At 44.2% G+C, this 142,757-nt stretch overlaps 4 protein-coding genes across 6 annotated transcripts; 2 read left to right on the top strand and 2 right to left on the bottom strand.

Annotated features, from left to right (window-relative positions):
• The first annotated feature begins 57,296 nt into the window (after nucleotides 1–57,296).
• Nucleotides 57,297–90,209, top strand: STX18 (syntaxin 18). The gene is made up of 11 exons (XM_070948797.1): nucleotides 57,297–57,486; nucleotides 80,190–80,257; nucleotides 80,934–81,049; nucleotides 81,135–81,212; nucleotides 82,495–82,561; nucleotides 84,829–84,962; nucleotides 87,192–87,280; nucleotides 88,065–88,123; nucleotides 88,674–88,743; nucleotides 89,178–89,258; nucleotides 90,055–90,209. The coding sequence occupies exons 1-11, from the start codon at nucleotides 57,316–57,318 to the stop codon at nucleotides 90,148–90,150; spliced, it is 1,029 nt and encodes a 342-aa protein (XP_070804898.1). The 5' UTR covers nucleotides 57,297–57,315; the 3' UTR covers nucleotides 90,151–90,209.
• Nucleotides 90,210–90,834: 625 nt separating this feature from the next.
• On the bottom strand, nucleotides 90,835–103,484 carry NSG1 (neuronal vesicle trafficking associated 1). Its single transcript, XM_070948798.1, has 5 exons — nucleotides 103,413–103,484; nucleotides 102,318–102,470; nucleotides 97,689–97,805; nucleotides 93,638–93,748; nucleotides 90,835–92,832 (listed from the first exon to the last, which is right to left on the bottom strand). The coding sequence occupies exons 2-5, from the start codon at nucleotides 102,444–102,446 to the stop codon at nucleotides 92,632–92,634; spliced, it is 558 nt and encodes a 185-aa protein (XP_070804899.1). The 5' UTR covers nucleotides 102,447–102,470; nucleotides 103,413–103,484; the 3' UTR covers nucleotides 90,835–92,631.
• On the bottom strand, nucleotides 103,378–120,289 carry ZBTB49 (zinc finger and BTB domain containing 49). 2 transcript variants are annotated; one of them, XM_070948795.1, is made up of 8 exons: nucleotides 120,159–120,289; nucleotides 118,042–118,214; nucleotides 114,839–115,914; nucleotides 113,806–113,852; nucleotides 109,467–109,540; nucleotides 107,857–107,939; nucleotides 106,560–106,721; nucleotides 103,378–104,099 (listed from the first exon to the last, which is right to left on the bottom strand). In XM_070948795.1, the coding sequence occupies exons 2-8, from the start codon at nucleotides 118,191–118,193 to the stop codon at nucleotides 103,447–103,449; spliced, it is 2,247 nt and encodes a 748-aa protein (XP_070804896.1). In that variant the 5' UTR covers nucleotides 118,194–118,214; nucleotides 120,159–120,289; the 3' UTR covers nucleotides 103,378–103,446. The 2 variants fall into 2 exon arrangements, with proteins under 2 accessions (XP_070804896.1, XP_070804897.1); XM_070948796.1 differs by lacking the exon at nucleotides 120,159–120,289 and adding an exon at nucleotides 119,590–119,717.
• Nucleotides 120,290–120,352: 63 nt separating this feature from the next.
• LYAR (Ly1 antibody reactive) lies at nucleotides 120,353–130,056 on the top strand. 2 transcript variants are annotated; one of them, XM_070948872.1, is made up of 9 exons: nucleotides 120,353–120,435; nucleotides 120,963–121,139; nucleotides 122,498–122,612; nucleotides 122,906–123,013; nucleotides 123,842–123,925; nucleotides 125,288–125,645; nucleotides 126,148–126,216; nucleotides 128,051–128,136; nucleotides 129,742–130,056. In XM_070948872.1, exons 2-9 carry the CDS (start codon nucleotides 121,018–121,020, stop codon nucleotides 129,874–129,876), a joined length of 1,077 nt encoding a protein of 358 aa, XP_070804973.1. In that variant the 5' UTR covers nucleotides 120,353–120,435; nucleotides 120,963–121,017; the 3' UTR covers nucleotides 129,877–130,056. The 2 variants fall into 2 exon arrangements, with proteins under 2 accessions (XP_070804973.1, XP_070804972.1); XM_070948871.1 differs by having other exon boundaries at nucleotides 120,376–120,460.
• Nucleotides 130,057–142,757: the final 12,701 nt, after the last annotated feature.

The following is a 142,757-nucleotide window of genomic DNA, read 5'->3' as shown; positions in this document are numbered from 1 at the left end:
ATCTTTTCTTTTTTACAACTATTTTCTCAGTAGTCATTTCACTCACAGTTTTTTGATCTTTGGGTTTTTCTTTAATGATGTTTTTCTCTCTCGCTGCTCCGCTGTTCCTCAGCATCTCCTGGAGGTCCGCGATGAGGCTTTCATCATTCTTTTGGCTTTTTAGTATTTTTAATATTTCTGACCTGAGTTCGTTATTTTCTATCTCGATTTCTTCCTGGTCATTATTTTCACTCATCAGTTCTTCTTCTTCAGTGGTGTATTCTTCGGATTCTCTCGAAATCGCATTAGTGGATTCGTTGATCATCTCTTGATCAGTTTCTATTTCTTTGCTGTAGGCCCTGGTGTTGGGCCTATCTTTCTTGGACATTTTTAATTACTTATTGAGTCAATTAACCATCCTCTGCTACCAGCTTGTTGCAATATTTTCAGGATCAGACTCAATAAAGATAATAGAAGTTATAGGTTTAAATATAATTCTCTTTAATCATAATAGGCATTCTATATTCGCTGAATATTCAAGATAGAAGCAAGGAAAATGGGGAGGATGGCTCCTTTTATATACAAGGGGCGGAGCCAGGAATAGGAGTGGTAAAATATGAATACATTAAAGCTCAAGTAATAAGTTAACCCCTGATGTTCCATATATACATTATTTACACATTAGAGAATAAGGCATTTACATCTGACAATTATATTAGCTGTTGTTTGAAATCAAAGTGGAAAAGAGTCCAGGGGCGGCTGGGCTCAGAGCTCTCCTACTGCAGCTTCCCTCTGGGAAAACAAACGGAAGGCCCAAGCAAGGGCAGAGGGACGCTCCTTTGGCTTCTTTCAATCAGGCGCAGTTTCTGTTCCTTCGGGGATGCGACGAGGGTGTCTCCTCCTGGGCAGCCATGCAGGAGGGCTTCTCCTCCAGAGGGGTGCTCTCGATTCCCACTCTGGCCTGGCCTTTCCTCCAGGTACTATGCAGCCCCTTCTGAGCTGTAGAAGGTTTCAGGTAGTTTGAACACATGTTTTAGCAAGGTGGGAGTTTAAACCGTTGCAGCAAATATTTAGCAAGCCAGAAGCTCCGAGAGGACATCACGGTTTGCGCGCTGCAACACAAGTCTGACCCACTTAGCTTCAGACACTTTGATTGTCTGTCCGTCCCGCTGTCTGCCCATCCATCAGTCCCTCTGTGTTCTGCCCCAGCTCCGGATTCCCAAGGATTGTGACACACACCAACGGTCCTTATCAAAGTTATAACGTACCAAGAATAAACAAAGTGCGGCAAAGGTTGGCAACCAGCCCAGAAAACAAGATACGATAAGACACTCACTCTCCAAAATGCTCTGTAATAATTACACGTTGTTTCCAGCAAGAAATTACTAACCGAGTGTGATTTAAATAGGCTAAGGGAGTGGCCAATTATCCTCAAACCTTACTCTCGAGGAGACCTCCTCCTCCTGAGTAGCCACTCCTGCCTTTTGGCAGCCCTGCGTGCTCGAGCATTGAGGAGAGGCTCCTCCACTTCGCTCTCTCCACTTGAAGGAGCCTCTGGAGGTTCTGAAGGCCTGGCTGAGTCTCTGCCTCTGGCACCACATCCTCTTCAGCCTCCTTGCTGTCCGATGCGAGCACCGGCTGCGCAGGCTGCTGGCGCGACCCCACACCAGCCTCCTCGTCATTGGGATCAGCCACAATCCGTGCAGGCCGCTGGTGGGCCACAATACTTTGCACATCCGTCCACCTATCTGTCCATCTGTCTGTGCGCCTATCCCTCTGTCCACCCATCCATCAGTCTGTCTGTCCGTCTACCTGCCCGTCCATCCGTGTGTCTTTTCCTCTGTCTGTTCTTGGTAGATCAGCAATAACTTTGCTTACTGTCACTATGCAAATGTCCAGGCTTGGCTGAGCCTGAAACTTCACCTAGCTTGGAGATTGCTTCAGATCTGAACTTCAATTCTCAGCCCCACAACTTCCATTCAGCCATCGATAGACACAGGGAGATAAACCATATTTACCCAATGTTCAAAAGAGGCTCCAAAACATCTAAAAATAATACTGAAAGACCAGAGGACAGAACTCTCTCCAGCAGCCAACCCTCAGGTAAGCAGGGGTTATTGTTATTGTTATTATTATTGTTGTTGTTGTTGTTGTTGTTGTTGTTATTATTATTATTATTATTATTATTATTATTATTATTATTATTTCAATTTATATGCTGCCTTTCTCTCGAGACTCAGGGCGGCTTACAATGCATTAAAGAAAAACCATTATAAAAACATTTAAAAATTAAAATATTAAAACCCATTCACACCATTCATGGCCAGATCTCACAAGATCGCAACAGCGAGATCAACGGCCCCAGGCCTGCCGGAAAAGCCAGGTCTTCACCGCTTTTCGGAAGGCCAATAGGATGGGGGTGGTCCGGACCTCAGGAGGTAACTGGTTCCAGAGAGCTGGGGCAGACACAGAGAAGGCCCTCCCCCTCAGGCCCGCCAGCCGGCATTGTTTAGCTGACGGGACCCGGAGGAGACCAACTCTGTGGGATTTTACTGGTCACTGGGAGCTATGTGGTAGAAGGCGGTCTCGCGCCCTAAAAAAAACATCAAGCAGAAAACAAGCAGTAGTAAATTTAGTCACCACATGACCAGACTTGATTTTATAACCATTTTTACAATGGTCGTTAAGAGAGTCACCACTGTCGTTAAGCAAACTACATAGTTGTAAGGCCAAATCCAGCTTATCTAATAGGCATTTCCTGCCAGAATATGGCAAAAGAGGTCACAAAGCACAATCAGGTGACTGTGGGACCTGCAACTCCAGACGTAAGCTGGTTGCATCTGAAATGCAGTCACACGGCCAAGATGGTAGTGCAGCAGTTGTGACTTCAAGGGTGGGTCATACATAACATTTTTCTGCTGTAACTTCAAGTGATTGTTAAGTGACCAGTCGTAAATTGAGGACTATGTATAGATTGAAGTTGGTTGGCATGAAGACACAATGGCTTCTTCTTCAACCGTAGCCTCTGAAACAAGCTGTTCTTTCCTCCCAGGTTTCAAAGGGCTCTGGGCCTTTCTAGCCTCCAGGCAAAGCAGCCGCTGGTTGCTGAACTAGCCGACATCCCTGCCCTGAGACCTCCTGGTGGGGCTCATCTCTCGCAGTACATTTGGACAAAATTGCGCAACAATGAGTCTTCTTCTCCACCAAGGTGGCTAAAACGGCAATTTATTATGGTTTGCCTGAATAATGTGGGCATTCGTGGGGAAGCATCCTTACAATCAAGCTCTTCAAGGGCCAGTCTCATTTAGGAAATCTTGGGTGTTGCTCCCAGCTTCCTTAGGTCCAACCTCGGTCTCTTGGTTCTTTGGATCCAACCCCACGGCAGGGCAGGCTTGTACTAGGCTGCCCTTGATAGATATGCTGTACTGGACGGATGTTGTTTTCCAAAGGGCAAGGCGCACAAACAAGGGCCGGTTCCAGCACTGTGATTTCCCAAGGCCTCACGGTCCAGCGTTAAACATTAACAGCTGTAGGAAGGACAGGCGGGGGGATGAATCAGCATTTGCTGGCCTTCGTAAAGGAGAGCCCGCAGAGGTGGGGGGGGGCGGTTTGCAGAAAGGAGGAGTAGCAGAGCTCTTCTGGTGTTGGAGGGCAGCATTTCATAAATCTCTGTCTCAAGTAGGTAGTGACTGCAGGTTTTATGTTTCCATACAAAGCAGTGGAAAAATGAAAGAATTATCTGAGAAACAGGTCAAATTTTTAGCTGAATCGAATACTTGACTTGGCCAAATGAAGGAAGGAAGGAAAGAAAGAAAGAAAGGAGGACGGTGCCTGCGATCTGCCTGGACCATGCCAGGTCTGGCCTCTTCAGATGCAGGGCTGGGCATCTCAGCTCCCCAAAACTGCTTTGCCCAAGTGGAAAGTTAATTGAGATGAATTGGACTGTCCTTGGATTGAGGAAAACTTGCCAAACATAACATGTGTGTGTTGCATAGCAAACACCAATCCTGTCCCTCTTTACTGTTTCACCTCCAGGTGAGAGAACACAAGGCCGCTTCAGATTCAGTTGGGATTTGGGGTGTTTCCCTGGCCTATGGCTTTTTAACAACTTTCTCATGTCTGAATAGGACCCAGCTGAACTGGAAAGCCAGGAGGCTTTTTATCTGGCTTTATTTTGAGCAAAGGGTTGGGCTGTAAAGGGTCTTGAGTTATGCGCTAAGGTTGAGATGCCAGCGTAGATCACAGAGTTTCGCTTTCAGGAGGCAGCAAAAAAGCCTTTTTGTTATAAAGATCTTTTGACTTCTTGACTCCCAGCTGTAAGAAATCCCTGGTTCTTTCTCTCCCAAGTTAAAAAGGAGATTATCTACTGTAGAGCACCGATTATTTTACCTTTTCAGTCACTGTAAACTCTGTTTTCATGCTTGTTGTTTCCTTCTATGCAGCTGTACTTGGTGCTAAATGCTGACCTTTACTCGGTTGCCAGGCTTCTCCCAGACTCTCTTAGCACTTCAAAGGAAGAGCCGGGATTTTTCCGTAGCTTAAAGCCAGCTGGCAGGGATGCTTACCTGTCTACTGTGACATACAGCAACCGCCAGCGCTGGCTTGGCCCACGTATGGCCAGATGGAACTGCTTTCCAATTCTTAGCCCAGTGGCTGCTGGCTCCCTTCTGAAGCCCAGCCAGGGATGGGAAGATCCGAGGGGATCGGAAGAGATGGGTGGGGGGCTTCGCTTGGCTTTCTCAGGGCGGGACCATCCTTTTGTGTAGCAGTAACAAGCTTTTGCTTTCTTGTGGAGGACCTCTGCACTCTGCTGTGTTGTTCCTCTCTGCTGAAAGCAAGAGAGCTGGGTAGGTTTGGATTCCTCTCCATTTGTGTAAGAAGAGGAAAGGAGACCAACACCAGGGGTTTATTACACTTTAGCTTTTATCACAAGGGAAAGGGGCTCCTGATACCCTAAAGCAGCGGTTCTCAACCTGGGGGTCACGACCCCTTTGGGGGGTCGAACGGCCATTTCACAGGGGTCGCCAAAGCCCTCTCTTGCCCCCCCCCCCATGCCTTCACTCACCCTCACTCTCTGCGAAGGGTGAGGGTGAGACCAGTCCTCGAATTTACGACTGTCCTCACATTTTACGTTTTTTGCCCTATCTTATACCATGTTGAAGAGAAGCAGTTGTGAAATGAGTGACATGGTTGTTAAGAATGCTGCACAGGCATAAATGTGAGGATGGTCATAAGTGTGAGGACCAGTCAAAAGTCCGAGGACCTGTCAGAAATGACTTTTTTTAGCCCTCTGAGTAGTCCCTATACACATAGCCATGGCCACCTGGTCACATGACCAGCTAGCCATGCCCACCCAGTCACATGACCTCCAAGCCACGCCCACAAAATAAGCCACGCCCACAGAACCGGTAGTAAAAAAAATTTAGAACCCACCCCTGGTTGGGGGTCACCACAACATGAGGAACTGTATTAAAGGGTCGCGGCATTAGGAAGGTTGAGAACCACTGCCCTAAAGCATAACGGGGCAGCCATTTTGAGAGCTATTTTTAAGAACTCTGCTTTTGCCTCTTTTTAAATTGTAGAAAGGAAAAAATGAAAGGGTTTTCACCAGCTGGCCCATTGAAGCCAATGTGGGGAAATCTTACCTTACACAACGGTCAGTCAGCGCCACCTCCTAAGCGAAAAGCCTGGCTGAGGCGCTTCTGCCTAAGGAGGCTTGTCTGACTGCACTCAGTCTGTGACCTCACTTCTTTCCCATCGCCTTGGCCAGGAAGTGACAGTTTGGGCTACACTGACACCTAATTCCCAGGCAAGGTAGAAATGTGTGAGGGAAAAACCCCCATGTATCTTTTTTTTGCAACACTTGCCACCGGCAAGGAGGCGTTTCTTAGGTGAGGGAAGTGTTGCGTATTGCAGAAAAGCCATCCCAGGCCATTCCACGTGGATACAAAGGAGGCAAAACAGCCACTCTTGACCTCCCTTGCCATGGGTGGGCTGGGACTCAGCAGGCCCCACTCTGTGCTCCGCCTGGTTCTTTTTTCCTTTGTGGCTGTCACAGAGCAAAGAGGTTCCTGTGGGTTCTTCTCACCAGGGAAGGTGGCACAGCCTCACCCGTCCTGTTCAGCAGAAGAGCCAAGCGGCAACAGCAGCGCTTCACAGACAAGGGAGAAAAGGTTCTCAGCTCACTTAGGAAAGAATCTCAGGGGCTTCCGTCAGGCTATTTTAACCGGCCACCTGTGCTGTGGAGTTTTCTACCTGTGACCCAGGTGAAGCCAACCAGGACACGGACGCGGTTGTGTGAGAGAGAGAGCAGCTCCAAGTTTCAGAGACTGCCTGCTTCTTCCTAGGGCCGAGAGAGAGTGATTGGCCCAATCAATCCCCTGGCTGGCTTTGGTCGCGTGAGCTCCAGATTTCTGCCTTATCCGCAACACCAAACTGGCTTTCCAATATACTCTCCATTTGGCAAATCACTCCGCTAAAAGATATGAAAAGGTATAATGACTGGCATTTCCTTCCCTGATCCCTTGCCTTCCTGTAGACTTTCTCTTTAGAATGGGATGGGGTGGGATAATAGAACAGAAAAGAATAGTCTTTATTGGCTAAATGTGATTGGACACCCATGAAATTGGTCTCCAGGGCAGACGCTTGCAGTGCACATGCAAAGCAACAGAGTAACAATAATCACAATAATGATACCAATAAGTGAAGGTAGTAAGATGCAAAGGATAAGACTAATACAGCCACACTGCATGGGTAAATATCCTTAGACATGAGGCTGCGCTATGTGAATTATGTGCTCAGCAGAGCGATGGCATGAAGGAAAAAAACCCAAACCTCTCTGTGTGTCTGGTTGTTTTGGCCTGCAATGCCTTGACTTGCTGTCCAAGGAGAGGAGTTGAGACAGCTGATGTCCAGGAGGTGAGGGGCCTGTAGTTACCATATTTTCTCAGCCCTCCTTCTGCAGTAGACAAGTGGTCAATGGAAGGCAGGCTGGCTTACTGCCTCTTATACCTTTTCTCCCCTTTGCTTAATGTTCCTTATTTCAAAATAGAATATGGGACGGAATGTTTGTAATTAGTCGGTTTAAAGAGAGGCGATTGGTTTAGCTAAACCCTTGTAAGTAGGCAATAGTCCTACCTATGGCTACATCAAACTCATTCTGTTGGCTCCCAAGGATTTCATGGCGCTTTTGAAAGAACTCCGAAGCCATAAACTGAGGAGGGGGACGGGGGTCAAACGGGCATCCCCTGTTGCCAAGGCTCGGGAGCATTTGGTGATTCGGCTGCCCTTCACCCAGACGAGGCGACAGGTCCCCCGAAACGACGCTCGGCAAAAGGAATTATTACCGCCCCGCCTCGCCAGAGTTTGGGCCACTGCTAAAACCCGAGAAGGCCTTTATCGGGAACCGAAATGCCGCATTACCATGTACGCCGTAAATTATGTCTGCAGTAATTAAATACAACCGAGCTTGGGGGGGGGGTAGCGGAGGAGATGGAGGTGTGGGGAGAGACCCTGCCCGTGTCCTCTGCCAGGCCAGACAAACGCGGCATTTCATGGCGAGCTTTCCTTTAAAACCAGCCCCTGTGGCACAATCCAAGGCATGTCGCCGCATCTCCAAAACGCACCAAAAATTACTCTGCGGAAGTGAATAGTCAACCTAGCAAAATTACCTTTTTGTAATCTACCCCAACGGATTCCGACAACCACGCTGGCAGTACAAATCTTTTGGATTCTCCCCCTCCGATCCCCGCGCCTGCCTTTTTCGGATGGGCTCCGGGTTGTCTCCGGAAAAATGCGGTACTTGGTGAGGGTTGTCCCCATAAATCACGGGATGTCCCCTCATCCTTCGCAGGCCGAGCGAATGCGGGCATTAAATAGGCGCTTAAGGCGGATCGCTGGTTGCCGTTGGCGCTTCCCGGCCGCCGCCTCCTTTCCTTACCGGAGACAGAAGCGTTTCCCATTTTCATCCCGCACATCCCCCCTTGCAAATTCGGGCTGCAGCGCTTACGGAAAAAGTCCTTTGCGGGGTGTCCTAATTGCTAAGAAAAATTGTCTAGAAACGTTAAGCTTCTCTGCGGGGAGTGATTTTATAAGGAGCCCTCTAAATTTCAGGTTCGTGGGCTGAAGGCTTGGAAGCCAGAAGGTCCAAAGGAGGGTGGTGGAATCTAGAAGAATGAAAGGCTGAAAAGGTTGGAGATTGAGATCCTTCTCCACTGCTTGACAGATCGCTCCCCCGTTCCTTCCCTCTACTGTCTTTAAGTCTGCCGTAAATTGAGCAGAAAATTTAAAAACAACAACACACAATTTAGTCTGCATTTCATTCTCAGTCCATTTGTCTATTCTGAGATTTTGCAGATTTCTAGCCTAGAGGGAGGACTCTGAGACATGCACCCCATTATACAATCTCTTGCCAGAATACCAAAAGGGGGAAAAGGAAGTCCTCCCCCTCCCCTCAATAATCTTTGTTTAAGTAGAAGCTCCTTTGGCAGCCCTGAACAATTGGACATTTCATCCAGTTCTGCCAAGAAACCAATAACTATCGGCAGTTCTTTCACAAAACAAAAGAAGACACCCTGTCCAGCCTCTCTTGCTCTGATGCAAGATCCACTCGCCTGTTAAGAGTGCTCGGGTCCCTAAAAAGTCCATCTGCTTTTCTCAAGGAGGAAAGGGTGCCAAAGAGGATGTTAAAGGGAGATTTGGATTCTGTCCCAGATCAACTTGTGGGTCTCCAAATCTGCATGAAATGGCGCGAGCAGCTCTGCCAATGGCAACGTCCATCTCCGCCCACTCTGGGTCCCTCTCTGCCTGTGGCTGCTGCTTTGACAGCAACTTGGGGTCCTCGCAGGAGGGAGACGGGAGCAGGAGGAGCTTGGGGCGGGGGTGGGGTCTTTGGGGGGAGGCTTTGGGGCCTGGATGTTGGCACAGCAGCTCTAGCATGGGTGGGTGTCATAGCAGTGGTTCTGCCCGGCCTTGCACCCAGAGGCACCCAGCCTTTGGTCTCAGGAATTCCTGGCGTTGGCTTCCCTACTCAGCGTCTCTGGAGAGGTGAACAGCCCTAAATAGGTAGTCCTCGACTTACGATCACAATTCAGCCCAACATTTCTGTTGCTAAGTGAGACATTTTTAAGTGAGTTTTGCCCCATTTTACAACATTTCTTGCTACATTTGTTAAGTGAATCACCGCAGTTGATAAGTTAGTAACACGGTTGTTAAGTGAATCTGACTACTCTCATTGACTTTGCTTGTTGAAAAGTCACAAAAGGGGATCATGTGATCCCGGGACACCCTAGCCGTCATAAATGGAACCAGTTGTCAAACATCTGAATTTTGATCACAGGGATGCCGCAAAGGTTGTAACTGTGAAAAACGGTCCTAAATTACACTTTTAGTGTCATTGTAACTTTGAATGGTCACTAAACCAACTGTTGTAAGTCAAGGACTGCCTGAAAACGGGACAAATAGATAAATACATTTGTTTTGGGAGGATGCTTCCTGTGTCAAAGTTCTTGAGCTGAAGTTGAAGTCCACACATCTTAAAATTCCTGTGATTGAGAAAGATTGTGGTGACCCTGGAGAAGCCAGAGGGCCTTATCAGGCCCCGATCGACTTCCTGCCTTGCAGACAATCCAGCCTCGGTCCGTCTCTTTCCCTCCATCAGCCTTTCCCCATCCGAGGCTGCAGAGGCATCCCTGGAGCCCAGCTTTTGGACGGGATGGGCAGCAGAGGGCCTTGAGGGCCGGGGAATCCTGGCTTTCCCCACAAACCACCTTTGCTCTGCCTGCGCTGACCATGAATGCCCTCTTGAAAGGAGGAGATAACAGTTACTCTCCAACTATGGAGCTGAATTTAGTTTAAGTGCGCGTAAAGGTTTGTACACAAAGTGCTTTTTCAGTACGAAACGGGTTATTTATTTCTCCCTTTATTTGCTTTGTGGTTGAATGCGGAAACTCTGTAAGGAGATCTTGAAAGCCAACTGCCAGTTTCAGCGTATGGATTCAGTTATCAGCATAATTAATTGTACTGGGAGAAAAAACAATTTGCTGGTTAATTTGCTGAAATAACAAAGTGCCAAAGCAGGTAAGGCGGCAGTTCAGCCGGTCTGAGTAAATCACTGCCTTGCTCTGACTACTGTTCACTAGCATAGAGAGATAAGTGTTAATGGAAGAAGTCCCCAGGGCTGCGCATTCATTTTGGGACAAATAGAAAAATGGCACTAATAGGCCCCTTTTGTTCATCCATCATCCGTCACGAGGCAAACGTCACAGACCTAAGCCATCCTCAGGTGAACAGCAGCGCCTTCAGCCCTGCTGTGCTGCTCAACCAGCAGGCAACAGACAGGGGGGGGTGGGGGGGGAGGGGGGAACAGCAGGAAGAGCAATGGCCAAGGCAAAGCGGCCTTCAGCTCTTCAGCTCAGGTGCTTCCTAACCGATGGGGCCTCATTTGCCTAGTCCTCAGAGAAATTCCTTCTCTCTTTCCATCCTAGTAAAAAGAGCCAAACATTTTCTGCACACTCGCAAAAAGGTACATAGTGACACAGGTCTGGCCATTAAGTTACTGCTTTCAAAAGTGATGCAGAGAAGAAAATTATGGGATTGGAGGAGCAAAATAGACATATCTCGAGTCCTTAAATATCTCCAGATCTAATTCCAGGCACTTAGAATTGCTATTAGAATGTAGTTCTGAGCCACGAATACTTCAAAATTCTTGTAAAAATGTATTTAATCTGTTCTCATTTTTTCTTTCCCTATGTTTAGGGAGTTAAATCTTATGTGAAATGCTGACATGGGTCTCCAGAACCATTTTTTTTCTTTCAGGTAAGACTTAGGCCCCAATATTCTGCACCAGGAGCAGGGAATTGGGCTCCTTCCCAAGAGGGTCCTCCTGGCATCACTGAGTTGCACTGCTGACCTGGGTAATTGTAGTTCTTGCTCTCCATTGGTGGACTAGGGGCCCAACTTCTTCCTTTTGGGTATAATTTGAAAACTGGGTGCAAGATATCTGGACTCTTCTCCATCGGTAACAATCCATCCATCCATCCATTCATCCATCCATCCATGAGACCCCAGAAAAGTGCCTAGCATGAAATTTGCTGCCTCCATTGCCAATGGTGGATCCTCCAGGCTCCCCCCCTCCTCATCAGCCCACCCAGCATCAAGAAGAAAACTTCCCTCCGTCACTCTTCTTAAAGTGTGATGGGGTTGGAAGTGGGATGAGGGCCTGTTTGACAGATGGCTGGACTGACAGGTTTAACCCCCTGTCAGAATTCCGTCTGCTCGTCCACATGTGATTTGCTTGGTTGCATTTAAAAGCAGCCCAGTCCACTGGGTAGTCAGACTGCTTTCAGCCCAGCATTTCATCCTGTTCAGAAGATGGCTAGAAAACTCCCGTTCCAAGAGCAGCCTGAAGGCCCAGGGGCTCTCCAGCTTCACCACACAGCCCCACCACCCCTGCTGCACAGTCGCCGCTACTGCTCATTGACCCAGAGCAAGCCAGCAGGGAGAGCAGCTCAAGTGGGCTTCTTCTGCAGAGCCACCTTCCTCCCAGACCTGAAAGCTGAGTTGATCCGAGGAAAGCTCCAAGGTTTCTCAGCAGCCCTTCTCTTGCCTGGGGGCAGCAGGAACCCCGGGTCCCAGCCTTCTGGGGGCTGCCCTGTTGCCCGTCCCCAACCCCCCAGACTCAAAGGGGAACTGGCCAAGCTGCCTGAGCCTCAGCAAGGGACCTCCTGCTTTGGGGCTAAAGCAGATGGCTTGCCTGCTTCCTCTTCTTCAGGGTAACTCCCTGCTGGTTAGTCCTTCCGGCTCCCCTACATTGAACATCCTTTTAAAATGTGTGTATACTCTTTATATCCGCTTGCACTTTCTCCAAAGATCTGTTTCTAAGATTATTGTTACAGATTCCCTTATTAATAATAAACTTATATCATAACAATGAACAAGTGGTTGCTGAGTTTGCCTCTAAAGCAACTGCTGTTTAACTGTTATTTAAAGTCAAGTCTAAATATTTTTTCCATGACAAAGCATCCTTCTGTGCTTACCAGTTTTACCCAATGATACAAACTGTACAATGGATACAAAGACTGAAGTTGTCAGTCTTCTGGCTTGACATTAGCCTGTCCTTAAATGAAGAAATCTTTAGTTGTTTTGCATATTTCCCTTTAATAAAATGCTCTGGACAGAAAATTCAACCACCTTGTTTAGTGGAAACCCAATTCTCTAACCTGAAGATCTGAAAGAGCCTCTAACCTCCAGGCTCTGCCCTCTCCTCTGGGGCAGCTCAGTGGGACAGAGGGAAGGAAGGAAGGAAGAGGGCAGCATCACTCATAGAGGTCAGTCCCAGCCACCGGCCTTTTTCTGGCTTCTTTTGCACTTGGAAAGCAGCCCAGCTCAGCTCAGCCGACCCATCTGTCCAGCCTTAGACGCAAGGCTTGGAAACGGAGGCTCAGCTCCTTCATGCCCCGCCTGCACGGGGAACTCGCAGGGCCCTGCTCCAGCTTTTGCAACTGTTCATGGCAGGCAACAGCCCTTCCAGAGAACGGACCCTCTGCAGGCCCTTTTGTGGACAAAAAGCCTATTTCACAGGGGTTGGAATTGATTTTTCAAACCTGGCCATTTTAAGATGCATGAACTTCAACTCCCAGAATTCTCCAGCCAGCGCTAAGAGTTTGAGGGCTGTTTTGCGGCTTCCTGGCTTTTTACAATCCAGATCTGATCTTGATCGTTTCTCTTATACTTTGATGAGTGATCCTAATGATATTTACTGTAAGTGGTAATGTCAGGAATCTTTTGATTTTTTAAAAAGTAGGTTGTAAAGAGTCTGCCATTTCTGGGGAGGAGCTCTTTCCCCAAAGCAGAGCGATTGGAGGTATCCTAATGTTTCAGTCCTAGCATTCTGTCTCCCCTCGCCCCAATCCTTGGGGGGGGATGCAAAGGAAATCAAGATGGGGATTGCAACCATGAGACAAAAGCCTCACCATGGTGCGCATACGTCATACGTGCAATGCACAGGAAGAGGAGCAGGGCTTTGATTGGCTACCCTCTGGTCTTGATGGAAACCCCCTTGGCCTGCCTCCTGCAGAAGACCTAATCTAGCTTCCCCATCTTGGACCAGCAAATACCAAAAGCAGAGCGACTACAAGTCCAGGACCAGACCAGCCCAACCTGTGCCCCTTTCAGCTTGTGAAGCTGCAGAACAGATCTTCCAGAAGATCCTGGGTTCAAGTTAACAGAAGGCAACCCATATCCTTCCAAATTTTCTTACATCGCCTTTATTTAATTTCTTGGTTTATGAGATAAATCCTACAGTCTACCAGTCTACTTACATTCATTTTAGTTTCTGGTGAACGTTACCAAAGAAGGAACTCCATCCTTTTGTTCCAGTCTCATGCCCTTATCCCTGGGCGAGAGCAAACTCCTTTGTAGGACTTCCCTGCAGGGACCATTGCCCCTTATGCCATCAGGCCTTCTTCTCTGCCCTGCCAGGCTGTCCAGCTTTCCTCCCCTTCTGGGGTCCCTGGCAGTCTCTGGGCAGGGTGATTGGGGCTGGTCCTTCCTTCCTCCTTCCCTGCCTGCCTGCCCCTCAAGAGTTAAAGGGGAACCTTCTTTCCGCCCCTCTGCAGGGCACTCCGGGGGAGGGCAGGCTGGCGCTGGCGGCAGGCGGCTTTCATTACCCTGATCGGATACATGTGCTCTATTTTATCTCCAGCATTTTCTCAGTAATTCAGCACTTTAAAGTCTCAGCTGTCTACCGATCTGCAGACAATTGTTTGGTGTAATACTATCCGGAAAAGACTGATAAAATGCAGATGTGGCCAGGGCTCTGAAATCTGTGGTTTGCTAAGTGGCTTTTCTCCCCAATACTCGCCCGTGGCGACTCAGCTCTCCTTCCCCCCCACTCCCCCCACCCCCGTGAGGCACGAAGGCAGACTTTCTTATTAAAAGGTTGTAAAGAGGAAGTAATTGCTCAGAATTATTCGCAATTAAAGAAGTGGGCTGAAATGTGAAACAGCGGAGTTAAATTTTCTGTATTTTTATGATATCCTCTTCCAGCCTTATTCTCAAATTTTAACCAATCTTGAGTTTAACGATCATTTTCATTTCATTAGGCTCGCTTGACAAGCGAACGGCTCTCTTCAATTCTTTTCAAATGCTGGGATTTTTTTTTCTTTTTTCTTTTTGGCTGTGTAATTATGATGGTTTCCCAGTCCACAAGTTTGTCTGGAGCCCCTCCTCGCCCCACTCCCCACACGTTCCTTTGGTTCTCAGCGTAAAAGGAGAGCCAGGAGCTGTGGAACGGCTTGGTGGTTAGCATAGCCTCAAACAATGGTTAGCGTTTGCTGAGGTGATGAAGATTTGAGCAATGGGGTCCAGGGCTTACTTCGCTTGCTGGTCCACAGGCCCGTCAGGATAATGAAGTCCATTAAAGTGATTTCAAAGGCAGCATGGAGCTAGGTGCATGACAGAGCTGCCATGTCACTCTCTGGAGCACTGCGCATTATCGTGATAGGTACCAACCTTAGGAGGTGCAGAGAACTAACATTTGCTTGTGACTGATGGGTGGCATCTGTGGCATGGAGGGGTGCTTGGCTGCCCTTCCATGTTAAGTAAGGACACAGTGTGGAAAATGCAGGTTGCTCCTTCATAGATTTGAGGGGCCTCGGAATTTCTTATGGAACACAGAGTATGCCATTTTTTGAAAAGTTGTAGTGGAAAGCACAGAAGAAAGAAGGCCGGGATGGACCCAGAAAGGCCACGAGAGTGACCTCTGTACAAGCAGACAGAAGTGGCCTTTGGGGAAGGATTGAGGTGAGGTTGATGGCAGAAGACTCGTAAGGATCAAAGGAGAAGCAGCAGAAGGAACCTGTGCCACAAGCTCCTGGCGCCACCCATGGACCCCTGAGAGATTGCTACTCTCTGCCCTTCAGGCTGTGTGCAAGGAAGGAGAGGTGGTGGGCAGGTGGACACGGGACATGCGTGTAGACCCACCGGCACCCTCTCTCCCCTCAGCCTCACCCAAACACTGCTGGACACAGGCTCTTCTGTCCTGCAGGTCAGTGGGAAATGGGAAGCTGCCTTTCCTGCAAGGAGAGAAGCAACCTGGAATTAAGGAGAAACTTTCTAACAGTGAGGACAATCAACCAGTGGAACAAATTGGAAGTTGTGGGTGCTTCATCACTGGAGGCTTTTAAGAAGGGACTGAACAGTCACTTGTTTGAAATGGTACAGGGTCTCCTGCTTGAGCTGGGGGCTGGACTAGTAGACCTCCAAGGTCCCTTCCAGCTCTATTCTGTTTGATTGATTGATTAGGTTGCCAGGCCTGTCATATGGAAGAAGAGCAGGCAGGCAGGCAGGAAGGGAGGGCTGCTTCCCATCCCTTCCCCAGCCCTCTTCTGCGGCCCTCAGAGGAATGGGAGGGCCTGATTGCTTAACGCATTGTAAGCCGCCCTGAGTCTCTGGAAAAGGGCGGCATATAAATCGAACCAATAGCCAGATTTAGTCCGGCTCAGCAGACTAAAAGCATTGTGATTAACACCAGCTGCCTGCAGTTTCTGCAGGTTCGAATCTCCCCAGGCTCAAGGTTGACTCAGCCTTCCATCCTTTCTAAGGTAGGTAAAATGAGGACCCAGTTTGTGGGGGCAATAAGCTGACTTTGTATAAATATACAAAAGGATGAAGGCTATTGCTTAACGCATTGTAAGCCGCCCTGAGTCTCCGGAGAAGGGCGGCATTTAATTTGAATCAAATGAATGAATGAATGAATGAATGAATGAATGAATGAATGAATGAATGATTCAGAGCTTCTGGAAAGAGCAAATGTCTGCAGAAACTAAGCCAGAACCCTCCACTTCATCACGGGCCCTCCACTAACACAGGAAAATGCAAACAGCTGTAACTGTTTCCCCACAGAATGCTGAAATTTGCCTGAACATTATGAAATTATTGGGGGTCAAGGCCTCCCAACTTTTAAGACATAGGCACAGGAATTTAGGAGCTAAATTCCTTGAAATGTCTTTTTTTTTAGGAAGGAAGGAAGGAAGGAAGGAAGGAAGGAAGGAAGGAAGGAAGGAAGGAAGGAAGGACAGAATTTGTTGCTTTTTGAAACAAATTAAATGAGCTAAATTGCTCCTACAGCAGAGCTAAATTTGGGATAATGAGATGACAGGTTCTTTGGCAAACATATTTACAAAATTGGAGGTGGACAAAAAAAGGTTCAATTAATTCTTCCAGTTTGGGGTGATCTAATGCTGATGAAATAGAGATAGGCAAATGCAGAATTTTAGAGGCATGGGTGAAAGATTTTCTTCATGTTTAGAGGGAATTAAATAGGAAATATTATTATAAATAAGTTAGCATTTTGTGCTGGAAATTATTTTTAAGAAAACGCATCTGCTATTCACTTATGGAAAATATTTTCTGACTTTCAAATAATTCCTAAAAGCTTCCAGTTCTTCTTAGGGTCCTTCGGAAGGGATCATTGGGGCAAATTACGTAGTTCAGCATCTGGGTCGATTCTTCTTCAACCTGCTTGGAGAACCCCTCAACTGGAAGACTGTTCCTTCTCCCTCCCTCCCTCCCTCCCTCCCTCCAGAAATACCAGAGCTCCTGTAACCGATAGTCTTCCTGAAGACCAGCAGGGAGATCAGATGGCCTAATGGACACCTCTGGCATTGAGGTACTCCCACCTCCTCTTCCAGGACATTTTCAGGTGCAGCGTTTCCTTTCTTGGAACCATCTTCACCACCAGAGGCCCAGGTATCCTGTATGGCTCAGGCAGGTGCACTGTCCACACATCTCCTTGGATGGAGAAGAACCTGCCCTGATAAGTTTCACTTAAATCCTCCTATCGGTTGCTTGCCTTTCTCAAGCAGGGTGCTTGTAAGCAGCCACCAGATGCCAGCTGGGATATGAAGGGGCAGAGCAGAAGGAAGAGAGGCTTTGCCTTCCCTGCACTCTGCTCCTGTTTGCACCCCCAGGCCATTGGGCTCCCGGCACCCTGGACTTCCATTCAACACCCCAGAAGACAAGCTCAGGATCCAAACAGATCTTGACAGACTTGAACAATGGGCCCTATCTAACAACACGAAATTAAGGCAAGGTTTTACACCTGGGCAGGAAAAACCAAGTACAGATTAGGTGAAGCCTGGCTCAAAAACAGTCACTGTTTTTGATCATCCTAGTGGGTGATCACTTAAATATGAGCCAGCAGTGTGGCAGCAGCCAAAAAAGCTAATACAATCCTCGGTTGTATAAACAGAGGCCTAGAATCAAAATCACGTGAAGCATTAGTACCACTTTGAAAAACCTTGGTAAGGCCACAGCTGGAATCCTGCATCCAGTTTTGGTCCCCACATTACAAAAAAGATGTTGAGACTTTGGAAAAAGCGCAAAGAAGAGCAACTAAGATGGTTAAAGGCCTGGAGACTAAAAGCCATGAAGAAAGGTTGCAGGATTTCGGTATGGCCAGTCTAGAGAAAAGAAGGACCAGGGGCGACATGATAGAGGTATTCCAGTATTTGAGGACCACAAAGAGGAGGGGGTCAATTTATTTACCAAAGCACCTATATGCAGGCCAAGAAACAATGGATGGAAACTAATCGAGGAGAGAAACAACTTGGAACTAAGGAGAAACTTCCTAACCGTGAGGACAATTAACCAACTTGCCTCCAGGAGTTCTGGGTGCTCCATCACTGGATGGCTTTAAGAAGAGACTTGGACAGCCAGTTGTCTGAAATGGTATAGGATCTCCTGCTTGAGCAGGGGGTTAGACTAGAAGACCTCCAAGATCCCTTCCAACTCTATTCTGATTGATTGATTGAAATGTCTCTCTAGGAAACTCCAGCCTCTTTGCTTAGTGAAGCCTCTACATATTTTTGACTCTTCTCCTTCTAGGTTTGGGATCACCTGCAAATTTATGCCCCCCTCCCCCGTCATGTAGTGATTAATAAATGTCTGGAAGAGACAGGGAGCCTTTCCAGGCTGCTCTCTCTCCCTCCTCCTGGGCTGAATTTCCCACGGTTAAAGGTTCCATGTGAAGCTCCCCTATAGCATCCCTTTGGAATCTTCTTTAAAAGCATCCCTGCACCTAGAAAAGGGAAACCCCCCCCCAAGGCAGCCTCTGCCACCAACTTAAGCACAGCCTGGGTACCTGGGAGCTGGAGTGGGGGTGAGGAGGCAGGAGACCTGCCAAACCCCCTCCTGCCTCCCCCAGTCCCATTTGTGCCCGAGGGAGCGGGCCTCTCCCTTGCCAACAATGGGGATTTTTGTTTGTTTGGTTTGTTTGGTTTCTTCCTGCTTTTTCTCTTTTGCTCCTGCCTGCCGAAAAGGGTCCCTCCGGCCTCTGAAGGAAAGAGGGGGGGCGTTCCCTTTGCTTCCCGAAACACCAGCGACTGGCATGCCTGGCTGGCTGCAATTTCCCACAATGTGTAAATTAGTCAATCCTCCAAGTCCGCAAAACTTTGCTTTGAAGTGGACATTAATGAAGTGCCCCCCCCCCACCCGAGAGTCCCCTGCCTGCCTACGTTGGTATGTGGAGCAGGCCCCCCTCCCCTTCCACAGCTCTCCTTTTCATGCCTTCCCAGCCTGGAGTTTCTTCTTCTTTTTCAGGCATCTGAATTGCCCAGACTGCAAAACTCCTGGGGGTGGGGGTGGGGGGTGGGGGGTGGAGGGAGGGGAATTAATGAAAAAACTGACTACTGGCCTGACTGATGTTGGCACTTCAAAGCCGGGGGAAGCCAAGTAAATTGCTCTGGACTGCTTAATTCAGAAGGGCTCCCTTGTGGATGGCAGCCCAGTGACAAAGTTCAATTGGCGACAGGAGACAGGCAGGATCAAAGGCTGCCCATTGTCCTTCCTGGCCATGAAGAATTGGCCATTGTTGGGGCCTTTCAAGCCTTCTTCACAAGCTCCGGCTTTGCATCGGGATTCCTAGTTTAGAACCAGCTCAAATCAGTAACTAATGACTTCCTTCTGATCGTACATTTCTTCTCTAAATATGACATCTTGAATCTGCTGTAAAATTCAGCTGAGAAGCCGATGGAATTGCTCTTGGGGAGACGGCAACCCAGCTGCCCTGCAGGGCCTGCCTGATGCCCCTGATGCCTTCTGGGTGCCGAGGGCATTTCCGGGAACGCCCCCCATCCCTGGATGTGGGATGAGAAGAGCTCCCTTGGCAGCATCAAAGCCACCTCTCTGCAGGCTGCAGGTCTGTTTACTAGGCACTTTTTCTTCCAACCTTTAAACACTTGCTCAGAAATTAAAATTCATTTTCCTCTTTTTATCCATCAAAGTAGGGCCACTTTTCTAATCTCTCTGGAGCATACAGTGGGGTTCTGTTTCTTGTTCTAAAATGTTTTCCACAATAATCACAAATCCACAACTTCGCAATGTTGTCTAAGTCCTTTGGGAAGTAAAGTGAATCCAATTAACTATGTGTTTATTTATTAATTAGGTGTTTACCCTGCTTTTATTACTTTATGAATAACTCAAAGCACTGAACACACCTGTTCCTCCTTCCCCCTCCTATTTTTCCTACAACAACAATCCTATGAGGTGGGTTGGATGAGAGAGGGTGGGGCCCAAAATCTTCCAGCCAGCTTCCTTGCCTAAGGTAGGACTTGAACCCATGTCCCAGTTTCTAGGCCAGCACCTTCACCGAAATGCCGTCCTTTTGATTTCAGCAGAACCTAAAGCAACCTAAGTCCAGGAAAACCTGGACGTGGCAAATGGCTGTGTCTCACTACACAGTACTGGCGTTCCTCAGTGTGTGGTGTTGTCCAAATATCTTGCTTTAAATTGATTCAGTTTAAATTCTTATGTGAAACAACCATTCTAAGATTCAAGCTTCACCTTCACATCCTCTGAACAATCCTTGTTTGGAGGCTTTTCAAAGGAATTCTCTCTTCACACTGAATGCAAAATTAGTTTATTGTATAGTCATTGACAAAACTGTCTGTTTCTAAATTTAGAATGCACTATTTATTTTATAATATTACAGGGAAGAAAAACAAGCTTTTTGGAATTTTAATTTAAAATTTGATTTTTTTTAGAGTTGAAATTTTAACTTGCAATTTTGAAAAACGGTTGCATAATTGAGCCGTCCTGCTTAAATCCAGCCTCTATTTTCAGCCCCAGCAGTTTGTGGCTGCAAATGATGGGGAGAGGCTCATTTGTCTCCTGCTTGCATGGTCCCTCTTAATCACATCGAACTCTATCTAAGCCACAGCAGAGCAGTTACAAACAATTACATCCATTATGGGCAGCCCAACGTTTGGATATTGTGGTTAATCTGGTGTCAACTTTCATAATATTTTATCTGTACATGCAAATGCGTGGATTTGAGAGCTGAGAACAAAAGCTCATATAAATGCCAAAGTATGTTGCTTAGCGATGGCTTCACAACAATTTTCATGACGGTAGCAAAGTTTTCTTCTGTAAATGAAATTCCAATTAGAATGAGCAAGTTTGAAAGGTTAGAAATGAGTTAATTAAAAAAGGATAACATGCAGGCCCTGAAAGGAAACTGCTGAATTCCTGTTTTACCTGTTTTAAAGTCCATGCATGGCTTAGTTCTTTTTTAATTCTAGAAAAGCTGCAGTAGCTCCCCGCCCCGTTTAGCTTAGTTTTGAGACCCTGAGGCTGAAGCTGCCCCTTTTTTCTGCAACATTTTGAAGGACAGTGCAGTCATTAAAGTGAATAAAAACTTAAAATGTATATAGCTTTGGGCCTTAAAATTAAGCAGAAGGTTACTCTGTAAATCTCTTTGATGTCAATACAAAATTACATCTCTAAAATATTGTCCGCCTCCAAAATACCAATAAATACACAAATTGTGATATAGCAATTAAAGATAAGATTAAAGACTGCTTTATCCAACAATAGTTTAAGACACCCACAATTCCTAAAGGCCCAGGAGGCCATGTGGGGTGAAAGCAGGGGTGAAATCCAGCAGGTTCTGACAGGTTCTGGAGAACTGGTAGCGGAAATTTTGAGTAGTTCGGAGAACCAGCAAATACCATCTCTGGCTGGCCCCGGAGTGGGGTGGGAAAGGAGATTTTGCAATATCCTTCCCCCAGGAGTGAGGAGGGAATGGGGATTTTGCAATATCCTTCCCCCAGGAATGGGGAGGAAATGGGAATTTTGCAGTATCCTTCCCCTGCCACGCCCACCAAGCCACGCCCACAGAACCGGTAGTAAAAAAATTTAGATTTCACCCCTGGGTGAGAGGACACAGCTGCTGTCTCACTCCTGTGATGCCCACCCACTACCAGAGTGCAGGGCCCGCCGTGGGACTCCGCTGGAGGTTGGAAATGGAATTTGGAAGTCTAGAGGAGACTTTTTGTTGAGGGTATTTCTGGACAGATGTTTTCAAATAAGCACCTGAATCCAGGCTGAATTTGTTCAGCTTTGTTCATGCCATGTTCGATCATTATAGGTTTCAGACCTGTGAAATTTCAGCCTGCTTAATCACTAGAGAAGGTAAAATTTTAGAGAACAAAGTCTTCTAAGCCTTTCAGAAATAGATCCGGTAGAAATTAACAAGAGAGCTTTCTGTCAACTGATTGTGGGAGCTGCACCTGTTGAATGTCTACCTGGAGGCATCCCATCCCATGTAGACCTGCATGGCAAGGTATGTGTGTGTTTCTCTCGGCTTGTGAAACCATCTTAGGATCCAAAGCTGGACTTTATCCAGATTATGACGGAATCCAGTTTCATGGACTCCAAAACAAGGGATAGTCCGGGTTGCAGTCACCTGTGAGCAGAGTGTTTTTTGTACCTGAGTGCAATTTGCAGAGCCTCCCTAGGCTTTGCAGCAGCATTTCCCCCCCTGAATCCTTCTGGCAATTCTGCTCCGAATTGGGCCAGGACAGCACAGATGGCAGACCCAGCCCCACCCCCCACCCCACCCCGGTCGTTTCCCTGCAAGGTTTGCAAGGCCAGTAGCAAGAAACATCTGGCTCTGGATGCTCCTAAGGAGGAAGCAAGGGAACAAGGAGGGCTGCCCAGAAGGTTAACCGAAAACAGGCATTAATTGGACGGTGTGTGTGTCAGTTTACATGTCTGGAATTATATGACGGGTGGGGAAGAAGGTGACAAATAATTTTTTAAAAATGTAATATATTCTGGATGTCACATATTAGATGCTAGTTAGGTTATCTTACAAATGTATTTTAACTCTGTCTTAAATTGTATTTGTTTATTATCTGTACTGGTCTTTGACCACAATAAATTGAATTGAACTGAATGGAGTTGAGTTGAGTTGAGTTGGCAGAGAAATATCTTTAATTCATTCTCTCTACAGTTTGGTGGGCAATTTTGATGACGACTAGCTTATCTGTTTGGTGAGGTACTTTTGAGGCTATTTCAAAACAAAAATAGAATTGATAGAATTGGGGGGGAGGAAATTGTGGTATTTGATGGGATGACCCCTGCTTAAGCAAAGATTTGGAGAAAGCTCCTTAAATATCTAAAAACATCTCATGTTCTCCTCTGGAAGTGCTGCAGCCTGGAGTTTTTTTTTTTTTTTTTTTTTTAATTTGATTTATATGCCGCCCTTCTCCGAAGACTCAGGGCGGCTTACAATGTGCTCAGCAATAGCCTTCATCCTTTTGTATATTTATACAAAGTCAGCTTATTGCCCCCACAAACTGGGTCCTCATTTCACCTACCTTAGAAAGGATGGAAGGCTGAGTCAACCTTGAGCCTTGGCGAGATTCGAACCCTGCAGTAATTGCAGGCAGCTGGTCTTAAGCAGCTTAATAACAGGGTGCCTCAAACCCTTGTACTACCAAGGCTCTTTTAAGTCAAAAATCTTCCTATGCCTTTTTCTGGCCATTCAGAATCAAGCACTTTAAGCACTTTACGGGATCTCATTATTTCCAGGTATTATTTAATATAGGAAAATAACAGAATAACAGAATTGGAAGGTCATCTAGTCCAACCCCTTGCTCAAGCAGGAGACCCTATAACATTTCAGACAAATGACTGTCCAATCTCTTCTTAAAAAAACCTCCAGTGATGGAGCACCCACAAGTTCTGGAGGCAAGCTGTTCCACTGATCAATTGTTCTCACTGAAAGGAAATTTCTCCTTAGTTCTAGGTTGCTGTTCTCCTTAGTTAGTTCCCACCCATGGTTTCTTGTCTTGCCTTCTGGTGCTTTGGAGAATAAGTTGACTCTCTCTTCTATGTGGCAGCCCATCTGATATTGGAAGACTGCTATCATCTCCCCTAGTCCAGGGGTTGGCAACCTTAAATACTCAAAGAGCCATTTGGACCTCTTTCCCACAGAAAAGAAGACACCGGGAGCCACAAAAACCCTTCTTGTGCCGGACTATTTCTTGAACGGCCACAAAACTAGCATATGTAATTGAATTAAACATCCTGTTTTCTTCTGAAACTTTTCTTTTCTTGGATTTATCCATGGTTGGCCTAACAGGGGATGAAAAGCTCAATAAATCACATGCCGGCAGGTGTCGCACATTGGCGGTTGTGCCACCTATTTTGAGCAACAGGGAGCTGCAGCAGAGGGATGAAAGAGACACATGCAGCTCCAGAGCTGCAGGTTGTTGACCGCTGCCCTACCCTAGTCCCTCTTTTCACTAAACTAGACATTCCTAATTCCTGCAACCGTTCTTCATATGTTTTAGCCTCCAGTCCCCAAGAAAATGACCCAAGAAAATAATGGATAAAGGCCAGAAATGCACTCGCATCCTTCAGCTCTTTGGAGCAGAAACAGTTCATAGAAACTAGAAATACGATGAGGAGAGGAGGGAGGTCCAGGTCCAGGGGAAGAATGAAGCACTCATGGAATCCTTCATTCCTCCAGGGAGATGTAATAGTAAATTTAGAAACAAAAAACATGAAGAGATGGAGGGAAGCTGACAGGATCACCTCCTTGTGCAGATCATCCATTGAGGCACCACAGCCACTTCCATGCCAGATCCAGAGCTAGATCTAGATCCAGATCTAGAAAGTGTTTAGAAAACACATCCCCCCCCCCAAGAGTTGCTAGAGCTACAGTGCCACCGTCCACTGCATTAGCTTAGCTGAATAGAGGATATTGATTACTGGCCAATAATTCTTTGCTTCTTGCTCTTTCTATGGCAGCCATTCCCCTCGCCCCAATCCACCATTCTGTAAATCTGGAAACATCATGGCCTTCAGTGGGAGGAACCGTCATCCACCCACCCACTATCCCAGGATGTGAAGCACAGAAGCCCAAAGGTGCTTCTTGTTTTGCTTAAAGACATTTCGCTTCTCATCACTGAAGATTCTACAGTTCTGCCTGAATGGTGCTGAACGTCATAAATCCTTTCATTCTCCACAATTCAATCAGAACTAAAGAAACTTTTTGGATGAAAAACAAGACGACTTTGGTCAAAACAAAAAACTCTAGCTGCCATTTGAAAAGGCACCTTTGGGACAACCAGGACCTGGATGACTGAGGATCTCCATAAGCAGAAGCACAGAAGCCTTTATATTATGGTGGCCACTAAGCATTGGAGGGATGGACAAGGAATAAAGTTTGGGTTGCAGTGTGTGAAGCAGGTATATGAAATACATTTTGCTCCCCACTGGGAAAATTAAAAAACAGTAGCAAAAGCGAAAGACCTCTCTAATCCAGCATTTCCTGGAATAATGATGTAAGAATTCAAACTCTCTACTCATTCAATTGACATTCTGTTTTTTAAAGTTTAAACAAAAGTATTTCGTTTACTTTTGAAAAGTGGGTGCAATCCATGCCTAACCAATCTACTTCACATTTCTTCAGTAAAATATTAGACAAGAGTGCTAAAACAAACTAAAAAAAAAAAAGAGTGCTAAAATGCAACGAGTAAAAGCAGGTCCTGCAATGCTTAATTAATGTATTAATTAATAGAATTTATTGGCAGTTGAAATGCTTCCTGCGCTGTTGTTAGCTCAACAGCCTTTGGAAAAACAATGGTATATGAAACAAATCTGATTCCAGAGTCTTAGCTATCTGAATAAACAAAGAAGCAAACCATCCTTAGGTCATTTAAAGGGATACATGGACCCTGTCTGTGAGACTTTCACAGGGTTGTCTGAAGAACCACATCAGCCCAGAAGAGCAGATCCGACAGTACCTGTCCTTTCAGATGCTGTGCCAATTTTTACAAAGGTTATTAATCTACCGTGATTAGTTTGTGTAGAGGGAAATGTCCAAGATAAAATGCATGCTTATCAGCTGCAGATTGATCAGCCTAAGACGTTCTGGGTGGGATTGATAAACGCCGGGATTTATAAGGTCAAGTTTGACTGAGACTTTATGAGTCCTTGTGGGGCTTTCCTGCCCCTTCTCAACGGGGCCCGCCCAGCTGCCCAGGCCATATTTTACGTGGGCAGACACAATTTTCCCTTGGCCAAGAAAGCCTGTCCTGGGATTGCACGTATCGCTTTTGCGGGTTCTTTCTTTCCTTTTGCAAATTTCATTGAACCTCACAGGGCTGCGTACCATAGATTAAAAGAAGGTATAACCAGTATGTGGAGGGTGGAATGGGGAGAGTATTTTAATTTTTAAAATGGATGGGTTTTGTTGAGTGTCAGTTGAATTGTTTACCAATAAGCAGTGAAAGAATAAATATTTTTAGGCGTCTACATAAAAAGGAGGCCATTTTTCCAAAGATAAGTGTGGCTGCCATTTCAGAACAAAAGCTGAGAGAATCTTCTCTTCGGACTTAATGTTCAAAAGCAGCCGAGTCTCTGATTCATTCATTCATACTGTAGCTTTTATTTATATTTATTTTGATAACAAATGCTTAAAAATAAAATGTACCGATTAAAAACAAAGAAGCTATCAGAAGGAAACAACCATACAGCCAGTAGATTAAATTGCATGAAGGATTCATAATTAATAAACACATAAAATTATAGAGTTGGAAGGAACCTTTGAGGTCCTCTAGTCCAACCCCTGTCCAAAGTCAGAATGCCTCGCCAGTCTTTTCTTGAAAATCTCCAGTGATCGAGCAAACACAACTCCAGGAGTCATATTATTCCATTGCTTAATAGTACCAAGGGCGTTTCTAAGCCATTTCAGAATCCCTTTGCTTTTTATGGATTGAGCCCAGTCAATGAGACTTAAGATAAAAACCACAAATTTAATTCCCATTGATTTCATTGAATCTATTCTAGGTATGGCCTAATCTATTTCCAAGTCTATCTTCTTAATTTTATGAAGATATTTCAAACACCCCTCCTAAAACTGTAAACCTGGGATTTGCTGTACCTTTGAACATAATCAAGGGGAAATTTAAAACTGTGAGATTTTTTCCCTGATTTTTAAAAGGCCCTTTTGTTTCCTCTGGAGAACATATTTTAAAATGAAATGGGGAGTTGTGAAATATTTCTTGATGCTTGTTTTAAAGTCACAGATAAAATGGCAAACGCATGGAAGAAAGGAGGTTTTTGATTTATCCATTTTGTGTGCTGCACAAGGGCCACAGCCTCCCCCCCCCTGCTTGCCCTGTGGGACAGCCAGATAACAAATGCCCTAGAGAAGGGGGAGGCCCTCAGTGAGGGAGGGAGGAGGGCATGGGGAGGTGCAGGGGGGGCTGCATGGCCATGCAGTTCCCTCTGCTTCAGCTGCAAGAGAGACCTGAGGGGCTGACAAGGCTCACGGGGGAGTCTGAATCAGCGGGGGAGGGGCAGATGGAAAGGGGAGCCCTCAAAGTCCCCTCTTTCCACTCCCCAGAAAGTCTGCAAAGTATGCTGTGAACCCTGAATTCAAAGGAGCCCCAGCTGTCAATAGTCTCTCATGGTCCAGCGTGACAAAAACATCCAAAATAGCTTTTTCCTCCCCCATCATTGTTGTGAGGAGTGTTCTTCACTTTGGGGTGTGTTCATTAAAGGGTTGCTTGAGAGACAGAATGGAACAGAACAGAACAGAACAGAACAGAACAGAACAGAACACAACACAACACAACACAACACAACACAACACAACACAACGCAATAACAGAGTTGGAAGGGACCCTGGAAATCTTCTAGTCCAACCCTATCAAGCAGGAGACCCTTTACTATCCCGTACAAATGACTGTCCAATCTCTTCTCAAAAGCCTCCAGTGTTGGAGCGCCCACGACTTCTGGTGGCAAGTTGTTCCACTGATTAGTTGTTCTCACTGACATGAAATTCCTCCTTAGTTCTAAGTTGCTTCTCTCCTTGATGAGTTCCCACCCGTTGCTTCTTGTCCTGCCTTCAGGGGCTTTGGAGAACAGGTTGACCCTAACCCTAACCCCCCCAACTCTTCTTCGTGGCAGCCCCTCATGACCCTGAGATGTGTTTATGTGCAGGCAGGGGGAGGGTAGTTTTGCCTCATTCGTTTATTACCAATGTTCCCAATTCTTTAAAGAATAACATAAAAAAAACCAGATCACTGATCTGAGGGTATCAGCTGCATTTGACTGTGAGTGGCAGGGTCGTCCGCAGAGCGTGGGTGGTAGGAGCAAAGCTCTGACCATTTTTATGAAAAACGATGGCAGCTTCTGTGCTGCCGTCATGGCTGCCATCTTGGGTTTTTTTACCAGGAGCTGCAGACCCCGCTGCTGAACTTCAAAAAATACAGAGATGAGGGTGAATAAACGCAGTTTTTCCCTTATCATTATAAAATAAATGCAACATTAACCTCGTTTTGATATAAGGCTCTCCTCCGTGTTTGCCCGTTTGCATAGATACGGAGTGTCTAACTGGAGGTGCAGGGTTGAAAGCAAAGTGGACGTACCAACCATGTTTGTCAAGAACACTTTGTTTCGGAACAGAGAGCCATCTGGTGACTTGATAAAAGCATTTCACTACTTAAAGCAATTGGACTCTATATATTCCCTGGGCGCCACCATTTATTGCTTCAATGTGACTCACATGTGAATTGAGCATCGCAAATAGGAAACAGCAGCCAGTGGACTGAAGGCTCTTGTAGTCCTTTCATCACCCAGTTCCCCTGAAGCATCTCCCTTCCAGTTCGGTCTAAATGGAAAGCACCGGGCACTACAGCAAAAAAATGTCTTTCTGCTTCGGGGAAGGAAAGGAAAAAGTCTGCTTAAAAAAAATCAAGATAAGAAACCCGAATCCTTAAATTACTTTAGATTACACAGGATATTATAAATCCACCTTTATTTTATTAAAGACAGCACGAAGGGCTGGCAGTTGTCAGATAGAAACCGCTGTGGTCTGTGAAGACCAGGGGGAATTTTTCTGTACAAGGCCCTCCATCCAAGTGGACGGATGGAGCATCTGCATTCAGAGGGCTTGCCCTGAGGCCCCAGGGCGGCTGACTCAGCTGATGGCTGGTTCCCCATGGCAGGCTGGACCTTAATTCAGCTTAGTTTAGTGTGCTGTAGGCTTACATTAGTTTGCCTCTCTGTAAGTTTAAACACTTTAGAGTATACCAGCTTTTTAAAAACCGCTGAAAATAGTAAGTCCAGGGAGGCAGCTACACCTAGCAGACCTGATGGATGACCACGGTGAAGGGAGGACTAGAAGGTGTCCAGCTTATAGTCCTTCCGTTTCACCATGGTCTTCCATCCAGGAAGGAGGCAATGGTGCACTGGATGTGTTCCCAAAGCCACTGGGATATAGTTCTACTCTATAATTGCTTTGTTTTCTTTTTAAAATTTATTTAGAGGAGGAATAAAGTTGAGTCATGAAGTGGTAGAAAATAAGTGTGGCTCAGGTAGTAGATGTTGGTGGTGGGTCATTCTCCGAGCTTGCTATTTAGCTTCTGAACATTTTGTCACTGGGCTAGGTAACATCATCAGCGGGACTTTGATGGAAGCATCTTGTTTCAGTTCTCCTCCACTTTTGTTTGGTCTTATGTGGTCAGGTGGTTGTTCTCCTGGTGGTCAATGCCATCGTTGGTTGGTCGCTCAATTGATCCAGCTCCTTACGGGCTCATAGGCTGCTTCCAAAGTTGAGTCATCCCTTTAGATATGGGTCAGATAGATCCCAGGAATAAGGGATCCCAGGACGGGAAAAAGTCCTCCTGGCCTAAGGAGGAGGAGGAGAATGAGTCACCCTGCACCCTGGCAGAGAAGGGGAAATCCACCCATCACTTATGAGGGAATGTGTGGCTCTCTTGAACCAGGCACAGGGCGGACTTGATGAAGGACAACAGCCCCAGGAAGCCCCCCAGAACATAGAAAAAAGAGAGGCAGAGAATGTGACCCAACAAGTTGCTGAGAAGAGTTTCTCCTTGAGGCTCTCCTGGGTGGCCATTTGAATGGAGGGGGAAAAAACCAAGAGGTCAGTTTCTTAGGAACTTGCCTTGGCCTGGGAGAGAACAAAATTATCAAACATCCCCAGGGAGTTAGACCTGTTAGGGGGAATCTAGTGGGATTTTTTAGTTTATATTTTTGCTTAGCGAGTATTAATTTCATTTTTATCTAAGCACTGACATTCTTTTTTGTTTTTTTTGCTAAAAATTGTCTATACACTTTACTATTACTGGTTTACTCCCCAGATCCAACATTTCTTTCTAAGTTTGTAATCTCTTCTGACTTCTAACAATCTTATCTTAACCTATAAAACATCATGTGCTAAATGTTTTCACTGCTTTCCAGACCATTACATTAGAGTCTGCTTACAATTTGGAGAAGATGCTTTAATTTTATTTAAAATATTGCTACTATGCTAGAGTGACAAATTAAGCATCCAAGGAAAGAGATTTGCATGGGGACCAGTCCCGTCAAAGTCACGGTTTGAGGGCCTTTGTCTCCGATATTGCGCCAAATCTGTAATGAAAAAAAATCTACCGTTAACGTCTGTCATGCCATCTTTGAAAAGAAAACCAGTCAGTCTGATATTGAAATAGTTGCACGTCAGAGGAGACGGACAAAGATCTAAGGGTTCAGTCATGGTTTCAGGAGAGAACCGGCAGGCAAGTCTCCCAACTGGGTAAGTCAAATGAAAGGCACAATGTCCATGGAGAGTCTCAATCATCCAAGTCACATTTGTCCCAAAGGTGCTTTTCAAGAGGTAACTGGACTTCCTTAAGGCCCCAGTTGTGTTTGGAGTGGCTACAGTCCACCTAAAAGGAATCAGGGTGCCCTTGTCCATCACAGGGTAAATGAGAGAAGACGTGTGATAGAGGTCTTCCAGCATCGAGGGTTATCCATGCGTAAGAGAGAGGAAGCCGGTCACTCATGCTCCATCTCAGGAGGAAATTGTTATGCCCTGCAACAGGCTGCCAGGTGAAATGTGAGCTCTCCTTCAGGGAAAGTCTTCAGACAGAGGGTGGACGGTCACCTGGCAGAAATCTTGCAGGACCTCTGTGGTCTGCTTCAATGATGTTTCACCAAATGCCTGTTGTAAAATTGGATTATTGAGACACTTCCCATGAAAAGAGCTAAAAATTGAGAATCATATACAAGGATTCCATACAATTATTATAAACTTGTTCTGTACATTTGCAGCTTCTGTAATGTTTCCTCAATTAAGAGGAACAATACATTACATTAACAATACATTATAACAATACATTATAAAAAGCAATTATGTCATTGTTTCATATGGTAGAGATCATTGCATATTGTGGCATAAATACTACCTTGGCAAATTAAGAAAATCTTTCAATTTTTTTTTAAAAAAATAAACATCAGTTATAAGTTCTTTGTGGGACTTTTCCCAAAATGACTGCTAATTATTAAACTATTATAGAGCATTTAATATAAAAACAATAGTAAAAATTTTAAAAGGAGATGTTAAACTTTGGGGTAACTTGGAAATGAAGGAATTAAAGAAGTTTGGTTACAAATGGTTTTTGGAAAATCTTAAAGGTAAGGTTAAAATTTGTAATTATTGGTTAAATAGTTTGACGAAAAATTGGGACAGAGTAGCAAAAAAATTAATACCAGACGCATTGTATTTAGGTAAACTGAAAGAGAATTACCCAATGAAATTAAATAGTAACAGAGAGAGGATTATAATAGAAGAGAAAGTGGAAACAATTAGTGAATGGTTGAAATTTATAGAAAATGAAATGAGGAAAGAGGAAATTTATGGAAAATTAAATATTAATTGGTTTGAAAGAATTCAAATGAATAAATGGAATAGGAAATGCAAAGAAAGGAATGATGAGAGTAGAAAGGAAACGGAATTTGAAAACTTGACATCTCGAATAATAAAAGATGAAATTGGGCCAAAGGGATTAGTTAGTAAAATTTATAAAATTATTAACTTTGATAATAATTCACAAAGGGTAATGAAAGAGAATTGGGTAAAAGAACTGGGTATTGAAATTTCTGATCAAAATTGAAATATGAACTGGGTTAGTAGAATAATGAGGACATTATCAATAAGGATTAAAGAACATAACTATAAAGTTATTTGGAAGTGGTATTTGACCCCAATAAGACTTTTTCAAATGGATAATAAAGTGGATAAAATGTGTTGGAGATGTAAAGTGGAACTCGGGACATATGCTCATATGTGGTGTAATGGGGTTGAACTTTTTTGGTCTAGGATAGAAAATGAAATATTTGAAATGATTAAGAAGAGGGTCAAATTGAAATTGGAAACCATATTATTATTAATATTGAATGAAACAACATTAACAACTGGAGAAAGAGAATTGGTGAGAATTTTGGTTATAATGGGGAGAATTATAATTGCTAGATATTGGAAATTAAATGTTGACTTAAAATTAGAAGAATGGTACAATGAAACATGGAAATTTGCATTAAATGATAAATTGACTTGTGATATTAAAATTAGAAATGGTATATATAAAGAAAATGTTTTTTGGAACACTTGGCAACCATTTGTGGACTTTGCACTTGGGAGATTGGACGAATCGGCACCAGTACCTTATCAAAGAGATTTCTGGAAGAATTGAAGACTTCAATTTCCTAAAACTTCCTTTCCGTTTGTATAGCACGTTGGAGGAAAAAATTTTTTTTCTTTCCTTACTATTGATTTTTGTATTGATTTTTTTTCCTTTTTGTTATTCTTTAACAATAAAAATATAATAAAAAATTAAAAAACAACAACAAAATGACTGCTAATTATTATAAAGTAAATTGAAACAGAATGGCAGGCACATATAACAATTTCTTTATAGAATTTAATGTACAAAGGGGGTATGCAGTTATTATAATGTTATTTTATCATTTAATGTATTTTTATTTCTATTTAGATATTGTTTCAACTTTTAAATAAAATAAATTTATATTTATATATTTTATTCATCTGTGATGTTATTATAAATCACCCCAGTCACTCAAGTGATAAATTTAATAAATAAATAAAATATGTTGAAACAACAATATTTTTAAAAGTCACTTAAGTAAGCAAATTAATTTGAGTGAAGGGAGCTGTTTTCTTAATGAAATTTGAAAAGCGAGAGGAGCATTACAGAAATGGGGGGGGCTCCTCCTGAGTGGCACAGGAACAGGGCTTGGCCAGTGAGGGCCCTAATTATGCCAAAAGGCAGCCAGCAGCTGCCCAAGCACAGGATACGGTGATTTGCAGAGTTAACAATTGGATGCCTATCTGGGGCCTGAATGAGCTGCAACACTGTTTGTTGGAGGACTATTCATAACCACACAATCAAGAGTCTCCTGAAAGGCATAAGCCCATTTCTGTTCTTTGCCTCTCCAAAATTGGCAATTTATTACATTAAAAAAAAATAGCAGTCAGCCCAGAAAAAGACAAAATTGACACAGTTCCTTTTGATCTTTAGTCATGAAAAGGCACTTTGCCCCTGAACTTCTCCATGAATATTCATTAAATGCAAAAGAAGCTGCTCCGCATTTCCCGAGTAGACAATATGCTTTAAATATTGCATGCAACGGCTAACAGGGAATAAAAATCAAGGTGGCTTAAGAGCTTGGGCAAAGCTTATGAATTGTTACACTTCAAAGAAAGCCATTATTGCTTTGCACCCATTTGTACGCATGTATGTGTGCACACGTGCACACACACACACACATATATGTCATTTACACAACTCTCTTCCTCTGTCTGTGTGTGTGTGTGTGCACGGGTGTATATACCAGCACCTGGGCTTGTGTCTGCTTTGCTTCGCCAACGTCTGATGACTGTCAGACTCACTTAACTGCTGCTCCTGGAAGCCTGCTGTGTGATATAACCCTGCCGTTATATCACAACAATTGATGCCTGAAAAAACAGGCATTGGCCAGGACTTTGGACTGCGACAACAGTCTATGTGATGACACGTTCCATATTTCTCTCAATGTTCCTAAATGAAGGAAGAAAACGCCCTTCTCTTATATCGCAGTGAGCCCAGAATGCGACTCCTTGCAACTTCTCTGTGTTTATCTGACCCCTTTTGACCCACCTTACAAAAAAGAGAGTGCATTTGTAGGAAGCAAAGGAGAGATACGACGCAAGGCGGATTGGTCTTCTTCCATTCCTCCCTAAATGCCAGAATGGAGTCCTACTCCCACGGCTGGGCAGCCATGGGGATTTAGCCTGGGGTTCAGGTCTATCACCAGTCGCAGTGCCAAGGCCGGGGAGTGGGGGAGGTGTAAGGGCACTGGGTGTGAATTGGTTGGCTGCTGTTGGCATTGTGATTGCCTTGGTTGGGGTTTCCAAGGTTCATTTTCTTGGCTGACTTCAACTCCTATGCACTGGGAGTAGTCACGAGTCGTTATAAGTCTGTGGCTTCCACAGTGACCAAGAAATAATTGCAACCTGTGCAAACATGGGTAGATGCCCACTGGATGTGCTCTTTAATCCAGAGCAGATCAAATTCTTTCCTGATCTAAGTGCCCGTCCTCGAGCCCTTTAGCTGGCTCAGCCCAGGCACTTAAAACAGATCCGGCAGGATCCAAAGGCTGCTTGAGGTTTTCCCTCATCTTTTGCTTGGTGGTTAATTTCTCAAACTCCGAGGAAGTCGGCCCCTCTTTTGAGTCAACCGTCTCACCCAAGCAACTCCTTGATTCCCTAAGAAGAGAAAGAACAGAGGGACGGCCAAGAATGACAAGGCTCAGGAGTAGATGCAACTGTCGGTCAGGGCCTGAGCAGCGGCAGGAAGAGTAGCAAAGCCTCCCATCTCCCCACCGGTTGTGTTTGCAAAGTCTTCACCGGCAGCCTGGTCTGAACTCAGAGCCTTCCCTTCAGGGAAAGAGGCCAGGATGAAGTCGGGTTCCTGGCTGATTTTGCAAGATCTTTAGTGAAGAAAATGGGTGGGGAATCAAGGCGGCTCCATTGGTTATATAGCCTGTTTTCAGCCTGTGGAACCTCAGGAAGTGGGCAGAGTTTGGGTTCCTCTGCTTGCAGGCTGGATTCTTGGCCCTTGCGCTTCCTTCAGGTAGCTTGGCAAGTGCCAACCTTCCAGGGTAGAGCAGTCTAAGAAACCAATGCCATCTAGGTCAGGACTACTTGTGTTTTAAAGGCATAGTAAAGGAATCTAATCAAGGAGAGATCCAACCTAGAACTAGGAGAAACTTCCTCACAGTGAGAACAATTAACCAGAGGAATAGCTTCAGAAGTTGTGGTTGCTCAAACACTGGAGGTTTTTAAAAAGTGATTGGACAGCCATTTGACTGAAATGGCCTAGAGTCTTCTGTCTGAACAGGAGATTGGACTAGAAGACCTCCAAGGTCCCTTCCAACTCTGTTATTCTGTTAACTCTTAATCTTGTGAGTCTGAATGTGCTTTCCCTGCTTCACTCACTTCGCTGGAAGAGGATAGAAGTGATCGTAACCACCAGGGAGGACTCAGTGGACAAAGTGGAAGGAATGGAAATTTCATGGCAAAGGATCCATATCAAGCTGGAGATTTTTGAAAATGAGTCAACCTCATACCTGGATATCAAAAAGCAAATTTTATGACAGCAAACATAATTGGGGAAAGTATGCCAAGTTCCCAAACCAGAAGATACCAAAAGCACAAGTGCCAATGGTTCCAATGAAGGTCAGAAGAAGAACCTCAGGGGGCTCTGCAAAAAATATGAAGAATATGTGAGAATGGAAGAACCACATAGAGAAGGTGAATAGAGGCTAGAAGGCATGGAGACCCTCTAAAATCCTTGAACTGGACAAGGAGAACTCTGACCTTGACTCACTTGGAGGATCCTCATGCAGGCAGTTTCCAGGAGGAGTAGCCGGCAGCCAAGGCTTCCCGGGAGGACCATTTCCCCTCCTGGGTCTCTGCTTCAGAAGGAAGAGGGGGGGACCCTGAGATTTCTGTTCCAATCTGCCTTCTGCCTGGGAATGCAGCCCCTTCTTTTAGGGCCCCAAGTGGAAATTGTTGCCATGATTTTCTGCTCTTTTAAAATGGGGGCTGCCTTAGCAGGGCTGCGTTCAAGACACACAAAAGCCTCTCGGTCAAATGACTAATTACCTTTGAAATCAAAAGACACGTACGAATTAGTTGTAGAAAGTTAGCAACTGGAGGGAAAATAGAATGGGATTTCCCTTCAGCTTTGGGTTGGTGGTCCAAAAGGCCCTGGAACGAGGAAGATTTTCACTGCTGTGTTTTAGTAATAGCAGATCATGGATCAAACCGAGGGCGAGTTCCTAATCTCCCTCTAATCCTCCCACCCGTTGCACAGTTTGTTTGACTAAATCTATTAGGTGGGGTTAGGAGGTGAAGCTGCATCTGTGTCCATTTACAGGCAGGACCAGGATGTCCAGTCCCACCCACCCACCCACCTATAGGCAGCACAGACTGACACCCCCGTTTGGAAGGAATGGGGTCCGGGGGAAACCTTCCACATCCTGCCAATAGGATACCAACATTCAAAACACACATTTTGGTCAGGCTGTTTACCTGTTGTGCTAATACCAGCACGTATTAGGGAAACATTCTACAAACTCACATAGAAACGATGTCCAAAACACTCTGTCATTAATACAATATACAAAAATGTAACATTTTAGGCAGGATTTCAAGCAAAGGTGCATATAATTAAATGAAGATGTTATACAAAGGCTTTTAAAAGTAAGTCTACTTTGACATAAAAGCAACCTCCCATTATAAAATCTATATTGCAATCCTATACATGTCTGAATTCTACATTATTTACTTAGGATAAATAAATATAGGAGTAAAGCCAAATTTCAATAATTTCTTGTTTCTTCTAGTTGTTGGCAGTACATGCTTTTAATAAATTGTACGCTGAATGAATATGAATATCCTGCATCACCTTTTTTCCCCTTCTGGAGGAAGCAATATTATGCAAAACACAGGAAAAAGCCTGAGAAGTAACCAAACTTTTAGAGAGTTTTTAAAATCTCACATGTGGGTGTGCACCTACAAAAAACACAAAAGCCAAAGCCAAACTGGTCCCTAATCTTGAGCATTGCTCTGCAGAAGAAGAGGAGCAGAGTCAAGGACCAGCCGCCCCCCACAGCCGAAACTGGGCCTCCCAATGAATTTGGAGCACACGGACCTGAACGTTTTCCCAGCCTGAGACCCTGACCATTTTAGATCTCTTCCCCATTTACCCCAGAACGGACTGATCACATTTGTTCCCATTTCTGATCAGGCCTCACCACATTCCCTCAAGGGCTCACCTGCGCGTTCTCCCTCTTAGTGGCCATTTAGCTTCTTTCCCCAAGGTGGAGCTTCCATTGACTGAGGCAGGCAGGTTGAAGCTGCCCAGGAGAAAGTGGGGCAAAACCCAGGACAGGTTGGAAGAACTGGCACATTTAGCTAAAGAAAAGAAGCCTGGAAGGCAAGGTATCTTTCTTATTTATTTATTTATTTATTTATTTATTTATTTATTTATTTATTTATTTATTTATTTATTTATTTATTTATTTATATTTCTATACCGCCCTACTCCCGAAGGACTCAGGGCGGTGAACAGCCAACAATAAAATACATACATACAAAATTTAAAAAGCAGAAATAAAATCGGAAATAAAATCGGATTAAATCTTCCCTTTGCTCTTTAAGTATCCACCAGAACATACAGACTACAAATTATTCTAAAATGTTTGGATAGAAAGCAAGATCTCTCTTCCTCACACAGAAACAGTCAAGTTATCGCAACTCAAATGAGAGAAACAGTTTGCTTAGCTTTCTGGATGCTCTCTGTGGGTTCTTACCAATTACAAAGCAGAGGTGCAAAGAGCAGGGGCTTTCCGGAGGGCTGGAAGCAGGAGTCCCCCTCCGCCAGCAGGCAAAGGGAAGGGACCGGAGACGTTGACTGGGCTCTGCATACAGAAGCTGCCCCTGGAGGAGACGTGCTCTGCTGCTATTTCCTGGCCTGTGAGATTGGGATGAGAAGAGGCCGCAAGCTCTTCCGTTCTTCCTTTAGTGGTATGCAACTTACACCACACCAGAGTGAACTTGGATTGATGGCCAAGGGGGCACCGCACTTCATGCTGCCCCTCAACTGAGCCCTTGGACTCAGTCAAGAAGAGGCCCGTATCCTCTGGATCCACCCTATTGGGCTTTGGCTCCTTCAGTGGAGGATCTCCCAGCTACAGTACTGGCTGAAGGACCTGCACGGAGGCCTCTCCGGCATCCTGCTGATACCGTTGTCTCATCTTGGAAAAAAACAAAATGTCTCGAGTCATTTCTTGACCCAGCAAGAATATGAGGAAGGCTCCAGACGTAGCATATCTCAGATTATATCCAAAGGGAACACAAAGGACCACAACAGGTTTACAATCAATACAACAGAAGACATCAACCTCATCAACAATAGCCACCAAAAAAGGGAGTGTTAATCTTCTTAGATGCAGAAAAGGCCATTTTACTTGCAATACTAGACAAAATAATCTTCTTAATAGACATAATTTATCAAAACTGAGAAAGCTTTAAATTTTCCTCTGCTAGAGGGAGCTCCAGAAGGCCCAGAGCATCTGGGAATTATCCGGTGGACAGAAGCGGTTTCCTGTGATCCAGTCTGAGAAACTGGGGGCAATTAAAAGGACAGCTACCCTTACCAAGCCAACTCTTTTACTTGTCCATTGTAGAAAGGAGAAGAAAGGCTTTATTTGGTTTGACATAAGAGAAATAAGTCATTTGAGGCTTTTGTTAAAAGAGTGTCTTTTGTCCCTATTGGAGGAGATATTTGGAATCAGATTAATGAAAAATAATGAATTACTCAAACTTTGAGTTTGGGAACCTGGAAAGAGAAAATACTGTTTACAAATTCCCAACTATTCCCAGTGGAATCAGCAGTCTAATAAGCCACAAGTTAATATCCTAACTAACTAAGTTAGTGACCATTCATAATGCCGTTGACAGAGTCAGTTTTATTTTGATGTGGCCCAAGATGGCTGCTGGCTGCCTTCCCCCGCTCAGCTGAGGAACCTCTTATGTCCTATCAGCCCCTAGCCTTTCAGGTCAAAATGCCTGACTGTCTTTTCACGGTAATGCGATGTCATGTAACTGTTTCACGTGAAAGTGTGTGAAGAGTCCTCCTGAGCCACATACACTTCTGAGCAGTGAGAGTTCGGACGGGCCCCACTGATTCTGTTCTGGCTGGGGGGATTCAGCAGCCGCTTCCAAGTGGCTGTGTCAAAGGGCAGCCAAAGAGGCAAAGCAGCCATGACACTCAAGGAAGGAGTTGCCCACTTGGTCCCAGAACACGAGGGCACCCTCCCCCTCCCCCTCCCCCTCGGTGATTCTGGAAGTCTCCCCAGAGAAACCCGCTGGCTGTGTGTGGCTGGAGAACAGAGTCCTCTGGGAGCCTGAAATAAAACTGACTCAAGTATTACTGGGAAAGGATTCCCAAAGGGCCACTTGGCCAGCGAGGGAGGGGGGGAAAGATGGCGGGGAGAGCAACTTCCTCCCTCTCAAGCAACTAGCCAGACTTCCTGGGCTTGGGGAGAGCCAGAAGAGCAGGCAGCCCCCGAAGCCCCTGCATGGAAGCAGCCCCTTCAAGCAGCCTGAGGGTGGAAGAGTGTCCTTGCCCCAAGCGCGCACACATACACGTACCCACATACCCCTCCTTGGCTGTCTGTTGTCCTGCCTCTTTGTGGAAAGGAGCAATGCCTGAAAAAGATCTCCCCACCAAGCCCCAAGCGAGATAAAAGGCTTTTAAAAGCCCTGCAACTGAAGCCTGAGAGCTCTTCTTAGCCATCCCACGCGAAAGCCCCTACAAACACTGAGTGTTCAGTTGAACATAGCCGCAATCTGGGGTCCCTGAGGACCTTCAGCAGCTCAGCTTTCCCCTCCGAAGGCAGAGAAAGGGAGGAGATCCGGCTGTGGTCCCTGATTCCGGCTCCCCAGCAACTTTTGATGTTGGAAAGACCAACAAGGGGGCAGATGGAGAGGCCCTTCATGGGCTGGAAAGGCCTCAGCTTGGGCATTCTTCGCAGGGTGGCCGCCACCGTAAGAACAGGAGAAGAAGATGCCAGTTCTGCAGCTGGCCCATTTGCAAGGGAGGCAATGTAAGAAAACTGGAAGGAGGTGGGGGGAGGAAGAGGAGGCAGAGGAGGAGGAGGAGGAGGAGGAGGAGGAGGAGGAGGAGGAGGAGGAGGAGGAGGAGAGTATGCATTTGCTCTTAAAGCTTGGTCTTGTGCAGCTAGAATTCGCCTCTCTGTGTCTTTCTTCAACTTTCTTGCTCTTAGCCATTGCCACCTCTTGTTGTTATCTCTTAAGAAGACAGCAATAGACAGCAAATGCCCTCTCTGCAAAGAAGCTTAAGAAAGAGTGGACTGCCTAGTCAGCTACTTTAAAAAGCGTGCAGAAACTGACTGCAAACAATGGTATAACAAGCAACAACAGGGGTGCATTGGAATATTTGTAACAGATATCATTTCCCTGCAAGCAAGAACTGGCGGGACCATAAAATAAACAAAGTAACAGAAAACGAAGTAGCTAAAGTGTTCTGGGACTTTAGAATTCAACCAGAAGAGCATCTGCCACATGACACCCCAGACTTAATACTTGTTTACTAGACCAAAAAAAAATCTGGACAGTGGAAGTTGCAGTAACTGGAGAGAGCAGCATAGAAGTGAAAGAACTGGGGAAAATCACAAAACCCAAATATAAAAGGACTGTGGGAAAAGAAAGCAAAAGTAGTAGCAATAGAAATAGGCGCCTTAAGTGCAACCCCCAAAAATATAATTGACAAAGTCACCACTAGCCAATTGCCAAAGACTTGGAGCAACCGACACCGTCAAACAGTGACTCTGAGACCGACGGCTGCCAAGTATCTCTCAGACAGGCTGGATGCTGGAGAAGAGGCGAGTGTAAAGCCAAGGGCAAAAGGCATACAACTTGTTGTGGTCCACCGGTGGACTGCCCTGCGGAGCTGGCAGCAGAGTCTGACAGTGAGGAGGCTGAGGAAGAACATGAGCCAGTCCTGGAGTCTAGGGAAGGTTCAGATGAGGGCTCTGCATCGGAGGCAGAGAAGGGGCCATCTGGGAGGTACGTGCTGCCTCCAGAGCCTCCAGAGTTGGACCACAGCGAGGCAGAGGAACAGGGGGAGCCTGTTCCCAGTGTGCGCATGCGCAGAGCTGCCAGAAGGCAAGTACAGCTAAAACAAAAGGGACAACTCGGGAGTAGGGCTTGGAGATGATTGGCGCAAAGACACATGGGCCTTTGCAGGAAGCAACGTTGTTAATTCTGTTCAGTTTAAAGTCTGAAGCTCTGTTTGATTCTGGACTCCGTGTGGCTTTGCCAATTAGGTCTTTGGCAGCGTGTCAAGGGAGATAAAGGTGGGTGGTTATCAGCCTTATCCCGAAGGACTCTTTACAACTATTTGGGACTCATCTGTGAATGAACAGAATTCACAGCTGTTGTAATAAAAGGTTTATGGGACTACTCCTGTGTTTTACTGACTCAGGAAGCCTAGGTCGGAACACAACTGGACTACTGTAACACAGCAAATGCACTCAAGAGATAGGGTAAATTCAGCAGGTTCTCAGCCTCTGCCTGAGCTGCACCAATAAATGCACATTTAGTGATATAGTTAGAGATGATATTGATCCCAAACCAGTCAGACAATTTCATGGCTTAGCAGAATTGATTGTCCTGACCATTTTACTGTTTCAAACATCCAACAGGAGAGAGTCCAGTCATTCGAACAGAATACTAAAACATTTTTCAGACCTTTCTGAGCCTTTAAGCTTTGGAAAAGGGGCTCCTAGCTGCTCCACCCCAGTCTCCGTGAATGGCCAAAGTCTCTGATCAGGCAAGAGTGCCCTGGCCGAAGCAGCAAGCAAGTCCCAGCAGCCAGCAGCCAGAAACCCTGCAGCCACTTGGCCTGGGCAACTTTCTCTCCCTCTAAATGGGCTGCAGTGGTTGCACTTGGAAAATCCTCTCTCTCGACCTCTAAATGGTGCAGTTCCAATCAGGAGAACTGATTTTAAAGCTACCATTTAAATAGGCCATAGGAAACATGTGTTTAATGAGAACGTACAGAGAAAGGCTGGCTGATTTTGCTGGAAAGACTAGAAGAATGTGATGTCTTTAGAGCACTGTTCAAAATAATCTGGGAAAGTATGCATGGACAGAATCAATACCGCTTTGCTTGAGATTTGACAGCAAAGAAAATACGGTATCTATTTTGTTTATTCTTGGTGGCTTGAATATATAGATATTTGCTTGAAAAAACATCCCCTTTGGCACTGACTTTACAACTTGCATACTTTAGGTTTATTTAATCAGGAGCCACAGGGTAAACCTTAAGTAAACCTAGGGCTTTGAATATCATTGTGGCTAATGCATGAAAGCTAATTTAATTTTATAAATCAAGTAAATGTGGGCTGAAAGTTCACTATTGTGCAATACAATAAGGAAAAATAAAACTTTCCAACAAATGGAATAGAAGAAAAAAAAAATAGCAAATTCTTTAGACAAAGAGGAAAATGCCTCTAGGTTATGAGACTAACTAAGACACTCGTAAGAATTCCTGGTCTTTTCCTTTGGATAGCTTGAGAAAAAATCTTTAACATGCATAAAGATGATTTCTCCAGCTGTCTAGTGAAAGCCACAGCAACTGGATAACTGTGTCTCTCTCCCCTCTTCCTTCTGCTCAGGTTTAGGATCCTATAGAGATCATCCTTTAGGGGATTTTCTGCTTCCCCAAGGTGGTCTCTGTGCTGGGACATAAGCTGGCCAATGCTGAATTGCAACTCAGGATAAGAGGCCAAGGAGGATGGCGCTTCCCTTCATTTTCCCTCCCCTCCCTTCATTTTCTTGCCAGGTAAACTATGTCCCTCTAGGCTATTTTCCTCAAAGCAGTGGTGGGATTCAAATAATTTAACAACCGGTTCTCTGCCCTAATTATTTCTTCCAATAACCAATTCACCAAACTGCTCAGAAAGTTAACAACCGGTTCTCCCGAAGTGGTGCGAACTGGCTGAAACCCACCACTGGCTCAAAGTATTCTTCAAACCACGTAGTAGGTTGTGATACAAGCGGCCTAGAGTTTGTGGCAGTGCGTCCAACTGACTCTCTCACACTGGTTGCAGTGAAGGACCGCTCTGCTCCTGGGTCCACAGGTGGGAAGGCAGGTCGCAAGAGTCATGATATGATCATGCAAGTTACATAATTTGCACAGTCATATTTTGTTGTGTGTAGCATCAACCTAACTTGGATCAGAGAAATACATGTATGGAACAGTCTCTCCTGGGCACAGTTGTTGGGAAGGTGAGATTTAAAATGCTCTCTGAACTTTTGGCAGAGAGAAGTTTCTAACCGGCTTCCCCTATTAATTTTAATGCATTTAAAAAAAACAACCTTATAGCTTTTATTTGGAGCTTTATTGTAGTTTATCAGTGAGTGTGTGTGAATGAATATGATATTCTACATAGTGTTATTTTAGGTCGTGTTAATATTCCCTCATTCCACTGCTCCAGACAAAAGATGGTATCTCTAAGGAAGCAGCTTTTCAAAGATTTAAAGGGAGTTTTCTTTAGCACTTCAGCCACGAAAGTCAGGAAAGAATTGCCTCTGCATTGAGGTTAATGAAGAACAAAGGCCACTTTAGACCCAAACTGGACTGGTGCAATTAAAGTCTACTTACAACAATTGAGGGCATTTCATAAGCTACTGCAAGGTGGGGTTTTGATGTCTGATGAAAAGATTCAATCAGGAATTTCAACGCAAAAACTGCTAACTTGGCTAAAAGGTAAGAGACTTCACATGCTGCCAATCTGTCTGCCTGGAGCCATTCGTTGTCTTCAACTGCATGATATGTAATCTTTGTTTGATTGTCCTGCTAAGTTCAACAAAAGAAAAAATTCTCAGGTCCTCAAGGTTTATTTGAAATGTCATCAAGAACTGTAATATACCGTATTTTTGGGCATATAAAATGCACTTCCCCCCCTAAAAGAGGGTGAAAATTTGGGTGCGTCTTATACACTGAATGTAGCCCCACCCACCGCCAGCCCCCACCCTTCAGCCTCCTCATCCTCTCAAACGGAGCTTTTGGAGCAAAAGGAGAGCCTCTCAAACAGCCTCCAAAAGGTCTGTTTGAGAGGTTACCTTTGCAGCCTGATTGGGGGTATTCCGGGAGGTGATTCAACCGCCAATCAGCTGCTCCTGCTGAATCAGGCTAATGTGCTGAAGCTGACCAGGCTGTTTGCTAACAACGCTAGCCAGATTTATACCGATGGATGCTGGTAGGCAGAGGCAGATTTTTTTTTTCTTATTTTCCTTCCCCAAAATTAAGGTGCATCTTATACTCCGGAGTGTCCTATACTCCAAAAAATATGGTATTTGTTTTTATTTATTATAAGTTTTATTAGATATATGCTCACGGCAAAAGAAATACCTCCTCCAACTTTCCCCTTCGCCCTGGGAGGTAGGTTGGCTGAGAGATCTAGGTTGGCTCAGAGTCACCCAGGAGCCTCCATCCGGCCTCTTCCTGGGTCCGCTCTATCCCACTGGCTTTCTGGTATGTCTAAAAGCCACCTTAGGTTGCACTTTATTTATTTATTTATTTATTTATTTATTTATTTATTTATTTATTTATTTATTTATTTATTTATTTATTAAATTTTTATACCGCCCCCTCTCCCGAAGGACTCGGGGCGGTGAACAGCCAAAATTAAAAACACACAATACAAATATTAAAATACATTAAAACAAAATTAAATTATCTTAGGCTTCTCCAATTTAAAACCCCGTTACCCATAAAATTCACCCAATTAAAAATTTTTTTTTAACCTAGCCCGGCTTGCTGAAATAAAAAAGTCTTCAGGGCCCGGTGGAAGGTCCGGAGGTCCGGGATTAGTCGTATCCCTGGGGGTAGCTCATTCCAGAGGGCGGGTGCCCCCACAGAGAAGGCTCTTCCCCGGGGGGTCGCCAGCCGACATTGCCTGACAGACGGCACCCTGAGGAGACCCTCTCTGTGGGAGCGTGTTGGCCGGTGGGAGGTTATCGGAGGCAGAAGGTGGTCTCGTAAATAACTGGGTCCTAAGCCATGGAGCGCTTTGAAGATGAGAACCAACACCTTGAAGCGCACTCGGAAGACCACTGGAAGCCAATGCAGCTCACGCAGGAGAGGTGTCACGTGGGAGCGCCATGTCGCCCCCGTAAGTACCCGCGCGGCCGCATTCTGCACCAGTTGGAGCCTCCGAGTGCTCCTCAAGGGGAGCCCCATGTAGAGAGAGTTGCAGTAGTCGAGGCGGGAAGTAACGAGGGCATGAGTGACCGTGCATAGGGAGTCCCGATCCAGAAAGGGGCGCAACTGGCGTATCAGGCAAACCTGATAGAAAGCCCCCCTGGCCACGGCCGTCACTTGAAGGTGGTTTCCATTAACCAGGTAAGGTAGGCTCCTACTAGAAAAGGCAGGCAGCATGCGTGGCCAGGAGGGCCTTTGCACACCTTTGGGTGGCACACCGGCTGCACCCATCCCTGCATTCAGAGGCTCTGCTCACAGTCAGTCATGCCCTTGGGACTTTTCCTCTGGATTACTGCAGCAGGTGCTACTTGCGTCTCCTCCTGAAAAGCACCTGGATATTTCAACTGTTGCAAAATGTGGCTGCATGGGTAGTAAAAGATGCCGCATATTCCACACATGTAGCACACACCACTGCTGCACAAGCTGCATTTGCTGTCAGGGTGTTTCCGGGTGCAATTCCAAGTGCTGGTTATCACTTTTAAAACTCTCCAAGTCTTGGGCGAAATTTTCTTCCCCATGGACCATTTTCTCCCCATTGTTTTCTCCCCATCCAATTTGGCCTGGCAGGTTGCACGTGTTGGGAGTCCCATCAGCCAAGGAATGTCGGGTGGCAGGAACCAGGAGATGCGGCTTCCCTGGTGTGGACCTTAACACTTCTGGTTTAGCTAGCATGCTCCATGCATGCCATTTTACGATGGCACGAGAATACAATTTTGTATTTCAAAAATTTAATGCAATGTTTTTGTAGTAGATTACAACTGCCAATTTATGAAGAAGCTAGAATCAGCTGCTTGTTATTATCCCCTGTAGTGCAGTTTACTAGATCTTTTCTCCCTTTATAAGGAGTTTTTAAAATTTATTTATAAATATTTTATATTTTATTTTAATTTTAGATTTACATTTAATCTTCCAACTTTCATCTCAAGCAACAATATTGTTTCTAACAGCTCTTTGCCATGGATCTTTGGCATTCTAAAATGTTACCGTGCTGAAAAAAACTATGCTTAAAGGAGTCTTTTAATTTATTACACCACATTTATATACTTCTCAATCTTAGATTCTATATGGTGGACAAGTGAGCAATCATTAAAGGAGGGAGGGAGGACTATCTTTATTGCTCCCAACTGCTCCCCCAGCCAGCTGGCCATCTGCAAAACATCTCCCAATGGTTAAGTGACACCACCAGGGAAGGACAGGGCTGATGAAAGGATTTTAAGAATAGCCCACTGTATCTACAATAGTAAATAAAATCTTCTTCAAATCGCCCCGTGACGTTCCTGTCATAATGCTTTACCAGTCTTCTCCTGGGATGTTTCTGAATTTCCCAAGCTAAGCCATAACCCTCAGTTTCCCACATGGTTCCCCATCCAAATTTTTGCAATTGCAAAACTGCAGCAGCAACATCTGGCAATCCTGCCTGGGACTCAGCCAGGATCAAGCCTGGTTAGTACTTGGTCACCAGGGAATACTAGAACACTAGACCACAGTGGACCCCCAGCAAAAAAGCCAAGGAAAAGGCCATGGCAAAAGACTTCCCTGCCAAGAAAGCCTTGGGGTTCTCCCTACAAGTCACCCCCGGCCGAGTTTAACTCCTGGGCTTGTCTGCTTTTCATGTCCTAGGAAAGAGGCTGCTCTGCTGAGGTTTTCCTTCTGGAATAATGCACAGAAAAAGCAGAGAGTATCCTGCGGGAGACAGAAACATGGATTCAGGACACGCAGCAGGAGGAACTCCAAGAGAAATCTGAGGAAAGTCTTCACTAAAAAGGAAGCGTGGAAAAAGTTAGTGAGATCTTCCAACAATGGCCAGATAATACGGGCTTCACATCAGTGTTAAGTGTTAAAACTGATTTAATTTCTTCTTGTAAATAATGACTACCAACCAAGCATGTTTGTTTACTTCCCTGGCAGAGATAAAAGTCTCCTCTCTGCCGAGGAGGCTCCATTTCATCTTCCTGGCCCAGACTTGGTAATCAGCAAAGAACTGGCGCATCTGGAACAATTTTGGTGAGTTGACTTTTTTAAAAAGCTCTTGTTCTTTAGTTATCTTAAAACTGTGATTAACACACCACTAATCCATAAACATGGAAAGTGAGCTGCCAGGAGCTTCAGTGGTCAGTGGTCAGCTCTACGGCACACTATAAAGATGGAGGATTTCTTTTGGGTCTCTCGTTGCTGGACTAACCCGGCTGAAAGCAGGAAAGGCAATGCCTGGAATCTGGCTTTCTCAGCTCTGTATTGATTTTGGGAAAATATTTATTCCAGCTGTTTAACATTATCTTACAGGTGCTGTGCTAAAGTCTTATTTTGACTGAAGAGAGAGAGAGAGAGAGAGAGAGAGAGACAGACAGACAGACAGACAGACAGACAGACAGACAGACACCCTTTGGGGAGCCTGGACCATCGCAGGGTCTCCCTCATCCCTGGCAGGAAAGGATGCTGGCTGGATCCTTTTCTCCCTCAGCAGCAAAATGGAACACGGGTTCTGTCCCCAGTTGAGACCTTTACTTGGGCCGGGGGTGGGTGTGTGGGTGGGTAGAAGCAGTGGGGAGAGGTCCCAGGTCTTCTGCTGCCAGATCAGGTTGTCCTCAACTGTTCTCTGCTGTTGCTCTTCATACATGGCTCCTGGGATCCTTTTCACTGCTTGAAATGGAGGAGAAGCTCCCCCCTCTAATCTCTGTGTGGTGACCTCTCTTCCTTTTGGATAGATGCCCCATGCACGTGTGAATGGATGCGTCTGTACCTGGTGAAAATGTCCCAATAAAGTAGTTTTAAAAAGGATTGTTCTGAGGGCCATCTGTATCCCTTCATGTCTGCCCACTCTTGGTCTACTTAGAGTCCCATTGCTTAAATCCTTGTGAGGGGATCCAAGGAGAGGATCTTCTCTTCACAGCCCTGCCCTCTGGGACACCATCTCCCCAGAAATCCAGGCAGGCCCTGCCCAGACCTTTTTCCCCTTTGCTTGGGATAGGGTGGGTGGGTGGTGGGAATCAGGCACTCGGTGGGCATGTTGTATGCCAAAGGTGTGTTGGTTGTTTTGCTCTACCTGGGGTCAGTGTGCTTTTAATACTATATGCCACTCTGAGATATTATGAAATCACTGGACTAACAAATTTAGTAAGTATAAAATAAAATTAATAGTGCTTGTTTGATAAGACCTTCTCTATCTGTCTTCTGACACCAGAGATGAGATTTTGGTTTATATATCTCAACAGTGCCAGCTGTAAGGGACGCTAGAGCTGCTGGCCAGAAATGTTTTCCACTACTGCAGTTTGAGCCTGGCTCTTTGAGATGGGATGAGCTCCCGCCTCTCGTTAAGATGCTGTAATAAGCCAATAATCAAAGCATCTGCCTCTTTCACCTCCTTTCTCTTCCAGACAGCCTCCCATCCTCTTCCTCCTCTTGTCTTGGAGCATGCCCAGTTACGGGACCGAGGTTGCTTCTGTTGGTTGCCAGAAAAGAGGGGCATGAATGGAGGACTCTCCTTTCTTAAAACCAAAGGCTGGATCATTCCTCCACCACAGAGTGTGGCTTTCCAAAACCAGCACAAGGAGACTCCTTCCTTCGAAAACAACAGCTGGCTTTTCCCAAGTCACCCTGTAAATGCCCGGGGTGGCCTCTCTCCCACTCAAGGCAAGGCAGCAGGAGGAGCTATTTTGAGAGCCTTTGCTGTCAACAAAGCAGGCCTGACCCTCAGCATAAATCCCTGCTTTTCTGGCACCTTCTCCCTTTCCTTGCTCTGCTTATGCGTCTGAAGGACCTAAAGCAGGGGTCAGCAACCTTAAACACTCAAAGAGCCACAAAGGTCCTAACCGGAAGCCTCGGTTCAATTCTGGAGCCAACCAGAAGTCCGGTTCCCCCACCATAGAGTCTCCTCCTAGCACAGCATCCTTTTTCCTCTGCTGACTGGAAGTCAGTTCTCCCCCACCATAGAGTCTCCTCCTAGCATGGCATCCTTTTTCCTCTACCTGTCCTAACCGAAAGCCCTATCAGTTGTGGAGCAGACCAGCAACAGGGAGCCACAGCAGAGGGATGAAAGAGCCACATGTGGCTCCAGAGCCGCAGGTTGCTGACACCTGACCTACAGGGAGCCCTGAGGATGAAGCAGGTCTTCGTTTCCCCAGTCCACTGCAATGGTCAATCAGGAGCCCCTGGGAAGTTCCCCAGCCTCTTTTCCTTTCATTTCCCAGAAACTAGTATTAAGGGCAAGAGTTGTCTTACCTTCATGCTGGTAGAGAATCAATATTTCCTGCTTATGAAAATATTATTTTGATTCCAAATACTAACAACTCCTTGATCCAACTTAGTCCTCCATGTGCAGAGGTTGGCTGGGATGTCACTTTGGGGGATTTCAGAATAAGGTACTTGGCTCCAGAGGACCCTTGCCAGGCTAATCTTTCAGGCAGGTGTTAGCAATGTATTTTTTATGGGCAGCCCTTGCAACAGACCCAAAAATTACAAAATACAGTTGTGAGAATGCTGGCAAGTATAAATATCAGGCATCCTGTAACATAACAGTGCAGCGCTAATTTTCTTATATTAGAGCTGGAATTAAAATAGCGCTGCCCTATTCGGTTTGCAAAAATGCAGCTATCCTTTAGATGGCAGTAACAAGATATAGAAAGGGCTAGTTGATTGCTGCCATCCAGTGGTCATCTGAATTGTTACAATTGAGAAATGGTTTTGCAGTTGTGATTTAGTCATAACCACAAATCATGTTTTTCATGGCCTGCCTGACTTCAGTCCAACTCAGAGTTCCTCGAAATCCTTGCTTGTACCCTCAGTCATAGTAGCTCACCAGCCTGGCCTTCTTTTATCTGCCCTTAGATTTTCTAAGCATCAAAAACTTCTCAGGGAATCTTCGCCTTCTCATTATGTGTGCAAAACATGTCAACTTCAGTACATATTAATATTTGTAACAGCAGTCTGGTTTCACTTCATTGACAAATGAATTATTTATTCTTTTTGTGGTCCAAGCTCTTCCCAAGCGTTTTCTTCAGTAACATGGTTGGCAGGTGTCACTTTCTCTTTGTTCAGCCATTCAGGTGGTCAAACTTTCACAGCCAGAATGTACAGTTGGAAAAAACCAAAATCATCCTAATTCACACATTCCAGTTTTCTAGAGCATCTCTGAGCAAAGTTTAAGATTTTGGTTCTCAAGTCCTTAAATGGATTCAGACAGATACTTGATGTGGAAGCAAAGGAAAGGAAAGAAGAAATATGAATCTATTTGGCTGTATTTTGAGACATTTGTGTTTGGGTATCTTTAAATATTAGATAGGTGAATGAAAACATTTCCAACTTTTTCATAAATTGTTAATGTCCTTACATTTTTAAAAGTATTTTTAATGGGTGATACACATTTACTGATTTTATTAGTCTGTAGCCTTTCACTGCTTAGTTTGCAGTCTTTAACTGCTTTTAAACTATTAGTGAGTTAATTTTGTTTTTATTTGCATTTGAAATATTATTGTGCATAGCAAATATGTGGGTATGAATTTGAGCTATTCTAGAAGGAGGGACAATTATTTTGCTCTAATCTTTTTCAGTGCAGCTTATCCCATCGGTCCCAATTCCATGAAGTGGATCCCCATTCAATCCATTCAGCCTCTTCAGCTTAAGACCCTTTGCCTTTTCTTGCCCAGAAATGCAGACTTCAACAAGAAAGTTTTCTTCACAAGAAAAACCTTAAAAAGAGAAATCCCCCTTTAAAAGCATACCATTGATTTCTAGAAAGAGGTTTATTTGGGGACAGGTCAGGAGAAAATACCAGAATCCCAAAGAAGGCGAGTGAGGTCCCCTGATTTTGGCAGATCTGCAGCTGGGTTGAGTGACCCAGCTCAGGGTCCCTGCCCTGAACCCTTAGAGCTTCCTTAATGTGGGGTACCCGGGGTCTCCCAACGCCTCTGCTTCTGCTTCTGCTGCTGCTGCTCACCCAGGGGTGTTTCAGTGGCTAATTTAGGTGAAGCTAGTGATAAAAGAACCGGCAAGACCTAAAGCAGATGATAACAACAGTGCTCTGGAAGGTTCCTTTTCCTGGATAAACACCCCCCCCCCCGCTGCCTTTCGGGGTTACTGTTGGTGCCTCTCCAGTGTTCCCTTCCAGGAATTCCTTTGCTCTTCTTAAAGCCCCCCATCCCCGACTTCTTTAGCCGGCTCTTTTCCAACTGTCAGCTAATTACACAGTTGCCTCTCCCGTTTAAGTCGTCAAAGACGTCTCCATCACTTTGTTCCTTTTGGGCAGCTTCCCCTATTGTGCTCCTCGGACGCCCAACAGGGCCGATATTAACTCTCCGTTAATTATACCCCCTTCTTCCTTTCAGCCCCGGCCAATCCCGGGGGCAGGTAGGCGGCCGTCCCTTCGCCTCCATCACTGTCGCTGCCCACAAAGGGATCAATGAAGACGCCTCGCGTCCTGTCACCTCCGTCGGACACGCCCAGCCCCCCCCCCCATGGCCTCTGCGGTGGGAGGGGGAGAAGCCCGGCTTTGAAGTGCTAATCAGGCCGACGAGCTCGCCCAGAGGGCAGAGCCAGGCTCGGCGGCGCCTCCCGAGGCCGACGGCCCTTCTCCTCCGTCCGCCGCAGGACGCGGCAGACCATCCAGGCGCTCGGACCGAGGCCTTTCTCGGCCGAGCGGGAGGCTGAACCGGCCCAGGCGGTGCGCTCGCTCCTTTTTCGCGTAGAAGATGGTGGGCGAAGGGCTGGGAAGGATCCTGAAATGCTGCTGGAGAAAAGAGGGAACCCCTCTCTCCAAGAAGGAGAGACAGTAAAAGATCCCTCGGGCAGTGGTGGAAATGAACCTCTGCCGCCCCCCCCCCCAATAAAGACCGTGCCCGTTTGCTAATAAGTGGCGGGCTGGAGAAGGGGGCTTGGGTGGATGGGTGTCTCCTGGCAGATTGATTGAATCTTTGTTGGGTTTACGACTGAAGGGAGGAAGGTGGGGAGACTGTTAATGGCTTGGAAGCTATAATGTAAGAACAAAATCAACATTAATTTCCTTTTGTACCTGGTTTAGGAGTTCTTTTACCTTCTGGAAACTGTTACCTCCAGATGGTAAAAGAAGCATCTTGGCCCTGCTGGCTGGAGGGCAACCTCAAAATTCACTAATGGGACAATACCTAAGATCAGCCCCCCCCCCCCCCCACCCAAGGTAAACATCTCCTCCTCTGGCTCAGCGATGGATGGATAAGAAACAAGAAACCCCCAAAGTCGGCCTAGAAGACCTGAGCCAGTAAGCGGAGAGAGAGGCTGTAGCCTCAAATGACAGCTGAGCCTGGCAAAGAGCAGGAATAAAGAAACATTCATGGTAACCTTAATCAAACCATCCTTTTTTCTTGAGGAAAATCAGATTATCTTCATGGTGGGTGAGTTGGACAGCCATAGAAACCTATTATTTAACAAATAATAAACAAAGAGGCATTGGCTTTGTCCCTGAAAACTTGGTATAGTCTGACACCCAACACAAACGACGTCTCCATCTTGGAATTCTCTTTGAAGTGCAAATCTCATGGCTGTCCTAGTGGTTAGAGTTCTCTGCTTTTTCTCCAGCACTTGTTTTTGTAACACTTTGGCTCCTAAACAAGGTGAAAGCTGGCACGATTTCTTGTGCCATTCGGCTGGTCCTAACAACAAAGCCAGCAATGGAAGCTGAAGCAAAGTTGTACCTGATGCTGAAGGAGAGACCTGGCCCACCATAAGAAGAAAGGCTGCAAGGTCCCACCAAGGGCAAATGGACTCAGTCCAGGGAACAAAATCCAATCTGCTGTTGCAGAACCCACCTAGAAGGCCATCGGAGTGAGCTTTCTCAGGTCCAGACCGTCCAGAGATATGGGCAATGCAATAGCCACACCTCCCACCCCGCCCCCCTTTTTGCTTCCCTCTAGTGATAGAGGTCTGGGTTTGGAAAACGGGCTCCTGAAGTCCTAATTTGGAACTCACACAGGGTACGTTTCTAGCAGATCCCATTTCCAGCATTAATCAGGACCCACAATGGCAATTAGATTTCCTTACCCTTGTCTCCCAGAGCAGGGCACGGCAACTCACATTTAGGAGAGGGAAGGGCGGACATTATTGCTTAGGTTTTCTGTGCAGACGTGAAGCTAATGATGCTGTGTAGCACCACTGAGTTTCTTCAGATGCGGGTGATGAAACTGATGGTGTCATCGCCAGAAATTTGCTGGAAAATGTCCACTTCAGTCATAATATCAATGATGGGATTAATCAGTTCATGTTAACACGGTGATTATCCTAAAACAAAGAAGGAACATTTCAAAAGAGTAATCCAGACTGAGAAAGTGAGGCAAAACTGTTTGGGCTTCCAGAGAGGTCATGGTTGAATTATCACAAAACTCTCTTTATTCAAAGCAGATGCTTATTATGATTAATTTAGTGTGAAAAGTGAACCAACATGCCTATAACCAAGACTGTCTCCTCAGTTATGTAATAAGACACCTCCTCATTATATCCACCAAGGATGATTGTTATTTTCCTAGGGGCTCTAGAGCCACAATTTGCCAAAATCCTCCTCTTCTTCCAATGTTTTTGATGGTATCATACTTCAGAGGGTAAGCCAAATGACCAATAACAAAAGAATTCAAATAAACATCAAATTAAATGAAAAAAGGCATTTCTTGCTGTCTCTGTTGTGCATACCCCCTTTCTCCTCCTAAGAAATGGTGAGCCTGAGCCCCCTCCCTCTGCAGAGCTCTGGGTCTGCCAGAAGCCAAGGGCCCTTCAGATGCCTGCCCCCACAAAGTCAAACCGTGCAGGGCCTTCTTTCCTCACCTCTTTTACACAAGGGCCCTGAAGGCCAAGCAGCTCAATCTGCTCTTTTGTTTGGACCCCCAGGCGGTTAGGAGACATCTCGAACGGCAAAGGGCTACCATGAAAATAGCAACCCGTGGCTTGGGGAGGCGGAACAAATGCCTAAGAGACAGCCTTGTCCTGGGAGTTTCATGGCCCCAGAGAGAGGGACCCAGGGCCCTGGAGTGAATGGGGATGATTCCCGTTACACAATCTTGCCTCCTGCTGGGCAGGCAGGCAGGAGATCAGTGGCAGGCAATTCGTGTCTCCTGTACAACAACATCCAATATGGATACCAGCAGCTATTCCAGTGGTAAGAATTCAGAATCAGCACTCCCTGGCGGGCTTTGGAGGTGCCCTTGGTCATCTTCGTATTGCCATATCAGAGGACAAACACTTAACTTTTGAGGATGGAGATTACAATACTGAGACTCTTTAGGCTAAGTTATTTTTTTCTTTCAGCTCCCTCTAGTGGCCTCACAAACACACGGATTTCCCCCCCCCCAAAAAAAACTTTAATTCATGGAAAAGCTTCCAGACACCCAGCGTCCCATTTAAACTTGCAAAAGAGTCTTGGACTTTCATCTTTTATTTGCGGAGGGCCAGTGCTCAAGAGAGAACCCAATCCTGCCCCAGAAGGAGAAATCCCTGGCTGGGGTTCCCACTTTGCAGGTAAGAGAGGGACCCTCTTCGGAAACCAGTCATGGAGGGAGAGGCAGGCAAAGGCGACATTCCTTTCAGGAAGCCCTGGAAGAACAGGGGTGACAGGGTATGTGTGTGTGTGTTCCGACAGGAATAAATTTCTTGAGGGAGGAGGCAATCTTTCCTCCTCTTACAAGTGACTACAGATACGTCTAATGATCCTAAGATGTGTCCAATCAGGCCTGGCCAATAAAGAATTCTGTTGTGTTCTATGCTGATTGGAGATATAAATATTTCAGTGAATAGAATGCGTGTGTATGGAGAGAGAAAGACACAAATGATGGATGATCCAACTGATCGATAGACAGGTAACCAAAGTTTGGTGATCTCAGACTCTAAATGCAGAACTCTGGAGTGATTGATTCATGAATACGTGAAGTTTGAGAAAAACCTACAGCAAAAATTGAAACATTAAGATGTTCTGTATCCTGGCATATTTATTTATTTATTTATTTATTTATTTATATTTCTTAACTGCCTGTTTTCCTTGCATAACATCTATTACTGATTTATAAACATAATACTTGATGTATGTTTAGCAGGGCATGCAATGGTTCCACCTGCTGAATCTAACATAGGGACAAAGAGCTGACCTTGTGCTCAAGCACAATTTTGGAGAACAACTATAGTGCTCTTGGTCAATCCAAAATGTTAATAAACCTCAGACCTGAATATTTAAGGAAGTAAAACTGAGGTATTAGCTTTCTTAGGAGAATATCTATCTGTATACAATTATTGGGCAACTATTAGTGTGCAGAATTATTATGCAACTAAATGAAAATTTGCCCATCTCACTATTTGCATCTGTTAAAGTGAGAATAACCAAACAACTCAAAATGTACAAATAAACATTTCTGACATTTAAAATAATAATAATGATCAGTGACCAATATAGCCACCTTTATTTTCAATAACAGTCATAAGCCTTCTATTCATGGAGTTGAAATGGAACTCTGTGCCCATTACTGATACAGCCACGGTGCCCTCCATCTGGTCCATCAAGAGTCACTCTCATCCTTAAAAGTCCATAAAACCTTTGAAAAATTTGTCTTCAGGTATTTCTTGCCCCAGTCTTTCCGTTTCAACTTATGTGTCTTGTTCAGTGGTGGTCGGGTTTCAGCCTTCCTTACCTTGGCCATGTCTCTGAACACTGAACACCTTGTATTTCTGGGCACTCCAGGTAGGCTGCAGTTCTGGAATATGATAGCACTGGAGGATAATGGGTTCCTGGTAGCTTTACATTTGATTCTTCTCAAATCTTTGGCAGTTAAGGTGCATCTTTTTTTCTCAACACGTTTCTTGTGCCCTGTTGACTATTTGCAACAAAACGTTTGATGGCTCTGTGATCATGCTCCAATATCTTAGCAATTTCAAGAGCGCTGCATCCCTCTGAAAGACGTTTTACAATGTCTGACTTTTCAGTGTCAGTTAAATCTCTTTTTTGACCCATTTTCCCTGAGGAAAAGAAGCTACCTAATAATTAGGGACATCTTGATATGGGTTGTTGAAGTCCTTAGGCCATATCCTCCCTCATTACACAAATACACATCACCTGATATGCTTATATCCAGTAAGCATTCAAGTTTATACAATTTGGAGGTGGAAAATATGCATACAAATGATATGGTCAAAATACTCACTTGCCTAATAATTATGCAGAGTGTACATGTGCATTTCGTTCCTAAGTGAAGAATTCTGTGCTTGCTTAACACACCCTTACTTTCAGCCTGTTTCTCCCACTTTATCTATCCATGTAGTTTTGATATATATTTTCCTCTTCTAAAGTAGCAGCTCTCCATTCCAATTTTGTGTCCTTAAACCTGCAAATTCAAAAGGTAGTTTCTCCACATCTTCTTCCAAGACACAAATAAAGATATATAGAAAAGCAGAGGATTGTATAGGAAGCTTGTTTGATGCAAAAAATGGATGTAAATACAGTATGCAAAACTCATTGGAAGGAGCCAGACCTCCTGGGCTGCTCTCATCCCTTTCAAGGCGGCTCTGGATTATGAGCCCAATGCTTCCCAACAGAGCCACAGGGCTCTTGTTTCTCGCATGCTCTGCACAAATTTCAGGGATTTGATAAGCAAGATGTTTGCCAGCTTTCCTGAAAATAATTTGTATTCACTTCTACAAAATTAACTTAGCTTATTTTGAACACAGGCCAATGGCTGCATCTGATATTACTACCGGTAAGAAAAAAAAAATCCTAACAGGACTGTTTCTTTTGCTGACAAACCTTGATTTCAAGGGAGCACAGTAAGCTATCTGTCTCTAAAATAAAATTTAGCATCAAATTTAGCTCACCACTGTGAGCTACTCTTCTTCCCATGGCAGAAAAGTATGGAATAAATAAAATGCAATCTTATTACAAAATCAGGGAAAAATAACTTTTTCTTCTAGTAAGAAATTGCTACAACTGGTATGTCTAAACACGGGATGATCACTAAAGCAGTAAAGTGTAATTCTCTGGGATTATATATTATATATATTATTATGGGATTATATATTATATATATTATTTGCACAAAGAATTACATATTTTTATGTAAACTATAATATAGTTTACATAAATAACCAATATAGTTTACATAAAAATATGTAATTCTTTGTGCAAATTATACAGGTAGTCCTTGATTTACGACCACAATCGAGCCCAACATTTCTCTGCTAAGCGAAACATTTGTTAGGAGAGTTTTGCCCGATTTTAAACCTTTCTCGCCACAGCTGTTATGTGAATCACGGCCGTTGTTAACTTAGTAACAGGGTTGTTAAATGAATCTGGCTTCCCCATTGACTTTGCTTGTCAGAAAGCCACAATAGGGGATCGCCTGACAGGGGGACACGGTTGCCAAGCATCCAAATTTTGATCACACGATCTCGGGGATGCCATAAAGGTGTGATAAACGGTCATAAGTCGCTTTCCGTGGCGTTGTGACTTTGAACGGTCGCTAGATGAGCTGCTGTAAGTAGAGGACAACTTGCAACCTCCTTAGAAATCATTGAAACAAAATCCTCCTCCGTCTCCCTTCTCCAAAGGATGCGTGGAAAATGCTCCGGGAAGGATCGGGCCCCTTTCAGAGAGCCCGGAGGGGCCCTCGGAGGGCCGCGGGGCGGGGCCGGGGGCGGCGGCGGCATCCGGGCAGAGAGAGGACCGGGGTGGGGGAGTTATTCCTCTGCCTGCTCCCCTCCCCCGGGGGCATCCAGACGCTCCCCTCCCCTCCCCCCCCCCCGCGATCTCCGGCCGCCCTTTTGCCGGCCCCTCCCCTCCCCCGCTCCCTCCCCCTGCGGGCCCGGCCCCTCCTCCCTTCCCCTCCCCTCCCCTCCCGTCATGGCGGCGGCGGCGGCGGACATCACGGCGCTCTTCAAGGCCTCCGTCAAGACGGTGAAGACGCGCAACAAGGCGCTGGGCGTCCCGCCCGGAGGAGCCGACCCCACCGCCCTCTGGCCCAGGCGCGCCCCCCGGGGAAGGGGAGGCTTCTCCGCCCGCGCCCGCGAAGTGGTGAGTGGCGAAGGGCCTCCTTGCTTAGGCCGCTTCCCGCCCGGCCTCGGCCCCGGGGGGGGGTGGGGGCTGCGGGGAGGGGAGCCGGGCCTCGCGAGGAAAGGGGGAGGCGGCGGGCCTGGGTGGCCCCCTCGCCCGCGTGGGCAGTCGGAGGGAGACCCCCGCCACGGAGGGAGGGAGGGAGGGAGGGAGGCAGGGGGGCTCTCCGGGGAAAGAAGGAGCCGCCGGGTTCGACTCCAGGCCGAGGGAGGGGGGGAGGGCTGCGGGGGTGAAGGAGGGGGAGGAGGAGGAGGAGGAGGAGGAGATCCACCCCCCCTGGCCCAGCCCAGCCCAGCCCTGGAGGCTCCGGCGGTAGGTTTGGGGCGGCGGGGAAGTCGGGAAGCCTTGGGACTCGGCCCCAAAGGAGGAAGGCTCTGGGCTTCGGAATCGGCTCCCCTTCCCGGGAAGAGGAAACTTCCTTTGCGGAGGAAGGAAGGAAGGAAGGAAGGCCCAGAGGCCAGAAGGAGCCTCGCCGCCAGCCTTGCAGAGCGCCGGGCGGGACGGGATGGGCCTCGCCCCCGGCAGGGCTTCCTAAGAGAGAGAGAGAGAGAGAGAGAGGGGGGGGGCGTCTGGGTGGGGTGGGGGGCTCCCCTTGGCCGGGGGCGCCTGCCTTTGGGTTCCCGCCCGGACCAGCAGCCTCTTTTTCTCTGCTGGTGGCTCGAGTTGAGTGTGGGGACCAGACACCGGTCAATCTAGGTTTAAAAGCTTTGCCTTCTGTGGTTTGTATTGGAGAGTAGTGATCTGCAGAATTGTTCATTTTAAAGATTTTTAAAATTCTAAACATTCAATTTCCTGTTCTGATAATTTTAGATTTGTTTTATTTATTATAAAAATAATAACTCAAGGCAACAATACCAAATCCTCCTGCTATTTTCTTTACAACAACCACCACCAATCGCTGAAACTGGTTCGGTTTCCAGTTCAGATAAGCTCAGGGTGGCCACCAAGAGAAGCAACACAGACACATTCTGAAGCTCTGTTTTGAATTCGAATCCTTCCAACTTTTCGTGTGAATTGAGGTACTTTCCTCGGTCAGTTTGCAGAAATATAACCGTGGGTCCTGTGTTCTCCCCAGTAAATATGCATAGACTAAAATCACAGTCGCTTCCATGGTTAGTGTGTGCATGTTGGCTTCCTTAAAAACCATGATAACCTTCAAGTATCTTCCTTCTCAACTCCTGGACTGCCTCTTCCAAATACTCAGTCCCAATGAAATACCGCACTGCCTCCTTTGCCTCCAATGGCTGCAGGTGATGTGCAGGCCAGGACCAGCTCTCTTGCTTCACTTTTTTCTGTGCTGTTCCCTGCACGTCCCTGCATTCGTTTTGCCATCCCCGTCGGGACCCTTTTTCTCAGAATGAGGATGCTGAAGCCTGGGCTTCCCCTGAAGGGCAGCTATTCCATCCGACTGTCAAAATTTGTGATAAGGACGCACCTGCTTTTCTTTTTTTCTCCAACCTTCGCCCCCTTTTTTTCATGTTTACACGTTTGGAGTACTTTATTAAAAATCTTACTCATTACTGATATTTTCAGGGTGAAAATACTTTTGATAAATATTAGAATATGCCATTCTGAAAAATGGGAATTGTCAATAGAGATTTAACACAAAATATAATAGGTTTATAATAAGAGCAGATTGCAACTGATGTTTTGCTGTACTGAAAATTATAACAACTTTATTTCCTGGGTATCTGCCTTTCCAGGGGCCAGTTTTGTGTCCAGATGAAGGCAGAATTGAATTTTATTTGCAAAATACAGGTAGTCCTTAACTACTTACGACAATTGCAGCAGCCCCATGGTCACCTGATCTAAATTCAGAGGCGGATGATGACTATTGCAGTGTTCCGAGGTCATGTGATCACCTTTTGTAACTTTAACCAGCATAGTCAATTGGGAAGCCAGATTCACTTAACGACCCTGTTACTAAATTAACTGCAGTGATCCACTTAACTGTGACAAGAAAGGTTGTAAAATGTCTCATTTAACAGAAATTTTGGGCTCAGTTGTGGTTGTAAGTCAAGGACTACCTGTATGCTTGTTTTAAGTTTGCAAAATCCATTTTAAGTGCCTTATGAGTGGGTGTGTATTGCAGCATCTCTGTTTTAATTTTAATCTCCTTTGGTCTTTGGCGACATTCATATTCTTGTGTGGCTTTGCTGGATTCCTGGAAAAAGTTTTAGTTCAGGCTTTCCTCCAATTGTTCATGGCTGAAGTCCTATTTATTCTGATATAACAATGTAAGTTAAACAATACAATGGAATTGCTTTATCATGCATATTTTTTACATGTATCTGTTATTTGTTGTAATACCATAATTGTTATATCATACATGTTATTCATGGGGAATATTTTGAAAATCTAGTGTAAACAAGGAAATGTGCTAAAATTATTCTTTCTATAGAAAAATGGCTATAAAACAATAAAATTACAATAATAAAGTTATTGGATTCTGCAATAAACTTATTCAGATTATTTAAGAATTAAGAGACAATCAGATTTAAGCAGTAAATTAAATTGGGGCAATTCATAAACACTGTTTAGATATACTATTCAGTTTTGGTGTCTGAAATAGTTTGGCTATAATTATTATTGTTATGACCAGTTTGTTACATTCGTATGGGAACAGTAATTGTACAATCCATACAGTGTAGACAGAAATTAGTTTTTGTAATTTGTTTCTGTTTTGAGTATAAGGAAATGGCATATACCACATGAATTCTGTTCAGCGATTTGAAGCAACCATTCTTACTTTACACATTTTAAAAAAGCTGGCTCTTTTTCTGGATGTTTTGCAGCCATTTACCAGATACATTTAGCAAGTCGGTTTTTTCCTCAGAGGGCTGTGAAAACGCTCCATTGATGGGTCTTGTCCGGGCAGCCCTGGCCTCAAAGATAAGGCCACTGACTGTCACAGCAGGTTGGCATGATTCAATGGGTGACCCTCCTGCATGCCTGGCCCAGGAGCAGGGAGACCCAGAGCCACCCGGTTGCCGTGGGAAAAAAAATAGGACTACCTGCTTGGTCCTTCCTATTTCACTTTTTAACAGGAGGTTTTAGCAGCCTGATTTATTTTTATCTGGTTGTTTATTATTTTATATTTTTAGGAGGCTGAAATCAGCATGTCTGAGCCCTTATTATGAAGAGAACATTTATCTGTATGGATTGATTGCAATGGACCTCTCTGGCCAGCGTTTGAGACAAACAAGGTTATACTTTGGTATTGTGGAAAAATGGTTGAATCCAGAAGTACCAAGGATTAGTTATTTTTATAATTTATTCTTTGAGGATGCCATGCTAAATTTTAAAATACAATACGAATAACCAAAAGATATGATTGTAATAAAATATGCCAGTACAATATCATAGTTAAAAGTAGACTAAATAATGCAGCGGACAAGAACAGCAGCAATTAAATGGTGGATAGCAAGAACACAATCAGTAATTTTATTGAGAAAAGATTGAAGAGTGTCTATTGTTCATTTATTATTTATAAATTGTATTTACATAGCCACCCATTTCACAATCGACTCACTCTACTGTTCATGTAATGTGATTCTGATGTATACATTGTGGGAGACAATTTTTGTAATGTGTGTCTGATTATCTGTCTTTTATATTTCTGTGAAAAGAATTCACTTCTTTGCAATATATTGAAGTTTTGTAAATCTTTGCCATTGAGTAATATCAAAGCTCATGGACCCTTTTAAATTTTAAAGGGGAGTTGAGCGTGAGTCAACAAGTAGCTCCAATTTTTGGTGCTTGTTTAAGGTAAATCATGAACAAAAGTCTTCCCACATGTTATGTTCCAGTGTAAAAAAAAAATTAAGGTTCAGTAACTGATGCAGCAACATATCAGTAATAATTGCAGCCCTGTAATTAGCGTTAATGTTTTAACTTTGCTATGTAGGCATTTTGGCCCATTGCTTCATTGCAGACTTGTTTGATAACACTTGGGGTTTTTTATTACACGGCTTTCCTATCTTAAGTCCCACCACAACATTTCTGTGTGATTTAAGTCTGAATCGTGTTTTGGCTTTTCCAAAATGCTGGTTTGATTCTTTATCATTCTCTTGTAGGCTTCTCTCTCTTCTGTTTTGTAAGGGATCATTGTCTTGCTGCAGAGTTCTCTTGTGCTTCAGCTGAAGGATAGATGGCCCGATGCTCCGAGGTGGAGCTCATGCTTCCTCAGGGACAGTAAACAGTCCAGGCCTTGAGTCAGCAAAGCATCCTGGAATCACAATGCTGCCACCTTTGGTGCATGGGGTGGCATAAAAACTGTTGTGGAATTCATGGTTTTGTTTCCATTGGACGTTAGCAGCTTTGTAACCCAGGAAGTTTCCTTGCTATCTTACCTGTGTCCATCGCATTTCTCCTGGTGTTTGAAGGGCTTCTTGGAACACTGGAAGGAAGCACCGGGGCCCTTTTGCTTTACTACCCTCTCAGGAGCCCCATTTTTAGTCAGTGCCTTTCCAGTGATGGAATCACGAACCCCATGACAGGAAAGCCAAGAGAGGCTTAGAGGGTCCTGTTTTGAGATTCTTCATGGCATCTAGAGCAATTTTAGAGTTCAGTTTTGGAGTGATTTTGACTGGATGAGCACCCTTGAGATTCTTTTCCATTTCAAGACTGTGGATTGAAGCCTCAGAAATCGGTCTGTAGTGTTTTCCAGACTGATCGACATCAGGAACTTTTTAATGAAGGTCTTCAAACATGCCTCTTGGACCCATGTGGCAACCCCTGAATTATGACAAGAGGAGTCAGCTGGGGACAGGACTGGCCCACATCAGCCCTTATTGCTTAATGAAGCCCTCACGCATCTTCCCTTTAACGTAAGTGATGGGGAAGGTTTGATTACTTGGCCCTATGGGCACATGGCAGGCTGGATGACTTTGTCTAGGAATAAATGAAATAAGCACCGAACTTTGGGGGCTCTTGCTGACTCAGATTCAGTTATGTATCAGCAGGATCTCAAGAGGTTCTGGTAACATTCAGTGTAAAAGATACGCAAAAAAAATCAGAGGGTGAATATTGTATTCCACAGGACTGTACAGACCAGTGGTTTCCCCATCTCTGTACCAGGTCCTGTAAGTACTGTAAAAAACAAGACCTCCTTTGTGAACCTCCCAGGCAAGGCTCATTTTTAGCTGTGTGTTCATCTTTAATGTCTCCGGGACATTCATTGGCGTATGATCCTGCGGGTGAACCATCCCAGCCTGGCTTGTGTGTTGGAAGATTGTCGTGCTGCCAGCTCTTCTCCGGAGCTTGCAAGTGGGCAAAGCGCAGAGGGCAGACCCTGAGCTTGGTCTGGCCTTCGGAGCCGAGAGAGACGGATGCCGTCTTTTGCAATTCTCTTTATCTGCTAATGCACGTGAGTAGATTCACGACCTTTTCATTTGAAAGAGGGACATGTTTTCATTGTGAACCGATATCACGAAGATGAAAATCTGTTCAGATGAGACCCTTTGGATAGGTCCTTCTAGGAAGCTTGTGCTTTTGTAGGTTCCACAGAAAGGTTCAGAAGCAATTCAGTTTTTTTGGGTGGTGGTGATTGTTCATCAACAATCTTTTGTAGAAGAATGTCTTTGAGGATCTCATTTCTTACCATTTACCAGTACCAGAATTTCTCACAATGTTGTCATCTTGTTAAACTGTTTCTTGCGAGCATTGCCTTTGTTTAAATTTTAAAGTTCTATTCTAGGCAAACTTCATTCTTTGTCCCTCTTGAACACCTTCCACACTCACTTTATCGTGGCACATTTCTATGTTTTGTGAAGGAGGAAAAGCAGTAAGCTGTGGAAGGAAGGAAAATATCTGTGGAAGGAAGGAAGGAAAATAAAAATAAAAGGAAATATCTCAGATAACTTTGCTGAGCAAAATTTTCAAATCTAATTCCAAATACGATAGCCGCTATACAGTATTTAATACTGTTTCGTTATTTAAGTTTCACTTAACTTGGCTGTTTAAAAATAATGAGACGAGAACTGTCAAAGTTATAATATTTGGAAATAGATCTTAAAGATATAATGATATTTGTTTATCCTGAATTAAATTATAGAAAATTCCATGGGAGGCAAATACTTCCTCAACACAGTCCAATCCAACATGGCATTCAAACTCAGTTATTCAACTAAATATAATAAATGCAGCTTCGTGTTTTTGTTATAAATTTCTGAATGTGTTATTTTAGTGTAAATATCAAATTTGTTTTTGTAAGGAAAATAAAATAGTACAAAGGAATTTTAGATAAGAGATGGCTGTCAAACTTCTGGATCCTGGGGGGATTTTGTAGAAATAAAATGAAAGTTAGGATTGAAACTGACTCTTTTTAAACATGAGAGCCAGGAACTTGATAAATGTATTAGGATTTTATTATTGGATGGGAAGTGCTTTCTTATATTTTGGCCCTGTCATCAGGGCCAAATTAGAGGCAAAATTTGTCCCCAGATTTGTTGTTTGGTGGCATGGCTGGTAACCTGTGTTGGATATAAGACAGCATGTTTCCCAGTTTGATACAGTAGATCAAATGAAGCCCCTTTGTGTTAATTTAGTTTTCAGGGCTAATTAAAGTAAGTAAAGTAATTAAAAATGTCACCTTACTGTGCAGTTTGTACATATTAAATGAGTTTGAAATTTCTGTATTGTTGTCTCTTAACGTTGTTGTCTTTTCAAAGTTGTTTGAAAAGAAATTGTGGCGATGAAGTGCTAACACCCTTCCCTATGTGCGCTTGTTGCAGTTTTTGTTCTTCAATTAAATACATCTTGCCTCCTTCAAATGAGTCTCTGCACTTATTCCCGCATTGCGCCCTTGGTTTTGCAACTCAAGCAAACCTGTGAGGGGATGAAAGTAACCAGACAGGGAAGCATGAAGACAACCTAATCGTTAGCACCAAAATGAATGTTTAACTAAAAGAACGGCCATGCTTAAAAGCCCGAATGCTACCCCGTGTTGTGGCATGTGCAGAGGCTCGGTGTTCTTGCAGTAGATGGAGCTAGTACAGATGAAGAACTGGGGCTTACATTTGCAAGCTGGAATGTCCTGCAGATAATTAAGTTGTGGTCAGGCTTTAGAAAAATACAAAGTTCTCGAACTATGATTTTGTAAACATGCTGCAATAACATTTCATTATATTTAACAGTTTCATATAGAAAGCTGATACTCTCACAAGGCATTGATTAAAGGTAAAACATCAAGAAAGAAAAAAACATTAAATTAGAACTTCAGTTAGGATGTTGACAGTTGGCTTGTAATATTAAACAGATGTGCATATTCTTGAAATAATCCTGTTTCAAAACTTTGTTGCCGAGATCTGAAAAAAAAAGCTACATGATTTTTTATTAATATTAAATTCCCTTTGACTTTGGACTGCCCTTTCCTCCTTTTTTTGCCCATGTCTTAATAGGGAGGTGTTAAAAAAGTTGTGTTTAAGAACAAATTTTAGCAGGTAGAACAAAAATGCTAACCCTATCATTTAGTTTATAGTAAACAAAACTGACATTTGCTATTTAGGTTAAATTCTTTAGGTTAAATTCTTGTGTGGTTGAAAGGGGCAAGGAAGATTATTGGGTGCTGCTTATAACAAAATAATTCAGTTTTTTGCAATGAATTGAAGTTCAGTATTATGTTGTTTCTTTTTTTTTCAGCAAGAGAGGAGTAGTAGTAGTAATCAGTTGTACAAGTTTTCCTGGGATGACCATCCATTTTTTTCCGGTTGGATGCACGGAGTTATATAATCTCCTATTTGTTATCTGAATGTTTGGGTTCTTTTGCATTAGTTTATGAAAAGATCCTGAAACTTCCCTAAATTATTTTCTTGAGATGAAGGTTGAGGCAGTATTTGTAAAATGAAATGACTAGCAATGAATAAAAGCATGTTGGTTTTAACATTTGATATTGATTTTAATTGATATGTTTTAAATTATTTATTTATTTATTATTTATTATTAAATTTCTATACCGCCCTTCTCCCTGAGGACTCAGGGCGGTGTACAGCCAGAATTAAAAAACATACAGGACAAATATTAAAAAACAATTAAAAGATATATAAATTTGGCCCAATTAAAACTCATTACCAATTAAACATTTAAAACATTTAAAAACATTTAAAAATTTCTTCTTAAGCCAGCCCGGCTTGCTTGGAAAAATGGGTTTTAAGGGCACGACGGAAGGCACTGAGGTCTTGGATTCTCCTTATCTCTGGGGGCAGCTGATTCCAGAGGGTAGGTGCCCCCACAGAGAAGGCCCTCCCCCTGGGGGTCACCAGCCTACACTGTTTGGCTGATGGCACCCTGAGGAGGCCCTCTCTGTGGGAGCACACGGGTCAATGGGAGGTCGTCAGTAGCAGCAGGCGGTCTCGAAGATAGCTAGGCCCTATGCCATGGAGCGCTTTGAAGGTGATAACCAGCACCTTGAAGCGCACCCGGAAGACCACCGGGAGCCAGTGCAGCTCGCGCAGGAGCGGTGTTACATGGGAGCGCCATGCTGCTCCCGTCACTACCCGCGCTGCTGCGTTCTGGACCAGCTGGAGCTGGTCAAATTATGGGCCAAATTCTATTTAATTAGTTTTAAATAATTATTTTAACTTTTGTACAAATGTTTTTATTTTGGCTGTTCACCGCCCTGAGTCCGAAAGGAGAAGGGCGGTATACAAATTTAATAAATAATAATAAAATAATAATAATTTTTCTTTTGTAATTGTTTCATCTTTTCAGTTTTTGTTAAGAACTCAAATCTACAAATTATCCATTAAATCTTATTCTCCTTATCTGCTTCTAGATAATATCATCTTATTTCTCCACTGATAAACAAAATTAGTAGATTTAGCTTTGTTGTGTCATAACCTATTTACATTTATTCCTCTTTACTAAGAGTCTTTAGTCTTTACTAAGAGTCTAGTTCCCTAGAGTCGGGACCGACTAGCACATAAGTGCGAGGGGAACCTTTCCCGTTACCTTTTACTAAGAGTCTAAGGCTGGGGGACTCACACAAGCAGAATGTCAACAGAGGCTGGCCCCTTTTCTGCCAAACCAATAAACGCCTCGAAAATAAACCCCTGGTCATGCAGCCTTTTAAAAAATTTGCCACGTTAAACACACAGCTCAATCCCTAATCATGGGTTTGTAGAACTGGTTTAAAGATACTTGGGATGTTGGTGATGAAATGATAAATATAGACAATCACCTATCAATAATTATTCATGATTCCCAAGTAATCTTTTAATTATCATTTTATGTTTCCATTAAATGGAGAATCAACCATTGTTCTTTCATAACAATATCTCTTGCTATGAAGGAGTGACCTCAGTGTATATGGGATTGCCACTCTTGAATTGGCCTTTTTAGTTACACCAAATGCTGTTTTAAGTCCTCTTTCCAGAGCACGATACCGTAGTCTTTTGAGATTGAAGGTTGCCAATGGATGAATGAAGGAGTGACCTGAAACCATTTGCTGGAGCCTAACATGATTTCTCACCTCCCAAATCTCTGGCTAAATATGGGACTTGTGGTTTAGATTCATATGTCCTCAGGCTACTTTATGAATTTCTCCCCACTTAATGAAAGGGTTGCCTTGTTACGGTTTTGGCATTTAGCAGGTAGCAAACGTCCAGGTGTGTATATGTATGCTCTTTTTCATTTTCAGCAAGTATTAGGCCGATTATCTGAATTAGCTTGAGAGGTGAGAAAGAGAAATTTACCTATTGACTAGATAAATTTTAATCTAGTTTTTTAAATCCTGCCTTTATTACTTTAATCCTGCCTTTATTACTGTACAAGAAACTCAGTGACAGAGTGACGCTATCTAATATTGCTTCCTCCTATTTTCCCCACAACAGCAGCAGCAACCCTCTGAGGTGGGTTGGGCTGAGAGAGAGGGACTGATCCAAGGTCACCCAGTCAGTTTTCATGTTTAAGACTGGACTAGAATTCACTGTCCCCCAGTTTCTAATCCAGCACCTTCACCACTAGACCAAATTGGCCTCTGGCTTCTACCTCAGAGATCCTGGACTCAGGTGGCTGGAATTGCCGTCACCCATGGGCTGGCAATAGAATCAATTGCCTTACATAGCCGTGGGTCGCCATTGGGTGGGTGGGTGGGCGGGCTCTCTGGATAAAGAGCCACAGATAAAGTGTGCTAGGAAGATCATTCATTTACCAAACAGCATGTGCTTGGCATTAATTTCAAACTTACTTCCTTTCCCACATGTATCATCTATCCAATTAAAATATTAATATAGGATAAGTAAAATTAATCTGTTGAATGTTCTTGTTCATTCAGTGTGGATGGTTTGAACAATTACACATTGTTGTATTTTGATACAAGGGTGGTTGATAATGTTATATTTATTTTAGCCTAGAAATGATAGGAAGTTTAGAAGAAGTTTGTGACTTCCCTTGAAAACTAGATTTAATATATTAGTTCTAGAATGGAAATTCAGTATTTTGATTTGGAGGAAAAATATGAGGAATATACAAATAATAATTTCATCCCTCTGAATTATGGAGACTTTTCAGTTTAAACATAAAATAATTGTGATAGTGATATTTGAATTCTTGGGAGACACATGGTTTTAATGTGAGCTGCTTCAGAATAGAAGTTGGTTCACTTGAATGAATTATTTTCTATGTTACCTAAAGACAAATAATGTTTAAAAACTTGGGGTTTTTTTGGTTTTTTTTTTTTGGTATGAAAGTTGTCGTCCCCACCCTCCCCACCCTCCCAGGCATGCAGTGATGCCGATTCTTCAGCACATTCACCTCTTTGCAGTGTGGCCAAAGAAGGATACATGGGCGCATTCTCTGCTGTGTTCAGCATTTGGCCCTCTTAACTTGAGCAACAGAGCTCTTCCCAGTAGAGAATCCTGCCCCTTTCAAGTTTAATCGTGGCTTTGAATATCCCCCCCACCCTCTCTCTCACACACACACACACACTGGCTGTAACATCACCCTGGGTTACTTTTGTTGAAATTTCTGCAGGCGTCCTTCAGAGCAAACTATCAGGGCAGTCCTGGCCCTGGGTTTCTGCTGCGGTACACTCGGTTGATCTGCTGATTGCTGCTCATGAGGTAATTGTTGTTATAATTAGCTGAGCAACTGTGCATTGTTGCAGTAATTATTAGATGATGCTCATGCTGAAATAAAAGACATTTTTGTCTAATTCCTATGCCTATTTAATAAAAACATCTATTTTTTTTTTAAAAGGCAATTTTGAAAATATGCGGAATGTAGCAATTAACCTACATGCATGTATGTAATACTAGAAAACGAGCAACTTATTATATTCAAAGGGAGATCTGATAGGCCGAAATTGCTTAAAACATCAGTTATTGAAGATCTACCCTGGGGATTTTAAGAAACCGTTTAACAGATGAAAGTATATTTTGAAAAGTCTGACCTTACAGCAATCATAAAATGAATGCAAACAGGGCTTCTTCCCCTGAAACCTAGAGAGGCCATCTGTGTCTAATCCTGTAATTACAGGCTGAGTTCAATTACCTTTTCAAACTTGGAGCAGACGGGAGACAAAGCAGTGAATGTGCAGAGGGCTTTGTCTAGACCTCAATTGACCACAGCCTAAAAGAGGAATTTATATCTAACTGTATTTAGTGTGCTCGGTTTGGTTGGCTGTTTATTTGTTAATTCAGTTTGCTACCATTTTTTTTGAATCTTGGAAACTTTTGTTCTTGAGCAATCCCTCAAGAAAGAGATGGAAGCAGCTCACAAGTGGGACTTCAGGGTTTTCTTTAAAGCTTTTTAATTTTCAATCCGATATGGTTTTTGTTATGTATATAGTTTTGGCGGGAGATTTGAAAGACAATGGATCAATTGTGATTGGTCAGCTCCCTGGCTGGCAAGGTATATAAAGGGAGCTGTATTACTGTAACCTTTGCTGAGGTTCACACTACATTAAAGAGCTGTTGTCACACACTATCTTGCTTCTGCCTCCTCAATCGCCCAACTTAACATTGGCGACGAAGGTGGGATTGAGGCAACAAGAAGCAAGCCGAGAAAGAGCTGAGAACTATGGATTCAGCCAGGCGGACGAGCCCCGTACAGAGCAGGACTACCACGATGTCTGCATATGTACCGCCAACACCTTTTGACCTGGCCAGAGAGAAGTGGGGGTCGTACATGGCTCGGTTTGAATGCTTCCTGGAGGCCAGCGATCTACAGGGTCTCTCCGACAACAGGAAGCGAGCACTATTCCTGAGCCACTGTGGACCGGACATGGCTGAGTCACTATCGGAACCAACCCCGGTCCAGACAGTATCGTGGCAGGCCTTGCAAGCTTTGCTGGAGGCCCACTACGCCCCGGTACCATCCAGGTTCGTACAGAGGTACGAGTTCCGGCAACGACTGCAGCAAGAAGGTGAACCGATCAGCGCTTACATGGCCATCCTGCGCAAGGCAGCGACGCACTGCAAGTACTGATGATGCGCTCCTAGAGCAACTAATCTGTGGCGTGAGAGATATTCGCCTACAGAGAAGACTGCTCGCCAGGTCCAATCTTACGTTCCACATCGCCCTCGACGAGGCAAGAGCACACAAATCGTCCACCAAGGCTGGAGAGACGCTGCAACGGCCAGCACCATTGTAAGCGACGCCAAGGTCGACACCAGTGCACCACGAGGCGACCCAGACTGACAGCGAGGAAGAGTCCGACGAAGACGTCTTCCAAACGGAATGGCACAGAAGGGAGCAGAAAGAGCGTCGGGAGAACTGTGCAAGCTGCGGAGGTTCCCACCAACGGCAGACTTACAAGTTCAAGGATGCCATTTGCAGACACTGTGACAAAAAGGGACATCTAGCAAGGGTCTGCCGGGCAAGTCTACCATCCAACAACAAGCCAAGGAGCGGAGCCAGCCAATCGGAGCAGATGCGGCATAAGAAGGCCAACAAAGATGGCAATTCAAAAAAGGGCGCGAGCTTCTGGAATCACGAGACCTGCAGCATCAGAGTCGGCCAAGCCAGTGCGACCATCGAGAAGAAGGTCCACACCATGGTGGAAATAGAGGGGAGCCCTTGTGAAATGGAGATTGATACCGGGTCATCTCTATCCATCATGTCCTGGGCCACCCTGAAAGCAGCGATATCCAGTTTAAAGAAGGGCCAACTACAGCACCAGCTTTGGGACTACCAAGGAAACTGCACCCCGTGGAAGGAGTTGGCACGTTCCAGGTCGAGTATGGAGAGCACCGGAAGAAGCTTCCCCTCACCGTGGTCAGCGAATGCCTACCAAGCCTCCTGGGGCTGGACTGGTTTAAGGCCCTTGGAATGGGATTCACTGGAGTCCACAGCGCAAGCGGTGAGTCAGCCTGGAGTGACAGCAGCCTAAGGGACGACCTGATGCAAGAGTTCCAGGACGTGTTCGACGACCAGCTGGGCAAATACGTGGGGACCCCTATCTCTCTTAATCTTGACCCCAATGTAGCCCCAATCTGATTTAAGGCTAGACGGGTGCCCTTCGCACTAAAGCCTAAGATTGACTTGGAACTTGGCAAACTAATTAAACAGGGGGTGTTAGTCCCAGTAGATCACGCCAAATGGGAGACCCCCATCGTGACACCCATCAAGCCTGACGGGTCTGTACGCATCTGCGCCGACTACAAATGCACAATTAATAAGGCTCTCCAGCAGAGTGCTTACCCTGTCCCAATCGTGCACCATTTACTCCATTTGCTGGGTCCTGGCAAGATCTTTGCAAAACTCGATCTTGGGCAGGCATACCAGCAACTGCCAGTAGATGGCAGAACCGCGGAGGCACAGACTATCGTAACTCACAGAGGTGCCTTCAAATGCACTAGGCTACAATTCGGAGTTAGCGTAGCCCCCGGGTTGTTCCAAAGTACGATGGAACGCCTACTACAAGGACTTCCAGGGGTAGTCCCCTATTTTGACAATGTCCTTATCAGTGCCACAGACGAAAAACAACTAGGGGACCGACTAAGGCTACTGTTAGAGAAATTCAGAAGTGCTGGCCTCAGGGTCAAACGGACAAAATGCATGATAGCAGTACACTCTGTCGAGTTCCTGGGGTACTGGGTGGACAGAACGGGCATTCACCCCACCGAAAGCAAGATTAGGGCCATCAAAAATGCACCAACCCCCAAGAACAAGTCGGAGCTACAAACCTTCCTGGGTCTCCTTAACTTTTATGCCATCTTCCTGAGAGAGAAGGCAACGGTAGCTGAACCCCTACACCGACTATTGGCTAAAAATGCACCCTGGGTTTGGGGAAAGACTGAGGCTGCCGCTTTTGCCGCCGTGAAAAAACTCTTGTCCGGGGAAAGTTTCCTTATCCAGTACAATGCGACGCTTCCGCTTGTACTAGTCTGCGACGTGTCCCCTTTTGGAGTAGGGGCCGTCCTGAGCCACAGACTACTGAATGGACTAGAGGCACCCATAGCTTACTATTCCCGCACCCTGTCCAGCGCTGAGCGGAACTACAGCCAGCTGGACAGAAAGGCCCTTGCTGCCGTCTCAGGAGTAAAGAAATTCCCCAAATACCTGTTTGGGCGGAATTTTGAACTTGTCATGGACCATCGGCCGCTTTTGGGCCTCCGGGCTGGGGATCGGCCCACCCCCGCTGCCTTGTCTCCACGGATGACTCGCTGGACTATCTTTCTAGCAGCATATTCCTACCGCCTTGTCCACTGACCCGGACTGAGTTTGGGGCACGCCGATGCCCTCAGCCAATGCCGGCTACCGGACATCCATCTTAGATGACTCCCCACCAGGGGTACCAGTCCTACTCATTGACGTTTTGGACTCAGGACCTCTCACATCTTCTGAAGTGACGAGAGCATCGGCTCGAGACTCTGTTCTAAAGACTGTCATGAGTTGGATCATGAGGGGGTGGCCGGGAAAGACTGAAGGCGGGGAATTTAAATTGTTTGCAGCCAAGAGGAACGAATTGTCTATGCAAGGGGGGTGTTTATTGTGGGGTGATCATGTCGTGGTTCCCTTATGCTTAAGGGAAAATGTTTTGCGCATGTTATATGACGGGCACCCCGGGATCGTAAGGATGAAGGGGCTAGCTAGGAGTTATGTTTGGTGGCCATGAATGGACGACGACATCACCGAGTGTGTGGGGAAGTGTCAACCCTGCCAAGAGTCCAGACCAGACCCCCCCACAGCACCAGTCAGGGAATGGGAACGACCCAGGGTCCTGGTCTAGACTCCACATAGACTTTGCTGGCCCATTTCATGGCCAAACATTCCTAGTGATCGTTGACGCCTATTTGAAATGGCTCGAGATCATTCTAATGCAGTCCACAACCTCCGAAGTGGTAATCAAGGTGCTTCGGAAACTCTTTGCCACCCACGGATTGCCCGATACCGTTATCGTATCGGATAACGGCCCCCAGTTCACCGCCACCCGGTTCGAGGGGTACCTGGCAGAGCTGAGCATCAGACATGCCCTCTCTGCACCTTTTCATCCGGCCAGTAACGGACTGGCTGAAAGGTTCATGAGAACGGCCAAAGAGGCACTCTCACGGTTAGACGCTGGGGATTGGCAGGCCAGGGTAGATAAGTTCCTGGCTGTCCAGCATGCCACATCATGCACAGCCACAGGGCACAGCCCGGCCAAGTTCCTGATGGGCAGGAAGCTGCGGTGCATTCTTGACTAATTACACCCCAACTATTCCCTGGACGGGTTCAAGGGGATGGACAAGAAGTTGAGGGAATTCCAGATAGGGACACCAGTGTTCGCCAGAAATTACGCGAATGGGCTCCTATGGGTAGCCGGGATGATTTCGGATAACACAGGCCCCAAGTCATACACTGTAGACATGGGAGACGGGAGGATCTGGCGAAGGCACATTGATCAACTCCGGAGAAGGTTGGCCACCGAACCAGAACCGCAACTCCAAAGTCCAAGCCCTAACTACCAAACTCTTCCCACAACAGCTAGCTCAAGCCCGTGGAGATCCGGGGACTTACCTGGGAACTTTGGTGTCCAGCGCCGCCCCAATGAGACGCTGCTCCCAGCCGAGGAAAGCAACGCCCCTGAAGTAATCCAGGAGGTTCCATTGATGGAGTTGGGAGAAACAAAAGATCCCTCCGACCAGCTCGATGCCACGCTTCAGACTGAACTGCCCAGGTCAACTAGGCGTAGGGAACCCCCTGGTCACCTGTGTGATTTTGTATGCAAATGTACACCCTGAGTGCCTTCTGGGAGGGGAGGGGTGTTATGTATATAGTTTTGGCGGGAGATTTGAAAGACAATGGGTCAATTGTGATTGGTCAGCTCCCTGGCCGGCAAGGTATATAAAGGGAGCTGTGTTACTGTAACCTTTGCTGAAGTTCACACTACATTAAAGAGCTGTTGTCACGCACAACCTTGCTTCTGCCTCTTCAATCGCCCAACTTAACAGTTTTCTATCCCTATTCTATTTGCTAAAACTGCAGTCTCTGGTGTACATTGTATAATTAGCTCATTAAGACGGAACTGAAGGGGACTAGAGGAGTTAGTTTTCTCAGGACGCTGATGCTCCACTGCTGTATTTCTCCTTTCTGACAAGTTTGGGGTTGGGCGTATTTAGGATTGGGAGCAGAGAAACAAATGGGGGCCAAGGGTGGGTCAGCCTTTGGCAGATGGAGCTCTTCTGACAGGATTGCTCTCACCGAACAGTGGTAGGGAGGTGGGTCCTGCCCCCTCTCACCGTCGGGAGGTGGGTCCTGCTGGGTCAGTCTTGATACTCTTAGCCACCTAACCTTAAATGGCATGGAGGTTGGCTTGGCTGGTAAGGCAATACTGTTCCTGCCTGGGATGGGAAGGGGGGAGGGGAGAGCGAGTTGGACACTTCATAAACTCAAGGCTGGACTCTGCCTTCCCTGCCTTCCTCATAGGGTGTCCCTTGAAGGCAATTTGGAAATCGTAGCTGTTCCAGAAGGTGGGCCAGTGAGTGGGGAGTGAGACTCCCCTCAGGTCCTTCATTACCCTTCTCTCCCCCCCCCATTGAGGCATCTGTAGTGGGATGAGGGAGGGGATGCTCCCTTAGGAAACAGGGCAGGAGCCCCCAGAGGAAGAAATATAGGGAGGAGCCGCCCTAATTGTTTGGGCTGTTTAAAAATGGCAGTGGAAGTTTGGTAAAGTGGCCTCACAATACAATAAAATATAATTAGTTCATATAGTCATGTTTCTTGTCTGTGTACCAGGGAGGGTGGACACAACGTCAGTGTTTCTGGTTGTCATCTGAATAACGTATTGCACCTCCTGGGACTTAGGCTTTTCCCAAGACCACTTGCGGCTCCAGAGTCAGCCCTGCTGCACCCTTGGGGCTTAACGGAGCTAATGGCCATGGAAACAATCCCCCCCCCCGCCCCTTGCTCTTGTTACCGTATAGGGGAAAGCCTTAGGGAAAGAGACCTGTTTTCCTAGAGCTAGGCCATTGAATACTGCTGCATTCATCTCTGGCTTATGCTGGTTATGCTTATATACAGTTTAAAAATAGCAATTAACAATGAAGCCCTCTGGATTTGACGGCAGAACGCATGGGATGCCAGCCTCACCCCCGGCTGTAGAAATTCTCTCTCACCAGGCAACGTCACACATTCTGATGAGGGAGAAGCTTCCCGAGGATGGGCTCCAGTACTAAACCTCTGGTCCTGGTGACTGACCCAGGTTGGATCCTGCAATGTAGGAGTGGTGTAAATATTTTGATAAGAATAGTCAAGAAAAATGCCCCTTGTGCAGAATTAAGTATGCCTTCTTTAGCCATTGAACTTCAGGTTGCTGAGAATTTAGCAGGATTGTTATGGGAGCCAACTCCTACCATTTCATGTAAATCACAAAAGGGCAACTTTCAGCAGTTCTTTATAATAATAATAACTTTATTGTCATTATACGTGTATACACAATATACCCATACAACAAAATTCACTTTATTTGTTTCCACTACCACCACCCTCAAAAATTGAGCTGCTTAGAGGCCAAGTGCCCAGGAACAGGAACCGTTCCAGCACCCAAAACATTTTAACCTTCAAAAGTAATCCAACTCCTAACTAGACAAAAGTTCCACTCCCCCCCCCCCCAAAAAAAAAAAGATTCAGGCACCCAAAAGTAATCTCATAACATGCAGATGGAACTTACTTTTAAGTAAGAATTCATAAACCCAAACAGTTGTTTTATTAAAAAAAAAAAAAAATCTCTTCCAATCAGTCTTTCCCTTAATGAGTGTTTGATGTGGCCAGAGGGAAGTTGACGGAGGGCCCGTGAGCTCTGCTGGGAAGAAAGAGGTCAGCTTCACAAATTACCATCATTTTGTTTACTTGATAGGGTTTTAAATTTATTAAAAACAAATGGAAAGGGAAAGAAATAAGTGGAAATATAATTTATCTGGAGTAAAAAGAAACTAGGATATATTTATGTAAGAGCACAAATAAAATTTAATTTAGTAATTGAGAATTGTTGTAAATCAAGTGTATTTAATCAGTACAAAGTCAATTTCAATAAACAAGTATTTTGCCTATTTCTTAAAAAATTATTGTTCTTAGCATTTCTCACAGCTGCTTTTGCGTTGCATTTTGTGAGGTTTTGGATCATTGTGTGAAAATATAAATATTAACTGAAGTTCTGATTAGAGTTGGGCAATAAAACAAAAAATTGGAATATTATTAAAATCAGATGTGTCTTATATTGAAATAGAAGATGTGCACACGCCAGTCTGTGGGTCTGGTTTATATGGCGCAGCTTTCATTTATTGTTTCAACTCTGAAGGAAAGCTTGTCTTAACAACCACACACACCAACTTCCCTTTGTTTGTGCAGATCATAATCAAGTAGTAAAGTAAACTGGATGTGCGTCCTTGAACTCAAGTAGCTTACTCAGAAGCAAGCAGGCCAAGGATTGGACCTGGGCAAGGCCCCAAACAGGCCCCAAGATGGGCAGAGTTTCATTTACTGGCAGGGTGAGACGTGTCGAGGGGATCTAAATAAACTTTCCTCTTTGTCTTCCTCTCTAGTTATACAACTACACAAATGAAAGGAGTTGCTCAAAAGCTGTGTGCTTGAGGGAGGGATGTGCTGGGATGTGGGATGCAGCGGAAGAAAAGAGGAAAGAAATAAAACATCAGTGACCAATCACAACTGGGAGAGTTTGTGTAAAAAACTCACTTTCCCACTAGGCTGTGTCTCATCTGAGTCCATACTGAGAAATCGAAACACCTGGTGGGATTAATTCTTCATATTTTCTGATAGCAGCTTAGTTTTCCAGTGAATTAATTGGTTGTTTTTTAAAGTGTTTCACAGGAGACCATTCATTTCTTATTCTTCCAGCTAATTCACCGCTGTTGTCCTTACCTTCTCAGGTCAGGCAAGGAGTGACTGGGAGGGGAGGGTGAGGGGCGGGGCCAGCCAGTGGTGGGTTCAGTCAACGGAGCCACAGCAGGGGGACAAAAGAGCTTCATTTATCTGGGAACCTGATGTCAGGGTAATGATGATTTAAAGCTGACCAGCCCTTTAAGACTGAGGATGAGTCAGCAGGGTTATTGCCCTTTAAGACGCTATCTATATAAAGGAGGCAGTTAGAGGGCATCTCTCTCCTCATGTATCTGCATTGTAGTTCTCTGTGTAGAGTTGAAGAAGACTGATTGCTTTCCTGGTATGTGCCCACCACATGTATGTCTTGTTGGAAGAAATATCCTTCTGGGTTCAGCTCCAAGTGGGGAAAAAGACATTGGAAACATGGAGACTGCTTGGAAAGATGGTTTAATGGTGGACAGGATCACATGGCTTGAGTTCCTGAACAGAAAAGGCCCGAGATTCAGCGAGTCCCCAGGTTTTATGCTTTCTCTGTCTTTGAACTTCCTGGGGCCCAGAAAGAGTATCCTGACTGGTTGTCAGACTCCCAGGGGGTGGGGGTCTTAGCTAGCCTTGCTGCTGATGTAATCTCCCCAGGTGACATGTTGTGAGTTTCTGTCCTAGATGGGTCCCATTGTGTTAGTTTCTGTTGCTATTGTGTTGCAGATGGGTCCTATTGTCAAAGATTGAGTTTCTGCCTCTGGCCCATTAACAAAGGGGGGGGAGGCAGGAAGGTGGGAGTTGCTTTGTCTTTAAAACATTTTTCTCCATTTCTCAACCAGGGAAACATAATATTCTGCCTTTTTGATATTTCCCAAAATATTTCATTCTTCTAGGAAAGGGGGTGAGTGCTAACTTCCTACAGTCTGTATATATATATATATACGACTTGTATATAAATCACTGTTTGTAAGACAAACCTCTGTGTCCTGTATTTTGCTCCTGGATTGTCTCAAAGTAGTAGTTACACTGTAAACACTCTGACACCTGAAATTACTCTTGATTTAAATATGGTAAAAGGCACCCAAAGAAGAAAGAACAACATCAGCACACACAAAAAAAACAAAAAAACCCCACCACCAACCCTTGCCTATTTTTGGAAATGGTTCAAGAGGGAACCTGGAGAGAGAGGGAGAGGGAGAGGGAGAGGGAGAGGGAGAGAAAGAAAAAGAGAGAGACAGAGACAGAGACAGAGACAGACATACTTGTTTCCCACAGAAAAGAAAACACACGGAGCCACAAAAGTGTGGCTGGGGGGGGGGGTGTCATGTGATTGGGTGGGAGTGAGTGACATCGAGTTGGCCACGCCCACCCAGGTTTTGTGGCGGTGATTTGATTTCTGTGGGAAACTAGTCGAAATGGCTCTTTGAGTGTTTAAGGTTGCAGACCCGTGGTCTAGGAGGACACCTGCCCAGGAACCGTAGAGCAACCGTGTCTAGATAAAACGTGCAACCTGCACTTGTTAAAAGTGAAGTCAGTCCTGAACCCTCTCCTGATTTTACATTTTTCCTCCTTGTTGATACAAACCAGAAGCTGAGCCAGATTGATCATTAGAGGGAGCCAGACTGTCTCCTGCTTTTCTGCCCTCCCCTCCCTCCCTCTACAGGATTTAAACCTTTGTTTAAGATTCCCTTCCTGGGTAGGAATTGATCTGAATGACCTTTTTTAAAAAAAGTTTTAACTTGTTGCTGAAAGCAGAGCCTGTTCGTGGTCTGGACTGCCAGAGTGTTGCACCACCAGCACTCCTCCTCCTCCTCCCTCCTCGCTACCCAGAGAAGTGGCAGTAGCTCAGGCCCTCCAGGCCCCTGCCCTCTCCTTGACAGCAGTGGGTCTGGGGAGCAGTGAAGGGGGGGGGCTCGGGGGCTGGGCAGTCAAGGAGCCTGGGTGTGGGCCTGGTGGCAGAGGGAGGGTCAGGTGTTGAGCTCATCTTGCTAATTGGATGCAACCTTGAAGGGGCAGGATTAAAAAAGGAGGGTTGGGGCTTTCCTGCCCTTGAGCATTTATGATCTTTGCAGAGCAGGAAGATCAGCACTTTTGGTGGGAGTTTCTCCAGGCTTTAATCAGGAGGGAGGGAGAGCACTCCTTTTCCAGAGACCAGAGTGAGTGGGGTGGGGCTCCTGACTCCTTCCCAAAGACTGCGGCTGAGGCAGAGGGGCCCCAGAGGGCCAGAGGCATGCCCTCTGCAGCGCAGGCAGGCAGGCAGGCAGGCTCTGGGGCACTTTTGTCTTCCCCAGAGAAGAGAAGTAGGATGGCTGTCCTTCTCTGCAGCTTTTCCACAGAGGTGAGGAAACAGCCACCTCTGGTCTCTGCTCCTGTATTTCCAGACCCCAAAGAAGGAGCAGAAGGAACATTAGACTTGTCCACCTCTATCCTGACCTTTATTTCTAGATGGGCGGCAGGTGAGCTGAGGGTGCCTTGGTGTTCTCTTCAACCTGGAGTCTTGGCGCCATTTCTGTGGACTCGGCGCTCCTTGCCTTTTGGGCTCAACGGGTTACGTGGGTTTGGAAAATCTGAAGGGGAAATTATTTCTAGTATGGCAAATAAATTGGGATCTGATTAACTTACTATTTTAATTGCATTTGCACATATGGCTGACATCGGGGCTACTTTTTAAGTAGCACTGAAAATCTTTATTTGAAAGTTATATTGTATTTCAATACGTGTTTCCAGGTATTTCCTAACGAGGCATGACAAACTGGTAGCATGTAAAGATGACTGATCTGGAACATGAAATATTAATTCTTTTAATATGACCTGATAAAATCCCCAAGTGAGGCTGAGATGAGATGCTGAAATTGAATAATTAGTAGGATCCAACAAAAGGTAGAAATCACAGAAAGGGAAACGAAGGCAGCTGCCTAATACCTGAACTGAAATCTGTGACCATCTAGTGCAGGAATGGCGGACCTTTTTGGCACCCAGTGCCGAAAAGGGAGCGTGCCCGCATGCTCGTCTGGGCTGCAACCCAGAAGAGGAGCTGGCCAGGGCACATGCGAGCGCCCAAAAATGTTCCAGTTTCCAGTGCATGCATGCGCACTGGCCAGCTAGTCTTTTGGGTTTCTGGCACACATGCACGCGTGACGATCAGCTAGCCGGAGCGCATGCTCACGCAGGAAAACGGAAAACAAGCTCATGCACAAAGGACAGCTGATCATTATGCACGCATGTATGCCAGAAACCCAGAAGAGGAACAAGCGATGCCACGTGTGCCAGGCGACATGGGGCCGCATGCCACTTGGTGCTGAAAAGGTTCGCCATCACTCGTGTAGGATCTCCTGCTTGGGCCGGGGGGGGGTTGGACTAGATGACCTACAAGGTCCCTTCCAACTCTTAATCTGTTAATTTTTACTATTCGTTCATTTTAGGTTAATAACATTGGGAAACTCAAAGACTTTCTTCTGCAGCACCGGAAAGATTACATAAATGCTTATAGGTAAGTGTCATGATTGAAAACGTGAAAATTGACAACCGTGAGAAAAAATATCAATGCTCCCGTGCCAGTTTCCCAGTCTGACACTGAGTTTAGTGGTATTGTATGAAGCTTAATTATCCTTGGAGTAGGAAAAAGAAAGTTTATACACTGTAAATTGGAGGGCTGTTGTAAGGGCTGAATCCCAGCTGATGCTTGGGGGCATTTTAATATGTCACTGCCACCCTTTCTGTGTGAGGCTTCTAGAATGGTAATAAAGGCATCAGGATGCATAGTTTTCAAGGGGGGAGGAATATAACAAATAGGAGTCCCTGGTTGCCGCTTGATTGTTCTAGTTGTGTGGCCCTATAAGTACATAAATAAACATGCCACTAGCTAATGCGAATTCTGCGAATTCTAATTATTTTAATAGGCCCTTATGTCAGGTAAACAAATGTCACAAAAAATGGGAAAGGAGCAGAAATAGAATAAGGAAGTTTACGCTGCAGTCCCTCTCTTCTTCTGTACACTCAAATGACTTCATGACTGAGTTGGACGTTACATTAAGAGTAGATCTGAGGCAGGTAATCAATTTTCATAGTCAACATTCATTATCCTTTTCTAAAGATTGTGCAAAGTACTATGTTGTCCTAAGTTTTTCTTCAGAAAACATGGCTGAACTCTTGGCTGTTTTTCCCAGCCATCTCATGTCTGAGTATGTGCGAATGTCCGACACTGACCGAGATCAGATTGACCAAGATGCCCAAATCTTCATGAGAACCTGTGCTGATGCAATTCAGCAGCTAAGAGCAGAAGGTAATTTAAGCTACATGTGTTGCTTTAGCCAGACAGGCGGAGAGCTCTTTTGAGGAAAATAACCTTCTGTATCTTTTCATTTCAGCACACAAAGACATCCATTCCCCACAAGTGAAGCAGCACCGAGAAACTGTATTGGATTTCATTGCAGACTATTTAAAAAGTATCAGTTTTTCTTGAAATAACAATACTTGTGTTTATATGATTTGCAAAATTAGTCTCTGCTATTGTGACCACTTCATTTTCAGAAATTCTTTTCCATATGAGGGCCAATTGAAAAGCAAGTTCTCCAGTGAGAAAGGAGGAGTCTGGCAATTTTCTGGAAGAATCTGGCTGGCAGCTGGAGGCTAAAGGCAGTGGCATAACTCAGCCTAGTGGACAGTAGTTTCTATGGACAGTGGGTTGAGGTCTTAGTGATAATGGAGTAGTTATTAAACAAACAAAAGCTTTTTAACTGCTTGGGAAGAGGCAAAGGGTTCTTAATAAATCCACTAATAGTAGTGAGCCAGTGAAAAAACCATGACAGTATTTAAAACAGCAGAAAATATTTAATTTCATTAGCATCCATTTTTAATAATGCCTCCATTTTTTTCTACCTCCTAAATCTTGAAATCTACCTGTGTAGTCACTAGGAGTTGAAAATGGCTTGGTGGCACATGATCATTTAATTCCTGAAATAATTCATCCTCTTTACTCCAAATAAGATAAAAAATGGACATATAGCTAATAACAGAGTCACATTGTTCATTTTCCATAATATTGGACTAGCCATTTTCTTGCTGCTATTAAAAAAAAATGGAAAACAAATTTTATATCCATTTGTGCACCAAACCGTTTTTCAGCAATCTAAAACCATTTCATTAATTTTAGAAGTAGAGTAAGGCAATGCAGTTTTTAAAATGCTCAATGTATTTCCTATTGTATATTGTTGCAGTAACTCTTATTGAACAAGGTAACCTTCATCAGTGTCCCAATATTAAAAACGTTGCCTGTCAGAAATACCTATGCAAGTTAACTTTAGCCCAAAGGTTTAGCCACTCCATTATCCCAAATAGATTTGGAAATGATAGTAAATTTTAAGTTTAAATGTTTTTGTAATAAAGATATGTAAATGATCAGGTCTGGGAGGCTTCACTGTGGTTATGCTTAAAATGAGGAATAGAAAAGAATAATTTAAATGATCAAATTGAAGTCATTTTTATATATGGAAAAAGTTGGTTTATTACATTTTAAAAATTGCTACAAAAGAGAAATGCAACCATGATTTATAAATCAGGAATACTGTGGTGGAAACTGCTCTTCTGTATAAGCCATTTTTCAAAAAAAAGAGGCAGGCATGTAATAAAGTAGAGTTGGCAGTAAATTTGGGAACACAAGATTGTATCCCAAGTATAGAGACCTGGTAATCACAGTTCAGTTTGGATGGCTGTTGCTCTCTTTCACAGGAGTGTGCAAGCTGTACTCGGAACAAAGAGCAATACGGGTCAAGCGCGTAGTGGATAAAAAGAGATTGTAAGTGAGACTTTTGTTACTGCATTGGAAGATCTTGTCAATTTCTGTGCAAACGTCTTGGTCTTTCAGAAAAAAAATATTCAATTTGCTTCCAGAATTGATTCTGAAGCTTTTTTTTAATGTTTTGTAATGTAAACCTAACAAGCAAACATTGTAAGCGTTTCTTTTTAAACTTACCCAGAATTTTATATAGATTTTCCCCCCTCTTTGCTTTCCTTTTTTTTTGGGGGGGGGGCAGAGTGATAATGTATAACGATAGCTTAAGCCTCTCAATGTATTTTAGCTGAATTCAGTGGGATTTCCTTTTTGAGCAGTTACACTTAAGTTTATTATACAACGTTGCTAATTCAGCACTGAAGGTAACTGTGTACAATAGTAAGGATACAATGCACAAGGGGGCCGAGCGTTTCCCAGGGCTGTCAGTATAATTACACCATGCAGCATAATTAACCAGAGGGAATAATAAGCCCACTGCACAGGTTGGCGTGGATTATGTAATCAGGAGAAGTGAATGAATCATCCCGAATACATGGTGCCCAAGGCGGGCAAATTACCTTAAGGAAAGAGAGAACAAATTGTTTCACCCTCTCAAGAAATTATGAATTTCCATATGCTGCTCAGAATGTGAACCTGCCAAAGCTGCTTTTCCTAGAAGTGTGTGTGTGTGGGGTGGTGGTGGTGGTGTGATGGCTGCAATTGCTGGGGAGGGCTACAGGTTTTTCATTTCTAAAGTAATATTGAACATACTTAAACTTCTGTGTGGCAATAATCAAACAACAAACTAAAATCTAATATCTAAAAATTGTTTATTTTGAACTATTCTCCTTTTATTTTTGCAAAAATACTCATTAGGTTGGGAAAAAAGAATTGCCCAGAAGCCTAACTCTGCATGGCAAAATGAATCAATCACCTTTTATGCCCTATAGAAGATCTTGAGGAATCATTGACTTATTTCAGTTCATCATGTTTATGACAATGAGCATATTGTAGTTCTAATCCACCCACAACTGAAGTGGTGTGTATAATTCAAACATGACTTAATTCAGTAAAAGCAAGAGCATAAGTAGCATGGGAAGGATTAAAATAAAAGGATAGTTTGGGGTAATGCTGGCCATTACAAGGACCAACTGACCACAAAACTCTCTGGCAGACGAGGGGGCCTCCTGCTGTCCCTGAAAAGACCACCCCGTGGAGGGAAAGTTGGCTTCCCTGGGAGAGCCCTCCCCAGGGCTTTCAGGGGAGAAGCCCCTTCCCCACATACGGCATCTGGAAAGGGAAGCCCCTGGAGGAGAGCTGCTGAATGTGACCCAAGTGTCGGGCATGACATCCTGGCCTGACTTTCTCTCTCTCTCAGCAGCTGCCATTAAACACAGCAGAGGAATAAAGCCAGCAAAGCAAATTTTTTTCCTACCATGTCTGACAACACATTTATTGCCATCCTAAATTAGAAATGTTTTCTGTAGAGCAACTGTTAAATCCAGAGATGATTGCAGAATAAGAAGAGCAAAATCCAGAATCCTAGGAACCCACCCTCTGATTTTAAATGTAATCGTTGATTTATCTTGGATCTTCCATCCTCAGGTGCCTGCTGTCCTCCTTGGGAGTAAAAACACCCCTGTGTTGAGCTCAACCCCTGGGAACCAAGGGATGGCGCCTCCTTGTGGATTTATTGGCAGCAGGGCCTGAGAGGTGTCCTCCTGCCTTCTTCCAAGATGTATTTCAGCTTCTTGGTCTGGTGTTCCCTGGTAGCCCCCAGGCCCAAAGATGGCCTGTTCTGATTGGGCCCAGACAGGGTTGTCCATAATGATTCCACACAAACCAGCCTTTAAATAGCTGTCAGTCACTTGGCTCATTACACGTTATGGCATTTAGACAGAACAGAGAAAGATGGAGACGTTCCACTCTCCTGTTTCTTCTATTATTTGTCTTTTGTTTCAGTTATTGTGGAAGTTTGAACCAAATTCAGAAATCATTTGTGATGGTATTTGATTGCTTCCCAAGAGGCCCTCTGTCACTTTTGGCCGGGGTGGGGGTGGGGGTGGGCGATTGTTTGATTGCACCCACTGCTGCTGGGACAGTGGCACACCTACCTGTGTGTGTGTGTGGGGGGGGGGGTCTCGGGGAAAGGGCAGAGAGTGAGCCTGGCCTTGAGGCACCCCTGTGTAAACATGGGGAGAGGCAGGCAGGCAGGCAGGCTTTCCAGGCTGATGGGTGGAAAGGAGGAGAGCAGCCCTTGGTTGTTTACTTCTCGTGTTTTGTTCCTTTAGATCCAGGCTTGAGCCTGAGCAAAGCAGTAAGTCAGCACTCACGGCTTCTTGTGGAAAAGTGCCCGAGATGGAGACGGAGGCTTCTCCTCCTCCTGAAGAATTGGAAGAAAAACTCACCAGGGAAGGCAGCCGAGGTGGTAATCCCTTCCTGCCTGTAATATTACAACAGCCATGCTTTAAATGCTGTAGAATGTTGAGGCTCATTTGGCTTCCGGTTGGGGAATTTTCTCTTTATTAACTCAGGAAAAATAGTTTTCAGTTATTTATCATTATGCTGCATTTATAGTGTGTTGCTTGAAAGTGAAATGGTATATTTTATGGGTTTCAGAAGTGCTCCAATATCAATATTGACTCACTCATTGTGGAGCCTTCAAGTCAGTGTTTGTTTCCCATGTTTCCCTCCCTGCTAGAGGAGGGTTTCTGCTACAGCAGCTGCAGACTCCTGGCTTTGCGACTTTTACTGGAACTTGCTCGGGGAAGGGAAGAGTTTCTGTAGGCAGCAAAGAGGAGCGTCCCTTGGCAGCACAGTCAGTTTCCGGCCTCTCCCCTGGAGGGCGACCCTCAGACTTCTGGAGAAGAGATTTCACCCAGGCTCCTAAGGATGGAAAGAAGAGAAGCTTGGGCTTCCTCTAAGGGGAGAAGTCCAATTGCTCTCCCAAAAAGAACGCTCATGGGGATGGGGGACTCGGTGGTGAGAGGAACAGCGTCAGCCCTCCACAAACTAGACATGAGAACAATGGAGGTCTATTATCTACCAGGTGCAAAGATCCTGGCCGTTGGCCATGGTTTGTAAAATCAGAAGATTTGACCATTAAACCTGCTGACGATCACTATCCTTTTCTTCGATTTCATGTCAGAACTAGTGACATTCCCAAAAGAGGCTGGAAAAGATTATTAGAAGGATTCCTAGTTGCTAGGGAGGAAGAGTTGAGCATGGATATTGTCTATACTTCCAGCTGAAGGTCAAGGCCACAGAAGGAATGAAGGATTTTGGAGCTGAACTGCTGATTGGAGAGAGTCTTGTTGAGAAAATTCCTACAGCATCTACAGGGATGCTCCTGGTGAGAGATCTGGTAGACCAGGAGGAGGGGATTTGGAAGGTGTCTTGTTGAGGGAATCTGGAGAGTTTTAAAATAGACCTGGAGTGGAAAGGAGACTGATATCCAGAACCACATTCAAGCTATAGAATTCTGTTAAATATAAGCAGTAAAGATAGTGTTGCGTTCCTGGTTGCATTTCTTGTCTGGACTACCTCACAGGGATATGATTCTTGGAGATCTGAAAGTACCCCTCCTGTTCCTCACTTTTACATTCCTGAAAACTAGGGAGGGTCCTTTCTGAGACATTTTCACCCCTCCTCAACCTTCAGACTCAAATTTTACTTATCAGGCTGTTGTCTAGGCTGCAGTCATTCCATCCCACTTCAGTGAGCCTCTGGCACCTTGAGCAGACTTGACTAGTTGGAGTCCAGCTTGGCGCAGAACTGAGCAACTTTGTCAGCCTGATAGCCAGAATACCTCATGGATGATCCAGCCTGTCACTACATAACAAGGACCGGGTCCCTCCAAAATGGGCCGTTAGATGACTATTGACAAACACAACAGGGCAGAGAAGTACATTTTGCCATCCTTATTGCCGTAGGTGATCCAGACTATGGACCAGGTTTGATCGGATTTGCTCATGTCTTCTATCTCTTGGGGTGCTTCACGTTCTGGAACTCTTCTGTAAAGTGTGCTCTGGGAATAGCACACAGGGAGAGCTTATGTGGCACTGACAATGCCCTCTCCAGCCCATTCCACACAGTGACCGTGGTCTTAGCCAAACTGCCCTTGGCAAAAACCCTAAGCTCTGCCATGGGATCCTCCAGTCCTTCCGTGGGGAGGATGGCACCAGTCAACCAGGAGGCTGTCAGAGAACAATCCACCTGTGGCAATACGGTTGTGGCAGTGGAGGATGATCCTCCCTTGCCAGATCGTTTTGCGGTTGCCCGAAACCAAAGGCAGACCCAATGGGCAGCCTCTGGGATTCATTGGGCTCTCAATGAGAAGGGGTAGGTCCCTGCTTGCCATGGAGGCCACCAACTCTTGAGCCACCCTGGGCTCAACACCAACAGCAGCAGCAGCAGCTGGCTGGACGTGTTTTAAGGTCTTTGGGCATGAATAGCAAGGACTGACTCGTTTAGGCCAAGCCAGGAGGGACACGACATCCTGGAGAACAGATGCCCACCTGAAATTCCTACATACCAGGCAAGAACTGAAAGTTTAAAAGAAGCAGAATTGTGTGGCTTCGCTTCATATTGTATTGGCCTAGCAATTTGGGACTGGCTTCATGATGATGACAGTTTTGTTTGGCTTCTTTTGCAGAGAGGAACCTAATTGATGAGCACCCTGATTTTAGTCTTGGTCAAGACAGCAGAGGAGAAGACGAGCTTTCCCCTGAAGAAATCCAAATGGTAATTAATCTTTTCATCTTGAGCAGGAAGCTAGGGTTAAGTGTCTGTCCCTCAGGGACTGAACCCCTCCCCCTTCGATTTTGACAGGGAGGATCTTCAGCTCCTAAACGGAGTTTCCCAAGGCCTCTCGCCCATCAGCCAGCCTGCCTTCTGCTTACATACTGGGCAGCCTCCTCTCGCGTAGCACTTGTGCACCACCTCCTGAATGGCCAGCATCAGGAAGTCTCCAGAATTGTAGTCAAATTTTCTCAATAGAAATTTGGAGACCTGATGGGCTCTTTAGGTATATTTTGCATAGATGTGAATAGGCTTTTCTTCTTTTTTAATTGGATGGAGTGTAATGTTTTCTAACTTCTGTTTATTTGATCTCTGACCACATAACTGTTTTGCAAATATTTTCAGAGATGTGTCTGCTGCATTAGTAGTAGTTATACCTTGAATATAGAAATAATTCTCATTCCTCCTCTCCCTCTCCCCATAACTCAGTTAAAGAATACTTGCTCAGAAATTTCCGGGAAAAGGATGCATATTTTTAATCTTAGAAGAAGGCAGATATAGATGAAGAGTGTTGGAGAGGAGAGCCCTGAATTCAGATCTCTCTTCAACAATTCTTAGATCGTCATGTCTTCTCTGGGACCTTCCTTGTGTGATACCGGCAGGGATAGCCTAAGAAAAACTGAATTCCTGGAAAGAGTTTTACTGAAACTTACTTTTTCACATAGATGGTCCATTGGAACTAAGCTTTAAATTGCAATAATCTTTGCCTTTCTCCTCCCAACCCCAGTTTGAGCAGGAAAACCAACGCCTTGTGGGTGAAATGAACAGCCTGTTTGATGAAGTGAGGTACAGTTTTTTCCCCTTCGGTTTGCTTTTTTTTGACATTTTGATCAAGATTCTCAGCCCACATCACCTGCTTGAGGTGAGGTTGTGTGGGCAGCACAGTGGGAATTGGTGCTTATCCCAGGGGCGTGTCTGTAGATCAGCCTCTCAGTGGGGCTGGTGCTTTCTACAAATTCTGTGCTCTGGTTCAGCCTGTAGTTTTTGCAGCCTATTAGATTTCCCAACTCCAACAGGAGCCATCTCTGACTAATGCAGTTTTATATTGCACAGATAATAGGTGTCCATTTTTTCTGTGTAGCAGTCTGCATTTTTACACACCTAGAACCTACACCTAATTATATAAATTGTATTTTTCCAATGTTGCTATAAACAACTGATCTGCTTTATATTAAGCATCTTATTGAAAATCTGCATCCAGTAATCCTTCACTATTTTAGGAATGTAAGATATTCTATTTACTTCATTCTGTAAAAATGGGAAATGTTTATTCTTAACTGTGTTTATATATAACAGAGTCTTTTTGCTTTCCTTTGTTACATTTTGATCATTTTAGGCAGATTGAAGGGAAAGTAGTTGAAATATCTAGACTTCAAGAAATATTTACAGAAAAAGTATTACAACAGGTAAGAAGAATCTCATATTTGACTCTTTTACTAAAGCATTTTGAGTTCTAAAAAAATTCATGGCACCCTGTAGGATAGAGGCAAAGCGTCTATGATGATGGAGCAAAATATGAATTAATTATAATAGAGTGGGGACCGTGAGGAGAGTTACCAAAAGAGTTTGTGTAACACACATTTGCTGCAGAAATATATTTCAGGAGAGAACATTATGGGGGAATGAACAAGTGCACTGGGGCTATGAAGATACTGCCGAGTTCCCAGATAATTCTTCCAATTCCCAGTGCAGCCTAGATCCTTTGGATTGCCTTGTGGTCTCTCATCCAACTCTGTCCACCTCAAAAGTCATATTTACCTTTTTCCAGAAGGGTTCAGCCAAGGTCATCTAGCTGCTGCCATTTGCAGAGTCACCAAATATGTGTTAACTTAATTTCTAGGAAGCTGAAATTGACAATATCCACCAGATAGTTGTGGGTGCAACGGAGAACATCAAGGAAGGCAATGAAGACATAAGAGAGGTAAACTTGGCCAAGGCTTTCTTGATTTTTATTATTCTTGACTGGCCCCTGGCAAGTTGTACTCCAGTAGCCTGGCTCTGTTGCATTTTGAAGGAATACAGTCTTGTTTCTGGTTACACTTATTCTGTGTGGTGTGAAGATGTGCACATTCATTCATTCAAAACAGTTATATAGCCGCCTATCTTATAAAACTCTGGGCAGCTCAATCTGTGGAAGTGCCTCCCTGTCCAAAATTAACCGTGGGCAGTATTTGTAGCTGTGGGCCAACCACTTTCCTTAAGAAGGAAAGATTGGAGACTGGACAAAAACTCTCCAATGCTGTGGGGTCCAGGATGGCGTCTTGGAGGTGGGCAGCGCTCCACTGCCTCCAGTCAGCTATGCTTATGGGTGTGGTCCCTTCCCCCCGAATGTAGGCTGAGACCCTCTGCACCAGAGACACCCTAACCCCTCGAGCACCATTCTTTGGTCAAAGCGTCCTGCACACTTTGCAAGCAAGGACCGATGGACAACTGATAAAATGCTACTTCTTTGTTCTTACTTCAGCTAAAGTAGTGGCATAAAATAAAAACAAAATAAAAAGGTGGCGAGAGCATACATTAAAAACCTTAGTGAATCTGTCAGTCATAATTTGATTGGCCTTTTCTTTCTGTATTCTGCTCTTAGAGGTTGCCATGTGGAACGAAAGATCTGAAGACAAAAACTATGTTGGAGGCATAAACTGAAAACAGTTTTGCACATTCCTGAATTGCCCACTGCAATTTACATCTTTTAAAAGGATGTTTTTTGTTTTCCACAGGCAATCAAGAATAATGCTGGATTTCGAGTGTGGATCCTCTTCTTCCTGGTCATGTGCTCCTTCTCTCTGTTGTTTCTGGACTGGTATGGAAGCTGATCCTGGCCCGCAATAAAGGCTGTGGAACCACCTCGCCAGGTGACACTGTAGTTCACGCATCATGGCTGTAGAAATATGTATATATCGTATGTGTGTGTATGTGTGTGTGCCTCTGTAAACTAACGCTCAGGAACATCTCAGAAGTCACAGGGAGCTTTAGGCAGCAGAAGGAAACTGAACGGCTGCCAGGAAATGCTCAAGAAAAGTGTTGACAGGTACATGATCATAGCAGTGAGAAGTTGCCAAACATTTGTATGTGATGAAATGCCAATCAGCTGCTTCCTCTTCAGGCATGGGGCTGGGGGCAGTGTTTTCCAGCATGAGGAATGCTACTGGTCTTCCCTGTTGGTTGAAGTCGGTGGAGCTGCCCCCCCCCCAAAAAAAGTCCCCTTATGGAGAGGGGCTTCAGCTCAGAACAGGGGCTACTTGGATCTTTCCAGAAACTCTCCACTCCAACTCCCTCCTCTCATTTTGTCTTCCCTTTCAAAGCCCCAATTGGCCTCTTCAGCTTTGGGGACACCGAGACTCTGGGGTCTGTGGAAGCCCCCCCCCCCATGAAGAATGGAGAGGAAGGGGGTCTTCTTGAATGTTCCAGTGCACTTCAGTTTACAGCAAACAGGGATTGCTCAGACATAGTCATGCAAATAATCATTATTAGAAAGGTGTTTTAGAAGAGGTTTTTATTGCAAGTAGTGTGATTGGAATCCTTCATTTCTTTTCCTCTTCACCGCTGCAAACATCTATTTAAACATACGGAGTTTGAGACTTGAGCATACTATTTTATTTTACACAGAGTGAAAATGTCAAAAGTTACATGTGAATTCAGTAAAAGTACTGACTACTAGGGAATACAAACATGGTGTTGTGTGTACAAGAGAGAACTCCTTGATGCAAATGAAAGATTTGGCACATAAGTTATTGCTTTTTATGTATTCCACACAACAGCGATTACATACCAAAAATTGTACAATATGTAACTATATTTAATATTAAAATTTCCAACAAAACCGTAGATGGCATTTTCCAAATAGATTGGTGCAAAAAAAAAAAGTTCTGGAAGGAAATATAATCTAGAACCATGTTTGTCTTAGAAGAAGTTTAGAAAAAAAAAGACATGTTGATTTTAAAGTGTGTTTCGGTAAAATTAATGAAACTTTTGACATTCCACTGGGAAATAATACATTCAGAAGAACAAAAATGACAGCAGTTGTGAGCTACAACCTGCAATTGAGAACAGCAGACAAGTCAACGCCAGAGTTTGACGGAGGGTCTTCCTAATGCAGTACAGTGTTCTTTCAACCATCTCCCATCCTAGGAAAGATTCACAGATTAAAATGCGCCACTGTCCTATCCCTAGAGCTTAGCGGTGGAGAAGCCGGTCAGATTTACGCCCGTCGACCCAGTGGATTGCCGCCCTTGGCTGCTTATGCTGCAGGGGCTGAAGTGGCCTTGCCAAACTCCCTGGGAAGGAACCGATAGTGACTGTGGAGGAGCACTTGAACATCATACTTTTCATAATGCAGGAGTCTGTCAAACATAGTGTGTACCTGGCCTTGTGAGTGCTTAGCTTATGTCCAGAAAGTTGCCTTGCCCTCCCTCCCCACCATGCCTTTTCAACTTCGGAATCATCTGGATGTTGCCATCATTGGAGGCACTTTATTCCTCAGATGGCTGACGTCAAAATTCCACTGAGCTCAAGGGAACCGATGTCTCTTCCCAGCAGGAATAGGAAAGGCCAAAGAATGCTGCCAGCAAAGGGTATTTTACAAGGTTAAGGTTTCCAAAAGAGGCCGTTATAATGAAATACGTCCTTTCTAGTTACACAGATTGTATGGTGGGCTAAAGAGTTTCGGTCTTGTTTATCTCCTTAAGTCACCACTATCCCTCAGAATATTTTGTCCTTTATATTCTTGCCCTTTAATTAAAACTCCTAATCTGTCATTAAAACTGTACAGCTCTTGAATGTCTAATTTCTATTTTGTTTGCACAAGATTCTTTCATGTAGTGGAAACAGTGAAGTGCATGCTATAACAGAAGCAATTAAGCCTAAAGGTAATGGATGTAGTGAGCAAAATAAGGCCGGTTTTATTTCTTGGTTTTCATTTTGGAACTGCAAGCCATACCCATGAATGTTTGGATTTCAGAGCCGATTTAAAGGGAAACAAAACACAAGGACGCACAGTAAGAAGCACGTTATCCCACGCCAACAAGCCCTGCCTGAATGACTCTGTCAGATGTCTAAATTACAAGAATGTGCCTAAGTTTGATGCCACTGAAAGAAATTGGTGTTAGAGCTCTAAAGCAATGCTGATGTGCCCTGGACCGTTAACGCCCTACTTTCTTTTTCGTTGCTCCGTTTTGCAAAGCAGTTGGCAGCAACCAAAGCAATTACACCATAAATTATGAGCAACCTCTAAGTGATCCTAACAATGAGACATTCCATGAAAACCACCTTCGGACCCTTCGCCATCAGACTTCCTCCTAAACAGGTTTCTCAGCTGCCTCAGTCTCCTGCTCAGAAAGTTTCTCTTCCGAAAGCACCGTCATCCATGGAGAAACTGATCGGGTGATGGTCTGCTTGGCCAGGTTGTAGTGGTTGATCACCGTGTAGAACTTTCCTCGAGCGCTAGAGTCTTGTTCGGAATAGTAGCTCTCTAATCCAGCCGGAATGCATTGATTGTTCTGAAAGACACAGATGCCACACACACACACACACACACACACACACACACATACACATACCTGAAAACCAGAGAGAAAGCAAGGCGGCACTGGGTGTGCATGTGTCTCTCCCCCAAAGTATCCGCAAAAGAGAAAGCGCTGGGCAGCTTCTTGGGCCCAGCAGAGGTGTCCCCTTTCCATTCATTTCTCCCCCAAACCTTTAACCTTTCTTCCTCCAGGGCACCTCAGTGGTTTTCCTCTCTCTTTGCTTCTCCTGCTTCCAAGATTTCCAGGGTGCCCTTGGCAAAAGGATATTGGAGCTTTTTCTTGTCCTGTGGCCCTTTGTTTCTAGAGACTGTCATTTGTGGGGTCTTTGATACCACCCACCACCTTTCTATTCCTCTTGAGAATAAAAGAGAAATTTCTCTCTTCTGAGGAAGCGCCTGGAAGGTCTGGCCCAGCTTAGCATGGGAAACGCCTCCATCCATGGACCTAAGCTGGACATGGACCCAGAGGCTGAGAGTCAAAGGACCATTTGCCAAAGTTGTTATTCCCCAAGGAGCCACGTTTTGCAGGCTGTTCTGAACAGAAGGGAGAAGCCTCTGCTTGAGAGTTGTCAAGTGCCAAAATGAGTTGTTACAGTAAAAAACAACACGGAGGGCACAGGAACAAGTATTCATGCCTGGCTCTTTTTTCCCCATCTCTGCGCCTCAACAGACACCAAATGCTTTCCCTGCACCCTAATTTTTATGCCCTTCCTGCATGACTATTCTGCCGGAGACCCCGCTGACTAAACATCTCTTTGGCTTTCAGTCCCCTTCCTTACCTTGAAGACGAAACCTTCTGGGCAGGCTTGGTCGTACTTATAGACCTTGTAGACCACCAGAAACCCAACGCAGGTAAGGAACGCAAGGGCAAACAGGATCAGGGCGGTCGCCTGCAAATAGATTGCGGTTTCTTTTAAGTACACGTTGCTCTGAAACACTTCTGAGCAGACCAAAGGACCGTCCTCGACATCTCACTTGGATGCCACTTAGCTATCTCAACAACCCATTGTTAAATCCACTTGCTGCAAGCTGCCCAGAGTTGCTCTGGATAGTGAGATGGGCAACATAAAAATTTAATAAATAAGTTTACTACTGTGTGATGTCTCTGTGTAGAACAGAGCAGTCTTCTGTTCCTGCATATTATCAGGAAAGCCCCTTGGCTGGACAATATAAAGCGACTAAGAATATAATGCTAGATGATGGGGCCGTTGGGTTGGGTGATACTCAAGATGTTCCTGAGCAAGAAAGGAGGATCTTCCAAAGCACCTAGGAGTTTCAGTCAAGTGTTAAGAGGAGAATTATAATGACAAGACATCAACCTTGAAAACAAACAAAAAAAGCAAGGAAAGTCTTCCAGAAATTTTCCATTCAGAAGGTTCCAACCTCAATTTGGTGTGCTGAAGAGACAGACAGAACTAATTTCAAGAAGATCAGAGATAGGAGTAAGCTGAAATTGCCTACAGTAAAGATGTCTGCTTCCAAAGTATCTTAAAAAACATTTACTAATTATAAAAACTCCTGGTATTAAAACATGAAGGTAGATTAATGTCCTCATTCTCAAGTCAGAAGACTGGAAAAACCGCTGAAATATCTATAAGAATACAGCAAGCAACATAAAATTTAAAATACAACACCAGAATAAGCCAATCAATAAAAAAAGCACAGGTAAATGTTCTATCTGGAGCAAAACACAGTAGTGAACCAACTGTAAGAACAGCTACGAAAACAAACCGATGGACCATCAAACAAATTGACCCAGAGTTCTTTCTCGAGGCTCAAGTTATCCTACTTTGGACACATTCTGGGAAGACCCAGCTCTCTGGAGAAGGTGGCTCTCCTGCTGGGAAAGATGGGAGTGCTGAAGAGCTGAGAGCATTCAGTCAACTCAGCTGGAGGGCCCCGTGCCGGTTTAGCAGCCTTCCCTGCTGGCCTTGGAAAACTCCAGCAACCCATACAGCTGTTGGGACTTGGCAGTTTAATTGTTCCCTTTACATACTGTTGACTAGCAGACGTTGGAAGACTTCTCTAAAAGGCTAGCCACATGTTGACTGGTGTTTCTGGGTGCAACTAGGAGGGTTTGCGGGAGTTTCACGGCGAAAGCCTTCCCTTTGCTGGAGAGCCCATCCTTTCCTTCTTCCCCTCTGGCACTGTGAACTGACACCACCCAGAGGCCCCGGCTGCCTCCCGAGGCCTCTCCAGGGCCCCGTTGCGTAGCGGCAGAGCTCAACAACCTGGGCCTGAAAATAATCCCCAAGCGATTCAAGCAAAGGGAATGGAAGTTTGTTTGTCTCCTGGCTTCTGGTCTACACAGGGCAAGATCTGATCAGACTCTCGGTTATGTATTGTATGGTAAGTGGAAATATGCAGTGAGGTTTTCTGTTTTTCACAGGAGAACTGAGAAATCTTTAATCTTTAAATAATTGTCACACTCTATTTGCATAGAAAAAGTATTTGACGTCTCAGCATTTATACAGCGCACTCTAATGCCAGTAAGAAGCAGAAACCAGTAAAACGAAGTTCATAACTAGACCCATGTTTGTTTGCTGGTTCATTTCTTAATTCGGGCATTTGGCTAAACCACATTTTGAATTTCCAAACTCTTAACAAGCCAACTTTTGTGCCTGTGCTGGGTGACTCTTCCCCCTCCCTGACTCAGCCCAAGATCCCCGGAGGCTTTCGCAAGAGAGCTGTCCTGGGGTGCCTCCATGGATTTGCCTTTGCTGCCTGGGAGCTGCACTGGAAGTCTGGGTTGATTCCTTCAGCCACATCTTCTTAACAAGCGTTACCCTTGTGATGTGTAGCTACAGTCTTTAACTTATCAATGCATCCATTCATTACCTTTTACAGCAAATAAATTCCCTTTGGCATCGTCTTAACAATAAAAAAGCTAAAACATTATGAAATAGGTAAATACATATGATGTACTACTACGCTTTGTTTTATACTTCGTAAATTACAAAGGCTCTCGCAAATTCATCCACAGTAGTTGCTCTAATTCTTCATCATTTGATGCATAATTTGTATTCCCTGCTAAACACAAGACCTCCCTGGATTAATTCTCACATCCAGACATCTTGCTGTATCGTACAAGCTATCCAAAAATCACTGCATATCATTCAGATTCTCAGTCGACCATATGGCATCATTTGCATAAAAATGGCACTGACATTCATGATATGAGCCAATAAACTCCTAACGTCATCGAGGTTTAAATCTATGTTCCTTGCATATTTATCAAAATAACAGCTTACACCATTAAGAAAAATCACACATTCTCGTTCCCTACGGTCTTCTTCAAGTAATATTTTGCTTCTACCATATAAAACTTTTATGGCATTAAGGAACCAAACTTTAATGCCATGTTTATATACTTTGCATTTTCTCTAAACTAACAAACACAATAGAAAGGTGTTTTTTTCTTACAATTGTATATAATGAGCTGCTAAACAGAAAACTCTTCTTCCCTGATAATAAAGCTGCCGCCGCAGGGGCCTTCCTCAATGTGTGTCCCCCTGCCTGCTCCCTCTCAGTTTCTTCTGGTTAGAATTCAGCCAGTCAGTTTAGAGGCAGAGCCCTCTGCAGTCTTTACATTCACTCTTCCCCTTGTTGTAGTAGAAGAGCAGCCTTCTTCCAAGTCTTGGGCACTGTTGGGCAGTCTTCCTATGGGCTAAGCAAGTGGCATAGCTACAGGGTCCCTGAGCTTGGTGGTTCTCTTGCAGATGTTTCATGACCCAACTAGGGAACCTCCTCAGAGCCAAATCCACTAACTTCTAGCAACTTCTGGGTCATGAAACATCTACAAAAAAACAACCAAGCTCAGAGAGAGCATCAAGGATCCCACAATTCAACCGTGAGCTACAAATAGTCTCTTCTATTGGCATAGCTATTCTATAAGCTATCAGCCTTCCCAAGTAGACCAGGCAGGAAACACAACCAGATGAGCTCATTCTACTTTATTGTAAGGCTACCTTAACAGAATCTTGCAAATCCGAAAGTACAAATCTCCTGTTATTTCTTTACAGCTGGAAAAGCTAGGGAGGGGTCCTTCTGAGTCTCTTTTTCCACCCGTGAGGCAGCTGCAAGCTAGGCCCTCTCTTTTCTGACTGTTCCCTAGGCAATATTTCTTCACTCCGTCCCCTAAGGTCTTTCTCACATGCCATTAGATAAAAAAAAACCATATCTGTATTTTAACATGTCTCCGTTACTCAAGGAGTGTCACAACTTTCCATATGCGATGGTCATCATCTGTCCCACAGGGGCCACATACAGGATTCCTTGTATTGGTCAGTTTTGATTATAAGTGAAACAAGGCCAGTCTTACCCCAAAGCACTGCCATTCTCTCGATTCAAGTTAAATCCCTGATGTAATGTCATCAGTAAATTTATGATGCTCAACCCTAAACATTTACGACTATTTAATCTATATGATCACTGGAAAAGAGTAGATAAAGAAGGAAATTGAGAAAGTAGATAAATTAGTTAATATGGAAACTATGGATCAGAGGTTTGGAAAGTTCACCTCTAGCACATGTTTAGCACAGGTGAAACTGTTTCCATACAAATACAGTTCTAGCAGTTCCCATCACTTTCACTGAGGTTAAGTGTGTGTGTGTGTGTGTGTGTGTGTGTGTGTGTGTGTGTGTGTGTGTAATATGTTAAACTTCAGTCCCTTAAGGCTTAAAGGATTCTGCAAGGAAGTACTGCATACCTTTACCTTAATTCTTCAGTTTTCCTGTGGCAATTATTTAATTTAATATCTGCTAGTATTTTGAAGCGAGATAAACGTAACATTCATTTTTTCATGCTTGAAAATGAGCTGATATGGCTTACCTTGAAACGTTCTGAGATGCCTTGAGTGATACTGACTGTGAATTCTGCAATTCGGGGAGAACGAAATTTCCCTTTCTTTCGATCGGGTTCATATTCCGTTTTTGTCTTCACCACCACCTTTTCAATGAACACCAACAAAGGAGCCATTACCAGCACATTACTGCCTCACCACAACTGCATCTGCCTGTTCTTTAGCTTGTGATTTGCATGCAGCTTTTGGTCATGAGCCACAGAATAAAGAAGTTGGAAGTGACAATCCTATGCCATGGCCAAGAGCGCACAAAGGATCCCCGTTTGGTTTATTTTGTCCTTTCAAGCAGACAAAATATAAATGTCGGGATTTAAATAATTCTCTGTGATTTTCTCCCTGGGCGCAAGCTGCAGAGTCTGCCAGGAAATGCTTTTCCATGAAAGAAGACTAGAAAGGGCATTTTAAGGACATTGGGTTCAACCACCTTATTTTCTAATCAGCTTTGGATTTATAATTATTTTGTAAATTAATATGTGGTCTTTAAACAAATGCTTGTAAAGTGAGGACTACCTGAAGCCTAATTAAAAAGGAGGTAGCAATTTCCTGTATCCCACTGGGCAAATTGGCACCACATAAAACTAGTCCTTGACTGATCCTGATCCACGGCCCTCAGGTGCGATTCCAATTTTCAAGCCTGGGTTCCAAAACTCTTGATCAATTGTAAATGGCCTTTAGAGCAGTAAAACATACACCCTTTGGATACTTATGTCTAGTAAAAGACATACCCTTTTGTTAGGAAAGGCTGAACAAAAATAGGATAGAGAATAACAGCAGCATTAACTGAAGAAATGACTCTAGATATGACAGTTAAACCAGGAGTGTGCAAGCTTCTTCAACTGGGGTCATATTTAGCCTCTTCTGAGCAGTGAAATGGGGCAAAAGAAAGAACAACATGAGGCCACTTCAATCAGAATTCAACTTAATAGAGCTTCCCTTCCCTTAATAGGAAGGGATCTTGGAGGTCTTCTAGCGCAACCCCTTCCTCTAGCAGGAGACCCTATAAACATTTCAGACAAGTGACTGTCCAGTCTCTTCTTAAAAACCTCCAGTGATGGAGCACCCACAACTTCTGAAGGCAACTTCTACTCCACTGGTTACCGTAATTGTCCTCACTGTCAGGAAATTTCTCCTTAATTCCAGGCTGCTTCTCTCCTTGATTACTTTCCATCCATTATTTCTTGTTTTGCCTTCTGGTGCTTTGGAAAATAAGTTAATCCCCTCCTCTAGTGACAGCCCCTCAAATACTGGAAAACTGCTGTCATGTCGTCCCCCCCCCCCCCAGCCCTTCTTTCCTCTAGACTGGCCATATCCAAATTCTGCAACCGTTCTTCATAGTTTCCAACTAAGTTTAACCATCTTAGTTGCTCTTCTCTACACTTTTTCCAAAGTCTCAACATCTTTTTTGTAATGTGGTGACTAAAACTGGATGCGGTATTCCAAGTGTGGTCTTACTAAGGCTTTATAAAGTGGTACTAATACATCACGTGATTTTGATTCTATGCCTTTGTTTATACAAAGGCTCAACAGAGACTTTATTTCCTTAGAGTCCTGCGGAAAAATTAGGTGGAACAATGGCTGATGACTTCTTTCTATCTGTCTACGATAGAAAGCGTCCTCACATACTATATAACAGTATGGTATGCTGGTCTAACAGCTGTGGACAGGAAGGCACTACAGAGAGTGATCAGTTAGGCAGAAGAAACCATCGGTTGCTCTCTAACACCACTAGATGACATTGCCAGGTCTCGCTGTTTCAGCAGAATAAGGAAGATACTTAGGGATGATTCACACCCTGGCCTGTGTCTCTTTTCGCTTCTACCATTGGGCAGAAGACATCGAAGCATAGCCAGCTGGACAAACAGGTTTAAAAACAGCTTCTACCCATGGGCTGTCAGACTCTTAAAACGCAATCACAATCACTTCATGCACATACTGAAATTTATGACTAGTCTTTTACTTGTATAGGGATTATTCTCTATACTATTTGTTGTTTTGTATTTTCTGTTATGGATTGCACCAGAGAGGCTAAACCAATTTCATTGTATATATGATGTACAATGACAATAAAGGCTACACTATACAACCAAGGATTGTATAGTTTTTTTAGCTTTTTTGGCTGCTGCTACACACTGCTGGCTCATGTTTAAGTAATCATCCACTGGCACTCCAAGGTCTCCCTCACAGTTGCTGTTTTTGAGCCAGATTTCATCTACTTATATTTTGGTTTTTCCTGCCTAGGTATAAAACCTTGCCTTTCTCTACATTAAATTTCATGTTGTTGGATAGGGCCCATTGTTCAAGTCTGTCAAGATCTTTCTGGATCCTGAGCTTTTCTTGTGGGGTTGTTGGCTATTCCTGCTAGTTTAGTGTCATCTGCAAATTTGATGACGCTAAGCTAGCAGGAATAGCCAATACTCAGGAGGATAAAAACAATTATTTAATTTAAATCACAATATATGAACATTATAGTCTGAAAACAACATCTACATATGCAAAGTGGAAAGAGGGCAAGTGGAAAAGAACAAGTGAGTAAGAGGTATCTTGCAACTGTAAGGAGGGTGGCAGGAAAGTTCAGAAGGAGGGGGGTTGGCAGGGGGTTGCTATGACAACAATAACGGGCTTTAGACATGTTTAACAACATGAGAAGAGAAAATCAGTTAATGAAGCTGCTCAATGAAGATGATAAATGCTTTTAGTTCAGTCTTCTCTAACATAGGCTGCAAGTTTTACAAGACAAATGCAAAATGTAGAATGAATCTTGAGACTGACAGAAATTAGTTGGAATTGCTATTTACAATGATCAGCTTTAAAACTCTAGAGTCTGATAAACTGCATCTTGGAATACTGAAGGAACTAGCTTAAAATCTTACCAAACATTTGTATCTTATTTGTAAGAAACATTGGAGAAACAATTAAATGCTAGGTAATTGGAAGAAATAAACATCCTTATTTTTAGAACTAGATAACAATAGGTTCCAGAGAATCTGATATTAATAGAAAGAGTTAGGGTTAGGGTTCAAACAAATCATAAAACTGTTAGCAACTTAAAAACAATGCTGTAATTACAAGAGGTCAACAACGTGTGACAGACGTGTGATGTCTCGTGTTGCTTGGATGACTTTCCTATTAGATTGTAGGAATATATATACCTTAATAATATCATAATATATCTTAATTTCAGCAGATCATTTGTTAAAGTGCTCCGTGACATTCTGAGCAGCTAGCTAAAGGTGGTCCGGTAGCATACGCAGCTGCCTTGGAAATTGCCCTCAGAGTTCTCATCAATTCTTCCTTCCAGATTGGACTGAGGAGCTTCAGTCCTGGACCTCATGTTCCTCAATATTTTTATGAATGACTTGAAGCGAGATGCTTCCCAAATCTGCAGACGAACTTCTCAACAATGAGTTCAGCAGCAGAACTAGAACCTTCCCAAACTAAAAGAACCTTTTTGGTTCTGGTTCCTTTACTCCGTACTCTTAAGAAACAGTTGGATTCTGGGTTCTAAGTGCCTCTTCGAGCACCACAAGACTAGGATCCTAAGAAATGAAGAACTAAAATGAGCTTATGGTATCCTTGATACAGGGGTGTTGATTTAATTACTTGGTAGTTTCTGATCTGAAAGGGAAGACAGCACTTATGCGAAAGCCTTACCACTTATTTAAGCTCATTAAAGTTCATAGGAAACAAAGCGTCTGTCTCCAGATTATTCCTATCATACTGTTTATTTCACGGAGAAATAAACGGAGATCGAGAGTCTTTCTCGTCCCCCTTCTGCCACAGGAGCATCCAAGTGCATACGGTACTAGCGGAGTAGTAAGCCAGGGATAGGCGGAGGCCACACCCAGGGAGGAACAAAGCCTCTCCGCCAGGCGCGAACAAAGAGCCGCCGTCTCCCCTTACAACAGCCTTTCTCCGCGATTCCTGTTCACCATTTCAGCTCCCAAATCTGCAGGTTTCCTTTGCAAGCGGATTAAAACAGCCCATCGCCAATTCTGAATTTACTCCCCAGCAATATTGATTTTAAATGTATAATTATTCTTTTGATGCGGTCGCTCGACAATTGACATGGAAATAACAACAGTACAACAACTGAAGATACAAATGTAAAAATATTCAACCATGTAATAAAAAAGAGCCTTTTTTTAAAAAAAAAAGAAGCCTGCTTCGCACTGAACACTCTCCAGAAAAGTCACCGCGGGGAAACTCTTCCAGGGGAGATTTAAAAAAAAAAAAAAAAAGTGGGGGGGAATCTGGTTTTGCCGTTATGGGTCCGGGTTTCCCTGCGAAGGGCGCTGGGCCGAGGGCGGACGGAACCCACCCCCCTCGGTTCCCCGGGAAGGAGCGCGCCGCCGCCTCCCACCGGGGATGCCTGCCTGGGCTCCAAGGAAGGCAGCGCTCCGTGGCCGGAAGGGTTCCGCGTCCGGCATCGCCCCGCACCTGGGCCGCCCTCGAGAGGCGCAAGCGGCGCAGGGCGGGAGGAGGCCGGCAGGCGAGCCGAAGCCCTTCGCGGCGGGGATGCTCCGGCCTCCCGCCTCCCTCCAGGCCAGAGACCCGAGGCAGCCCGGGCGGAGGCTCCCCGCGGCGCTGGCGCTCTGTACCTTGTCCGGCGGCGGGAACTGGAGCTGCCCGACGTCCAGCGGGGTGATCAGAGGGATGGTATCGAAGCCGTCCTCCGCCGGGGCCGGCTTGCCGCGCTTCTCGCCGAAAGGGCCGCCCAGCTTCACCATCCTTCCCTCGCGAAGAAGAGGAGCCTGCAAGAGGCCGCGGTCAGGCGAGGCTCGGCACGGCCCCAGCTCCAGCTCCAGCTCCGACCCCCGCCCGGCCCGGGGAGACCTACCTGCTCGGCCCCCGCCTCGTCCTCCGCTGCTGCTGCTGCTGCCGCTGCCGCGCCGGCTTCTCGCGAGCACCTCCGCCGCTCTGCCTCCCGAGCCCAGCGCCTCCCCTTCCGCGCGGGCGGCAGCACCAGCACCAGCACCGGAGTGACGCAGCCGCGCGTGGCCGTCGCCTCCCCCGCCCAGCCGGGAGCACCACCCTCGGCCGGGGCTGCGGCAGGACGCGGCGCGGGTGGAGAGCGGCCGGAGGTCCCTGCGGAGCAGCCGCTGACCTGCCTCGGGCGACGCACCTGCTGGAGCTCTGCAGCCCGTCCCTGCTCAGTGCCCGCAAATTCTGCCTCATCCAGCGCAGTCGGGCTCTCCCTCCCCCCTGCAGCTGCCCGGCCCCCGTCTCCGAGGCAGGGGGGCTGACGGCGACTGGCCCCCCCTCTGAAATCGGGGTAGCTGGATCCCCTTCTTCACTGGGATGGGCTCCCTTGATGGACAGCCTTCTCGGCCCAGATGTTGTCTCTCTTCTGCTGGAGGGTGGGCTTCTGCCCTTATGGCCCAAGTGGTGATCAGAGGAACCAAAGGGAAGGAAATGGGCTGAACTTCCATAACACAGAGCGCTTGTTTTTAATAAATCAAGGCATTAGGATTGTTGGTTATTAATAGCAACCCAAAATATCACCAGCCCTATTATTTCAGTGCTGCTGGTTTGTCGTGTTTTAAACCCTCACTCATTATGGAAATGGGGTTATGCAGGTAAATTCAGACATGACTGAGGCAACCTATAGGTGAATAATGAATTTTAAAAAGAAATATAAGTCTCTAGGCAACAATTCAGTCAAGTACAACTTTGATATGGTTTTATTTACTTACAAATCGATACGCTGCTCTTCAGGAGGGCCAAGCCTCATTGGCCCAGCTCGCTCTCATTCTGCAAAGTCTTCATGGTTAGGCCCCAGAGTGCCATGCTAGAGAAGGGCCCCTCGTTATTTCGAGGCTTGGCAGGAGCCACACGGCTGCGCAGGGGCTCCCCGTTCCAGCCGCTGCCCAGGGCACTTGCAGGGGAGCGAACTGAGGGCAGAGTGCCAGACTGCAGTGGTCCCTCCTCAGAGGAGGGATGGCTTTCTTTAAAAGTACAAGACCGAGTCTGTCCTGGAGATTTACAGAGTTTGGCAGGATCCAAACTCAGTTTCTGAGCGTCTTTTCCCACTCCAGGCCTTGCCGTGCCAAATGGTGCTCCCGGGGGTCCAAACTCATTTGGTGAATGCCCCCTCGAGCGGGGTGGGCATTTCTCTGATGGCAACAGGAAGGATACTGAGATTTCCTGGGTAAACAAATCTGAACATTGGGACTTCTCGAGGTCAGGAATTTCCATTGCATGAGAAAACTCATCTACAATAGCTGCACTTTCACTGTTAGATTTACAGTGGGTTTTTTTGTGTCGACGTAAGACAGCAGAACGGCTGAAACATTTATTGCAGGTCTCACAGTGATATGGCTTTTCCCCAGTATGTGTTCTGATATGTCTTTGCAAATCTCCGGATCCCGCAAAACATTTTCCTGTAAAATAAGATACTTATTGTTCTTTCAGCAAAGATCAGTGTTTTAATTCTAAAATTACTAGGTTTTAATTAATGTGGTTTGTTGTTATGTGCGCCTATGCATCAAAAGCAGACTTGTTCTCAATTAGCCCAGTGGGCAGATCAGATCCAGTAGGTTAAAACTGCAAGGAAGGCTACATATCAGGAGGGGCTGCTTGACTGTGTAAGCAATCAGCTAACGGAAGAGGCCGGTGTGCGAAGCCGAGGGTTCTCCTCGGCGAGAATTCTTTGAAGAGAAGCTGGGAGGTTCTCTGCTGGAGAATCCCTAATGGCTCCTTCGTGGCTGGGCTTAAACCAGACAACATTTAAGAGTCCTTCCCACTCTTGCATCTGTGCTTCTACCAAACTTCCCTCGTTTTGAGCCAGGGGGTCCCATGCGGGGAAAGCAAATTACACTAGTCCAACTAAGAGACAAAGACACGAGGACGTTTCAGTGAAAAACTGCCAGATAAAGGTGTTACATTGGAGACATTTCAAAGGATTTTTGAAGAATTGGAAAGAAGCTTGAAGATACAATGATAGCAGCAACATCTGCTCCTGAAAAGGCGTTATTTAACAGAGACTTTAAAGAACTGAAAGATGCAAAGGAGAAGCATTTAGAAGAATTGATAGGCTGACAGGATAAACAAATAGAACAAACCCCAGCTTATGCAGAAGTACTGGAAAATAAAATATTGGGCTATTTTAGTGGACAAATGTGAAAACTGAACTGGAAATCCAGACAGTAAGAATGACTCACTTGGATTTACAAGAGGGTTAGAAAGCCACAAGGAAATGGGAGAAAGAAAACTTGTGTGCAAATTAAATCCTACAAAAGCATCTTATCAGAGCAAAGATTAAGAACGTTAAGAGCAAAAGAAAGGAATATAAAGTTTATCTGTTGGATCAGGGTTAAAACCAGAAATACTTTTACAAAATTCTGGCAACCCTTTATAGACTGTTTGCTGATATTAGACAGAAACATTAATGAATTGTAGATTTGGGGACGGGTAAGGTCCCAAAGGTGCTTTTTTCAAGAGGCAACTGGACTTTCTGGTTTTTCTTTGAAGACATTTCGTTTTTCATCCAAGAAGCTTCTTCAACTCGGATGGGTAAGGATTGAGATATAGGAAGAATGGATTCAGGAAAGGTAATGACGGCCGTGACCGGGAGGATTTTTTATCTGGTTCGCCTGATTCGCCAGTTGCGTCCCTTTCTGGATTGGGACTCGTTATGCACGGTTACTCATGCCCTCGTCACCTCCCGCCTGGACTATTGTAATGCTCTCTACATGGGGCTCCCCTTGAGGAGCACCTGGAGGCTCCAACTGGCGCAGAGTGCGGCCGCGCGGGTGATAATGGGAGCGTCATGGCGCTCCCATGTGACACCTCTCCTGCGCGAGCTGCACTGACTCCCGGTGGTCTTCCGGGTGCGCTTCAAGGTTTTGGTTACCACCTTTAAAGCGCTCCATGGCTTAGGACCTGGTTATTTACGGGACCGCCTACTACCACCAATAGCCTCCCACCGGCCAGTACGCTCTCATAGAGAGGGACTCCTACGGGTGCCGTCAGCCAAATAGTGTCGGCTGGCGGCCCCTAGGGGGAGAGCCTTCTCTGTGGGGGCACCTACCGTCTGGAATGAGCTCCCCCCAGAGATACGGAGGATCCCGGATCTGCGCACCTTCCGCCGCGCTGTGAAAACCTTTTTATTCCATCAAGCAGGCTTGGCCTAATCTCCTCCCTCTTTTAATATGTAAATTTTAATCTGTTTTTAAATTATTGGGGTGTTTTAATCTGTCCGGGCCAAAATGATTTAATTTGATTTTATCTGGTTTTTAAATTTTGTGTATTTATGTATTTTATTGCTTGGCTGTTCACTGCCCTGAGTCCTTCAGGAGTAGGGCGGTATACAAATCAAATAAACTAAACTAAACTAAACTAAACTAAACTAAACTAAACTAAACTAAACTAAACTAAACTAAACTAAACTAAACTAAACTAAACTAAACTAAACTAAACTAAACTAAACTAAACTAATATCCAAGAGGGCTGAAAAATACACAACTTGCTTGTAGTTACTCAGAAGTTACTTCTGGAGATATTTTCTTTTTTCCATACGTTTTCTTTCTCTTTGATTTCAGTTTTTCTATTTTTGCTTCTACTTTTATTAAAATCTTTAATAATACTATTTTGAAATGTTGTAATATCATTGAATCTTCTTGAAGTCTATATTATGACTATAACATATTGCCTGTTAATTCTTCATTTGATGAGGAGGGGAAATAATTTGCCATTATTAATTTGTTTGAGTGATCAATACCATATCTGCTGAATTTTCATTATTTTCATATGTGCTCTAAAGGTACAATTGAACAATGAAAAGGTTAGCATTTTTAGTGGAACTTTCCATACCAGTTCAGTAAAACAACCTTCTGACTTACCACAGACTGAACAATTATATGGCTTTTCTCCTGTGTGTCTGATCCTGTGTTTTACTAATTTCCGTGGTAAGTTAAATGATTTCCCACACTCGTCACATGTGAATACTTTTTCTGCTGCATGGTTCTTCTTGTGTTCCTTTAAATTACTGAAGTTACTAAAACCTAAACGTAAGAGAATTCGAATCAGAATGATCACTCACAGGGTGACATAAATTACAAAAGAGCCCTGCTGCCTTTAAAAATCGGTGCCCCGTGCCACCCCAGACACCAGAGCTGAGGCCAAAGACAGGACCTGAGCATGCAAGGATGAAACCTCCTGCCATTAACTCCTGACCTACAAGGGTGCATCAGCATGCAACCAATGCCCTTGGGCTGCTGCTTTTTCTGGCCATAGCCACCTGGCTGCTTTTGGAACCCCAGCTGGATGGTGCCGGCACCTAAACAAGGCCTAGTGGGGAAAGGGCACATGCTGGGATTACAGCAGTGGTGGGTTGTCCCCGGTTCAGACCGGTTTGCAAGAATCAGTAGTAAAACCGGCTGGAGGCCCCGCCCATTGCCCCAGATGTCATCATCGGCAATCTGCGCATGTGCAGAAGCAAGGTGCGCAAGCGAAGTGAGAGCACACGCGCTTTCCTGTTGCGAACCGTAGTAAAGGTAAGTAGAACCCACCCCTGGATTACAGTAGTAACAAAATTGTGGAAACCTTTTGGGAAAAGTGTATTTTCTAAAACTAGCTAATAACACCACTTTTTTTGTAGTACCATAAAATTATATATCAATGGAAAGATAATTTAATCAAGAATGTATTGCAATAACTTTTATGAAGGATTTGCTATTAGAATAGCAGTTATTGTATAAAGAAGAAAAGTGAAACATGTAGAAAAAATTAGATATACAAAAATTATCTCCATGTCAGTTAATAGTTGGGTAACCTTTAGCATGAATTATGGCCTTACAATGTCTTCCCATGGAGTGAACCAAGTCTTTTAGTTCTGCAGCTGTTATCATGTGAAGCCAAGATTGAATGATTGCTTCTATTAACTGAGTTTTATTGCTGGGTCGCTTCTGACTAACAAGTTTCTTTAGTCGGCTCCATAGATTTTCAATTGGTTAAGGTCTGGGCTATTCCCAGGCCATTCCAGCAATGGAATAGGATTACCTTGAAACTCCAAGAAAAAAAAAGGGGTGTTATTAGCCATCAAACCTCAAAAATACATTTTTCCCAAAAGGTTTCCACAATTTTGGCCACTACTGTACAGCTTGGCTTGCTCGTCTAGGGAAGTTTAACCAGACCTACCTCGACCACAAATATCACACAGATGCGGTTTTTCTCCAGAGTGAATAATAATGTGGCGCTGGACATCTCCAGAAGCAGCAAACCTGTAACACCATCATCAAAGCCACTGTGAATGCTTCAATAAGCACTTTCTGTACTATCCTGCCTTGACTGCATCATGTCCCTGGCAGGCAGGCCTCCCTCCAGAGGAAGCAGCCCACCTTCCCATCCCTCCCTGACACCGCCTGCCTGGTCCCAGGCATCACCAACACTCCCCAGAACTCCAGCCACAAAAAGGCCATCGAGGGTTGCCGTGCTGTGCCACCCACTTCCTTCTGACTCTGGCTGCAGAGTTACATGTACGAATCAGGCCTGTTTGCTGCGCTACTAGGAAATTATAACGAAACATTTTGAAAGGCAAGATGGTGAAAAGCAAAAAGCAATCTAACGCAAGAGCCACGGTGGCGCAGTGGTTAGAGTGCAGTACTGCAGGCTACTTCTGCTGATCACCGGCTGCCAGCAGTTTGGCAGATCGAATCTCACCAGGCTCAAGGTTGACTCAGCCTTCTGTCCTTCCGAGGTCGGTAAAACAAGGACCCAGATTGTGGGGGGCAAGAGGCTGACTCTGTAAACCACTTAGAGAGGGCTGTAAAGCACTATGAAGCGATATATAAGTCTAAGGGCTATTGCTATTATGTTGAAAAAGTGTCCTTTTTGTAGAAACTCAGGAATGTGTTTCACATCCAACTAAAATGTTTATCTACATTTATATCAAATATATATTTATATCTCTAGTTTTCTATTCAGCATGAAAGTTAAGCTAGCTGGACAGCACCATGGACCTCATAGACAGCACCATGAGGGAAAGGCTAAAAATAATATTAAAAAATAATGAACTTTGCTGAAGATTTACAATTTGAAAAATAATTTAAATTCATAATTGATTAAAAACAGATTAACAAACCATGTATGACTCTTCAGTCAACAGATAGCTTTAGAAGCAAAAGCTCTCTGCTCTGGGATAAGCCTTATTTTAGGAGAGAAGCATATCAAAAACTATTGTAATAGTTTTCAAAAACTTGCAAGTCAGGTCTCACCTTGCCATTTCCCACTTTGTGAAGTTGTTCTGGCCACAGCTTCGTTTGCTGTTGTGTTTCTACTGTGGTGTTGACACACACCTACCCCTGACTAATGAAAAGTTAGGTAGGCAGCCACCCTTCAGCGATGGAAGTATTTTCATGCTGGCCAAAACAGTTTCCCCCAGCATGAGATACAATATAGATGCACACCTCCAGTTCTCCGATACACTGTTTGCCTTGTTATAACTAGAGTTTGTTATAACTAGATTGAACTAGATAGAACTAGATAGAACAAACATAGTTTGTTATAACTAGATACTTATGGTTTGTGCAATCCTTTTAAAATAAAAAATTGGATCCTATTTTGCATTCTTGCATTCTCAATCTAGTTGGAAGAAATTTAAGAGACCCAGAACCTTTCCATTTAGGTATATTAGCCAACCGATCTTCTGGGATGTGTTGTCTTGGAGGACGGTGAATAGTAAATCTCTACATATATGACTAATAGATATAAATGCATATCATATGTATGAATTTCACAGACATACCAACCTCTTCCCGCAGATTTCACAAATGAATGGTTTTTCACCAGAATGGCGACGCAAGTGAGTCTGAAGATTCCCTGCCTACAAAGATAAGGAAACGTTTTCAATAAAAGGATGTTAACCAGAGAATTTTACAGTTGGAAATGAAGATCTTCAAGTAGTTCCTTATGTCAATAATGATACTCAAAAATGAGAACAACACACACACATACACACACACACACCGTGTACCATTGTCATATCTGAAAACAGGAGGGGAATTTTTTAGGCACAAGCAGAGAATTCAACCCTTTATCAGACCTGCACTATAAAGACTTCACTCTGCACCAGCAGATGGACTGAACACAAAGCCCCCTCACACAAGGCAGGCACTTCCAAATGGAGGCAAGGTCTTTCTCCTATGGAACAAAGAGGTTTCCTCTACTGGAACCAGCCTAAACTGGGAGAGGGCGATTTCAGTTGTGTAGAAGGATCTACCACAATGTCCCGTTTGTTCCCAAGTCTGCTGTGCTGTTAGGAAAGGGGGGTCCAAAGTGACTTCTTTGGCCAAAGCCTATCCCTTCACCGGCTGCTGGAGCAGGAATGGGCAACTCCAGAGCAAGAGGGCAGCAGAGCAAGAGGGCATCGGTGCTCGGCATCCAAACCTACATTTTTGCTAAAGACAGAACAGACTTTAAGATATTTACACTTAACTCTACATTGCCCCTTCATGGATTACTGCCTTGTTGTGGCAAAGGGGTTTGCATAGCTCAATGAAGCTATGAGCTATGCCATGCAGGGCCACCCAAGACAGACAGGTCATAGCAGAGAGTTCTGACAAAACGAGAAGGAAATGGCAACCCACTTCAGTATCTTTGCTATGAAAACCCCATGGACAGTACCAAAAGGCAAAAAGATATGACGCTGGAAGATGAGCCCCTCAGGTCGGAAGGTGTCCAATATGCTACTGGGGAAAAGCAGAGGGCTAGTACTACTAGTAGCCAGAAAGAGTGAAGCCACTGGGCCAAAGCCGAAAGGATGCTCAGCTGTGGATGCATCTGATGGTGAAAGGGAAGTCTGATGGTGTAAAGATTTTTCTCCATAGGAACCTGGAATGTAAGATCCATGAATCAAGGCAAGCTAGATCTGGTCAAAGAAGAGATGACAAGACTGAACATCGACATCTTAGGAATCAGCGAACTAAAATGGACAGGAATGGGTGAATTTAATTCAGATGACCATCAGATATACTACTGCGGGCAAGAATCCCTCAGAAGAAATGGCGTAGCCTTCATAGTCAATAAAAGAGTAGGAAAAGCAATACTGGGATACAATCCCCAAAATGACAGAATGATCTCAGTTCGAATCCAAGGCAAACCATTCAATATCACAGTAGTCCAAGTCTATGCCCCAACCACTAGTGAAGAGGATGAAATTGACTGGTTCTATGAAGCCCTACAGCACCTTATAGAATTAATAACAAAAAATGATGTCCTTATCATCATGGGGGATTGGAATGCTAAAGTAGGAAGCCAAAAGATAACAGGCAAGTTTGGCCTTGGAGTACAAAATGAAGCAGGGCAGAGTCTGATAGAATTTTGTCGAGAATACGATGGTCATAGCAAACACTCTTTTCCTACAACCCAAGAGACGACTCTACACATGGACATCACCAGACGGTCAACACAGAAATCAGATTGACTATGTGCTCTGCAGCAAAGATGGAGAAGTCTATACAGTCAATAAAAACAAGGCCAGGAGCTAACTGTGGGTCAGATCATGAGCTTCTCATTCCAAAATTTAGGCTTAAATTGAAGAAAGTAGGGAAAAGCACTAGGCCACTCAGGTATGAACTAAATCATATCCCTGATGAATAGAGTATAGTAGAGGTGACAAATCGATTTAAAGAATTAGATCTGATAGAAAGAGTGCCTGAAGAACCAAGGTCGGAGGTTCGCAACATTGTACAAGAGGTAGCAACTAAAACTATCCCAAAGAAAAAGAAACGCAAGAAAGCAAAATGGCTGTCTGAGGAAGCTTTGCAAATAGCTGAGGAAAGAAGGGAAGCTGAGGGAAGAAGGGAAGAAAAAAATACACCCAATTGAATGCAGAATTTGAGAGACTAGCTAGAAGAGATAAGAATGCCTTTTTAAATGAACAGTGCATAGAAATCGAAGAAAACAATAGAATAGGGAGGACCAGAGATCTCTTCAAGAAAATTGGAGATATGAAGGGAAAGTTTCATGCACAGATGGGCATGATAAAGGACCAAAATGGCAGGAACCTAACAGAGGCAGAAGAGATTAAGAAGAGATGGCAAAATTACACAGAAGAACTATACAAGAAGGAACTTAACATCCCTTGTAACCAAGATGGGGTGGTCACTGACCTCGAGCCAGACATCCTAGAATGTGAAGTCAAATGGGCCTTAGGAAATCTGACCAACAACAAAGCTAATGGAGGTGACAGTATTCCAGCTGAGCTATTCAAAATCTTAAAAGATGATGCAGTAAAAGTGCTACACTCAATTTGCCAGCAAATTTGGAAAACTCAACAGTGGCCACAGTGGGAAAAGGTCAGTTTACAATCCAATTCCAAAGAAAGGCAATGCCAAAGAATGTTCAAATTATCGCACCATTGCACTCATTTCACATGCTAGTAAAGTGATGCTTAAAATCCTACAAGCTAGGCTCCAGCAGTATGTAGATTGAGAACTACCAGAAGTACAGGCAGGATTTCGAAGAGCTAGAGATCAAATTGCCAACATATGTTGGATCATGGAGAAAGCTAGGGAGTTCCAGAAGAACATCTACTTCTGCTTCATTGACTATGCTAAAACCTTTGATTGTGTGGATCACAACAAATTGTGGCACGTTCTTAAAGAGATGGGACCATCTTACTTGTCTCTTGAGAAACCTATATGCGGGTCAAGAAGCAAGTGAGAACTGGACACGGAACCACCGATTGGTTCAAAATTGCGAAAGGAGTCTAGCAAGGCTGTATACTGTCACCCTGCCTATTTAATTTATATGCAGAGCACATCATGAGAAAGGTGGGGCTAGATGAATCAAAAGTTGGAATTAAGATTGCTGGGAGAAATATCAACAACCTCGGATATGCAGATGATACCACTTTAATGGCAGAAAGCGAAGAGGAACTAAAGAGCCTCTTGATGCGGGTGAAGGAGGAGAGTGCAAAAGTTGGCTTGAAACTCAACATTAAGAAAACTAAGATCATGGCATCCGGCCCTCTCAATTCCTGGCAAATAGATGGGGAAGAGATGAAGGTAGTGACAGATTTTATTTTCCTGGGCTCCAAGATCACCGCAGATGAGGACTGCAGCCAAGAAATTAAAAGACACTTGCTCCCAAGGTGGAAAGCTACGGCAAATCTAGACAGCATACTAAAAATCAGCGACATCACTCTGCCAACAAAAGTGCGTAGAGTCAAGGCCATGGTTTTCTCAGTTGCAATGTATGGCTGTGAAAGTTGGACCATAAGAAAGGCTGAGCGTCAAAGAATGGAGGCCTTTGAACTCTGGTGCTGGAGAAGACTCCTGTGAGTCCCTTGGACTGCAAGGCGATCATACCGATCAGTCCTAGAGATCAACCTTGACTGCTCTTTAGAAGGCCAGATCCTGAAGAGGAAACTCAAATACTTTGGCCACCTAATGAGAAGGAAGGATTCCCTGGAGAAGAGCCTAATGCTGGGAAAGACTGAGGGCAAAAGAAGACGGCAGAGAACGAGGTGGCTGGATGGAGTCACTGAAGCAGTTGGCGTGAGCTTAAATGGACTCCAGAGGATGGTAGAGGCCTGGAAGAACATTGTCCATGGGGTCGTGATGGGTCGGACACAACAACAACTACATTCCGCAAAGCCAAAGGTGTGCGTGACGGACCCTCTCCTTATCCAATTGACTTTCTGACAGACTTTCAGTGAAATATACGGTCCAATGCCATCATTCATTGCACAAGTAAGCACAACGTGAAGTTTCCAATTAGAAATTTGGAATCAAAATCAATGACAGGACAAATACTTAGGGATTAGGAATTCATTTTATCTCAAAATGTACATACAGAATCCAGAACTATTTTCATATCTGAAAATGGTAAATATTCATAAAAATTTCTGAAGTTCACTTTAGGGAAGATAAGATTCCTTAGCAGCACCAATCATGGGGAACAGAAACTATGTTTATTTTATTTTTTCTCATAAAAAATGTTTTTTAAAATAGTTTATCTTATTTTGTGATTCTTGTAGAATTGCCATAAAATCATACTGCGTACAATAGAAAGGGACTAGGTAGCATATAAACAAAAATAAACTTAATTACAAAAGAATATTATACAAAATATTAAAATTCCTACCTGTGAGAAACATTTTCCACAAATGTTACATTCAAAAGGCTTTTCACCTAAAAGAAGAAGCAATTATATTTGCACTTCTGACAACTAAGTAACATTGAATGTACATAAAAAGGCAAAATGGACCCTTGTCTTCAAGTCAACATAAAAATAACCAAGAGGACATTTATATTCAACATATTTTATATCCACAATTCCCCTTAATGCACAGATTGATACTATTTTGTATTTAAAAGATTTAATGTTTTAAGTCTTATTAATATAAAATATTTTTAAATTGTTTTTACATTTTATATGGGTACTTGTTTTACCTTTGGCTGTGCACCGCCCTGAGTCCTTCGGGAGAAGGGCGGTATAAAAATTAGATTAAATAAATAAATAATGAAAAATTAGCTTAATTGTACATTATTCTATGATGTTTACCTAAGAGCAGGTCACACATAGTTTAACAGAGCTTGATAGTAAGTGAATACAAAATTGCTATTTTGAAATTCTATGCCATAAAGCTGGGATTTGCAATTTAGTGGCATAGATCCCAAATAAAATTCTGGTCACTGGAGTAAACAGGTTCTATAAGCACTTTAACGTCTCTATGATACAGTAAGATCATAATGTCAAAGGAGAAAAAAATCTTTTTTTACAAACCATTTTCTTTCCCCGTCCAAATGGCTGTAAATGGCAGCACATGAAATATGTATCAACTACTATGGCAAAGTGGAGTAATTTTTTAATGCAAAAAGTTCTATCAAGGAAACCAGGCAATAATTGTTTTATAAGTGTTATGACTGGCCCTTATCAGAAAAATGACATGCATACCTTTACTGGGAAAAAACACGAATGTTTAAGCACATTCACATGGATGGAGGTTATTCGATGAGGGCCATGAAATCTGATTACCGCTTGAAGGACTTGTATGATCATCGCGGCCCTAGAGCCTCTCTGGGCCATGGCTGCCTTTTCAGCTGCTAAGACTACATTCTGGCTGGTTCTCCATGCGGTCACTCGATAGCTGGCCTGCCATGTTAACTGACTGTACCTGTATGGGACCTTACGTGGAGCTCCAGGTTGCTTGGATGTTTAAAAACCTTTCCACATAATGCGCAAGGATACTGCCTCTCTGGAAGGAAAACCTTTAACGGGCTCTCTGGCCCAGATGGCTCCTGGGATGGCTCCAATTCTACACATTCGGAACTCACTAGCCCGCTGGGATGTTTTCCTTCAGGAATCTCAACTGTGGTTGTCCTTTTTGTGCTGCTCTGGCATCCTAATTCGTTTCCTTTTGCAACGGCTCTGTCGGGATCGCATACAGACGACTGTTCAGGAGACTTTTGGGACTGTAGCAAATTCAGTTTTTGAAGGTGGATGACTTTCTTAGGCCTCAACTGTTTGGCTGGCTGTATGGACACGCCCTCTGTGTCTTGATCCTCAGCACAGTCATTTAAGGACTGGGCGAGAAAGGCTGGTGGCAGGGGGGGTCGATCAGATAACTCCAAAGTACATTGGTTTATGTTGCACAAAGTAGCATCCTGAGCTGTTTCTTGTGCTGGAGATATTACAAAATCAGGGGGCATTTCTAGTAGCCCCTTGTTGCTGGGACAAATAGTCTGTTTGCAGAACTGTTTGCTATAAAAATTTCGGAGCTTATAATGGCCATTTGGTAGTTTAAAGGACAGATCCGCCCCACCAGGGCCCACAGAGTCTTGTTTTGGTTTGGCTCCCTCAGCTGAGGAGCTATGAGGTGCACAAGGCTGTGACCCAGGTTGTTGGTCATCCAAGACTTTACAAGCAGCAGTTGAGCAAATGTGGAGTACATCATAGTGTCCACAGTGGGTATCAATAGCCAAAGTATTTTGCAATGAAAATGTATCATTGCCAGTCAGACTGGCTGGCTGCTCTATAGATCGGGAGGTTTTTAAAAAGGATTGACACAGATTCAAAATATTCTGCACCTGTAAGCACTTTGCGATATCAAGCAAGTTCTGTATATTATCCTGGTTGAGGTCAAGATGTGAAGTATACATATAATCCAAGATCTGGCCAATGCCACCCACGTTCTTAATATCCAAATGAAAAACATCATTCTTCTGGCTTGGAGAATTTTGAAACAGGGTCCTTGGAAAGAAAAGCAGAATTACAAACAAGGGGCACATCTGCTTATCCACAAATCCCCTTTATGACATTAACATTACATTGCATCCCATTACATTGGCCCATCCCACCCGGTCGGGCAGGGAAGGTCTGCTGGAGACCTTGTTAATTAAAGAGCTCCAACTAGCAGAGTTCACGAAGAGAGCCTTCTCTGCTGTTTCTCCCCACCCTGTGGATTATTCTTCCACAGAGATAAAGCAGCCCCTCCACCCCAACTTTCCTTTCAAAAAGGATCCAAGACGTGGCTCTGTGGCCTAGCAAGGAGAGCCCAGAGGAGCCTGCAGGCCAGGGACTGGTTAGAACTGAAAAAAACATTTTGGATGAGAAGCAAAATATCTTCAAAGAAAAAAACCCTAAAGTCTAGTTGCCTCTTGAAAAAGCACCTTTGGGACAACCATGATCTGGATGACTGAGAATCTCCATAGACATTTATAGAACTAGCATGAATGCACACTGCTAGTAAAGGAATTTGTAACCAACTTACACCATCAATTAGAGCAAATCATAGTTGATACCACTAGATCTCAGAAAACAGTTTAACACATACAGGGATTGGGGCTTTAGATTCTGTTCCTTATTCAGTGCAAGCATTTCTGCAAAACTTTATTATAAATGTCACGCATTCCACAAAAGAGAGTGGATATAATAGGATATTTTTTATTCTTTTGAGAAATGTATATGGCACAGTGATCCTAGACAACAACCACCAAAAAGAACAATATAAAAACAAATCATGTTTTTAACAAACAGGATTGCAGGGATTATTACTTTTGCTATGAAATCATACTTTATGACATCACTTAGCAACAGAAATTCTTGTCCCACTTGCTGTCATAAGTCAAGGACAACCTATATTACTCAACTCATTAGAGCACAGTCTCTTTGAGCTGCTATTTCCCAAATAAACCACTAATGAGCTCTCATCATCCCAATTCTCTCTCTCTCAGCCTCTTCATGTTTCTGTCACAGAGCAAATGCTTCTGAGATTCTCAACTGGCAGCACCTGCCTCACCTTGGAAGCTGAGCAGGATTAGACTTTGGATGGAGGATTACTTGGGGATCACAGGGCTGTGCACTACGCTAGGAGTTGGACCATCGCTCTAGATGATGAGAGAGCAAGCCTTCCCCAAACTGTTGACAGGCAAACTACATGGATGTGTCTACCTGACATTGAGTCAAGGTGGACTTGAAAGGATCTTTGTCTGAGTGGGTGGACAGGCAGATAAATATAAAAGGAGGCAGGTGGGCTGCCTTAGGAAGAGGAGACACAAACCAATCACAAGAGAAGGTAGGTAATTTTTTTGGAACTGTTACATTATTAATGACAGGCTGAGTTAAGCGAACTCAATGCTGTGCATCTTTACTACACTCAGATTCACCTTGTTGCAAAAACATAATTAAGAACAAATGTGTCATTGTTAAAAAAAATTATTAAAAAAAAAAAAACAGCATGAACTACCATTTCCCAATTTTAGTAGCTTCAAAGTGAAAAACAAGAGTGCAAAAAATTTTCATGTTCCACTGTTCCCCCTGGTAGAACACTCAACAGAGTATGGTAGATTGTGTTTCTGTTCCACTAAAAAACAGAGTTGTTCTTTGTTCCATCAGAAGGCAAATCAAATCAAATGTCCGAAGCATGACTGTTGCGTTTCAACCTAGAGAAAATCTTTTCACCATTTTGTGCACTAAGATTGGTAGTAATCACTTATTTCTATTCATGCAGGTGAACACCTATCAATCCTATAACTTCATAGTTAACTATGACCTTGCACTGCTCATAGTATTTTTATGCAATATAATTTTATCTTTTTTAACATGTGTTGTATATAAATTTCAGTTCCTTAATTTTGAAACAGAACACAAAGCTTTAATTTAATTTTTGTACCATATTAACTCATAATGTTAACAGTTTTTAGGAGCAACATTATGCCATGCTTTCCTAATTTCATTTTGCTTTCTGCGCGCTGTCTAGAATCCTGCCTATTGAGGAAGTCTATAAGGATTGTAAATATATAACTCTTGTTAACTTAATGACACTTCTGCCTCCCATGCCTTACTTAATATTCATTAAAGTACTTTGTACTAACATACCTAAAATATTGGCTAAAAGCAGCCAACACATTTTTATGTGCTTTGAAGGAAACTCCTTTGACCACCAACATACAATCGCAGAGAAGACCCTGTATCCGCTGATTGTGGAGCTGCTGAAGGAGGTGACAACTGTGATTAGCAAAAGCATCCATGCTAGAATGTGTCTATGTTACCTAAAAAAGAAAAAAAATACTTTAGGGATGCAGTTATACTGGTAAGTTTGTGCTAAATTTTATAGTCATATACATCAGAGCTGTTCTATGCAAAAGAATTAAATGTTATATTTTTAAAAAATGCAAACCAAATCACAGCACAGTGGCAAGTTTCCCAGAAGATCCCCATTTTACTTTTTCACTAGGTAGCTTTCTTAACAAACTAAAGGCATACAGTAGACACAATATATCTTGATCTTCCTAAAGTCTCTCAAAAGCATCTCATAATTAGAATACTATTTTACAGTAGTCCTCAGGTAATAGTTCAGTGACTAACATTTTGATGGTCTCCAGCTTGCAGTTATGAGGGTGGGACAAAATGTAGTCACATTATTGCAATTTCTCATGTTTCCTGCCAGCTCTTCATGAGCAACGTCAATGGGGAAGCCCCTAGGGAATCGGAAATTACTCCTATTGATCCCTGCCTGCTTCCCAGCTACTCCTGTCTTCTGTATAATAATCTGTGCAGCCCTGGGGTTACAACAGCAACCCAGACTCCTGGGATTCCAAATACTAAGCGATGCAGTCATGTGATATTGTGCTTTATGACAGCATCGCTTAGCAATGGCAAGTCTGGTACCAATTGCCAAAGTAACCTGAAGACTACCTGTGCCTATTTCATTTATTTACAGTATGTCCACCGGTGGCGTAAGTGAAACAGCTTGCAAACATGCAAGTTAGCAGCAATAGAAGTGGAATGAACCCAGGCCACAAGCAGCAGCCTAGGCAGGACTATAGGGGTGAAAGCAGTTCCACAAAATGCCACAAATATCCAAAGGTGGCATTTGACAGGGGGTGCCAGAACTTCGCTAAAGCCCAGTCCATCTCCCCCCCGCCCCCCCGACTAGAGGCACTGGTGAACTTTATGTTGACATGGAGTCGAGATGAAATATGTCCGAAGGGTTTATGGCCAAGCAGCCAAAGATGAGGCTGCAGCCACTCTGCCAACTGACAGACCCCCAAGGAAGAAAGGCTCTACATCAAGAAAACTCTTGGAAAGAAACTGAACAAGAAAGGATGAGGTCCTGGCTCTGGCAGAAGCCTTTGGCTCCTGGGGAAAAGCCAAGAGGTGCCTCCCACAGACCAGAGTGTGTGAGGGGGCTGCCGTGGAGAGGCCCAGCTCCTCATGGAGAATTAAATAACAGCCTCAGACACACCTTCCAAGAGTGCGCTGAATGAACTTCAGGTAGTCCTTGACTTGCAACAGTTCAATTAGCAACCGTTCAGTTACATCATCATTGAAAAAAGCAACTTATGACCGTTTCTCACTCTTATGACCATTACAGCATCCCCGTGGTCACATGATCAAACTTCACACCCTTGGCGACCGACTCACATTTATACGGTTGCATTGTCCTGGGGTCACGTGATCCCCTTTTGCGATCTTCTGACAAGCAAAGTCAATGGGGAAGCCAGATTCATTTAACAACCTTGTTACTAACTTAACACCTGCAATGATTCACTGAACAACTGTGGGAAAAAAGATGGGACAAAACAATCTTGCTTAGCAACAGAAAACTGGGGGCTCAATTGTGGTCGTAAGTCGAGGACTACCTATATAATAGGCGAGATGAAGTCAACGTTTCCCTATTCTGGGAAGGCAAGGCAAAGGAAGAACGAAGCGGCCATAACTGCGCATCTCGCTGCAAGGAGAAAAGGGATGCAACCTAGGAACTAACGGCGTAATTTCCATCGGGAGGATAGCAGAGGGGATCCCCACAACCACGCAGGGACACGTGTCAGCCGGCCCGGAAGAAGCGGCTGATGGTCTAGGGCGGCTGGGAACCTTGCCACACGTAGCAGATCGAGCACCGAGGAAGGGGGAGGAGGAGGGGGGCTCCCTCGGTTATTGGCGGAGCGGAGCCTCGGCGGAAGAAAGCCCGAAAAACGCAGCAAACGACTCACAGCCAGGCGGGGCAGGATCCCGCGGGGGGGGGGGGACGAGGAGTAGGAGAAGAGCCGCGCACCGACGCCATGGGAACGCTTCCAAACGGAGCCACCCCCCCCGCTGCGAAAAGACGTCGGCCACTCCTGGCCGGAAGTCGGGCGGCGTAATCATAGAGCGGGACGTCCGATGCGCCTCGTGAACGCCGCCGGAACGTGCCTCTTTGCCTGCGCACGACGGACTCTCCGCTAGGACGGCTTCCGTCCGGAGCTTGTCCGGTTTGAGCGGCCGTGCGAGGTGCGGCTCTCCTCATTCGAAAGCGGTCCGTGCTCCGACTGGCGGGTTTTTTCCCCGGGCGGCCTCTTCCTAGCTGAGGCCCAGTTCTTCCCCGCCAGGGTTGGGGCGGTTAATGAGGGCATGCGGTGGAGGGGGTGGGGGGCGCCGCGGGACCCCGACAACGGCCGAAAAAGCCTCCCAGCCCCTGCGAGGCCTCCGGGTGGGGTAGGACGGGGTGGTGGTGGTGGTGGTGGTGGTGGTGTAAGCAGGAGCATAAGCGTCGGAGGCCGGCTGGGGGGGAGGCTTCCTACTGCTTTTCGGGCAGCGTTGCTTCTCCCGCCGCCGCCGCCGCCCTTTGTGGTTGCCAAGAATAAAAACACAGTTGCTGGCAGCTCCTGTGGCGATGTTGTTCCCTGTGGGCTGCTCCGAGCTAGAGTAATTTTCTTATCATGTTGTGCTTGGATAGTTTTTGTTCTCTGGAATAGAATTTCTAATCCTACATTAAATACAGCATCAGATTGTTAATTCTGTTTTCAATGTATTTCTAGGATTGGTTGAAGAGCCGTGAATCAGACTTCGAAGAAACAGATATAGTTTTTCAGAATGGTGTTTTTCACATGTAATGCCTGCGGAGAAGCCCTGAAGAAGGGACAGGTGGAAAAGCATGTGAACATGTGCCGAAACTGTCTGTGTCTGTCTTGCATGGATTGCGGGAAGGATTTCTGGTAGGTTGAAACCAGCCTGTGTCTTCATCATTTGGCACTGGGAGTCTTCTAGGGAAGCTTTTCAATAGGCTTTGGCAGTTGTAGCATCAGGCCAGCCTTGTCTGAGCACAAAAGTTAAAAATACTGGCTAGTGTGCTGCCTGGGAGCTCCAGAACTGTGAGCCGGACTGGGATGTCAAAAAAAAAAAAAGGGGGCCTGTGTTATTACCAAGAGTTTTTCAACATCCAGCCTGACCTGAAGGACACAGTAGAAGCATTGGAACTATGGCTTATCACTATCAAGCAGCATGATTGGCTTTACAACCACAGCAGAAACAGCTAAACTAAAATAAATAAACATCCGGTGTATCTCAGATTATAGGGGAAGAAAACTCTAGGAACATCTGGGAAAGTAACAAAAAGGTTAATAGAGCCCAGTGTGGGCAAGGTATGGAAAATTGACAGAGATAGGAAATAAGAGTTAATATAATTTATTTTGAGAAAAGATAAATCTGGAAAGAGGAGGGGGAAGAAATTTAAAACTTCCTAAAGTCAGCCTAGATAATTGATTATCTCTACTTTGAACACGATCTTGAGTTTCAGCATATTGCATTTGTATACTGCTGGATTTCAGCCAAAATGGGGGGGGGGAGGTTTAACCACTGAAAAAAACAGCAAATTTACCAGCAATTACAAAGCAAGTGTAATGGTGATCATTCGTTCTCAAAGGCCCTCTGGAAGTAATTGTCTTCAGCTGCTTCCCAACAGCAATGATGAAGGTTCTTATCTAATCTCTAGGAGGAGAGCACTCTGTAAGGTAGGTGGGGTTGCTGCAGAGAAACATTGCTTGCAAGCCCCTGCCTGGCATTTGGGCAGCATTAAAAAATGTTGGCAGGCAGTCCACCGTGGAGAAGTATTCTGTAAGGAGGAGGCGGTCCTTTAAATGCCTTTCTGCCAAGCAAGTTCTTTGCAAAGACCAGCCTTTTCCAACCTCTTTACCCTGGAGAAAACATTGACATAATTTTCAGGTCTCAAGGGGATTCCAGAATAAAAACAAAAATATATTTGTACTTCACAATATAACTTATTTCTAACCTGCAAAATCCAAATTTTGCAATATTTACAGCAAGGTAGCAGACCAGCAGCTGAGTGGAGGCAGGCAAAAATTTCCACCAACTAGCATTGCACAGCATAAGAAAACAATTATTATTTTTTCCAATCATACCCTCTTGTGGAGCAGTTGGGAGAAAAGCTAGCTTAGACCTACCAATGTCTTTCAAATTAGTTATGCTGCTTTAATATATTTCAGTAAAATCTTTGGGAAGAGCTCTGGAAAATGCCTTCCATTAAGGGTTATTTAAATCTGCATTTACAATGCAGGGATGATGATTATAAATACCACGTGAAGTGTCTAAGTGAAGATCAGAAGTATGGGGGAAAGAATTATGAAGCCAAAGTCCTCAAAGGAGACGTCAAGCAGCAGGAGTGGATTCAGGTGAAGTAAACCTAGCAAACCACAAACTCCATTTAATTTAAAAAAAAAACATACTTATTTGTTATACCACACTCTTTCTATAATGACACCCAAGGCGAAGTAAAATTAAATAAAACTAAGTAATGTAATATAATGCTTTGCGTAGAGTTATATCAATTTATTACATGAACTTCAGTATTTTAACTATTTAATCCTGTAGCAATTCACAATATAAAATTCAATGCGACAATAGGAAACGTAAAACATTCTACTGGTGTATTACCCAGTCACATTAGCCTGTTTTTCATTTGCAGAAGATTCATGAAATAATAAAGGAAACTAACATTAATGTCAGAGTTCGAGATATTTTACAACAGATGTATGTATACGACAATATTCCACGAAAGAAACGCAAATTTCAGGTATGTTCATGAGTTAAGTATTTATGCCTCAAACCTGACCTAGTATAGGGTAGATTTTCTTTATTATGGTTCCTTAAAGCAAAAGTAACCTTTTTTTTTAAAAAAAAATTGATTTATATGCCGCCCTTCTCCAGAGACTCAGGGCGGCTTACAATGCGTTAAGCAATAGCCTTCATACTTTTGTATATTTATACAAAGTCAGCTTATTGCCCCCATAATCTGGGTCCTCATTTTACCTACCTTAGAAAGGATGGAAGGCTGAGTCAACCTTGAGCCTGGTGAGATTTGAACTTGCAGTAATTGCAGGCAGCAGATGTAAGTGGATGTTAATTAGTCTGCTGAGCCACCAGAGTTTCTCTTAAAGAATCCACATAGTTCAGTGTTTCTTAAATTATACTGTGGAAAACACATGTTTTCCAAATAATTTGAAAACCCTGAGACCCTATTTTTTTTTTCTTATTTAACCCCATTTAATTACACATTTGTGCCTCCTAGTGATCCCACTGCTTGAGCCCTCCTGGCCCCATCAGTGAACATGTCTGGGGTTAAGGAGCAGATATGCTACTGCAGGCAACCTCAGGATGGTCAGAAGGACATGCGGTTCCACTTTGGCCGCTAATCACGACTGCTGTACCCTTGAGGGGCTAAAGCCTATGGCAAAATTATAGCAGCCTATTTGGAAAATTCTGTACATTTGGTTGTTAACAGACTGGAAGAAATAGTTTAAGAACAGGTAGTTGTGGCCTTCTGCTGATTTACTACTTTTGTCAGAAAATACATTTGTGTTCTGGTTAAATAGAGGGGTTTTTTCCCCTTCTGCCTAAATAGAACTGGATGGCCAACAGTTTGAAAATCCACAATACTACTCTACAGGATCAAGTCTGGGATATTTTTTCAGAAGCAACAAGAAAGGTAAGCAAACCAGTTACTGTGGCATTTGGAATATATTGTGATAAGCACTATTGGGGGAGTGCAGGAGGAAGGTTGGGCTGGGAGAGGCCTTGGTTGAGGATGGGTCCTTGCCTAATGACCAGTGGGTTTCGTTTAATAATGGCAGTGGGAAGTGCCATGATTGCTGCTGTTAAGATATGCGATCACATAATGTGCTTTATGACCAGATACACTTGAAATTTGAGAAGAATTCAAGCCAGATAAAAATTCTTCTATTTGGCCTTTGAAAATCTGATAAGAGAGACATAATGTAAATAGTTGGTAAACATTTTTTTTTCTCTAGCAAGCTCTTTGGTAAATGAAAAACATGGATCCTGCCACCCTAGCAGGGTGGATAAAAATCAATGATTTTTTTAAAAAAATCAAAAAAATCAGATTTTTATCGGATTTATTTTAATAAAAAACTTTTGGGGTAAAAATCTATTGTAAGATAGTTTTCTGTTTAAGATACATAAATAATTTAGTTTATTCAGCATGAAATGGAGCTTAGTTATGTAGCATGAGGCTGTATATTCTGCAACACTGGGACTATCGGTGAGTCAACAGTGGGTCAAAGGAGTAGCAGAGATGACAGTTGCTCTTTAAAAATTATGATTTAAATCGAGTTGATTTAAATCAAGCCTTTTTACTAGTGATTTAAATCATGATTTAAATTGTGATTTAAATCAACTCGATTTAAATCAAATCCACTCTGCACCCTAGTTTCCTTTATTCAGTCAGGGAAGGTTTTCAATGGCTATTCCTGAAGGCCCTCATCCTCTCAATATCTGAGCAAAGCCAAAAATTAGTTTTAACAAATCTCGGAAAACAGAGCATCAATAGATTATCTGCTGTTCCCACACAGGGAGGGTAGCTGGGAACTGGTGAACTATCTGCGGTTGAAAGTTATGTCAGTAGCCCGTGTAGAAAATCTTTAAGAGTTTTCATTTTCAGTATCTTTGGCTAGATCAAATACTGCCATGTGGTCATGCAAAACTCTGCCTTTCAAATGCATTGTTTGAAATACTCATCTTAATTTCAGTGAAACTTATTTCCCTCAGATGTTTTTGCTGCTTTGTTATCAATTGATTTTAAGTGCCTGTTCCATGTTGGAATAGTATGTTTTATATTGTTATATAAACCCATATTGTTCTTGTGTGTACGTTTTATTCTTTTTGCTATTTTTCTGTTTTGGAATGGTTTTAGTTGTAATTCATTTAGAGATCTTCAACTATTGAAACAACAGAAGTGTAGTAGGAGTAATAAAAAGAAATAGACTTCAAATGTACTAATATAATATTGGATTTGTCATGGTGATATATAATCCACTCAATTCTCCAACAGGAAACACTTGAAACTCAATCTGTAAAAAATGAAATTATGCCTGTGGTATCAGAAAACAATATCACAAAGACTGAGAAACCAAAAGAGAAAAAAAGTAAAAAGGAATTAAAAGAGAAGAAAAGTATCAGAAAGTTAAAAGCTCTGCAAGAAAACTTGGGATGTTTAAAAAGTGAAAAATCTAGGCAAGACATTCTTGAGGAAGGCAGCATAAAAATGCCCCGGAGTAATCATTTGAAGAAGGCAAAGCAAGAAGCAGCCGGCTTGGTCAAAGGGCCAAGGAAGGGAAATGGCCCAGAATCAGAAGAAGCTGAGACAGCTGAGGCACGTGTGAAGAAACGCAAGAACAGCTGCACAAAAGGTCCTAATGTGTTTTTCACGTTCTTCCTAATTTTAAAAGCTCTTTTAGAATCCTGCAAGAAAATCCATTTATCTTCTTCTATTAAACAATTATCAGGGAAAGAAAATGAAATAGGCTCTTTAAAGGCAAGGAGCAGAACTGAGAGAATTTTCATGTGAGGAATGAAAGCTAGTGAAATTAACAGCCCTGGGGAATGCCCCCTTATATTACATTAAGGAACAGGAGGTATCTTTTTTTTTTGGGTTGGAATTAGACCCAGAATAATGTGTAACTCAGAGCTGAGAGGTTGGGACCTAAGTGTTTCCTGGGCTTGGCTTTTTCCTTGCAAACGTTACATTTCAGTGAAATTGCCACATTGGGTAATGAAATATTTGTAAAGAGAAAAGCAGATTCAGCTACTATCAAGATTTTAATATGATGATGGTGGTTCTCACCACAAAAAGCCTTCTATTTTTTTTTTTTAATTTCTTGATTTTTCTCTCCCTGCTCCCCTATAATGCAGATGAGTCTCCCATTCCCACCAAAATAATGAACTGCTTTGAAGTGGAAGAAAACAAAGATAAACATCGAGGTAATTTGGAGGTTTATCAATGTGTATTATGATGATAATAATGGAAAATCTTACAGGCACTAGTATTATTTTCAAAACAGATTTACAGGTATCCTGCCATAAAAGGCTGATCAGTAGCTGGAATTTTGATATAGAATTTAGTGTTCAAAATGGGCAAATATGGCAGTAGAAAGACACTGTGTTTAAGGTTCCCTTTTGGTTTCCAGAAGTATTGGAAGAGAGATTTTGACTCTAATCCAGGCTAGATTCAGGCCAGTGTTCTGAGGAGAAACTGCCTTGACTGCTTCTAGACAAATGGAAGGAGGGAGGCAGGCAGGCAAGTGAGAACGCCCTTCGGCTGTCCCTCTTCCAAGCACTCCTTTGTTGGTACCGTTTTGAAGAGATGGGTTGGTTTGGTCTTACAGAGCGGCAGGATGATTTTTAATAAGATGAGACAAATTGTGAAAACTAGATTTATTTTTCAAGTATGTTATTTTTTATTAAACAGTATTAAAACTTACACACTGGCTTTACACAGGGTAACTGCTGCAAAGATTTTTACATGTCCTATTGAAAGTATTGTATCATTCCCTTTGACAGATGAATGGCTAACTGAATTGGGGAAGTCCAGAATAACTTAATATTTCATAAGTAAATCTGACATTAAAATGAAGTCAATGTGGAAACCATTTTTGGATTATTATATTGTATGTGACCTTGCACTACATCCAAAATTTGGGGTTCTTTCAAAATGGAGTTTCAGTGATTTGTTAAATGAGGTTTGATCTTCAATTATTCAAATGGAATTGCTATAATTCCTAATCACATATTTTCTGATTGACACAATGATGATTATTACTGAGAATAATTTCTTGTATTTTAAAATGATTTAAGTGTCATACTTTTTAGTTATTTAAGATTAATGAAAATTTAACATTCTTATCTAATTTTGTGTTGCTTGTAAATCTCTGCATTCATTTTTGGGTGGGGAGGTTGCTTTTTTCTTCCCCTTTTTTGTGTTTTCTTTTTCAAAAACAATAGTGATGAACCATAATAATATGTAGATGCCATCCTGGGTTCTTGGGGAGAATTTGATGCATTGGAAAGCCAAAATTAGCTAAAGAATTGACAGCTGTGATTTCACATTGTTGTGTATATAATAATTTACTCAATGATGCCCCCACAAGGATAGCATAAGTTTTGCAAGTGGGGGGGCAGGTAGCGGGTGTGTGTGTGTGTGTGTGTGTGTGTGTGTTTCTGCATAGCAGTCTTTATAAAATACACATTTGATGCTTCTCCCCTCTGTGCTATTGGTTTCTGACATCCACATTACTTTAAAATGATTTATGATATTTTTTCAAGCAAGATGGTAATCCCCAAGGCTGCCTTTGGCCAAACCAAAGCCTTAAGCGGTGTCATTCTTAATGTTTTAGGCACCAGGCTAGAAACCAGGAAATTCAGAGTTCTAGTTCTGTCTTGGGCACAAAGCCAGCTAGGTAACAAAGTTCTATCTCTTGGCCGTAAGGAGGAGGCAATGACAAACCACTTCTGAAAAAGAGGTTTGCAAAGAAAATTGGAATTGGCTAAACAGTTTCAGCAGTCAACACTGACTTGAAGGCATACACATACAGATAAATGTATAAATGAAGTACTGCTTTCAGTGCCCAAGCTTGTTATTGCAGAAACTTATTTATAAAGAATACTTAGTGCTATGTTTGGTTCTTTCTTTCTTTCTTTCTTTCTTTCTTTCTTTCTTTCTTTCTTTCTTTCTTTCTTTCTTTCTTTCTTTCTTTCTTTCACTATTTTAAGTCAAAATGTAAGGAGATCATTTAAAGTATTTTTATCAATTCTACAGGTAAATTCAACTGGAAAGGAACAATAAGAGCTGTTTTGAAGCAAGCACCCGACAATGAATTATCCATTAAGAAACTAAGGAAAAAGGTGTGTGAATTTACTTTATGAATGTAAAATTGAAGAGGGAGCACTATTGAATTAAAAGAAAAGTGCTTTAAAGTACAGTGGACTGCTAAATTGTTGTGCTTCTAGTGTGCTATGAGTTTGGGTTGCATTTCAGCAATTTTACTGGTTGACATCTTTTTTTAAAAAAACTACTGTGATAAATACACTGTTTGTAATCATTTATTTCATGGAATTGAAAATCAAGGTCCAATGGCTAGCAAGCCACATTTTAACAATGTCGTTTTGTTATGTTTATTATATTTGTATACCGCCCTTCTCCCGAAGGACTCGGGGCGGTGAACAGCCAGCAGATAAAATACAGAAAGTACAAAAATTAAAACAAAATTAAAAACCGATTAAATTAATTTGGCCCACAGTTAAAACACCCCTATATTAAAACCCATAATTTAACAATTTAAAATTAAAACAATTTAAAAATTAAAAAAGTTAGGTCAGGTCAGCTCGGCTTGATGAAACAAAAACGTCTTTAAGGCACGGCGGAAAACACCCAGATCTGGGATCCGCCGTATTTGCAGTATGCTCTGTGCTTAAACTTTATTACTTAAAAAATGGCTTTGACTTCATCTTTGAAAATTTAATTAGATCTGAAATCACAGTTCATTCATGGAAAAGAATTGCTGATACTGTCTCCCCAAGGCAAGGTTACAATGATTGTCCAATATATGAGCACAAACCCCAGTGTTATCCCAGTCTAAATAAAATGTAGACCTATGGCTAACTCCTTAAAATTTAAATCCAGTGGAGCTCAGTGACTCTTGTGTGCAATTCAGTATCCTTTCATTGGCATTGTGCATTTCCTTTAAAACAATCTTTTCTGCCACTGTTTTTAATCTGGACACTTTGCAAAATTATGAACTTTAAAACATGTTTATCCAGCTAAACCATTACAATGATTTCTGGTATTTCATTTGTGGGAAAAACAATTGCATTTACTACCATAAAACACTTCTCTGCAATTTGGACATCATATATTTTATTAACAAGTTTTAATAAAAGTGAGAGAATTAAATGCTATCAGAAGCTTGAAAAGAAGGCATCTATAGTAGTTTGGCTTTAACAGATCTAGATATGGGGCAGGTGCAGATATTGTCTTCTTAGGCTGCTCAGAATTGGTTGTAGGTATTACTTGGTTTTTGGCTTTTGTCGTCTTTTCAAAGTTCCATTATGTTGTTTCTTAACATAATTCAGTATGTGAGCTGCCTAGAATTACTGAAGCAGCAGAGTTCAGAGCCATTAACGGAAATGCTGTTAAGCCCCAGGCATAGTGAAAACTACAATTTCCATTATTTTCCTAAAAACTATAAATACTTTGGATTTAGTCTAGCAGCTTGGTCAAAGTTTTAAGCATTGGGAAAAATATAATTAAATGAACAGGTCCCACATTGTAAAGTTAAGTTGTAGGTGCAGATTATTTTCAATAGTTAAGCAAAAGGAAAAGTGTACATCTGCACACGTGATAAGCTTCTCACAATTTCCAAAGGAAAATGTTTGTGAGACAATCTAGAAAATTGGCTGAACTGAAAACAGAATCAAACCTTTGAATGATCTTTTCCTTTTCTTTTGTAGGTTATAGCTCAGTATTACGCAGTCACAGGTGACCATCAGAAATCTGAAGAGGAAACCCTAGCCCTGTTTAAGAAGAAAGTCAGCAGCAATCCTAACTTTAGAATTTTAAAAGAAAAGGTTAAACTTCTAAAATAATTTTTAGGGGTTAGATGATCTTTATTTTGTACATTGTCAGTTTTATTAACAAATAGAAAACTCTTTGTTATATGGAAATGAAATATAGCTGTATTTGATTATAAATTCATTTTCTTTCTTATATGAAAATTAAAGTTAAAAACATTTTGTAAAAGACCAAAACACAATTGAAATATTTCTGTTATTAATCAAGAGCTACGTTTTCTGTTTGATTTGTCTGCTACCTCAGTGAATGCTGGCTTTCTAAACTTTCAAGGGCACAACAAAATATTTCAAATCAATAAATACGTAAGTGCCATTGAAAGCAATAAGTCTTCCTCTGGGGACAGCCCTGAATTCCTTTCAGAATGACCTTCCCCACATGGCCAGTTTCCTGTCCATTCTCCACAGCCGTCCCCCACTTCCTCTCCGAAAGTGCCTTGCAGCATGGTCCCCTGCTTTTTCCTGTCCTCTTTTCTGCTCTACGCTGGTAGAGTGTGCCTTCACAGGTTGGCCCATGCGGTAGTAAGGCCCAATTGGCACGGCGGCAAGGAGGAGAAAAAGAAGCCTGTCAGCGCTGCCAGTGAACCAGGCCAGCCCCGCATTTTCAGGCTCCCACAGACAACTAAGGAAGAGCAGTGGTGGAAATAGCCCCTGAAGTCTGTATTGAGACAAAGGTACCGTTATTTTTTATTACCTAGTTGGCAGTCCCCTCCCCCGTTCATCCTGTCCACTCATTTGGTCGTCACCCATAACATGGCTGCCTGCTTGTTCCTGGCCTTTCACTGTGTCTCTAAAGGGAGCGACTTGGGAGGCCCAATCTCCTTCTATTCTTTCCATTTGAACTTAAAAAACAAAAACCCGAAGGGCCACATTGGGAACATAAAAGTTCAATTGTTTCACTCACACATTTCAGGTTTCTTTCTGCAGGCTCAGCTGTCGCTTCTGTAGTCCTACCGAGGCCCTGTGGCTCCTTTTTAGAACTGGAGAGGGCGGGGCACGTCCAGGGTTTTTGGGGTCCAGATCGGGAGTGGGGTTCCGGCTCATCTTGGGGGCTGCAGCCCTCGAGGGCTGCAAAGTAAACAGCATCTGAGTCCCAGGATTTTGAGATATAGAAGATGGTGTCCTATCTTGCGTTTTATTCTCTAATATTAGATCTTAATGGGGTTCCGTTTAAAAGTACGTCTCATCCCTTCTCCCAAACCTGTTGAGGACAATATATTTTTATTTAGCAATATTATTTCTTCACTTGTCCTACTTCTTTAATGATGGTAAAGATATTGTACTTATGACATTTATTTATTTATTTATTTTTAAATTTGTATACCGCCCTTTTCCCTGAGGACTCAGGGCGGTGAACAGCCAAGTAAAAGCATAAACTACAAACATTAAAATACAATTAAAAAGATATATATAAATTTGGCCCCATGATTAAAAACAATAACAAACAATTAAAAACATTTTAAAAAGTGTTAGGCCAGCCTGGCTTGCTGGAAAAAGAAGGTTTTAAGGGCACGGCGGAAGGCATCGAGGTCTTGGATTCTCCTTATCTCTGGGGGCAGTTGATTCCAGAGGGTAGGTGCCCCCACAGAGAAGGCCCTCCCCCTGGGGATCACCAGCCTACATTGTTTGGCTGATGGCACCCCGAGGTGGCCCTCTCTGTGGGAGCGCACAGGTCGATGGGAGGCCGTCGGTAGCAGCAGGCGGTCTCGAAGATAACTAGGTCCTATGCCATGGAGCGCTTTAAAGGTGATAACCAACACCTTGAAGCGCACCCGGAAGACCACTGGGAGCCAGTGCAGCTCACGCAGGAGAGGTGTTGTATGGGAGCGCCATGCGGCTCCTGTGACTACCCGCGCGGCCGCATTCTGGACCAGTTGGAGCTTCCAGGTGCTCTTCAAGGGGAGCCCCATGTAGAGAGCGTTGCAGTAGTCCAGGCGAGATGTGACGAGGGCATGAGTGACTGTGCACAGGGAATCCCGATCAAGAAAGGGCCGCAACTGGCGGATCAGGCGAACCTGACCAAAAGTCCTCCTGACAACAGCCGTCAGATGTTCCTCCAAGGACAGCTGCGTATCCAGGAGGACTCCCAGATTGCGAGCCCTCTCCAAGGGGCCCAAAGGCTCGCCCCCAATAGTCAGTGATGGAGTCAACTGACTGTATCGGGATGCCGGGAACCACAGCCACTCAGTCTTGGAAGGGTTGAGCTTGAGCCTGTGTCTCCCCATCCAGATCCGCACAGCCTCCAGGCACCGGGACATCACTTCAAGGGCATCGTTGGGGTGGCCTGGGATGGAGATGTACAGCTGGGTGTCGTCAGCATACTGATGGTACTTCACCCGAAAGCCATGGATGATCTCGCCCAGCGGCTTCACATAAATGTTGAACAGAAGGGGCAAGAGGACCGACCCCTGAGGCACTCCACATATAAGAGGCCTTGAGGTCGACCTCTGCCCCCCTGCCAACACGAACTGCGACCGGTCTGAGAGAAAGGAGGAGAACCACCGTAACACGGTGCCCGCCATCCCCAACTCTTCCAACCGGTGCAGCATGATACCATGGTCGATGGTATCAAAAGCCGCTGAGAGGTCTAACAGGGCCAGAACAGAGGAACAACCCCTGTCCTGAGCCCTCCAGAGATCATCTACCAACGCAACCAATGCCATTTCTGTGCTGTGCCCTGGCCTGAAACCCGACTGGAACGGATCTAGATAAGACGTTTCCTCCAGGTACTGTGGAAACTGTTGTCCGACCACACTCTCGACAACCTTCGCCACAAAGCGAACGTTGGAGACAGGACGATAGTTGGCTAATACTGCCAGGTCCAGGGAAGGCTTCTTGAGGAGAGGCCTCACCACCGCCTCTTTCAAGGCCGTGGGGAAGTAACCCTCACTCAAAGAAGCGTTAATAATTCCCTGGAGCCAGCCTCGTGTAACCTCCCGGGAAGCCAGTACTAACCAGGAGGGACACGGATCCAGTAAACATGTGGCTGCACTAAGTCTCCCCAGAATCCTGTCCACGTCATCAGGGGTCACAGAGTCAAACTCTTCCCAGATAACGTTCTCAAGACTATTCCTCGCCACCCTGCCCGAATCTACCCAGTCAGAGTCCAAATCCCCCTGGATCTGAGCGATTTTGTCATAAGATATTGTCCGAAATCCTCGGCCCTTCCTTCCAGGGGGTCCTCCCGCGCTCCCAGGTGGAGCAGGGAGCGGGTCACCCTGAACAGGGCGGCTGGACGATTCTCTGATGATGCAATAAGAGCGGAAAAGTAATTAAACTTTGCCGCTTTTATCGCCACTAAGTAGGTCTTAATATGCGACCTTACCAATGTTCGGTCAGATTCAGCGAGACTGGCCTGCCAACCGCTCTCTAGGTGTCTTTTCCGGCGTTTCATCTCACTCAGCTCCTCTGAACCAAGGAGCCGCGAGGGATCGACACCGGGTCAGAGGCCCCAAAGGCACCACTCGATCCAAGGCCCCACCAGCCGCCCGATCCCAGGCAGCCACCAGGTCCTTGGCCGAGTCGTGTGCCAGATCTTCAGGAAATGGCCCAAGCTCCATCTGGAAGCTATCAGGATCCATCAGGTGCCTGGGGTGGACCCACCTAATTGGCTCCGCCTCCCTGCGGTGGGGTGTAGCGGTTCGAAGGTCCAGACGAAGGAGTGAGTGATCTGACCATGACAAGGGTTATGACATGTTAAATATTAATTGAATGCATGTATTGAATATTATATATTAACTTCTAATAGATTTAATACATATATAATTTAATATATATTAATTTTAAATTGGAAATAAATATTGTTTATTTTGAATAAATATGTAACATATTTATATATTATAAATCTATAATTTATGCAGAGAGATACGATGGACAAGACAAGAGGACCTGTGACATGCTGCTACAACAGCAGCCCTAACAGGGGATACATGAAACGTTCGAGGGGAGAATGGATTGACAGAAGACCTACATCCAACCTAACTGAGAATGGTCAGTTACCCAACGCTTCAACATGGTGAAGAGGAAGCTGCGTCACAACCGGAGATAGACCAACTACACAGTACATCCACTACACAATACATCCCATACTCAACAACACCCGGAAGAAGAATCGGATTTTCAGCCAACCCCTGCAACTGAAACATCCTTACTGCCCTCTGCATTACGAAGCAGATCCACTGATGTGAAGCATAAGGTCATGGATAAACTAGCTACAGTGGATCTTGGAGACCCATTGCTGAAGCTTGACAGGAAAGGTACCGTCAAATAGCACGGTGGAAGATGCTAATAGAGCCCTCACAACAATCCCTACTATCACAATACAGAAGTACAATTTGACCAACGTTTCGGGTGGACATTGCCATTGGGAAGCCACGAGGTATGGAGCAATGGAAAATAAGAATTAATTGCATACGAGAACTAATTTTGCATTTTCAAGGGAGGAAGAAGGTGAAGGCTCTATCTGCTCCGGTTTTTGGTAAGCAATAGCAACTGAACCAGTGATGTTCAGCCATAGCAAACTAGACTTTTCCTATCAGGATCATGCATCAGTTGATACCTTCTGGGAGAGGCAGAACCTAGAAGGCCATTGCAGTTCCCTGAGCTGTATTTGAAAGGTTGAGAGTAGCTTTTGTTTTCAGTTGGGTTTTTTTGTACAGTTAGGAGAAAAAAAGGCATTTGGCTGGAGTCAAAAGACATTACACCTGTGCATTTCAGGGATTAAGGAGAGAGCTGCCCTCGATCACTGAAGATGGAATGACCTTGCTGCTGCTATCAAAGAACCCGAGAAAGAGAGCTTCAACAACACGCCTGATGAAGAATTTGCTTCTTTCCACAATTGAGTGAGATGAGGGGAGGAAGGGCAGAGAATAGAGTGAAGCCTGGAGCCACGATGGGAGGCTAAATCTGGCTCTAACAGGGAAGGAAGGAGGATGGTTTCCTCTTTTTATGTGTTGGAATCTGAGGGAACCTTTGAATGGAAAGCTGGCACCGCTTTCCTTAAGCGTAGTCTATCTTTTGTTTCCCTTCCTTGACTTTGGTGCCGCCATTGCTTTTCCTTGCCGTCCCCTTACCCGCCACATCTTCTCACGTTCTGATGTTCCCAGCATCTGGATTCTGGCAGTGCCACCACTGGGCATTGACTCTCTGATCTTGCCACTTGTGTCTCAAATATATTGCTTATGTGATAGTTTCGTCCCCTTCCTTGACTATGGTGCCGTCGCTTTTCCTTGCATATAGCTTAGCGCAGCATCTTTTTAGGCTCTTGCTACGTACATTTATATATCCCAACTAGACTATATGTGGGTATATGCGTAAGTTTGTATTTTCATATGTATGTAGTGTATATAGGAGGGGTTGACTCTATGCAATGAAATTTAATTTTAATGTATGCCAATTAGCGTACACTCAAAGCAAGAATAAAGTTCTGAGTTCTAATGTTCTGACTGTGCCATCCCTGGGCATCGACACTCTGATCTTGCCACAATAATTGGGGGCTTGAAACGTAAGAGATGAAGTTTATCTGCTTAAAAATTGTAACTGTAACAAAATATATACCTCTTGCTGATTTTTATTTTTAATTGTAGAAATTCGGCTCACTGTTTTTTTTTAAAGTTGGTATAAGAACTCACCTTTTAAGCAATTACACAATAGCATATCAGGAAATTCCTGGCACCTTTCAAGAAAGATTCAAACCTAACCAGGAGAGAGTAGTGTAACCAATAAATTTGTCACTTGCGGAATGTTATTTAAAACGAATACTTTGTTGATTAAAGTTCACAGGCAACCAACACATTGTATGGTTTGATCATTTGTTTATTGACGCAGGTATCATTTGTTTCTTTACACTATAAAAAAAGATTCCACTTGCCCGTAAGAAACACATTTAGTTTGGCTTGAATTCCTTGGCGATATGTATTTTAACGAGGCCAAGAAGCCCCTTCGGAAAAGTAAAGGTGCACGTTTTCTCTCCCAGATTCGGGGAATATGTCTTTGGCTCTATGATCATTCGGGGTGGTCTGGATTTTGAGACAACACTCGATTCCCAGTCATCAGGATGTCTCTTTTTCAGCAGCCAACATTTTAAGGAGTCGTTCCTTGTCCGTCCCACTTTTTCCTTTTTAATTTGAGCTCACATAGAGAGCGAGTCCTCAGTCAGGTTCCCTCAGCATATATTCTGGACATATCGAAGGTGAGCCCGCAAGTGAGAGATGCACCAATATAGATTTCAGACAGGGTAAAATAAAGGCAGCATACTTACGCATCAGTAATAGATGTGGGATTACTTCTTTGCATCCCTGGGAAAATGGTAGCGCAAGGCACTTAGCCAACTTCCTACATAATATTTTGTTCATAAGACCTTCAATAAGTCTCACCTGTTTCCATATCCAATGTACAGGTAGTCCTCAACTTATGACAATCGAGGCTCTAATTTTTGTACATAAAAAGGGGATTACACGAGCCCGGCATAAATGCACGGCAGTTGCCAAGCATGATCACATGACCACAGGGATGCCGTAAGGGTCTGTGAAAAAGTCCTAGGTCTTTCAGTGCCGTTGTAAGCAAACAGTTACTAAACGAACGCTTCTAAGTCGAGGTCGATCCCTATGTAATCGCCTGTTAAAGGGTAGCAATTCAGCTTGAATTGCTTGAATCCCATGGGGGGAAGGCGGTCCGGCAGCAGCAATTAGCCAACGGGAAAAGGAAGGATTTAACTAAGTATACAGGGAAAAAAAAGAAAAAAAATGCTTTCCAAGCACAATTATTTTTTATTGTTCGGGAGAAAAGAAAACGAAGGATAAACCGCCACTCCCGCTTTCGGCCTTTCGCCCAGGATCTCGGAGGCCGAGAAGCGAAGCCCCTCAGCGCAGAGCGCCAGGAAAGGCACTGCCACTCTATGCTCCTCTTAAGTGAACAAACCGCTTCCGTTGCCCTTCTCCCGCATGGCTGCCGTCTTCTGTATCCGTGCTTATCCGAGGTACCTTCCCAGCACGGGCAACTTCCTGTTTGTACTCTATGGCTGTGCTAAGGGAGAGAAAACATTGCCCTCCCGTGGTCCAAGGAGGTATAGCTGCCAGCAAAAGAAATAAACTATTTAAATGGCATTTTAAGGTTATTATTCTTTATTATGAAAGGCTTTTGAAGCAGGTTTCCCGTTCCAGCGTTGCAGGAAACGTGTCTCCCGTTGCCCTATTAATATTAACAAGGCGATAATAATAACCTTGAAATCCCATTGAAAAGGTTTATTTTTGAGGCTGCAATACCTGCTTTTACCACAGGACAGCAGTTTTGTGTCTCATAGTATGAACATCGAGGACATCCTAGGGCTTTTTGTCATGTGGTGAAAACAGGTATCGCGGCCGCAAAAAGAAATAAACCTTTTCGATGGCATTTTAAGATTCTTCTGTGCCAGCTCCGCAACCTTGGAGAAAACAGTGCCCTCCTGTGGTCCAAGAAGGAATAGCAGCCAGAAAAAAAAGAAAAAAACCCTTTATAATAGCATTTAAAGATTATTATTGTGTATAAGAGGGAAAAAGAAAGAATCTTGCTTCAAAAGTCTTAACCTGAGGTCAAAAGGTCTACAACGGCCTCGACGCTAACGTAGACAGAAAACAGCGCCATCGTGCGGTCCAAGCAGGGATCGCAGCAACCAAAAGAAAGAAACTTTTTAAATGGAGTATTAGGGTTGTTATGCTATTTCTTCTTGGACCACAGGAGGGCACTGTTTTGTCCAGGGTTGCGGAACAGGCACAGAAGAATCTTAAAATGGCATCGAAAAGGTTTATTTGTTTTTGCGGCCGCGATACCTGTTTTGGCCACACGAGGGCACGAAGTCCGTCCCGTGACTTCAAAGTTATCGCTAAGGTGCAGAAAATTGTGCCATCCTGTGGTCAAAGCAGGTATCGCAGCCACAAAAAGAAAGAAACCTTTTCGATGACATTTTAAGATTGTTATCTGTACGTATTGAAGTTATTCTTCCGTGCCAGTTCCGCAACCCTGGAGAAAACAGTGCCATCCAGTGGTCCAAGAGGGAATAGCAGGTTTTCAGGGCTGCTCTTTTACCCTTTACCTTTATTCCAACTTTTCTTCTCCCCTTCTTTTCCTTCCTCTCCTCCTACTTCCTTTGTTCTTCCTTTGTTCTTCCTCTCCTTCTCTTTCCTACTTCCCCTTCCCTTCCCCCACTCCTCTACTCCTCTTTCCCCTCCCTTTTCTTCCTCTCCTTTCCCCTTTCTTCTTTCTCCTGTTCTCTCCTGTCCTCTGTTCTCCCTTCCCCTCTCTCCTGTTGTTTCCCTTTCCAGTTCAATCCTTTAGGGCTTAGGGTTTAGGGTTTGGGTTTAGGGTTTAGGGTTTAGGGTTTAGGGTTAGGGTTTCGTTTTGTCTCATTTCCTGACTTCCGGTGGGACCGGAATCCGTTGGCCAGCATGTGTATGCACGCTGGAGTTGAGCTAGGGCAACACTCGCATGCCCACCAATATGGCTCCGCATGGCACAGGTTCACCATCACGGGACTAGAGCTTCCCATCTCCTCCCAAGGGAAGGGAAAGGAGGCACGGGGCAGGCAAGCCTGCAGGCTCCGGCACCCGTTCTCAGGACCTTTAGTTATCGCTTAGAGCTCTTCGCAGGTAACCCCGGCCTGCATTTTATGGAAAGAAGCTGGGGAGGGGAGCTTTTGTGCAGGGCCGTTGACACCATTGGGTGATGCGAAAAATCAAAATCCAAGGGAAACCATTAGAATGTTGTTGTTGTTGTGTGTGTGCTTATCTACATATACCCAGCTAGTTTAGAGACATAATACCATACCACTTTTGACAATAAAGTTTCAGCCAATAGAAACTTCTGGCTGAATGATTCCAACACTTTAGGAAGTCTTTGACTGAGGAGCATTCGGGCGAACGCTCCATGGATGGAGAATGGAGCCGGAAGCCCTGCCGTGTTGCAGTTTGAAGCACCCGTGGGTGTGTGCAGAGATTAATCCACTCCGTTGGGAGAAAGAGTGCCTGTTTGGTGGATAGGAGAGTCTCGGGGCCTCTTGGTAGAGGTAGGCCGGTTGTGTTGCTTTTTGGAAGTATTCTGACTCTTGTTAAGAAGGACTGCCGTTTTTCGCAATCAAGTTGTCACACTTTAAAAAGAAATAATAAGTGCAAATTTTATATCCTGAATTGGAAACACGCATCTTATGATTAGTCACTTTAATAAGGAGATTATCAAGAAAAATATAATCTGTAAAAATACTATACACATATGAAATGTATGTTAGTCTATTTAAGACTAGGGATGAGAGCAGGGCCCGAGGGATCAAGCCAGGGAGGCGTTTCCACACGCCCCGATCAGCTCTGTCCTCCTTCTCTCCTCTCGCAGACCCCTACGACCAAGCAACGATCGCCAAGGAGGAGGTGAAAGAAGAGGAGCCTGAGCCCTTTCAGAAGATCGGTCCAAGTACGATCGACGGAGTTTGCAACTTAAGTCATTCACTAGCTTTCAGTGTTTCAGAGCTGAGGTTTCAGGCCCAAGCCAGGGATGGAGCGTTTCTCGCAAAGGCAGGAAGCTCTCACTAATCCAACAGAAAGAGGACATTCTTTGCCTGTGCGGGACCCGGACTCCATTCCTCTGGGCACGGCCGGTGACAAGTCGGAAAATCTTCCTCGGATGTATCTTTCACCGGGGTTTGTTTAAGGAGCACCGCTAGCAACCGCTAGGTTTTCCAAGGCGTAGCAGGCAGAATAACTCCCAGGATGCCTGAAAGCTGCTCGGTATCAGGTCTGCTCGTCGGTCCATCCGTCCCACGACTATCGGCACCGACCGGCTATAGGGCTCTGAACATCCGTTCAAGCAGAGGGGTTTTTCCCAGCCCTTCCCTGGAAACGCAGGGGTGAACCCGGACCTTTTGCACGCAAAGCAACAGCTGGAACTCAGACCGTGGCCATCCGTCAGGAGACAAGCCACCTGCTTGCAAATAGCACTCCTAAGTAAACCAAAAAATTAATCTTCCACGTTTGACATAGAGAAGAAACAAACACGGTCGAGTCGGGGAATTATAAAATTATTCTTGCTTAACGTTACATACTGTTATAAGCATCTGGTTAAAACAATCCAATTTGGCCAAAGTATTTAGATGTAAATACTTTATTGCAAAGAGAAGGAATTAAGCGCACGTTATTTATAATTTATAATTTATAATTATATTCAGACCTAGGAAAAACATTCCACTTGCATGTCTCGTGACTTAATTTTAGAATTCACAAAGAGCTGTTCATTAAACGGGAAGATATTGTCTAAGTATTGTCCTCTGGGATAAAAAAAAGTACATTACCATGTTTTCTTCGGGAATAGGGTGAAATTGAGGGTGGGGAGCGATATTAAAACTAGAAATTGATCAAGATCTGAGATGATAACTAACTCTCGTAAGCGCTGATGAGATCGCGACTTGGCCTTTGCTGTCTGCGACGGTTTATACAGCCAACTCCCAAATGCTCCTTCCGCAAAAGGAAGTCTAGCCTCTGTAGCAGCCATGTCTTTTCAGCCTCTCTCCAGGAAAGAGAGCTGGGGCAAAACAGAGGAAACAGTTACCATGAAGGTGGGCGCCCAGGGCCCCCTCGGTCAAGAGAACTTGGAACTCATCTCACGAGGTCACGTGGGAAACGTCTAGCCTGCTATGCTCTGAATTGAGATCCACGTTTGGGTCAAGGGTTTTTGGGAAAACCTTTTCTCCTTCTGACAATTGTTTTCTTACTTTGTAGAAACAGGCGACTATACCTGTGAATTCCGTGGCAAGCAGTACAAGTACTCCACGCCATCCCAGGAACACGCGGCCCTTCACGCACCAATCCATGCGTATCCAGCGGTGACACAGCAACCGGGGAGACCCCGGGATCCAGGATCTTTCAAGGCAGAGGCCCATCGCACCTCTAAAGCGATCACGAGGGAGAGACCAGTACCGGCATATCTCCCTGATAGCTGTGGGGATATACTTTGAGAGAAGGAGTTGTTCATATTTCAGTGCCAATAGTCAGTCCAGATTGCCTATAATTGTTAATACTATCTTAAACTGTAAATAAAATTATACCTGTATTTTGCAGTTTACACCTTTTTGACAATGTAGATTTTTCAGCTGGACCCATCAGCTGCTTACGGCTTCTATAAGATACCGTAGCTGTTTCTTCTCCGTAAATTGAAATATTGAAAAGCGCGGGAACCCCATTCGCTTACCGGTTGCAGCCATCCCCTTCCAAGGACCGGCCCCTCGGTCCCATTCTCCTCCCCGCACCCGTCCCTAGTCAGAGGGACCGCCTCTGTCCTCCACCACCTCTTCCGCTAGGCCACCCTGGCTCCTTTGCCCTCCGAATGTGCAGCGGCAGTCTTGACACTCTTACTCAGTTAAAGCCTGCTCGGATTTTGCTTTCCATTGGACCGGTTGAAAGGCCAAGACGTAGGACAGGAAAGCATCCTTCAGCTGAAGCATCTATCCCTCATCGCCCCAGGCAGCACGTAGCCTCATGACAAACAGTCCCCTCCATCGTTCCCCCTTTCAGTCCATTGAGGTCGGTGGCCATCCCCTTGTCCCCACGGAAGCAGATTCTGCACGTTAACGCTAATTTCTTGAGGTAAGACTTTCTTTGTCCTGTCCTGATCCGTTAGGACTGGTGTTTTGAGGGGGAGAACGTCATCCTCCCCTTCACGTCTGCACCTCAGCATGTGGCTCTTTTTCTAAGACGAATAGCCCCAGTCTTGTAATCTGGGGGTTTTGCGGGCAAGTGCTGTTGCAGAGGGTTCGTAGGAGAATCGGTGCTGTCAAATTCAACGCATCCTTCTGTCTTTTGTCTGTCTTCTTACGCTGTGGAGAAGATTGCCTGTAGCCTGCTACAGTCTCCCTGATAAGACAGATCAGATCAGGGAGACGAACGGCATATACTGTAATTTTTGGCGTATAAGATGCTCTGGACTATAAGATGCACCTATCTTTTTTGGTGAGGAAAACAAGTAAAAGAAATCTGCCTCTGCCTCCCAGCAATTTTGCCTCGTTACAGCAAAATAGGCTGCTTTACTTTTATTTTTATTTTCAGCATAGCTTGAGTAGCACAAAAAAATAAATAAATAAATAAAAAATTGTTCCCAGCCATTTACCTCTTTGCAGCAAGCAGCAGAGGCGAGGCCAAACAGCTGAGAGTCGGGCTGCCGATCCAATCAACTCGTGCTAATTAGGCTATGCTGAAGCTGAAATGGGCTGTTTCTTCTTGCTGCAAGGAGGTAAATCGCTGGGAGGCAGAGGTCAAAGGTCAAAGGTTAAAGGTCAGGGGTGTCAAAGGTCGGGTCAAAGGTCGGGGTTAGGGTTTAGGGTTAGGGTTAGGGTTCTCCACACAGCCTACCACCACGATAAAGTAATATCTCTATACCTTCAAAGCTATTGCTAAGGGACAGAAAACAGTGCCCTCCTGTGGCCCAAGCAGATATAGCAGCCAGAAAAAAAAAGAAAAAAAAACCCTTTTTAGTAGCATTTAAAGATTATTATTCTGTCTCTTTATTATTAAAACTTTATTAATATCCATAGGCCATCACAGGCCTCCTTAACTCCGGTTAAGGCTTTTGAAGCGAGATTTGTTTTCCAGTTCCTGTGTTGCAGCAAAGGGGCCTCCCGTTGCTTTAATAAATATTAATAAGACGTTAACAATAAAGATAGAGGATAATAACCTTAAAATCCCATGAAAAGGGTTTGTTTTTGCAGCCGCAGTACCCGTTTTGGCCACAGGAGGGCACAGTTTTCCGTCCCATGAGTTCAAAGTTATGGCTAAGGTGCAGAAAATTGTGCCACCCTGTGGTCAAAGCCGGTATCGCAGCCACAAAAAGAAATCAACCTTTTCGATGGGATTTTAAGATTCTTCTGTGCCAGGTCCGTAACCCTGGAG

Source organism: Pituophis catenifer, unplaced genomic scaffold, assembly GCF_029215685.1.
Source record: "Pituophis catenifer annectens isolate HBS135680 unplaced genomic scaffold, rPitCat1.0.hap2 SCAF_8, whole genome shotgun sequence".
Taxonomy (NCBI): domain Eukaryota; kingdom Metazoa; phylum Chordata; class Lepidosauria; order Squamata; family Colubridae; genus Pituophis; species Pituophis catenifer.
Note: the sequence above shows the minus strand (reverse complement) of the source record. Positions and strands in the feature narration are given on the sequence as shown.

Excerpts from the sequence above, each read along its gene's own strand:
- LYAR (XM_070948872.1), top strand. The coding sequence starts at position 121,018 with ATGGTGTTTTTCACATGTAATGCCTGCGGAGAAGCCCTGAAGAAGGGA. Across the intron at positions 122,613-122,905 it reads AGCAGCAGGAGTGGATTCAG|AAGATTCATGAAATAATAAA; the intron begins GTGAAGTAAACC and ends TTTCATTTGCAG. Across the intron at positions 125,646-126,147 it reads CAAGAACAGCTGCACAAAAG|ATGAGTCTCCCATTCCCACC; the intron begins GTCCTAATGTGT and ends CCTATAATGCAG.
- ZBTB49 (XM_070948795.1), bottom strand. The coding sequence starts at position 118,193 with ATGGATGCTTTTGCTAATCACAGTTGTCACCTCCTTCAGCAGCTCCAC. Across the intron at positions 115,915-118,041 it reads GCTTTTAGCCAATATTTTAG|GACCCTGTTTCAAAATTCTC; the intron begins GTATGTTAGTAC and ends TTTCTTTCCAAG. Across the intron at positions 113,853-114,838 it reads CCACGTAAGGTCCCATACAG|GTGAAAAGCCTTTTGAATGT; the intron begins GTACAGTCAGTT and ends TTCTTCTTTTAG.
- NSG1 (XM_070948798.1), bottom strand. The coding sequence starts at position 102,446 with ATGGTGAAGCTGGGCGGCCCTTTCGGCGAGAAGCGCGGCAAGCCGGCC. Across the intron at positions 97,806-102,317 it reads AGTTCCCGCCGCCGGACAAG|GTGGTGGTGAAGACAAAAAC; the intron begins GTACAGAGCGCC and ends TTCATTGAAAAG. Across the intron at positions 92,833-93,637 it reads CAGAAGGTTTCGTCTTCAAG|AACAATCAATGCATTCCGGC; the intron begins GTAAGGAAGGGG and ends TGTGTCTTTCAG.
- STX18 (XM_070948797.1), top strand. The coding sequence starts at position 57,316 with ATGGCGGCGGCGGCGGCGGACATCACGGCGCTCTTCAAGGCCTCCGTC. Across the intron at positions 80,258-80,933 it reads GATTACATAAATGCTTATAG|CCATCTCATGTCTGAGTATG; the intron begins GTAAGTGTCATG and ends TGTTTTTCCCAG. Across the intron at positions 88,744-89,177 it reads CAGAAAAAGTATTACAACAG|GAAGCTGAAATTGACAATAT; the intron begins GTAAGAAGAATC and ends CTTAATTTCTAG.